The sequence below is a fragment of the Procambarus clarkii genome, chromosome 43 (genome assembly GCF_040958095.1).
Source record: "Procambarus clarkii isolate CNS0578487 chromosome 43, FALCON_Pclarkii_2.0, whole genome shotgun sequence".
NCBI classification, from domain to species: Eukaryota; Metazoa; Arthropoda; class Malacostraca; order Decapoda; family Cambaridae; genus Procambarus; species Procambarus clarkii.
In genome coordinates this window covers 37,548,815-37,666,314 of record NC_091192.1, presented here as the reverse complement: position 1 = coordinate 37,666,314, position 117,500 = coordinate 37,548,815, and the positions used below count along the sequence as shown (strand labels likewise).

The window sequence follows — 117,500 nt, the reverse complement described above, 5'->3', positions numbered from 1 at the left end:
GTTGTGTCAGAGTGTTTATAACTCCCTCTGGTTGTGTCAGGGTGTTTATAACTCCCTCTGGTTGTGTCAGAGTGTTTATAACTCCCTCTGGTTGTGTCGGAGTGTTTATAACTCCCTCTGGTTGTGTCAGAGTGTTTATAACTCCCTCTGGTTGTGTCAGGGTGTTTATAACTCCCTCTGGTTGTGTCAGAGTGTTTATAACTCCCTCTGGTTGTGTCAGAGTGTTTATAACTCCCTCTGGTTGTGTCAGAGTGTTTATAACACCCTCTGGTTGTGTCAGAGTGTTTATAACTCCCTCTGGTTGTGTCAGAGTGTTTATAATAACAATCACTTCCTTTCCATGTCTTCTTTGTGGGAGTTCACTACGTGGTTTGACCTGACAGCTTCTGTTACCGTTGCTTTCATTATTTGCCTTGACTCTGCCCCTTCGGCTACTTCTGCAACAGTCCTTGCTGGGCCTTGACCCCTATTGTTCATTCACATCCTGCACGTTTTACCTCTCTGCCGCTTCTCTAGTTGCAGCCTCGATACTTTTACCTTCCTCTTCTACTGCCTCAACCTTTTCCTTGAGCTGGTTGACACTCGCATCCCGGCACAGGTTCACTGACTTCATCTCCTCCACCACTGAAACACGTTGGTTCCTCTTCTGTTTTCAGTGTCTCTGTGGTCATTTTTAATTCAGATACTGTGTCTTATTTTTCTGTTTCTGTAGTTGCCTCTTTCATTGTTACTGTGTCCATCTTCATCTTTTCTATCTCCTCCTCCTACAATGTCTCCACAAGCTCTTTTTTCCTTTTTATTTCGTATAAAAGTTTCTTGATTTCCTCCATGGTGCCTTCATTTGTTTTACTTTCACCTGGTGTAGTAAAATAGGTCGGGAGTAATACATTAGACAACCAACGGCAAAAAATCCGGAGACCAAGAGCTAAAACAAAAACAGTAAATACAGCGAGGCTGTACGACAACTTTCCTGACGTACGACATATCGACCGTTGACACGTCTCTTATAAACGTGATGTTTGAAGTTTTTCTCCTGCGTAAGACCTCTTATCTCTAGAACAATGTTGTCTTAGCCATATTTGGCGGCCTTCAACTCTCTTGCCTCGAGTCTAACTGTCCACCGCCAACCTTCTGGCCAACCTGCACAAAAGTTCGTCTCGGAAATCGAAATTTAAAAATACAGGTTCGTATTACCGGTTATGGCGGAACGACCGAGCACAGGACATGTCTAAGGAGGAGAGGGAGACAGCAAAGATAATTAGAGAAAAGCGAATGAGAGATACAAGGAGACCAGAAAAGGCCACAAACACGGCATAGGATGAGGCAGACAGAGGGGATATGGTCACAATTTACAAGATACTGACGGGGATAGATAAAGTGGACAAGTATTGCCTCTCCGGGTAGAGAGGACACAGGTGGAAGCTGGAGACACAGGTGAGCGTGGTGGCACGCAAGGAAGTACTCGGACACTGTACGGGCAGTTAACATGTGGAATCCTCAACAGGAGGAGGTTGTGGAAGCCACCTCCATCCACAACTTTAAGGCCAGATTCGACGGTTAATTTCACAGGCAGAGTAGTTAGGTTGTAAGGCAGCAGGTCAACATATAGAAAGCCAGTAGGCGGGGCATAAAGGGCTAGACCTCACTATCACTAGACCTATCAGTCACTGATAGGTAAATACTTATAGGTAAGGTAGGTAAGTCCAGGGTGGAAGCGTGTATTAGCGGTTCTTGCTAACAACCAGCGGAGATTAAAGCAACACTTAAGCTGCCAGAATAAACAACTCTGCCAAATGGCAAATAACAGGCTTAATACCTCACCTGTCTTAAAAGTAATCAACTGAGGTGGAAAAGCTTGGGGAACGTCACACCGAGCAAGTTACAAGTGGTGGCCAAGCTGCAGCACCACTCAGCGAGGCTTGCAACACGGCCCAGGCACCAACATTACTCACACAGGTTCTAGGTTTTGTAATTTTAAAATTCATCCTTATTGTATGACGGGAAGTTCTCCATTGTCAAGACTTTCCTCTCCAGTAAGGTGAGCTCTGGTGGCATTGTTGACAAGTTGTCTGCTGGCTGGCGGCAGGTAACTTGGTCACCTGATCAATATTTATTGAAAAATAAGCTAATGAATATTCTCAGATTAAGGTGGTCAATATTCCCGGGAGAGTGTGGTGATCCCGCCCTTGGGGGACTCCCGCCCTGGGGACTCCTGCCCCTGGGGACTCCTGCCCCTGGGGACTCCTGCCCCTGGGGACTCCTGCCCCTGGGGACTCCTGCCCCTGGGGGACTCCCGCCCTGGGGACTCCTGCCCCTGGGGACTCCCGCCCCTGGGAACTCCCGCCCCTGGGGACTCCTGCCCCTGGGGACTCCCGCCCTGGGGACTCCTGCCCCTGGGGACTCCCGCCCCTGGGAACTCCCGCCCCTGGGGACTCCTGCCCCTGGGGACTCCCGCCCTGGGGACTCCTGCCCCTGGGGACTCCCGCCCTGGGGACTCCTGCCCCTGGGGACTCCCGCCCTGGGGACTCCTGCCCCTGGGGACTCCCGCCCTGGGGACTCCTGCCCCTGGGGACTCCCGCCCCTGGGAACTCCCGCCCCTGGGGACTCCTGCCCCTGGGGACTCCCGCCCTGGGGACTCCTGCCCCTGGGGACTCCCGCCCAGGGGACTCCTGCCCCTGGGGACTCCCGCCCTGGGGACTCCTGCCCCTGGGGACTCCCGCCCTGGGGACTCCTGCCCCTGGGGACTCCCGCCCCTGGGAACTCCCGCCCCTGGGGACTCCTGCCCCTGGGGACTCCCGCCTTGGGGACTCCTGCCCCTGGGGACTCCCGCCCTGGGGACTCCTGCCCCTGGGGACTCCCGCCCTGGGGACTCCTGCCCCTGGGGACTCCTGCCCCTGGGGACTCCCGCCCCTGGGAACTCCCGCCCCTGGGGACTCCTGCCCCTGGGGACTCCCGCCCTGGGGACTCCTGCCCCTGGGGACTCCCGCCCTGGGGACTCCTGCCCCTGGGGACTCCCGCCCTGGGGACTCCTGCCCCTGGGGACTCCCGCCCTGGGGACTCCTGCCCCTGGGGACTCCCGCCCCTGGGAACTCCCGCCCCTGGGGACTCCTGCCCCTGGGGACTCCCGCCCTGGGGACTCCTGCCCCTGGGGACTCCCGCCCTGGGGACTCCTGCCCCTGGGGACTCCCGCCCTGGGGACAGTTGTCTCAGGGGTGACCACTCCCCGGTATCCGGCCACGCTCGGGTAATAGCCCGTTGTCTGACTAAAAAATACCACAAAAAATTACCTGCATAGTTCACCGTGGATGTGTGTGAGTCCTGCGAGGCGGTCTTCCTTCCTCAGTGGTCCTGCCTGTACTCTCCTAGTTGTGCTTGCGGGGGTTGAGCTCTGGCTCTTTGGTCCCGCCTCTCAACTGTCAAATAATTAATGTACAGGTTCCTGAGCCTACTGGGCTCTATCATATCTCCACTTGAAACTGTGTATGGAGTCAGCCTCCACCACATCTCTGTCTAACGAATTCCATTTATTAACTACTCTGACACTGAAAAAATTCTTTCAAACATCTCTGTGGCTCATCTAGGTACTAAGTTTCCACCTGTGTCCCCTTGTTCGTGTCCCACCCGTGCTGAAGAGTTTGTCTTTGTCCACCCTGTCAATTCCCCTGAGAATTTTGTAGGTGGTTATCATGTCTCCCCTTACTCTTCTGTTTTCCAGGGATGTGAGGTTCAGCTCCTTTAGCCTTTCCTCGTAGCTCATACCTTTCAGTTTCAGAATGAGTCTGGTGGAATACCGCTGAATCTTCTCTAACTTTGTTTTGTGTTTAACTAGGTATGGACTCCAGGCTGGAGCTGCATATTCCAGGATTGGTCTCACATAAGTGGTATACAGGGTCCTGAACGATTCCTTACATAAGTCTCCAAAGACAGTTCTAATGTTGGCCAGTCTAGCATATGCCGCTGATGATATCCTTTTGATGTGGGCCTCTGGGGACAGGTTCGGTGTGATATCGACCCCCAGATCTTTCTCTCTATTTGACTCTTGCAGGATTTCACCTCCCAGATGGTACCTTGTGTTCAGCCTTCTGCTCCCTTCACTTAATTTCATTACTTTACACTTTCCTGAGTTAAACTTTAGCAGCCATTTTCTAGACCATTCCTCCAGTTTGTCCAGGTCGTCCTGTAGTCTCTGTCTATCTTCATCTGTTTTGATTCTTCTCATAATTTTTGCATCATCAGCAAACATTGAGAGGAATGAGTCTATACCCTCCGGAAGATCGTTTACATATATTAGAAACAGGATGGGTCCAAGTACAGAGCCTTGTGGGACTCCACTGGTGACATCTCGCCACTCTGATGCCTCCCCCTAACCCCCCCCCCCTCACAGCTACTCACTGTTTCCTGTTGCTTAGATACTCCCTTATCCACTGGAGCACCTTACCTTTTACTCCTGCCTGTTGCTCCAACTTTCGTAACAGCCTTTTATGTGGTACTGTGTCAAAAGCTTTCTGACAGTCCAAGAAAATGCAGTCTGCCCACCCTTCTCTTTCTCGCCTAATTTTAGTTGCCTGGTCATAGAATTCTATAACCCTGTGAGGCACGATTTACCATCTCTGAGCCCCATGCCAATAAACTCCATGTAACCCTCCTTACCCCTTACTTACGGGGAGCCGGTCGGCCGAGCGGACAGCACTCTGGACTTGTGATCCTGTGATCCTGGGTTCGATCCCGGGCGCCGGCGAGAAACAATGGGCAAAGTTTCTTTCACCCTATATCCCTGTTACCTAGCAGTAAAATAGGTACCTGGGTGTTAGTCAGCTGTCACGGGCTGCTTCCTGGGGGGTGGAGGCCTGGTCGAGGACCGGGCCGCGGGGACACTAAAAGCCCCGAAATCCTCTCAAGATAACCCCTTAAATGTCAACCCATGTCTTGCTATTTTCAAACAATACTGTTTGTTGACCAACTTGTATAACTGCTGATTTCCGCCATGTTCCCTCCCCCTTGTTCTTTTTTTTCACCTCAATTTATGGTTTGATCTCAATTAGTATTAAGTTTTAGTCTAAGTGTTTGTTCCCACACCTTACCCGAAACGCTGTGCGTACTAGTGGCTTTAGGTATTGTATGTACTACGTAGCTCTATCTATAAATCCAACATTATGTTTGTAACTTATCTTGTATGCATGTACTTTTACCTGGATAAACATATGAATATTCGAATTTGAACAGAGAAAGACTGCAGAATGTTACACAATGACCTTGACAAACTCTAAGAATTGGTAAGCAAATGGTTGCTGGAGTTCAATCCTAATAAGTGTAAGTTAATGAGGGTGGGGAAGGAAGAAAGTTGATCATAAATGGAAGGCAACTACAGGAATAGGAGAAAGAAGGAGATTTGGGAGTAAATATAATTCCAACACAACCATCAGAGGTACACGTAGACAGGATAGCATCGGCAGCATATGAGACGCTGGCAAACATTAGAACATTGTTTAGAAACCTAAATCAGAACGCTTTCAACTCACTCGACACAACCTTTGTTAGTCCAGTACTAAAATATGCAGCACCAGCCTGGCATGCACATCTTGTAAAACAAAACAATTTAAACAAGTGCAGAGGTTAGCGACTAGATTAGTCCCAGAGCTAAAAGGATTAAGCTACGAGGAGTTTTTTTTTTAATATATACAAGAGTTCCTACATTACTGTACAGCCACTAGCACGCGTAGTGTTACGGGCAAGTCCTTAATCCTATGTTCCCGGGAATACGACCCGCCAAATCGTTTAACAACCAGGTACCATTTTACTATTGGGTTAACAGATGGGTATTTACTATTGGGTTAAACAGAGGCTACAGTTTGGGATTTGCGACCAGTAAATTCCAGTGGTTGAAGGACCTGGACTTCACAATCCTGGAGGACAGAAGAAACAGAGATCATATGATCTCATCATACAAGACATTGAGGGCAATAGACAAAGTGGTGAAGGACAGTATCTTTAAATTGAGACTTTACTGCTCTTGCTAGCAGAGAAGTCACAACTCACACAAGCAGTGGCCTGCTGTGGTCTAGTGTCTGGAGGGCTCTGCGTCAATGGCCTGCTGTGGTCTAGTGTTTGGAGGGCTCTGCGTCAATGGCCTGCTGTGGTCTAGTGTCTGGAGGGCTCTGCGTCAATGGCCTGCTGTGGTCTAGTGTCTGGAGGGCTCTGCGTCAATGGCCTGCTGTGGTCTAGTGTTTGGAGGGCTCTGCGTCAATGGCCTGCTGTGGTCTAGTGTTTGGAGGGCTCTGCGTCAATGGCCTGCTGTGGTCTAGTGTTTGGAGGGCTCTGCGTCAGTGGCCTGCTGTGGTCTAGTGTCTGGAGGGCTCTGCGTCAATGGGCTGCTGTGGTCTAGTGTCTGGAGGGCTCTGCGTCAATGGCCTGCTGTGGTCTAGTGTTTGGAGGGCTCTGCGTCAGTGGCCTGCTGTAGCCAAATAATAATAATGTTATTATTATATTTAATATTATAAATCATTTTGTAATTAATATAAATGTTATTGTAATCATTATTATTATAAACATTATAATTATACATATTATTATTATTATAAATTTATTATTATAATAATTATTATAAATGTTATTAATATAATTATTACTATTATTAAACAAATTAAACAATTAAAGAAGTTCCCCACGCTATGCATGCGTTTTCTTCCTAACACAGAAAATTTAAAATCTCAATTTTCTCTTATGGTCATATTTACATGTAAAAGGACATAATTTAAAGCTTCAAATATGTGCAATCACCCTCAATTACGCTTCAAAATAACAGCCATTAATAATATATCCAATATGCATATTCAGGCGATAAACATGACATCGAGAAGAAGTATAGGTTAGGAATCGTCTCCAAAGAATTTTCAAAGAATTACTCGTTATTGCTATCTAAAATAATTAGAAGAGCCAAAATTAAATACTACGAAGATAAATTTACCCAAACAAAGGGCAACATTAAGAAAACTTGGAGCACAATTTCACAAATATTGGGATCAAAGATTATAAATAACAAACCAATACTCCTGTCCAATAACGATGGTCAGCTTTCAGCCTCTGACACTGCTTTTGAGCTCAATAGGTTCTTCTCTTCCATTGGGTCATCCCTTGCAAATGATATTCCATCTTCCAGTACTGATGTTCAGGACTATCTTACAGGTAACTATCCACAGTCTCTGTACCTAACGCCTACAAATTCAACTGATGATAATGAGATAATCCTTTCCCTTAAAACCAAGTCTAGTGCCCTTGAGGAGATACCAACTTTAATTTACAAAAAAGCCTCCACATCTTTAGCTCCTATTGCATTGCTCTTCAACAAGTCACTTGAACTCCAAACCTTTCCAGATATTCTAAAAAAAACGCGAGTAACCCCTGTCCACAAATGTAGTGATCTCACAGATGTTAACAACTACAGACCTATATCAATCCTGCCAAACTTGTCAAAAATATTTGAAAAACTAATCTACAAGCAACTTTACTCTTATCTAGCCAAACACAATGTACTTAGCTCTTGTCAATATGGCTTCAAACCCCAAGAAAGCACTAACGATGCACTTATTAGTATGCTTAACTTGATATATGCAGCTCTAGATAAAAATGAGTTCCCTGTTGGGTTATTTGTGGACCTGCGTAAGGCTTTTGGCACTGTCAACCACCAAAACCTTCTTCTTAAATTACATCATTATAGTCAGAGGTCACTCCCTGCAATACCTTCAGTCTTACCTTACTGACAGGCTCCAGTATGTTTCTGTGAATAATTCAATTTCTCCCACCCTACCATCAACATTGGTGTTCCTCAGGGCAGCATACTTGGCCCTCTCCTCTTTCTCATCTACATTAATGACCTTCCAAATGCCTCCCGACACCTCAAACCAATTCTATTTGCTGACGACACAACCTTCATTTATTCCAGTCCTGACCTCGCTCTAAATGTCACAGTGAATACTGAGCTAAATAAAGTCCATCTTTGGCTAACTGCCAACAAACTCACCCTTAACATTGACAAAACTTTCTATATTTTGGCAATAAATCCTCAAATTAAATAAATCTCAGGATATACAATACCCAAATTTGTAACAAAGCAGATGGCAAATTCCTTGGCGTTCTTATTGACCACAAGCTGAATTTCCAGGGACACATTCTAAATATATAAAAAAAAGTTTCAAAAACTGTGGGCATTCTTTCTAAGATCAGATATTATGTACCTCGCCCTGCCCTGGTGACTCTCTATTATTCCCTTATCTATCCATATCTCAACTATGGTATTTGTGCATGGGGCTCTACTACCCAAAATCACTTACGTCCTCAAATTACTCAACACAAAGCTGCTATTAGGACAATATCCAACTCTGGCCCCAGACATCACTCGGTACCCCTACTCAAATCTCTGAATATGTTAGACATTAAGTCACTGCTCATTCTCTCATGTGTATTATACATATATAAAACGCTAAACTGTAATGCCAATCCTGACCTCAAAAGCTTCATAGAAGGTTGTAACAGAACCCATGAGCACCACACCAGAAATAAATACAGTTTTGATATTCCTAGAGTACGACTTAATCAAACTAGAAATGCTCTACAAATCAAGGGACCCAGATTGTGTATGCATGGTGAGAGTGCGAGTCTCACATGGGACTCCCCCCCTTCCACCTCCCGGAGAAGACGGCATTCATCTGTTATTGAAGCACTCGCCCAAAACAGGCAAAGTACCGATGCAGGAGGTCGATAAGTACTGTACACACATTTCACTTAGCAGTGATTTATACATACTTTGAGGTTCAGGAGTTAGAGAGCCTTTCATAGATGTTGTCGTGAGCATATGGTGCTACAAATTGTTCACAAGAATAGCAAGAAACTGTTGATAATTAATAGACAATTGTCTTGTTGCTTGTTATGGTAATGCCTCCAAACTTCCCCTTTTAAATTGACTTTTGATCATCTACAGTTCTAGTGCCAGGTTTCTCTTTTAGTCTATGCAATGACCTTATGCTCCATTGAATCAGTTTGTCATCATACACAATCGAAGTAGAGCGTTTCTGTAGACACCCAGACAGTAAACCAAGTTCATACAACGTGTCATACATTAGAGCTAAATCCAATAAAAACTGTTCTTAAGTTAGCTTTTTCAACAGACTTTCATAGGTTTTTCTAACACTTCCAAATCTTGTTTCACTGCTTTTTCAAAATGAAAACAAAGTGCTTCATAATTTTTCCACACTGCTGAAACTATAAAACGAGCTGGCCACCCACCTGGTGTTCAGAACATGGCCTCTGGCCACCCACCTGGAGCTCAGAACAAGGCCTCTGGCCACCCACCTGGAGCTCAGAACACGGCCTCTGGCCACCCACCTGGTGTTCAGAACATGGCCTCTGGCCACCCACCTGGAGCTCAGAACACGGCCTCTGGCCACCCACCTGGAGCTCAGAACACGGCCTCTGGCCACCCACCTGGAGCTCAGAACATGTCCTCTGGCCACCCACCTGGGCTCAGAACATGGTCTCTGGCCACCCACCTGGTGCTCAGAACACGGTCTCTGGCCACCCACCTGGTGCTCAGAACATGGCCTCTGGCCACCCACCTGGTGCTCAGAACATGGCCTCTGGCCACCCACCTGGTGCTCAGAACACGGCCTCTGGCCACCCACCTGGAGCTCAGAACATGGCCTCTGGCCACCCACCTGGTGCTCAGAACACAGCCTCTGGCCACCCACCTGGAGCTCAGAATACAGCCTCTGGCCACCCACCTGGTGCTCAGAACACGGCCTCTGGCCACCCACCTGGTGCTCAGAACACGGCCTCTGGCCACCCACCTGGTGCTCAGAACATGGCCTCTGGCCACCCACCTGGTGCTCAGAACACAGCCTCTGGCCACCCACCTGGAGCTCAGAACACGGTCTCTGGCCACCCACCTGGTGCTCAGAACACGGCCTCTGGTCACCCACCTGGTGCTCAGAACATGGCCTCTGGCCACCCACCTGGTGCTCAGAACACGATCTATTTTGTAAATCTGTTACTCAAATTGAGAGGAAACATTCAGATAAATCCTTTTGATTTAGAGGTGATCTTCTGTAAACTGAGTACAATTTGTCCATAAATGCTTTAAAATTATTAATTCCATGAACTTCTCTCACTGCATCACCTACTGCAAGTTCTAATCTGTGATTAAGACAGTGTCAGATTATTATATCAGGGTAAAGTTCCTTGAGAATTGTTGCAATGCCAGATTTGACACCCAGCATGACACTTGCCCCATCACTAGCAAATGCTACAAGGTTCTGTTTCAAATATAAGTCCTCAACCCCATGATAATTGAGACAGCACAATAGATGCCCAGCAATAGTTGCTACTATTGGGGGAAATGGGGATTACCTTCCTTATCACTTTCATATTTCAAGTAAACTCTCAAGGTTGTTTTCAATGCTCAGGTTTGTTGGTGCATCAATGAGAACAGAAATTTTGCCATTTATCTGCTTGATATGCTGGCAAATTTTATTTTTCATATTATTGGGTATGTGATTAATTATCTCTGTGGTACTAGTGCAGGAATGCAGTCCCATTCCAAATGTCAACACCATTTTGTTTTTGTAATTCCAGTAAGCCAGAGTGATCAGAGTTTGGTCTGTCATTCTGAGCTAAATATGCAGAACACAAAATGGAACAAGTTGTCTTCAGATGCGAAGCATTCATGGCTTCATACAATTTTCCAAGAGCATCTTCACTAGCAACATTTTCAACACAAAGCAGCAGTGAGCTTCCCATAGTTTATGATCAACAATTTTTTTGAGACTTCAAGTGTGTACTTCGCTCTGCTACATTACAGGATCCTCGGTATATCTGCCACTCATTTGATAGTCTTAAACTCTTAGAAGTGAAACGTGTTATATTGCTTATGATTGCACATACTTTACACCAAAGTTTATCTTTCCTGACGTCTAACCATGGATAGGTTTCCTTTTTTTCTTCAGTCCAAATACCTCAGCAGGGATACGTTAGACTTCAAAGCACCATTACTTTCTGAATTGCACATGTATCCAGTTTGAATATTTGAACTAGAAGCAGTCAAAACACAACTTATGCCACTTTCAGTGTTATCATTATCAGTCTCTTGTACGTTATTCTTCTTACACTCCTCATTTTATCTACGAAAGAAATCAACATTGTTTGCTTAGAAGCCATGAGGAGGGTGTTTGTGAGAAAAAATGCTTCTGTATTAGAGAGAAATCCAGGGACCACCAGCCACCACTTTACTAACACCACTGAAACACAAAAGCAGGGTTGCCAACTCAGTATTTCACGCAATACTAGAACCACCCCAAAAAGCACTAAATTATGTAAATTTGTGTGTAGCAGTTTTGTCGTTTTACCTGCCTATCTTGAGATGAAGTTATCTTCAGATGATTTCGGGGCTTAGTGTCCCCGCGGCCTGGTCCTCGACTAGGCCTCCACCCCTAGGAAGCAGCCCGTAGCAGCTGTCTAACTCCCAGGTACCTATTTACTGCTAGATAACAGGGATATCAAGGTGAAAGAAACATTTTGCCCATTTGTCTCCGCCTCCACCGGGGATCGACCCCGGAACCTCAGGACTACGAATCCAGAGCGCTGTCCACCCAGCTGTCAGGAAATATTTGTCTAATGAATTAGATACCTGTCTAATGAACTGATGCTAAAGCCATGAACAATATCGCTAAATATTCGTATCCGAAGCAGTAGGTTGGCAAATTTGTCTCATATCGTTTGTCTGGCATAAATGGACAGGAAGCATTCACATGTGTCGGGTATTATGTTTCCAGATTCATACAGTACAATTCAGCCTGTTTACTTTTTATGTATATAAATATTTAAATATTATTAATCTCTCTAAAAACAAAGAAATATCATAACATTATTAACCTATTAGTTATGTAATACTAATATTTTCCTGCCGCAATTAATTAAGTTCACCAACAAGCCATCCTCTCTCCCTTTCACCCATTCCATCATCCACTTGCAGAGGTACCGGAGCGTTGCTCCGGCGAGTTCCAGCAGCACTGCTTCACTGGTACCTCCTCTCCTGCTTAGACCTTACACAAAATATAACCTATTAGTTATGTAATACTAATATTTTCCTGCCGCAATTAATTAACTTCACCAACAAGCCATCCTCTCTCCCTTTCACCCATTCCATCATCCACTTGCAGAGGTACCGGAGCGTTGCTCCGGCGAGTTCCAGCAGCACTGCTTCACTGGTACCTCCTCTCCTGCTTAGACCTTACACAAAATATAACCTCTGGTCTCATTTTAGAAAAATCTCTTTTAGGTTCTTAGTTACCACATTTTGATATTTATTAGAATGATAATCATGCCAGCTACTTAATTCATTATTTTGTAATGTAAGATTATGAAAGCCATGAACTCTTCACAGTCAATTGTCTTCTTTTGGTCTACTATTGAAGAAAGAAACTTACACCTAATTAGTTCAGGAAAGTTACAATACAGTACTAAGGCAGTGATTAATCAAGCAAACCATCTCAAATTTTATTGGCAAAAATTTTACTTGGATCAAAAATATATTTAAACACCATTATAAAATAATTCAGCTAATCTGAAGACAACACAATACACTTCAGCACTGGAAACTTCTATTTTACATTTGCTTCCTAAAACATGGCAGACATGCTCTCCTCCAAGAACTTTTTATAAATTGCCATAAAGGAAGCAATAAAGGCTTCTATGTGGTATATGGCCTTGGAGCCAAGGTTGAGGCGGTGCTCGTGGTATGCCGCTAATCGAGTAACTTCACATTTCAACTCTCCGTCGCAGTTCCGCACCAGCTCCTTCAGCAGACCCTGGAAATATTTCAAGAATCATTATGATCAGTAATTACATTTGAGAAATAATACTCACATAAGAAGGTGACCAATATAATGCTTCTTATAATGGCTAGCACTTTCTCCTGATAATTTTTTTTTTTTTTTTTTTTTTTTTTTTTGAGATATATACAAGAGTTGTTACATTCTTGTACAGCCACTAGTACGCGTAGCGTTTCGGGCAGGTCCCTGGAATACGATCCCCTGCCGCGAAGAATCGTTTTTTTCATCCAAGTACACATTTTACTGTTGAGTTAAACAGAGGCTACAGTTAAGGAATTGCGCCCAGTAAATCCTCCCCGGCCAGGATACGAACCCATGACATAGCGCTCGCGGAACGCCAGGCGAGTGTCTTACCACTACACCACGGAGACTGTAACCTTACCTTAACCTTAATTACCTTACCTTAACCTTTAACAGCTCAACTACTTAAGTCTTACATCATCATGCATATGACATGTGAACACATCACACATGGTGATTCAAGCATAGGAGGTAATCACAGATAGCAACTAGTTAAAGAGTTAGTTGTAAGAGTATTATCAGGTTGATGGATGGTAATGTAACATTATGAGGTACTCTCTTCACCAATACTGAATGTTAGTTTTAACAGTAATGTTCACAACAAATACGTTGAATGCCAGCAATGTTTATCTATCTATAACTCTGGTACTTGATTCATCTGTGGTACTTCTATGTAAGCCCCAAATTTTTCTTTAGTCTTATAGGGATAAGGAACTGCAATTTTATTTAATTATTTGTTTGTGTATCTGCACCAAATATATTATATGCTTTTTCCAATGGTATCTATCACCAAAAAATAAATAAAAGGAAATAAATCAATAAAACATTGTTAAGAGATTCCATGTTCTAATAGAAAATATTGTTAAAGTAACTTAATACCAGGGGTATAAATATACCCAAGGCATTCAATATAATTATTAATACTGTACTGTACAACCAAAAGGAATGCAGTAATTGCAAAAAAAAGTTTTTAATGGGGCAACCCCCCTCAGTAGCTGCATGGAGCATAACTCAAGTAGGGTGCCAGTACCACACAGCCCGCGGTGTAATGGCAACCACAGTTGTGTCCCAGCTGAAAGGTCCTCGAGTTTGATTCCTGTGCCAGGACAGTAGCACTTGGACAACGTTTCCTTTCACCTGATGTCTTTGCTCATCTAGCACTAAAATAGGTGAGAAAATCAACTGAAGCTTCGAGATGGCACAAACCCGCAACCAAAGCACTCCTGGTCACTCGCCTTACCACTGTACCACACTGACTTATTAGGTAAAAGTTATACAACCAGGATTCCACTGAAATCTCTTAAACACTGGAGGTTTCTACTGAAGCCAGCCCAAGCCTCAAGACTTCCAGAGGTTTGAGTGGAATCTCGGTAATATAACTTTTACCAAGTCGGGTTGGTACAGTGGTAAGGTGAGCTGATATATATCACGTTAGTGTGAGTTCATGGTATATTTGAATAAAATAGGCATCGTGAAGGTAGGCAAGTGTTATGGGTTTCACCCTGGTGAAGGTCAGTGATCAGGGCAATCCTCACTCGTTGAATCACCATCATCTGCTGTCTCTGTATCTAAATTATCACTATTGAAATCACTGTTCCATTCTTCCCCCTCAACATCTGACTCAATATCGGAGAATGTTTGAACTAAACCTGGGATTTTTGTTGGTGTAAGCTTCACTCTGCTAAATTTCTTGTAAAGCATACTTATCTTATCCTCTTTGATTGATTTCTCCGCTCTTTTCGTTGTTGAACTGCTCTGCCCTTGACCCTGATCCATCGTGTAATGTATATAAAGTGTTGAAACAACACGGGAACAAATATAAATGCCAATAATAGAAGAGATCTACACAAGTTTGGGATGCGAGCGGGCAGCATGCTGGTCACAAGCGAGGTAAACAAAGGACTAGGCTGACCACGTGGCCTGACAACCCAGGATGCCATGCGGCATATGGAGGAAAGTGGGAAGACAATGGCGCTCATTTTGAAACCACATAGAAGTTGATCAGATAAAAATTAAATTTTTTACAAATATTTTAATACATGACGCGAGCCATAGTCAATCGCTCAGAATCGGGAGAAAAATGAGTGACGACGGGTCGCGGCACCTGAGTGCAATAGTGTTAAACTATTACATAATACTGATGGATAACTGTAGGAAAATACCTCTGGATAGTAACGGACAGTAATGTTTACATGGACACCACTGTAAGCTGTTTAGTAACCAAATAATACACATATTAGACATTTGAAGAAATAACCAATTCCATTATCTAGTTTAACTTCCTACCTTGAAAATAACCTCTGGAGGTATACAATGTGTCAGGAGCTCGTATATTCTTTCCCGGACTTCTAGCAATCGATTAGGGCTCTGTTCCTCAACAATTTTGGCAGCAGTTCCTTGTAAGAACGTCTCCCAATCAGGGACACATATCTCCTGCTGGGCACTGAAGGGGTATCTGTAAAATATGTCAGCCATTATTATTTTGTTTACCAACAATTGACATAGCAATTGACAATTGATAGCAATTGACCCATCTTCCAGGATTGAGCTTGTAAACGCGTTAAACTAATATTTCATGTCTTAACAGAATTTTAGAAAAAATTAATTAATAAATAATTGAGGATTAAGTGTAATAAAACACATTCCTATGCATGACCAACTACAACCAACTCAGGGACTGAGTCTTCTCCAACTGTGCAGACTGGAATATCTTCCAGTTGAAAAGAACGGCAATACCGTAAAGGCCAACTAGCAAAAGACAAGCACCTGACTAGCAGACATGAGACACAACTGGGGGCTCACTGTTATGACCCCAGGTAGCCTGAAAAACGAGTCTACCTGCCTGAGAGTTATTCAACAAACTAGCCCCAAGTGAGAGGTCAAAGGAAATATAGATATGTGAATATATATGAAATACTTGGCAAGTGTTAATGAACAGTTTAAACGCATGGGCAGAGGATAAATGTGTAAATAAGGACATGACATGAGATGTTGAGATTTTGTTGACAAGGAATGAGGCTCGCTGTGAATGTCTTGACCTCACTCGAGCAGCAGAGGTCATGAGAGGAAGTTGCATTGTGTTTGTACTCCTGGCAGCAAAGGAGGAACCCCTAGTTGTGTGCCCCTACAAGAGAAGGGAGTCAGTCAGGCGTTTGTGTATGAAGCCTGAGGACGACTTAGTGCTCGAGTCAGGATTAGGAGAAGCCTGGTGAGGCATTCCTATAGCAATTTCGTGGGTGACCTGTGTGAGCGCCATGTCGAGCGTCATCGAGTGAACGCCCCGCATCAGATAAATTCTGTGGCAAGTCTATTTAACCAGTTGTTAATGAATGCCTGTGATTGATCATGTGCCCAGCGATCATGGCAAGTGTTTATAGATACATTAGATGTGTTTTATTAAGGCAGTGAGCTGAAACAAGAGGGTAGAGATGGAGGAACGTCCTGGAGGGCAGAGTGACGTGTCCACCCTCTCCGGAGACCAGTGGCTGACTGAGTGAGGCGGCGGCGGCTGCCAGCGAGGCAAAGCATGGAATTGCCCGAACAGGGGAGTACCCCCTCACGACATGTTAGAGTATATAAAGAGATGTCAAGCGAAGGACACTTATTTTGTGTGAATACATTTAATTATGTTTTAGTAGGAAAACATTTTTATTGGCATGGCAATGGAAATTGCAGGTTTGTTTGGGGGAAGAAGTTGATAGAACTTCGAGGCCAGGGAAGAAGACCACCAGCAGTCTCCGTGGTGTAGTGGTAAGACACTCGCCTGGCGTTCCGCGAGCGCTATGTCATGGGTTCGTAACCTGGCCGGGGAGGATTTACTGGGCGCAAATCCTTAACTGTAGCCTCTGTTTAACACAACAGTAAAATGTGTACTTGGATGAAAAAACGATTCTTTGCGGCAGGGGATCGTATTCCAGGGACCTGCCCGAAACGCTACGCGTACTAGTGGCTATACAAGAATGTAACAACTCTTGTATATATCTCAAAAAAAAAAAAAGTTGATGGAGCAAATTTCGAGGTGGAGAAGTGAAGGCTGAACTCTGTGGTAGACCATAACCCCACAGTGAGAAGTGGACCTGAAGCAGTGTGGAAGAGCAGTGAAGAGAAGTTTCACGTGTCTGTGGGATCAGTGGTGAAGCATCAATGGTGTTTGAGGAGAAATTCATTGTGTAGCAGTTTAGGAGGACTGCAGAAGAACCTTGTTGACAATTTTGGGTGAACCTAGAGTTATACATGATAGTGAGCCTCTAGGAGCAGACCAGAGGATCATGGTTATCACACATGATGTATAAGGGGAGTGCTTGAATGCTTATTGGCGTGTAAAGCACAGTGGAAGGTAAGAGATTGATATTTTTGTATTGGGGAATATTTATGCAGATGTTTCTAGTGTCTCAGCCACAAGCTGTACTTTATATACTTTCAGGACTGATTGTGCGACATTGATGTGACAAGTCGTGTTACAGCCATTGGCTGAATTTTATATATATTTTAGGACTGGTTGTACAATATTTTTACAAAGAGATTTAACCCCACTTAGTGAGGGAGTAGTAAGTGGCACGTCAAGAGTTGAGCAGTCACTTGATATGGACGGCTGGTGAAGCCAGGATCTGGCCAACAAGTCTGGTCAACATGAAGCCAGGATATGGTATTGGATTGCTACCAGGTTTGCAGCAGCCTAGTGTTGTATGCTATTGTTTTACTGTTCTTATTTCATGTACTGTATATGTTCTTTTGTTTATTAAATATGTATTGTTGACTGGCTTTTGTACTTGCCCTGGTGAGACTTCCCAGAAAGCAGAGAGAGAGAGAAAAAAAAAAGGATCACAGCTGTGGACAGGGTGACAGAACGTACTAGTTGACAATAGGGGGATTGAGGAGATCAATCCAAACAAAGAGAGAGTGGGGAGTCACGGCGGCTCAAATAGAGTGTGTGCACAGGACAACGAGGCCAGTGTTGGAACCGCACCCCTAGATATGTGACGCTGAACCCCTCTCCAAGACCAAGAGGCGTACAGGGTGATCTCCTGAGAAAACTTTAAGAACTCCAGAGTTCATTGTTAGTCGACAAGCGGTAGCGGGAGTGTGGCTGCCGAGGTCGGTTGTCTGTTGCGGCAGATAGTGGTTGGGGAACGTTGTCCACCTGTACGCAAGTAACAGTCTGGTGCAGCAACCAGACCTCTTTTTGGAGGTTTAAGCTCCATTAGCCCCAACCCCCTCAGGTCAGGACACCACATTAAGGGTACTGTACCATAGTAGTCTATGTTCAACTCTCAATTGATGAAGTGATGATTCCGGGTTCAATTTTCAGGTGGGACAAATGGTTAGGTACATTTCCTTTCACCCGATGCCTCTATTTACCTAACAGTTACCCTGGAGTTAGCCAACTGTTGAGGGTTGCATCCTGGGGAAGCCTGTAGTTGTACCTTAAGGGGACCTTGATACAAACACAACACGAGAATTTTTAACCAGCCATCAAGGAAGACCAGTACCATGACCCTGGCAATGAAGCTCCCAGAGTACCATCCACCTCAGCTGGCTGGTACTCTCATAGTCCAGGCACCATCATCAACCTCAAAGTTAGAACCCAAAAGTAAAACTGTGGTGTCCCATTCAACACCCAACTCAATCACTAAACTGAAGGTAAAAAGACAGATGCTACTGGTATCCTCCAAAGTCAGCAATATAAACTAAAACTAGCTTGTAAAATCTTGTGTACTTGGGAAATGGTGAGCATCTGGATTACTGTACTGGAATGAGCTTTGTAAGAATTAGGGGTGAACCAGGGATAAAGAAATTCCTTCTTAGCCACAGGAAACAAGCAGAACAACAACTGTAAGGGAATCAACAGGTGATGCAGCAACTTGACTGCAAATGCAAAGAAAACAACTCACGAGTTGAAGGGTAATGATGAATTTCTGCCAAACATGTTTGGAGTTTCTATTCAACAGAGTGCAATGCTCACAAATTAGCAGGTGCCTGATAGGCCATCACCTGAGGGAAGTTCAGTCAACACAAATATCTAGTGAAGAAATAAACCAGCGTTGGATGTAACGAAACGCCATTTTCTGGGCGAGCCCTGGCGGCTCCCTGGAGCTATCGGACTGATATTAGCTGTGTTAATCTGGGGGCTTCAGTCAATTGGAATTCTGCCTACTGGGGACCATGAGCCAGAACCTGGCACCCTCAGAGAGGGGCAGGGAGCAATGGTGTAAGGAAACCCCACTGTTTTTGCGAGTATTCCATGTCTGTCATGGAATAATGAGGCCCATGAGACCCAGCAACCCTAGGAGCAGCCCTGCATGAGCTCTTGTCTCTAAGTCACAAGCAGCAGTCAGACACAAAATAAACACTCAAATTCCAACTAACAAAATGTTTCATTTAAATTATCACCATGCAGAGCATCCCTGATCTCACAAATATATACCAGTGAGGGCAACAGTGGTAAAGTGAGGTGAGCATGGCATAGTATAACAAAAATATTAAGAAAATATTACCACAAACTAGGTTACCCACTTACTGTTGCACTTTACAGGCCTCACACATCAGCAGGGCACGTCGTAAGTTACGGTTGGACTTTTCAGCAATTTTTTTGGCTAATTCTAGAGGAAGAGAAAGTCCCTCCTTTTTGCATGCACTCTGAAATTTTCAAATATTTTTTTGCTTTAAAATTTGCATATGCAGTAACTATTTCGTAATAAATGATTGATAAATGGGGTCATAACAATACTACACTCTTAGTTTCTGGGGAAGACTTGTAAGCTTTGATGACCAAGAAGAGCCCTGGAGGCAATACAGTAACAAACTCCACAAGGGTATTCTTGAATCATCCTAAATAATTATTCCCAAACCAGTGCAAGGAAGGCACGTATGATTTTTGGGTATGAGTGATTTATTAAGACAAACTTGGTTCTTCAACTGCTTCTCATTAAAATAAGCAAGATTTAAAAAAACAAAAAACCAGCGTTGAATGTAATGAAACGCCATTTTCTGGGCGAGACCCGAATGCTCCCCGGAGCTAATTGGGCTGATATGAATGTATTAGACCCCCTGGCATAAGTCAGTGTGCATGGAGTTCTAGGGATACCAGGGACCATGAGCCAGAACCTGGCCCCCCTCAGAAAGGCACAAGAAGCAATGGCCTATAGAAACCCCCCGTGTGGTTGGAAGTATTCTATGTCTGCCATCGACAGGGTCAGGCACCCAGAAAGGTAAGCGCCCCAAAACAGACCCCTATTTTGGTTAAAATATTGCTACTGAAAGCTGAACTAGTGGACAGAACTCCCCAAATGAAAACGAGCAAATGAGCATGACGTCACCACGTCACCGCGCAGCTGTCTGTGCACCACATCCCCCTTCCCTGCGAGTGGGAAGGGGAAGCCCTAGTCCCCCTCGCTAGCTATCCACACCCCAGTTCTGAGGCTGGATGTCAAAACACGCAAAAAACTGCAGACCGGAGGGAGGGAGGATTGCTGGGGAGCCTCTGGGTCTCACCCAGAAAATGGCGTTTCATTACATTCAACTCTGGTTTTCTTGGGGATCCCCATTGGCTCCCCGGAGCTACTTACCCAAAGATAACACAAGAGGGACATACCAGAGAGGCGGTCGCCACTCACTCCTCAACGCAAAGGCAAGACAACTGGCCGCATCTGTCAACCCAATGCGACTCATGCCCGACCAGGGACAGAAACAATGACTAGGTAGTGAGCAGCCAGAAACCTGTTCGACCTCCAAAAAACCCCATGCCTGAATGTTAACCCAAGACATGCTACCGAAGATAGCAGCAAACATACAAACGGCGTGGGCACGAGGATAGACCGCAGGCTGACTGAACCAAATAACCTGTAGATGATCTGGGAGACCTGAACCCGGAACAGGAAGAAGGGAAACCGGGTCAATCCAAAGCGCATCCCCAGCCACTGAGGCTGTGGCATGCAGGTAACGGCGGAGAGCCACAACCGAACACAACATATGATGCACCCCCGGCCTAACCAACCAAACATCACCCAAGGACCCCTCCGGAAAGCAGCAGCCTCCTCCTTCGCCAGAAAAGAAGGAGACGGCTGGAAATGAACAAACCTACCACCAGGACCAAAAGTACAGAAACCCCTGCGCTGGAAGGAGAGTATGAAGCTCCCCGACCTGATCCTCAGAGGTCAATGTCAACAGCGAAAAAAGAGAGCCTTGGAAAAACAATCCTGAACCAAAGGGGCAACCACAAACCGAGAAGAGAGAAAGGAGAGCACCCAGTCCAACAACTAGGACAGTTCAGGCGGCGCATGAGCAGGTCAGAGGTGAAACAACACACAAGACAGCTTGAGGAACGGAGAAGTAACATCCATCCCAAACGCAAGCTGCAGCGGCTCCACCAGAACCGCACGATACGAGGCGGAAAGGAAAGACAGGACAACCCGAACCGAGACAGAAGTAAGCCTACAGAGGGACAAGAAACAATGGAAGGACCGCCAGGAAACTGCATACTGCCGCCGAGACGAAGCACGCAAGTGGGACACCATTATCCCACCTGCGCCATTGAAACTGCGCCAACCGAGAAAACTCTTTTTGATTTTTCCGTACCCATTCTAAATGTGTGCGAGGTTAGTTGTGTACGAAATGGACTCTTAAGACCCTCAGTGAGAGGCAGCCATCTTGGAAAAAATTCCCAGAATGCCCTAGGGCTGCTGGCTGGGTTAGTACTGAATGAGCAACCATGGGTGGCGCGCACGCGCCTCTGGCTCCCAAACACCTGTCCGACGAGGTGTTGAAAGATAACGCTATCGGTAAAATTCAAACCTTATTGTTTGAAAAACATAAGGGTCATAATATTCGTGAAGCTAGGCGCAATAAGGACAGCACCTATGAGGACGATACAGCAAGCGTATCCAGTTGTAGCTCTGAGCGTCACCCTTGCAATCCTATGCCATCTCCAATTTATTTAGATGATACAGAGATGAATCGTTTTCTGCGTTCAGTGATGATGCATCTGATACAAGTGGCATAGATAAACAGTGTTAGTGGCTTCCATGGTGGTGTTTTCCATAGATATTTTCAAGAATACCCGAATCTCTTCCTGACTGATGGACACTCTTTGAGGCTAGCTGAATCTCTTTCTGACTGATGGACACTCTTTGAGGCAAGCTGAATCTCTTCCTTGTGTGGGACCATACAAAGCGATCTTTTCAAGACTACCTTACAAATTGATCTTTTCCTATAATCTTTTCAATACTACCTTATGCTTTACAAGCTTGGCAACATACAACCTACAAGTACTAAAGCCAAGAGTGTACGTGAGTGCGTTATTTGCAAGCACACAGAATGAAGAAACAGGAAGCAAAAATTTATCTGTACCTAGTGCAACGAAAGGGAAGTTGCGCTGTGCACCATGGACTACTTCGTTGATTATTACTCACTTCCAAAGTACTGAGTGTGTAATATAGTGTGTTACTGTGTAAATAGTGTGTGAAACTGTATATATTGTAATTTAAGTGAATTTTTAACAAGTAATATGCGACAATAAACATTTATTGTAGGACACATTACTGACACATGTGTCACAGTTCCATGGAACATTATGAACATTCTACTGTATACATATTGTAAAGGACACAAATATGCATCATATACGATAAAAAAGACAAATAAAACCGCATTGGAAATACATAGAACAAAATAATTGAAAATATATTTGTGGCAACACTCGGTACTTGAATGGCCCGCGCGACCGTGTCTGGGTGATTCATGCACAGGCGACCAAGCCCTGATGACGTCACCGCGCACCTTGTCCACGTCCCCACAGCCAAAGTAAGTGGAATTTGGTATTTATTTTTACATAAACATGTTCAGGGAAGGACATTTATCATTTTACGAAGAAAAATTAATTTTTTGGGAACACTTTATTTCATGCACACGGGGGGAATTTCACAATAAACTCGGCGCAGCACGGTGGTTAATGAAACCACCTGATCACCAAACAATTGGTGATAGACCCGCGTCAAAAGACCAGACGCGAAGACTCGTGGAGAAGATCGAACCAGTTACGTAACGGACAGGTCCAATCTGCTGAAAGAGGTGGAGCTGCGGTTAGACCCTCGGGTTCGGACACCGAGCAAGCAGCGCCTGAAACCAAGGCTGGGCAGGCCACCAAGGAGCCAAGAGGACTACTCTCCCTTGGTAAGTCTCAAAGCGAGCTAGGACCTGGAGCAACAGCTGAACCAGGATGAAGAGGTACAGGTAAACCCGCCTCAACCAGTCCAACAGCAAGGCATCGACCTTAAGAACTCAGCAGACGAGTCACCATTCGGAGCAGTCCGAATGGAGCTGGATTGTCGATCCGCGAGCGACCCGAACCCTTCGAAGCACCATCCACAACGCCGCAAACTCCCACACCTCGCTGTGGACCCAACGGAAGGACAGACCCCACCGCCCCTGGCCGGCCTGGTGAGCACTGGTCACATAGCCCCAGCCACGAGTCCGTGAACACATTGGGCGAGGGGCGAGAATAGGCGCCAAGGCACTGAACCCCGAAAAAACCCGAAGAGGAAGCCAGCAACGCAGCAACTGATGCAAGGCCCCCGGAAGCTGAACCCAGCGATCGTGAGAGAGGCAGAAGGGACATTCCCGAATGACCAAGACCAGCTGATGAAGCCAAACCCGTGTGTGTGAAAATCAGGTAGACCATCATGGCAAAGATCAGGCTCCTGCACAAACCCTCGAGCAACCTCCGCCTGACCCAGGAGCTACCCAGAACAGGTGAAGGAGGGACTGCAGATAAAGCAGAGCCTTCCGTGGGAGAGACAAGGAAGCAGAATGAGTGTCCCACACAAGTCCCAGCCAAGACCGAACCTGAGAGGGAACCAGGAAGGACTTCTGCCAGTCCACCAGGAACCCGAACCCGGTGACCTGGGAAAGAACCAAATCCCTCGCAATTGTCTGCCCAGTTGAGCAGACACGCAGATCAACTGGGAGCCCACACCCGCCTGTCGTCGAGGTAGGCCAGAACTTGAACTCCTAAAGAAGCAGACAGACCACTACAACCCGGGTAAGGCATGTGAAAACGCGAAGAGCCAGATTCAAGCTGAAAGAAAGACAAAGAAAGCGAGAACCCCAACGCCCTGCAACAAAACCGAGCCAGTCCCTGAACCCTGGATGAATCGGGACGAGCCAATACGTGTCCCTGAGGTCCAGGGACACCATCCAAGCGCCCAGCTCCAAAAGGAAGTGGACCTGGGACAGAGTAATCATCCAAAAGTAGGGGACAATAAATCCACGGGTTCAGACAGGACAAGTCTAGAATGAACCCGAGATCCGCAGTCGCATTTCGGAACCGGAAACAGGCAGGAAACCCACCGGAGGGATGAGGTCGTTTCAACCATGCCCAAGCAATCCCACTCCGAGACGACCCGACAAAGCGCAGGAGAAGAGGCCTGCCCTGCCAACCCAAGAACCTCCTGAAGGAAGAGGGGCCACCCAATGTCATCGCAGGCCGCATGAAATGACCCAAAAGGCTCACAAATTGTGAGACCAGGCGAGAGCAAATGGCATGAGCCTCCCCCCTCCCTCATAGCCCCATCAATGAGACGAACCGTGAAAGGGCTTCACGGTTCATGGTGTGGGTGTACGTGTGGAGGGTGTCAGGTGTGGGCTTGGTGGGTGTATGTGTGGTGGGTGACTGATGAGTGGGTGGTGGGTGGTGGGTGACTGGGGTATGGATAGTCGGCACAGGGGTCTGGGGCTCCCCTTTCCTCTCCCTACCTCGGTGACATCATGTTCGTTTGCTCGTTTTTATTTGGGAAGTTCTGTCCAATAGTTCGGCTTTCAGTAGCAATATTTTAACCAGAATAGGGGTTTGTTTTGGGGCGATTACCTTTTTGGGTGCCTGACCCAGTTGATGGCAGACATATAATGCTTCCAACCACACGAAGGTTTCTATAGGCCATTGCTCTTCGTGCTTCTCTGAGGGGGAGCCAGGTTCTGGCTTGTGTTTCCCGGCAGGCCTAGAACTCTATGCGCATTAATTGATGCCAGGGTCTAATACATTCATATCAGCCCAGTTAGCTCCGGGGAGCCGATGGGGCTCCCCCCACCCCCCAGAAAAACAGCATTGAATGTAATGAAACATCAATTTCTGGATGGACCCTGGTGGCTCCCTGAAGCTACTAACAGTGATAATGTATCATCGACTAGCTCACAGCAGCTGCATAATTCTATAGTCCTACCGGGAACCAGTGCCAGAACCTGGCCCCACTCGGAGGTGCAGTGGTTATAAAGTTTGTAGTTATGTATATGAAAGACATCTTTTTAGTATCTTTAATCTTCTTTTCCTACCCATATTGTTCTCATTCCTCTAGGCTTTAACCCTCTGCCCTATTAATGTGGAAAATGGAGTAATGACACTGAAATTCCGGTCTTGAACGATCTCATGAAATGTCTCGGGATATTTGTCAGCACCAGATGTGTTAACCTGCTTTCTCTCCCTGCTTACTGTTATCTGCTTAATACCAGGATGACTTAAGGAAATTCACTGCCTTCTGCCTGAATGGCCATCTTGCCACATCCCTTCCCCCCCCTCCCGTCCACCTCTGCCTGTGCCATTCCAATACTCCATCATCAACACACTTTAATTTAGCCTTATTTGCTCTCTTCATTTTTTTGTACACTACAACTATAAACATAATAATATCTAACCTGAAGCACTTGGGCCACAGTCTCGGAGGATGGCGCAGCAACTCTCACGCCTAAGCACCGACTGCGGATGGCTGGAATCACCTTGGATGTAGAATTGGCACAGAGAATCAAACGGCAAGTAGTCATATATTTCTCCATTGTCCGACGAAGGGCGTGCTGGGCATCTTTGGTCAGCTTATCAACTTCCGTCAAGACCACCACTAGAGGAGAGATCTTAATTTATTGTGTGCAACACAAGAAAACCAGAACAAACGAGTCTGCTAAAGTAACCTGTAGTACTCAAATCATTTGTCAATTACTCAATTCATATACTGTACAGTTAAAGCATAGTTGTCCAAAAATTATCTATCCACACTTCCAATTCCCAATAATAAATACCATAAAAACAGTTCAACATAAGTCAAGTACGAAATGGGCATTTCTTGCCTCTTTTTAAGCCCAATCGTGATACATGTGACAATCTTGCCATTCACTTTGGAAAAATGAATCAAACTGTGAAATATTCATGACAGCAACGTAGACAATCTACAATTCGCTTACTGTATATAAATACTGGTACAGTAATTTATATCAGAAATATGATTTACACTATATTTTTATTAAAGAGTTTACCTGAGAAAAATATTCAGTAATGTCTTGAAATACAGTACTGTCCAGTAATTTCAATACACACTATAATTACAGTAAATTATAATTATTATGCATTACAACACAACCTCAAGTAATACTGAATAATGAATAGAGGTCATATTTAAACTAGAACAATTATATGAATAGAGGTGATATTTAAACCTAGAATAATTATATGTACTTAATAACTATCTCAATGACACACTGCAAACAGTTGGGCTATTTGGAGGCTGACAGGAGAGAGAGCTCAGAGTGTCTTCCCACGATAATAGGAATAAGTGCGACACAGTTATACACAGGCCCTGTTGGGAGGTCAATAGGAAGAAATAGGTGAGCAAAGGGAATGGGTGAGGAATGGTGGAAACATCAGTGTTTCTCTAGACAACACTGGGGGGATGGGTGAGGAATGGTGGAAACATCAGTGTTCCTCTAGACAATAACACTGGGGGATGGGTGAGGAATGGTGGAAACATCAGTGTTTCTCTAGACAACACTGGGGGGATGGGTGAGGAATGGTGGAAACATCAGTGTTTCTCTAGACAACACTGGGGGGATGGGTGAGGAATGGTGGAAACATCAGTGTTTCTCTAGACAACACTGGGGGGATGGGTGAGGAATGGTGGAAACATCAGTGTTTCTCTAGACAACACTGGGGGATGGGTGAGGAATGGTGGAAACATCAGTGTTTCTCTAGACAACACTGGGGGGATGGGTGAGGAATGGTGGAAACATCAGTGTTTCTCTAGACAACACTGGGGGGATGGGTGAGGAATGGTGGAAACATCAGTGTTTCTCTAGACAACACTGGGGGGATGGGTGAGGAATGGTGGAAACATCAGTGTTTCTCTAGACAACACTGGGGGGATGGGTGAGGAATGGTGGAAACATCAGTGTTTCTCTAGACAACACTGGGGGATGGGTGAGGAATGGTGGAAACATCAGTGTTTCTCTAGACAACACTGGGGGGATGGGTGAGGAATGGTGGAAACATCAGTGTTTCTCTAGACAACACTGGGGGATGGGTGAGGATTGGTGGAAACATCAGTGTTTCTCTAGACAACACTGGGGGGATGGGTGAGGAATGGTGGAAACATCAGTGTTTCTCTAGACAACACTGGGGGGATGGGTGAGGAATGGTGGAAACATCAGTGTTTCTCTAGACAACACTGGGGGGATGGGTGAGGAATGGTGGAAACATCAGTGTTTCTCTAGACAACACTGGGGGGATGGGTGAGGAATGGTGGAAACATCAGTGTTTCTCTAGACAACACTGGGGGGATGGGTGAGGAATGGTGGAAACATCAGTGTTTCTCTAGACAACACTGGGGGATGGGTGAGGATTGGTGGAAACATCAGTGTTTCTCTAGACAACACTGGGGGGATGGGTGAGGAATGGTGGAAACATCAGTGTTTCTCTAGACAACACTGGGGGGATGGGTGAGGAATGGTGGAAACATCAGTGTTTCTCTAGACAACACTGGGGGATGGGTGAGGATTGGTGGAAACATCAGTGTTTCTCTAGACAACACTGGGGGGATGGGTGAGGAATGGTGGAAACATCAGTGTTTCTCTAGACAACACTGGGGGGATGGGTGAGGAATGGTGGAAACATCAGTGTTTCTCTAGACAACACTGGGGGGATGGGTGAGGAATGGTGGAAACATCAGTGTTTCTCTAGACAACACTGGGGGGATGGGTGAGGAATGGTGGAAACATCAGTGTTTCTCTAGACAACACTGGGGGGATGGGTGAGGAATGGTGGAAACATCAGTGTTTCTCTAGACAACACTGGGGGGATGGGTGAGGAATGGTGGAAACATCAGTGTTTCTCTAGACAACACTGGGGGGATGGGTGAGGAATGGTGGAAACATCAGTGTTCCTCCAGTTTACACAAGGATGGGTGACTGCTCTATCTACAAAAATCTAAAAAAATAAGTGCAAATAATAGCTAAGCAAATACTGTACAGAAGAGGTTGGGAATGACACGAAGGAGATTTAAGGACCTTATATTCAAATCCAGTAGTAAAATGTTTGGCTGGGAGTACTTTGCTTTGTGGGAAAGTGTACCTTTAAATTCTCGTTGGCCACTGGTGTCCAGCTGCTGTGCAGACGCTACAGTTTTAATGAGTTCCTGAATCACAACTCGGTCATAGAAGCCAACATCGCTGGGATTTACTTCTAAGTGGTAGTTGCTGGCAATAGTTACAATTTCCAACTTCTTTTTGGAGGGACTCTGATGGAAAAAACCAGCATTGAATGTAATGAAACGTCAATTTACATAATTATTTCCATGTCTGTGAATGTTTTTATCTAGTTTTTTTGCAGCAATATTATTCAAAAGTGTTTAATTTTTGGATTTTATCTAGTTAAATGTGTGAAATATCGCTATGCTCAAAAATATGGTGCTCTTATATGTAGTGACACGTATACAGTATTATATTCTCAGATCAAACAGTTTTTTTTTTTATTGCATTACTGTATTTATACAAGTTATATATTACCATCAACATGATTATGCACAATAATAAACTAAAAAGCAGGTGTGGTGGGTGTGGTGATGAAATCAAAACACAGCATGGAGCCATATGATATGAGCAGACTAACACCAGCAATCACTAATGCAAAAAAAATGCTTCCAATATTCTACACATTTTCCTATGACTAGCCACAGAACTGCTGTTATTATCATACTCTTGTCACAAAATCCCAAATATGAATCCATTTCCACAAGGTTATATTGTGAAGGAACATGAAATTGTTTCATGATGTGTAGATGCAGGAAACAATGGCTGGGGGCTGTGTCTTTACCTCATGCTGTGAATATCATAACTAATATTGTATTCACTGATATCTGAATGTTGTACATAGTCTTTATCACAGTCAGGATCATCTATGACACAATCAATGCAAAATAACTGCAGTTACCTATTTTATTCATTACTAAGTGGTGCTGTGGCCCTAGTTGCACAGCGGTTCTGTGAGCTGTAGCTGCATGCTCCAGCCTTAGTCGCTCTCTCAGTACTGAGGCTCTCACAGCCAGTACAGATGCTGACAAATTCTTTTTAGGATGGTGTCTATATACTGGAGCCCTGGGGCACAGGACATGAGCTGCATGCACTCACATGAGTTTTGAATCATTCCCTATACCTAGAAACACCTTAAGGTGATATGTGCACCACCAGTCGAGCACCTTATGCACACCACCAGTCGAGATCAGCACCACCGGTACAAGAGCCTTAAGGAGCTATGAGCAGTGAATAATGTGGCCATAATCCTTTTAACCTTAGCACAGCACATAGACATACCGATAGGCAAATGTTTGGGGAGCCCTAGTAGTCCATCAGGAAGGCAAGCACTGGCCCCTAACCCACACAGAGAACACTGGGTAGTCAAGGCAAAAAACACAGCCGCTCCTAAACTCATACCCAAATGGGCAAAATGCAGTCTTTCAATGCCCTCCAGCAAAGCCGGGGCCAGCCACCCCACTATGCCCTGAAAGCACACCACATGCTCACCAAGACCAACCAACTCCCGGCACCTCTCGACCAAGCTAGCACTAGACACCGTCTCCCCACCCGAAGAACCAGCAAGAAATCTTATAAAAATCCATCAACTTTCCCGTGATCACAGGAGATAAGTGATCCAGGCATCGTAACAATCTGAATCACCGAATAGGAATGTGTGACAGCAATATTGAGACCCAACGGATAAAATTGCATCACATGATCTGGCAGCCCCCCAGGGGAAAGCAGATGTCCAGATGTCCATTCGTCATCAAGGTTCCACCAGGAGTCCATGCAATGTGTATAGTATCTCATTGTAGCTGCCTGACGACTTAAAAATTAACTAAAGGGAACCCTGTCAACACTATAAAATAGAAGTACAGCTACAAGAGAAACTTACTCAGCATTTGCTTACCAAACACCTCAGCTTAGATGATGGTGAAGGGCAAGGGAAAACATGAACGAATCAAAAAGAAAGAAAAGAAGTCATTCATTTCTAAAGAAACATCAAATTACCTGTATTGTAGTTTGCACTGAGTCACCCCAAACAAGGCTATGTGCACAAACTGGAAATATGTTGTGTTAATACACAAACCCAGCATCAAGGACTTGGCTTGGGTAACACTGTTCCAAAGACTACCCAACAATAGGGTAGTTCAGTAACACTGAAGGTTACTGAACTACCTCACAGGAAACATACCTGGTGGCAGTTAGTCTTCAACAATCAGCACCAGGGAAGAAAACCTTGACATGAAGCCAGTGTATGAGAAAGTTTAGTGAAATACAAAACAAGTGGGCACAACTTCGTGATGCAAACAGCACAGAACTCCCCTGAGCAGAGATCAATTCTCAAAGAATAACCAGTTAAATTAGCCAACTCTCTCTCTGCAGAACAGCATGCTTTGCTTGGTGAGCATCAGGTACAAAGTGTAGGCGTGGCCACCTACCCCCAACCTGGTTGCACTAACTAGTGTTGTCACCTGGTTGTGGCTGGTATAGGGGTTAGTTGCTAGTTATGTTGTTCCAGAACCATTAATAGCTATCTTACTGGAGGTCCCAATGATAATTCAGAATGGGGTGTTGAATGGTTTGATGTGTTTTGATGTCACAGCATGGACAGTCTTCAATGATGGATTGAGGTAAGGTCGCCACTGTGCTCCCTGGACCATGGGAAAAACACTTAAAAAGTGGGCTCAAATTCATTCAAGGCCTGTCATAATAACAATGGTAAGTATGATATACCTGTACATATTTTGTGCTTCCCAAGTGTTAATCCACACGCAGCTTCAGTAAACCACAGAGGCTTACTGTTCATCACACACACTTCCAGCAGACCACAGAGGCTTACTGTTCATCACACACTTTCAGCAGACCACAGAGGCTTACTGTTCATCACACACTTTCAGCAGACCACAGAGGCTTACTGTTCATCACACACTTTCAGCAGACCACAGAGGCTTACTGTTCATCACACACACTTCCAGCAGACCACTGAGGCTTACTGTTCATCACACATATCTCCAGCAGACCACAGAGGCTTATGTTATACCAGTGGTAGTCCACAACTCTAGCAGACCAGCAGGGAAATTCAATACAAGTGTGTCAAGTTTAATAAACAACTGGTGAAAGAGAAAACTCACTTCAAAATTTTGATGTTCAATTCTAAGTCTTTCCACACCGGGTCCATATAGTTCCCGAAGCAGGCACATAATACGCGTTTTCTTTCCAGCTCCCGAAGGCCCATAAAAGAGCAGGTGGGGAAAATCACCACATTCAACCTGGAAACACAATTATATATGCATATTTCAATAACAACTACACAAGAATAGTATATACATAATACATTGTATTATATTATTATAATTAGTATAGTAGTTATATTAGTATAAACATTAGCAATACAGTACTGTATTCACAATATTCCTACTAAATTTTTAACTTCAACTGCCTGTGAAGTTAGATTCTTTAGCAATGGCACTGTAGTAGGCCTACTGACCCATGCAAGGCCAGTTTTGACCTGGAGATACCTGCAGAGGGTTTCGGGAGTTCTACTCTCCGAGCCCGGTCTGGGGTCCAAGCTCGCTCCTATTCCTACTCAACCATTTTCACTCAAAACGTTACTTTAACACTTTCGCGCCTAGGGCATACGCGCTGCCAACTTAGAGGCCACGCCCCTGGCGTACAGGCGATTGTGCGGGCGAGCACGCGGCGACACCGAAATGTGTATACTCGTTTCAGTTTTCTCACCTAAATTCTCGTGCTACGTAGTTCGTTTTGGTATCATTGTGTTTGCAATAGAATTCCCTACAGGTGTATATGCATATAATGTCCAAAAGCCCGGCGTGACTCCCCGCAGCAAAGCCTAAAATCGGCAAAAGTTACCCGTGAGCGCACAAAATCCGTAAAATGTGTATACGTGTTTCAGTTTTCTCACCTTAATTCTCGTGCTACGTCTTTCGTTTTGGTATCATTGTGTTCGCATTTAAATTCCCTGTACGTATATATATGCATATAATGTCCAAAAGCACAACGTGACTCCCCGCAGCAAAGCCTAAAATTACCCGTGAACGAACACCAATTTGCACACCTCAGCCTAATGTATATACTCGTTCAGTTTGATAACATCAATTTTTGTGTTACGTCTTTCATTTTGATATCAAATTGTTCGCAATATAAAGGCGGGTACAGTACAACCTCGATTCAACGTACTATATGGGACCAACCCCAGTTCGTTGGAGCGTTGGATTCGTTACAAGAGGTGACCTTCAGGAGGCGTTTGTGTCAGTGTCTTTTTTTTTCTTGTACACAATAAAAATGCATTATCATATTACATACTCTACCTATATATTACTTCTCTACTAAAAAATACTGTAATTCATAAATTTACCTTATTGTTGAAGTTATGTCCATCTTGAAGTTTCGTGAAGTTGTGAATGCTCTACATTAAATACGTACTGCAGTGCATTATGCCGTTAGCACTGTGTTGATTAAAAGTAGTTCTGCTGTATGTTGAGTACTACAATACAGTATATGAAAACTATTGTACACTAAAATTACTGCAACTTTAATTTTAACACTGTACACACTTAAATTTAACACTTGTTCTAACTGTTCACGCTGCACACGATGTTTTTAGATGTTTGCATCAGCTTTGCTGGTGCTCGCTGCTGCTGTGGGTTCAGCTGCTTCTGAGCTGTTGTACCAGTGCTGGGTACAACTGTGCTTGTGCTGGGTATGGCTGTTGTACCAATGCTAGGTACAACTGTGCTCGTGCTGGGTACGGCTGTTCTCATGCTGGGTACGGCTGTTCTCGTGCTGGGTTCGGCTGTTCTCGTGCTTGGTACAGCTGTTCTCGTGCTGGGTACGGCTGTTCTCGTGCTGGGTACGGCTGTTCTCGGTCTGGGTACGGCTGTTCTCGTGCTGAGTACGGCTGTTCTCGTGCTGGGTACGGCTGTTTTCGTGTTGGGTACGGCTGTTCTCGTGCTGGTTGATTTTCTGCTACTAGTTCTTGCAAAATATTGCTTCATTTTTGGCATTAATAAGGCACTATTAGTAGCCCCCGAGACATTTTGTTTTATAACCAAAGAGCTGTAGTAAAAAAATGGTCAATTCCATGATTATTCTTCCACCGGCGGATAAATACTGTACGTCAATCGCAGACAAAGCTAAGGGCACTGGGTGCATACTGTACGAACGCAGACTAAGTCTATACGTACACCCTTCAGTAGGCTGGTGTTTAAGCCTGATCCAGTAACATAAATTTCTCTTAAATATTCGATTTACATCAAATTATATATTTTTGGGTTATATATTTAGTTTAGCAACATTATTACGATAATAAAAAATACTTATTTTGGAACTGATTTATTAATTTTATTATTTCAAAGCCGTAGGTCACTGAACTGTGGCGACGAAATCGAACAAAACACTGCCTGGTGTTGTGTTCGATTTCCAGTAACATATATTTCTCTCAAATATTCAATTTACATCAAATTATATATTTTTGGGTTACATATTTAGTTTAGCAACATTATTACGATAATAAGAGCTATAAAAAATACTTTGGAACTGATTTATTAATTTTATTATTTTGAAGCCGTAGATCGCTGAACTGTGGCAACGAAATCGAACACAACAAGCATGGTGTTGTATGGACCGAGATTAGACCTGTCAACTCGTGCTGGAGTTGTGCTGCCAATAACGTGAATAATTTCTCAAATAGGAGATATTTACCTTATTACATACAGTATATTTTTGGTTTTATTTAGTTTAGTTTAATTAGGATAATAAAGAGTTATTAAAACACCAGTTTTAGAAATGATTTATTAATGTAAACGTTCAAAGCCATGTCACTGAACTATGACAACACAAACGAAAGTGAGTGAAACCTCATTGTAAAGTGAGGTTTACTGTAAGGTTTTCTAAGAGAAGTTCCGGATCAGCCGGGCTGTGATGGGTACGTGGCCCTGCGGGCCGCTCCAAGCAACAGCCTGGTGGACCAAACTCTCACAAGTCGAGCCTGGCCTCGGGCCGGGCTTGGGGAGTAGAAGAACTCCCAGAACCCCATCAACCAGGTATCAACCAGGTACAGTATTCCCTTATCTGTCCACCCTCACTCGTCTTGTTTCATCACAGAAAATGTATATAAGAAGATTTCAACATATTAGCTACCTATTCACGCTTCAGCCTTTAAATTAATTTTCAAAGATATGTGTGCCACAAATCGGTGAACGAAAATCATTGAAACTCAGTTGTTCACTTGTGTGGACGACTCTGGCTGGTGTTTGGTTAATATGCGTCACTTCTTGTGGACCATTCTGGCTGGTGTTTGGTTCATATGATTCACTTGTTGTGTGGTCCACTTGTGTGATCCAACTTGTCTTATGAAGGAATTATTAATTGTAATCTGTGATAGAATGAAACAGTTTTCCACCACTCTGTGAACTCTGTCCCAACATCGTAAGCTTGTGGACCAATTGTGGTCCACTTGTGTGGTCCACTTGTGTGGTCCATTTGTGTGATCCAACTTGTCATATGAAGGAATTATTAATTGTAATCTGTGATGGTATGGTAAAGTTTTCTACCACTGTGAACTCTATCCCAACATCGTAAGCTTGTGGACCACTTGTGGACCACATGTGCGGTCCACTTGTGTGGTCGACTTGTGTGATCGAACTTGTCATATGAAGGAATTAATAATTGTAATCTGTGATAGGATGTGAAAGTTTTCCACCAGTCTGTGAACTCTGTCTCAACATCGTAAGCAAATCCGAACATCCCCCGCTTCGGCGAACCATTGTTCGTCGAACCGGGTGAGTAAATCCGGCCTGAAAAGTGTGCGAACTAGCCGGAGATTCGTTGAATCGGGGTACGTTGAATCGAGGTTGTACAGTATTTTAACACTACAGTATTCCCCATAATAATAGAGCAATAACTGGTATTTTAACAAATATTTTAATTTTGGACGCTAATCATCACAAAATTATTCATATCTTTCCAGTGTTCTGACATAAATTTTTGTGTTACATCTTTCATTTTGGTATCAAGTTGTTCACAATCTAAAGGCATGCATTTTAAAACTAGTCCCATAATAATAGCACAATAAATAGAATATTAACCACTGCACTGCGCAAAGCGCCTTTAGGCGCTCAGAGAGTTGTGCTTTTTGTTTTTTAATTTGGCTATATTTTAATGTTTTTTAATGTTTTCATTACTATTTGTGTTTTGAAATGGAAATATTTGACTTTGGAAACATTTTGACATTAAATTTACCTGAACATTTGTAAAAATAACAAAAATATGTCCTTGTCAATTGCACCAAGACATTTTTGCCGAAAATAGGTGAGCAGTGTAAGGGTTAACAAATATTTTAAAATTTTGACTAAAAATGTATTTATAATCTTTCAAGTGTTCTGGCATCAAGTTTCGTGTTACATCTTTCATTTTGCTATCAAATTGTGCGCACTCTAAAGGCGCTCATTTTGAAACTATCCTGAAGTCGATCGGATAATAAATGAATTTTATACAAATATTTTTTTATCAGACACAAGACCTGTCCAATGCTCGGACTCAAGTGAAAAAAATCGGACGCAAGTCACATTCGAAGCGTGCTATAGTCAATCATAGTATATAGTATATATTGACTACATAGTATAGTCAAAAAAAAAAAAAGTGCTATAGTGTTAAAAACACAATATAATAACTGTCATAACTGCAAGAAAAATTTTGAATGAATAACAAGAACCTTTCAAACAAGAAACACCAAACCAATGATGGTACTTTTTTGAACGCTTGGCCGCCACAAGCCAGTTATCCCTGTGGTAACTTTTTTTGACACCTCTTGCTTAAAACTCCTAAAGTTTTAAAAAGCCACTAATACTGTATGGTGGAATGTTGCTGGACATTAACTGCTTCATTTAAGATGGAGAAAATGCTGACCGAGGGAATACACAGAGAGCAATTTTTTCCATAAATACACTCAATAAAACATCTAAATTACAATAACTACTTAAAATTCTTCTGTACATCCTGGAATGCATGCATGCAGAGAAACATGAAAATTTGGAAAATATTAGAGACTGTTTCCAAATCTAATTGCAAAATAATTTCTAACAAGATTAGGTAGCAAGGCATAATGTGCAAAATAACTCCATTATAAACTAGGAATGTAACACGTACAATACAAGAGTTGTATAAACTTTAAAGGTTCAAAGCTGGATAACACCCTCCCTCTAAATAAAACTAATACTGAATCTTCTAACTTCTAACTGTTCTCAAGAGTGAACTGAATAAACACTTGCAACTTTTTTTTAGGAATTTAATAACCTGAGTGAACCACAGTTGGTTGAGGTTATGTCATCTTGCGAGTCACAAATACAAACAGCTTCATTTACCAGAAAATCACCAAAGAAGGCTGGCCCTAGGCCAGGCTGTGAGAGGATAACTATCAAAATTGTCTACACATAAGCTACAGTTCTGGTGCTTAATACATTAATACAAGACATTGTGCAGTAATTTTTTTGAATTGAAGGATAAATTTAGGATGAGACACTGGAAGAAGTAATGAGTTTGAAATATTTGGAGGCAGTATTACATAAAAAAGAGATAATGGAAGGTGAAGTACACATGGACAAGTACAAGAAGGTCCTTGAACATGTTAAACAACAGGTCTCTGCTCATACTCTCATGTGTTTTCTATATCTATAAAACTCTGAATTGCAATGCTAATAATCCTGACCTTAAGCATTTCCTAGAAGGAAACATCACTACATGAGAAACAAATATCTCATTGATATTCCTAGTGAGACTCAACCAAAGCAGAAATGCAATCCAAATCAAGGGTCTCAAATGGTGGAATAACCTCCCAAATGTAATTAAAAGCTGTACGTCTCCCAACCAGTTTAAAAGAGACTAGGAAATATTTACTTAATATGGTGTTATTATCTTATAATTAAAACTATGTAACTAGTTTCACTCACATTTTCTCTTGTAATAAGTTATTTTTGTGTTACTCTTACCTTACATCTTTATTTACTAAGTATTATGTACTTTTCTACATTCATTGTCATCTAATTTCTTGTATTTCTTTGTTAAAGTGTATACTCATGTCCTTTATGTTCCTTGTTTATTTTTGGTGTTGGCCTCATTAACCTTAAATTACTATTTAATTATGTGTTCTGTTAAGTTAAAATTAACATAACCTTAAATTAACCATCAACCTTAAATTGCTATTTTATTATGTGTTCTGTTATGTTTAAAGAAAATGTTATGAGAAAGAGACTAGTTGCTTTTCTAAACTACACCTTGTATTTTCATTATATTATTAATGTAAATAAACTACTGGACTATTGCTACATGTACAGTCTCCATAATGTAAAAGTCTATGCCTGTCATCCTTAAGTATCACCTGTTTTGCATTCATTTGTTATTATCCATGAACATCCTCGTTTTGTTAGCTTACTTCTCCTTTAGTATCAGGTGTTCTATCTCCTCACACTTTTAGTTAAAATTGTTAAGTTTATTTATATTTTGCCCGAAATGCTTTGCATATTAGTGGCTTCATTAGTATGTGTATTCCTGTCCCTACAATTGTACATTACTCTTATGTTCTTTGTATGCACATTCTCCTGAATAAAGATTATCATTAATCTTGGTGATGCTCTATTACTCTCTCATCTATCCTTATCTCAACCTGCACACAGAAATAACATCACATGAGACCAGAAGACATGGCAGGATGTGCAGAATACCCCCGTTGAAAAACAGAGGTGCAACAGGTACTCTGAGAGAGAACTATCAACATCAGAGGTCCGAGACTGTTCAACACGCTTCTACTACACATAAGGGACATAACTGGCCGACCCCTCACAGTGTTCAAGAGAGAACTATCAACATCAGAGGTCCGAGACTGTTCAACACGCTTCCACTACACATAAGGGGCATAACTGGCCGACCCCTCACAGTGTTCAAGAGAGAACTGGATAAGCACCTCCAAAGGATACCTGATCAACCAGGCTGTGACTCATACGTCAGGCTGCGAGCAGCCGCGTCCAACAGCCTGGTTGATCAGTCCGGCAACCAGGAAGCCTGGTCGATGACCGGGCCGCGGGGACGCTAAGCCCCGGAAGCACCTCAAGGTAACCTCAAGGTATGGTATTTGTGCTTGGGGTTCTACTACCCAAAATCAATTACGTCCTCTAATTACCTAACACAAAGCTGCTATTAGAACAATATCTAACTCTGGCCCCAGACAGCACTCGGTACCCCTACTCAAATCTCTGAATATGTTAGATATTAAGTCACGGCACATCCTCTCTTGTGTACTCTATATATTTAAAACTCTGAATTGTAATGTCAATCGTGACCTTAAAAGCTTCCTAGAAGGTTATAACAGAACCCATGAGCACCACACCAGAAACAAATACCTATTTGATATTCCAAGAGTACGACTTAATCAAACTAGAAATGCTCTATAAATCAAGGGGCCCAGAATGTGGAATGACCTTCCCAGTCATGTTAAAGACTGTACCTCTCTCAACCAGTTTAAGATAAAAACTAAGTACTACCTAATTAACTCCTGTAACCTACCTTACTTCTAAATGTCAACCCATGTCTTACTATTTTTTTAAACAATGCTGTTTGTTGACCAACTTGTATATTGGCTATTTTCTACCATGTTCCCCCCACCTTTTTTTTTTTATCTTATTTTATTAATTTTTTTTAACGCAAATCATACTTAAAGCTCAATTAGTTTTATTTTTTTTTTTTTTTTTTTTTTTCTCAATTAGTTTTATTTTTTGTGGTTTTGTCAATTATTAGTTTTAGTTAAAGTGTTTTTTTCCCCACCTCACCTTGCCCGAAACGCTATGCGTATTAGTGGCTTTAGGTATTGTATGTACTAGCTCTATCTATAATTATGTTTGTAAAACAACTATGTATGTTCTTTCCTGAATAAAATTTACTTTACTATTATATAGAGGATAATGAGTGAGATAGGTAAGAGGTGACTAGTATAATAAAGGTATGTAGGACAGCATGTTAGGACAGGATTGAAAGATAGTATATTGCGGAAGGGAAAAGTAGTAGAACATTGGAGAAAAAGAGTGGGTGAAATTTTCTTCACGGAAATGACTTCACAGAAGGCCATTTTCAAGAGGAAACTAGATTTATTCCTCCAAGGAGTGCCGGACCAACCGGGCTGTGGTGGGTATGTGGGCCTGCGGGCCGCTCCAAGCAACAGCCTGGTGGACCAAACTCTCACAAGTCAAGCCTGGCCTCGGGCCGGGCTTGGGGAGTAGAAGAACTGCCAGAACCACATCAACCAGGTAAATAGCACCACTCACCAGCTTCCTAAGGTGGTTGGCTTGCTCCAGGTGGTAGTCTAATTTACTCAGCTCCTTCGGCCGGTACTTGTCAACCCACAAGCTCATTGTTATCCTTCCAGCTGAGGAAGGTCAAAGAAAAGACCAGTAAGCCTCTATACCGCCCAAAAACTTTCAGAGTGAATAATAAATAAGAGGCCGACAAAACCACTGCGCGGGAAATATTTAATAAACAACCCTACGTAAACACGAGCCTAATATTATCCCAGATAATTCTGGTGGAATACGAGCCTAGAACAGTTCCATCGCTGATGCTTTTACTTTTGGTCTTCATGCCTGAAATAAATTTCTTATAATGTTTAGTAGATATGGGCTAAATTATATGCTGAGACAATATTGAATGAAGACATGTATATAGGTGTAACAGCCATATCACAAATTTTATAGCAGCTATTTAAATTATCCCACAAAATTCCACGTATCCCACTTACGACTAATAAAATCTGCAACATATTTATTCAATATCCCCACAGATTTAATAATATTAATAATAATTCATTGTGTTGGGAACAGGCAGCCACTGTATATATAAATGCTTATATCGAGGTTTCACCCCCACTCCCTGGTCAAAGATGGTTGCAAAAAGGATAAAATATCTGAAATCCTTGCACTGGATAGGAGGATGGGCTGCTGTATCCATATTTCGCTTCCAGTAGATAAACAACATATGGGCTTAAGAAGCAAGTAGTGTATTGTGAGGATAAATAAATAACAAACAGCAGCTTCCCCGTGGCCCTGTAATATCTCCATAGCACAATTATGTATCAACGACAAGACCTACCATCAATGTATATGATTAACTGTAAATACATTGCTATAGAAATGAAACATTCTCTGTAACTAGCTGATATTGTAATTGTAAGGTGTGAAGGATAGATGAAATTGTTAGTGTAATAATCTCCGTTGAGGTCAGATAAACATCTTTTATGCCCTCTGTAATCCCTTTTTTGCGCTACCGCTCACAGGATGAGTATGGGGTGCACAATAAAGTAGCCGCCTCCGGAGGCAACACTGTAACGTGTGTTTACGTGTACGTATTTGGTTGATGGGGGGGGGGGGTATTTATTTAGTATAGTCTTGGTTACAGCAGTCGGTTTGTTGGCATTGTAGTGAAATATCATAGTAGTTGAGACAAAACCCGGAGCAGGGCAGAGCTGAGTGAGGCCGGGGGTAGAGAGCTTGGATGCGGGACGAGTGTGTAGAGCGTAGCACTCTGCATGTGGGTGGAGTCAGAGCTCGAGTGCGGGACAAGAGTGCAGATCGAAGCTTTTTGAGCCTCTGCGAGTCAGGCACATGCTGATTTTTTAACTGGAAATCCTTCAGTGATTATCTTTAGACTCGATTCTTCCTATGGAGGAGTCTGCCGAAAGTGTTGATATGGTCTATCTTCCCCTTTGATTTTAATGGTCCATATCAAGTCCACTTTCTCTAGAACCTTGACCATATTATCCGTCCATGCACTTGTTCTATATTGAAGGTTTCTGTGAAGCTATCTGCGTATGCTATCTTTGATTGACAGTCTGTCGGTGGTTCCAACAAGTTTTGCTGTTATGGTCGCTATCCTTTGTTTGGTCCTGTTTTCTGAGGCTGGTAAGTTGGTTTCCATTCTTAGATTCTCTCTACGCGTCCATATAGGTGCTCCCAGCATTGTTCTGATGGCATCATTTTGAGACACTTCCAGTTTCTCCCATTAGTTATCACTGAGGGATGTAAGAGCAGGAGCAGCACAGTCAATGAGTGACCTAACTGCTTGAACGTAGTACATTTTGAGTACTGGTAGAGATATTTGTACCTAAGCCAAAAAACTTTACCATTGTGATCATTGATGTCATCTTATATGTGCCATCAATATGCTTTATTGTGCCTATTTATCTTTGTCAAATTATCAATCAAGCTTGTCAATGCTATCAATCAGAGCTATCAATGTGCTTTAATATACCTACTAATATCTCTATTTTTTTCTTACAATGTACCTGCAAACATTTTATAAATTTTGCAAGAATTTACCTACTTAAAATTATCTAATAGATTAAGGACCTGCCCGGAACATTGCGCGCGTACTAGTGGCTTTACAAGATTGTAAACACCATACTATGTGCTCTCGCAAACCCAATGTACCTTCTTGTATATAAATAAATAAATAAATTTATTTATTTATTTATATACAAGAAGGTACATTGGGTTTGTGAGAATACATAGCATAGTATTTACAGTCTTGTAAAGCCACTAGTACGCGCAGCGTTTCGGGCAGGTCCTTAATCTAACAGATAATTTTAAGTAGGTAAATTCTAGCAAAATTAATAAAATGATAACAGATACATTGCAAGAAAAAATGAGATGAGAGAGATTAGTAAGTATAGTAAAGCACATTGGTATATTAAAGCTCTGATTGATTGCATTGACAACGTGATTGGTAATTTAAACAAGATTAATAGACACCATACAGCAGATTGATAGCACATATAAGAAGACAGCAATGATTACAATGGTAAAGTCGTTTGGATTGGGTACATGAAGATTGGGAGATTGGGTAGTATTAGATACAGTGCAATTTTAAAGCAACAAGGTAAAAAACTATGAAGATGAAATTAGGTACTTTTTAGTATTGTTTTTGAATGACGCAAAAGTTGGACAGCTTTTCAATTCATTAGGGAGTGAGTTCCATAGACTGGGTCCCTTTATTTACATAGAGTGTTTACACAGATTAAGTTTGACTCTGGGGATATCAAAGATATATTTATTTCTGGTGTGGTGATAATGGGTCCTATTGCATCTGTCCAGGGAGAGTTTCAGAGCAGGATTTGCATTTAAGAACAGGGTTTTGTAAATGTAATTGACACAAGAGAATTTGTGGAGTGAGATTATGTTTAGCATGTTTAGGGAGTTAAACAAGGGGGCTGAGTGTTGTCTGAAAGCAGAATTTGTTATTATTCTGATAGCAGATTTTTGCTGGGTGATGATGGACTTGAGGTAGTTTGCAGTGGTTGAACCCCATGCACTGATACCATAATTAAGATAGGGATAGATTAGTGCATAATATAGAGAGATGAGAGCAGAGTTAGGTACATAATATCTGATTTTGGAGAGTATCCCAACTGTTTTAGAGACTTTCTTAGTTATGTGTTGTATGTGGGTACTGAAGTTGAGTCTCTTGTCTAGGAATAGGCCAAGAAACTTTCCGTCATTTTTATTGCTAATGTTTACATTGTCTATCTGAAGCTGAACTGCATTTGTAGATTTGCTTCCAAATAAGATGTAGTAGGTCTTTTCTATGTTAAGTGTTAGTTTGTTGGTTGACATCCATAAGTGGACTTTTTTTAGTTCATTATTAACAACATTATTTAGTGTATGTGGGTTGGGGTTAGAGTAGATGAGGGTAGTATCATCAGCAAACAAAATAGGTTTCAGAATGTTACAGACATTAGGCAGATCATTGATGTATATAAGAAATAGGAGAGGTCCCAAGATGCTGCCCTGTGGCACTCCAACGGTTATTGGTAGAGTGGGAGAGGTTATATTATTGATGGCTACACATTGGTGTCTATCACTAAGATAGGATTGGATATAGTCCAGTGCATGGCCTCGGATTCCATAATGATGGAGTTTACGTAAGAGGTAGTTGTGATTAACATATATCAAAGGCCTTTCTCGGGTCAATGAAGAGTCCAATCGGAAACTTATTTTTGTTAAGGGCTGAGTAAATTATATCAAGGAGACTAATAATTGCATCGTTGGTATTCTTTTGGGAGCGGAAGCCGAACTGACAGGGGCTAAGAATGTCGAATTTTACGAGATAGGAGTAGAGCTGTTTGTAGATAATTTTTTCAAATATTTTTGATAGTATGGGTAGGTTTGATATTGGTCTATAGTTGTTTATGTCTGCCGGATTACCTCCTTTATGAACTGGCGTTACTCTTGCTTTTTTAAATAAATAAATAAGATTTAATTGTAATTTGTGGACCAAGTAGAATTAAGAGGCCCATCTCATTATCTGCACATAAGCTAATGAGAATATGGAGCAAGTATATTACTGACATAATATACTTGCTACAAATCAATCAAAAATGCACCTCTGTAAACATCACTATCACCGCGTTCCTTCATTTCAAAAAAGTAAAAATCAAAATGTTAATTCAAGTAAAAGTACATACATAGTAGATGAGTTACAAACATAATGTTGGATTTCTAGATAGAGCTACGTAGTACATACAATACCTAAAGCCACTAGTACGCACAGCGTTTCGGGCAAGGTGAGGTGAGGGAAGAAAAACCCACTTAGACTAAAGCTTAATAGTAATTGAGATTAAAGTATAAATTGTGAAGAAAACTGAAAAAGGTTGGGGGGGGGGGACATGGCAGAAATCAGTAGTTATACAAGTTGGTCAACAAACAGCATTGTTTGAAAATAGCAAGACATGGGTTGACATTTAGGGGTAAGGTAGGTTACAGGAGTTAATTAGGTAGTACTTAGTTTTTCTCTTAAACTGGTTGAGAGAGGTACAGTCATTGACATGATTGGGAAGGTCATTCCACATTCTGGGTCCCTTAATTTGTAGAGCAGTGGTAACATCTAGAAGTCTGCTAACCTTATTGGATGACCCATAGACGTGCGGTACTTCCTGCATAATAGAATGATGACAGATAGAGGAACTGGTGTGAATTTCACTTTGCCTCAAGTCTCCGAAATTTAGTTGATGTTCTCGGAATATTGCTGCCCTCAGGCTGCTCAAAGGCAGTCCAAGTTGGTAATCAATTCCTTCTTTACGAGCAAAAGTCTTGGCCAACTCATCAGTTCTATCATGCATTCGGAGACCAATATGGGAAGGAATCCACAGGAGACAAACTTTGACCCCATCATTGATTATTTCATTATATCTGTGTCTAGCTTCAGAGATAAGCACGTCACAGTTATGCCTTGGGGAGCTGAGGGCAGTCAAGGTTGATAATTAGGAGTCACTTACAATTAGCGTGTCAACTCTGGATTTATTTACACGTTCGAGTGCAATGATTATGGCAACCAATTCAGTCTGAAGAGTGGAGGCCCAGTTACTGAGACGCGCTCCACACTCACGGGAGAAGGAACCATCTCTCGCTGTCACAACAACTGCACTTCCAGCTGCACCATGGGACTGATGCAAGGATCCATCAGTGTAAATAATCTGGGAAAGGCAGCGCTCTCTGACTAAAGCATCAATTTGGCTTAAGGCACTGTACTTTGCTTCTTGTCGAAGCAAGGCTTGTTCTTTAATCAGCTTCCTGGGTGGGAAAGAGGGGACAGTAATTTGGAAAGGAGCGATCTCCCATGGGACAGGAAAATGTCGTTGGTGTCTCTCTTGGAAGGGGTGATGAAAGTTATACATTCTGAGCACAGTGGCAGTTACGGCAATCCATTTGGAGGGATGCTGACCTTCAAGGAAGAAGGCTTGGAGGGCTTCAATGCAGGGGTAAGGGTGGGTTAGCCTAAGCATCTTGATACCAAATAAAGCATTAATTTCAATGGTACGGTCACTTACACATGAAATATTCAGTTCCTTCCTCATGTTTAGTAATTTAGTTGTACGGGGGCATCCGAGGATAATCCTCATGGCTTCGTTCTGCATCTTTTCGAACCCTCCAAGCATTCTCTCAGGCACTAGGGCAAGCATGGGTGCAGCATAATCAGAGACCTAATATATGAGAGATACATCATTTTGACAATTCTCACCTTTGCACCATAGCTTGGATGGTAGCCTGCCACAGCCTTGAGAGCATGGAGCCTCTCTCTACATTGACGACCCAGTCTGGCTACAACATTGTGGTACAGTGGAACTTCAAGACCAAGGCATTTGTATCTGGTTACATAGTCGAGCAGAGAGCCATCATGCAGCTGCATCTTGCGAACGGCCCCACCCCGTCTGGGTGGGTGTCGGTTCACGATCTTTGTTTTCTCTACTGAGATGACCAAGCATAGTTCCTGACATGTGTACAATACAGCGTTCAGAACATTTTGGGTGTTGGTATACACATTGGTGTGGATCAGTATATCATCTGCATAGTTAATGACGTGTTCGCCGGGTCTCCTAGTTACTGAGTTTAAAAGTGCATTGATTAACACATTGAACAGACACCTCCCTGTGGAGTGCCAGGTTCAAAATCTCTCGTTACACTCCTATGCCCTTGAACAGTATCCAACAGACTTCCTGTTGGATAGATAACCTCTTATCCACCGTAGAAGCCATCCTCCAACATTCATTTTAGCAAGTTCGCTCAGAATGACGTGTGGGATAGCAATGTCAAAGGCTGACTTAAGATCTAGGAAAGTGGTATATGACCTATCAGTATGCAGGGTGAGGAATGTGGTAATACAGTGATGTACACTCTTTCCATGCGTAAAGCCATATATCTGGGGAGACAACATGTTACTAATTCTGCAAAGAAGACGGTTGAGAACCATCCTTTCAAGATGTTGACCAGACCACACACTAGAAGGTGAAGGGACGACGACGTTTCGGTCCGTCCTGGATCATTCTCAAGTCGATTGTGAGAATGACACAATCGACTTGAGAATGGTCCAGGACGGACCGAAACGTCGTCGTCCCTTCACCTTCTAGTGTGTGGTCTGGTCAACATACTTTAGCCACGTTAGTGTGACTCATCGCCTGCATCCTTTCAAGACATTTACAGAGACAACTAGTGAGGGAGATTGGGTGAAAAGTGATCAGAAGTTGTCAGGTCCTGTACGTATTGTTGCACCGCGTCGCTGCCGAGTGTCCTTGCACCGCCGCAGCAAGTGCACTTCCCGAATACAAGTTGCCATCTCATAAGTGAAAGTCATGATTAAGGTTTTGAACAATATTGAACATTCTAACGACTAACCTTATCACCCAATCCTTTATTAAGCTAACTGTCCAATTTATTCAACGAGTCCTAATCTACCTAAACATAATATTATTTGTTAAAAAAGTCAGTGAATGTAAACATTAGAGCTACGATGAGCGACTGTTGCTTTGTTGCATGTAACTTGTTGCCTGCTGGGAAAACCTAAACACATTATACTTAGATAATTAGCCAATGATTATATTTCACTCACCCCGCGTCCTCAGCTTGGTTAGTGCTTTATAACTATACAGAGGCTTTATGCTCTCAAATGCTATCAAGCAATAGTAAAATATATTCGAATTCTTTTAAATCGCAGATGACTTATCACACAGGAATACGACGTGTATGTGTCTGTCCCTTCATTCTTGGTGATCCCCCACTCCTCCTCCCGGACTCCAAATGCCGAACACATTTATAAAACATTTTCTGAGGTAAAACTCATTCTTCAAACATTTGTAAAGCAATACGAAACACTCACATTTAATATATCTTATCAGATACGAGAGCAGGAAAGCAAATTTTATGTATAAGAAGACTAAGGTGTAAAAATAACGGTTGATGAAATGGACGAGATGGTAAGTCAACTGGCGTCGGGGTCTACCCCACATGCTCATGGCTGGTATATTGCGCCGTTGTTGCTTGGCTGTATCATCTTGGTCCACCACAGTCGTCACACACACTCTGGTCACTCCACCCACCTGCAGCAACCTCTAGCCGGCCTCTACACCCATTCCTCCCTCTGGTCGCTGGTGCCAACAGGTTAGTGGATTTCTCTCAACGTTGCTGAATTTTTAACTTTTGGCCTCAAATAAATATGTAACTCAGCTTCATATAGGTTATACGGCCAGTCTCCCGAACGACGACCACTGTCCGGCCGCAGTTACTATATACGGTGTTTGAAGTTTCGTGAGGTAATTTCCCCATGTATAGAACATTACAGTTCCAACATTTAAAATGATAGACAATAAACACCAAATGTTAAAGGTCAAAGGTTAAAGGATCTCTACGTTTTAAACACTTTCCAATGGTGTAGCTGTTCGTAAACACGAATTGAAAATGAATTTCTAATCAAGAAGATCCTTTAAAACATTATACGTAAATTTAGCATACTGTATTTATTTATTTATTTATTTATTTATATACAAGAAGGTACATTGGGATTGTGAGGATACATAGCATAGTAATTACAATCTTGTAAAGCCACTAGTACCCGCAGCGTTTCGGGCAGGTCCTTAATCTAAGAAAATTTTAAGTAGGTAAATACTATTTACCTCTGATTTGATGATTTTCTACCAAAAAATGTAGAAGGTCTTTTTATGTTTAGTGTAAGTTTGCGGGTTGACATCCATGAGTGGACTTTTTTAATTAATTGTTGACAATATTATTCAGTGTGTGGGGGTTGGGGTCAGAATAGATGAAGGTAGTATCATCACCAAATAGTATAGGGTTAAGAATGTTAGAAACATTTGGCAAATCATTGCCGTATATAAGAAATAGGAGAGGTCCCAAGATGCTGCCCTGTGGCAACCCTACTGTTAATGGTAGAGTGGGGAAGGTTATGCAATTGATGGCTACATATTGGTGTCTGTCACTGAGACAGGAACGAATATAGTCCAGAGCAAGGCCTCGGATACCATAGTGGTGAAGTTCAAGTAAGAGATAGTTATGGTTTACAGTATCAAAGGGGTTTCTCAGGTCAATGAAGAGGGCCAATTAAAACTCATTTTTGTCAAGGGCTGTGTAGATTATATTTAGCAGAGTAATAATGGCATCATTGGTACTCTTTTGGGAACGGAAGCCAAACTGGCAGAGGCTTAATATGCTGAGTTTTACAAAGTAGTAATAGAGGTGTTCGTAAATAATTTTTTAAATATTTGTGAAAGTATAGGTAAATTTGATTTTGGTCTGTAATTGTTTATGTCAGCTGTCTCGCCTCTTTTATGAACTGGCGTCACTCTGTTTTTTTAAGGATATCAGGAAAAGTATGACACTGTAGAGATTTGTATATCTGCAACCCATCCTCCTGTTTATATAGTACCTATTGTGATGGTCGTTAATAGTCACGAATTCGTACGTACTTTTTCGAATTTACGTACGTACGTACGTACTTCTGGCATAGCTTTGTCACCTCACCCAAAACTTTTGTACCATATCACTTCACCCAAAACGAGTATAAGTATAATGAATGTTATGTGTAAACTAGTCTTTGCAAATGCAATAAGCATTATGAAACGCGTTCAGTCGTCAGACCAAAAATAAAAGAATTAATTTTGGAGAGTTAATTTTTCAATTACCCCCAACAGTGAAGATAAACGTAAGAAATATTGAGAAATTCGTGTTAGAATTATTAATCTTACCCTCTCGGTCATATTCAACAACATAAATAAGTAAATAAATAACAACAAATGACAATAATAAAAATAATTATAACATATTTTACAGATATTAATCTAATAAGGTATTGGTGCCAGTGTTGGAAATGTCGGCAGAGTTTGAGCAAGTGTTAATGGTAGTGGCAATAGTATTTTTCCTATTGTGGCTAATATTGGTGGGCCCGAGTGAAGATGGCAACGTCCGGATGTACCAGGGCCAGACATTGGCACGTCCGGCTCAACGTGGTCCTGTTTACACTGAGACTGCTCCTCCGTGAGTAATCTTTGTTATGTAAATTTTCCTTTGATTCATTTAGTTGTATATCTCCATTTACATGTATTTGTCAAATTTTCTTTACTGTATTTCTGCTTAATGAAATTTCGTAGTTGGCAAAATGAATAAATATAAATTGTACTTATTTGAGAACATTTTGGTGGGATGGATATATTTATTTAACTGACTTAGGTATACACAGCAATGTGCTGCTACCCTATTTTATACGAAAGATTACAGTGTGAATAATGTTGACCAGACCACACACTAGAAATTGAAGGGACGACGACGTTTCGGTCCGTCCTGGACCATTCTCAAGTCGATTGTGTCAAGTCACAATCGACTTGAGAATGGTCCAGGACGGACCGAAACGTCGTCGTCCCTTCAATTTCTAGTGTGTGGTCTGGTCAACATACTTCAGCCACGTTATTGTGACTCATCGCCTGCAGTGTGAATAAAAAAAACAGCTATAAGTTCATGGTACTGGCGTGTCTGAGGTCCACAGACGCGCCTCAGCTTCTTGCATGTCAGTAGTGGCATGTTTGGATAGGCTAGAAAAAGTGAGCACCCACTCTTTATTCCAAAATGTTCTCATTGATAGATCACACTATTGTGATTTCCTTTTGCATTTTCAGGGGTTTCTTAGCTTTTTTTCACTGTAAACTATTCTTTTTGCAGTTCAAATACTCAGTTAAATGAAGAATCGAGAGAGAGGTACCGCAACCGAGCGTGGGAACTGGACTTGCATGGTATGTACAGACATGAGGCTGACGTCGCTGTCAACTCCTTCTTGAGGAAACATTCTGACGAGTCCAGAGTTCGCATCATAACAGGTCGAGGTCTACACAGTGAGAAGAACCAACCTGTCCTCAAGCCTCATGTAATAAATCTCATCTCTCAGCGTGGACTTAGCTACAAGGTGGTATCTAAAGGAGGCTGTATTGACATATATCCGAAAGCGCCACATTTACATAATATGGGGCTATATGATTTAGATCATTCTTTACACTACTACTAATATAATAATTCATTGTGTCGGGGGACAGGCAGCCAATGTATATATATACGTGTTAGGCTTATATCGAGGTCCCCCCAGGGTCGAATTACTCACCCTCCCCAGAATGTATCTCTTCAACAAGCTGACTGACTCCTGTGTGCCTATTTACTGATATGTGAACGGCCGCATTAGGTGATAAAAAATGCGCTCAACCATTTTTGTCTCGCCCAGGATTTGAAACCGGAATTCCTGATTGTGAGTCGAGAATGACTCCGACTGTATTACTTCAGTAGATAGTCTAGGGTTTTCACATTATATAATATGACACATAACGAGGTCCTTAGATGTTTTTTTTTGAGATATATACAAGAGTTGTTACATTCTTGTACATTAGGTATTACATATAATTATTATTAGATAAACAGGTAGATATTAGATAAACAGGTTTGAAGGTATTACATCTGTTCACATAATTGTAATTAAATTTACATTGTGTTGAAGCACAAAAGGTAAGATAGTAATTAGCTGACACTGGAATCCTTCTTTTTTTGTCTACCAAAGTAGCAATTAAAGATCAACTCAACCTTAGTCACGAGGCAAAGCTCAACGCCTTAAGCCATGTGGAAACAGTCCACAGAGCATTCTCTCTCAAACTGCTGGCTTAGGCTCGGCTACAAGTACCTCTGGAAGTTTGAATGTGCTGATTTAGATTTGACTAAATGTAAACTCTGTCAGCAGAACTATTCGCATACTTTGCGTCATTATATAATGGAATTTGAAAAAATCGCTGAATTCAGAGATAACACCATCAGTGGAGTCCAAGAAATGTGTAAGTACATCATTCATAATGATGTACTGCCAGCAATCTTAGCGAAGTATCCAAAATTTGCTAACTGTAGGTAATGCATGCACATGACTGTAAAGCTGCCGCCCAGTTGGGTGGGTGTGGAGCACATGACTGTAAAGCTGCCGCCCAGTTGGGTGGGTGTGTAGCACACGACTGTAAAGCTGCCGCCCAGTTGGGTGGGTGTGGAGCACATGACTGTAAAGCTGCCGCCCAGTTGGGTGGGTGTGGAGCACATGACTGTAAAGCTGCCGCCCAGTTGGGTGGGTGTGGAGCACATGACTGTAAAGCTGCCGCCCAGTTGGGTGGGTGTGGAGCACATGACTGTAAAGCTGCCGCCCAGTTGGGTGGGTGTGGGGCACATGACTGTAAAGCTGCCGCCCAGTTGGGTGGGTGTGGAGCACATGACTGTAAAGCTGCCGCCCAGTTGGGTGGGTGTGGGGCACATGACTGTAAAGCTGCCGCCCAGTTGGGTGGGTGTGGAGCACATGACTGTAAAGCTGCCGCCCAGTTGGGTGGGTGTGTAGCACACGACTGTAAAGCTGCCGCCCAGTTGGGTGGGTGTGGGGCACATGACTGTAAAGCTGCCGCCCAGTTGGGTGGGTGTGGAGCACATCACTGTAAAGCTGCCGCCCAGTTGGGTGGGTGTGGGGCACATGACTGTAAAGCTGCCGCCCAGTTGGGTGGGTGTGGGGCACATGACTGTAAAGCTGCCGCCCAGTTGGGTGGGTGTGGGGCACATGACTGTAAAGCTGCCGCCCAGTTGGGTGGGTGTGGAGTACATGACTGTAAAGCTGCCGCCCAGTTGGGTGGGTGTGGAGCACATGACTGTAAAGCTGCCGCCCAGTTGGGTGGGTGTGTAGCACATGACTGTAAAGCTGCCGCCCAGTTGGGTGGGTGTGGAGCACATGACTGTAAAGCTGCCGCCCAGTTGGGTGGGTGTGTAGCACATGACTGTAAAGCTGCCGCCCAGTTGGGTGGGTGTGGAGCACATCACTGTAAAGCTGCCGCCCAGTTGGGTGGGTGTGGGGCACATGACTGTAAAGCTGCCGCCCAGTTGGGTGGGTGTGGGGCACATCACTGTAAAGCTGCCGCCCAGTTGGGTGGGTGTGGGGCACATGACTGTAAAGCTGCCGCCCAGTTGGGTGGGTGTGGAGTACATGACTGTAAAGCTGCCGCCCAGTTGGGTGGGTGTGGAGCACATGACTGTAAAGCTGCCGCCCAGTTGGGTGGGTGTGTAGCACATGACTGTAAAGCTGCCGCCCAGTTGGGTGGGTGTGGAGCACATGACTGTAAAGCTGCCGCCCAGTTGGGTGGGTGTGCAGCACATGACTGTAAAGCTGCCGCCCAGTTGGGTGGGTGTGTAGCACATGACTGTAAAGCTGCCGCCCAGTTGGGTGGGTGTGTAGCACATCACTGTAAAGCTGCCGCCCAGTTGGGTGGGTGTGGAGTACATGACTGTAAAGCTGCCGCCCAGTTGGGTGGGTGTGTAGCACATGACTGTAAAGCTGCCGCCCAGTTGGGTGGGTGTGGAGCACGTGACTGTAAAGCTGCCGCCCAGTTGGGTGGGTGTGGAGTACATGACTGTAAAGCTGCCGCCCAGTTGGGTGGGTGTGGAGTACATGACTGTAAAGCTGCCGCCCAGTTGGGTGGGTGTGGAGTACATGACTGTAAAGCTGCCCCCCAGTTGGGTGGGTGTGGAGTACATGACTGTAAAGCTGCCGCCCAGTTGGGTGGGTGTGGAGTACATGACTGTAAAGCTGCCGCCCAGTTGGGTGGGTGTGGAGTACATGACTGTAAAGCTGCCGCCCAGTTGGGTGGGTGTGGAGTACATGACTGTAAAGCTGCTCCCAGTTGGGTGGGTGTGGAGTACATGACTGTAAAGCTGCCGCCCAGTTGGGTGGGTGTGGAGTACATGACTGTAAAGCTGCCGCCCAGTTGGGTGGGTGTGGAGTACATGACTGTAAAGCTGCCGCCCAGTTGGGTGGGTGTGGAGCAAGACTAGTAACTATAAGGATTAAGTACTACAGATGTTAAGTGTAGCATGTTTTGAGCAGATGCTCTTTTGTTTATAATCTTTTAAATAATAAGTTGTGTACCGGATACCTGTTGTTGTTGTTGTTGTTGACAATAAACCATGTGAACGAAGATTGTTTCTCTTCCGCCTTAAATGTAACAGTAACTGACTCACCACAGATGTAAAGTGCCAGGAATAGAGACTGTTGTGAGCCTCCTGTTGAATCACTTGTGTTATCAAAAGATTATTGATATGTATATGTATTTGTGTACATGTATGTGTATATATGTACATGCGTATGTAATATTAACAATTGTGTAACTAGCGTCAAAAGATTGTTACTTGCTTAGCTAAACGAACCAGGGGGTTCAGTTCCTGAACCCATTATGTGCCTCTATAACCCTTTCCACCACCGCCCACGGGATGGGTATGGGGTGCATAATAAAGAAATTAAATTAAAAAATCTTAAATCATATACACTGATGGTTCCCTACACCGCACCACGGGTGCAGCTGGAAGTGCAGTTGTCCTGACAATGGGCGATGGCTTATATTGTGAGTGGGGAGTCCGTATAAACAACTGGGCCTCTACCCTTCAGACACAACTATTTGCCTTGCTCCTTGCACTGAAATGTGTACAAGTCTCCAAACTTGATACATTAATTGTAAGTGACTCTTTACCATCCTTAATTGGACTCAACTCTTTAAGACATAACTGTAACATGCTCGTGTCCGAAGCTAGACACAAATACAACAAAATTATTAAGATGGTAACAAAGTCCATTTCATGTGGACTCCATCTCATGTTGGCCTCCGAATACATGATAGAGGACCCAATGTAAACTGTGTCAACAAAATTATTCGCACACCCTCTGTCACTATGTGATGGAGTGCGAAAAGATGCGTGAATTCAGAAACAATTCTATAACAAATATCCCAGAGATGTGTAAATATTTAAATCATAAGTATCTGCTTCCAGAAATTTTAGCCAAATATCCCCAGTTTGCTAACTGTAGGTAGTAACTAAGTGAATGTAACCTATCCACCGCTGCCCACTGGATGGGGGCAGTGTGCAGGACAAACATATCAATTGTAACACTAGCTCTCCACATATGTCAGTTGCATAGCTTTCACACTGTATTCATGGTGTGGGAAAATCCTAGCAGGCATTTATTATATTTTTTGTTAACTTCAATATTGAATTATTGTGATTCTAAGCGGACTGTATATTTGATTAAGCCTGCCAGAACTTATCTGCACATAGTTTGGAGGGATATTTACAACTTATACCACAATGAGTGGATATAAATTAAGTTGTAAATATTTACCTCTAGTTAAATATAAATTATACCACATATGGTGGCTTAAACAACTATTATGATTAATTCTAGTTATCTACTGTACTGTGGTAATAACAGGAAATTTGAATCTTTAGCTGTGTTGTTGCTATGGCCTAATTAGGTTAATTGTTCCCACACCTTGCCTGAAACGCTGTGTGTACTAGTGACTTTAGGCATTGTATGTACTACTCTATCTATTAATTCAACATTGTGTTTGTAACTCGTCTTGAATGTATCTACTTTTACCTGAGTAAAAATTTGATTTTATTTTATTTGATTAAAGAAAATTGTAATCTTCTGTTTATTTTGTTAACATTTCTTCTGCTTTTTCTACTGTTCTATCCATCAGGTAATTATTATCATTCTCTTTTTTTTTTAATTCAATTTATCCTTTTGATCTCAATAATTATTAAGTTTTAGTCGTTTTTTTCCACCTCGCCCGAAACTCTGTGCGCACTAGTGCTTCAGGCAGTGTATGTACACTAGCTCTATCTATTAATCCAACATCATGTTTGTAACTCATTTTCAATATATGTACCTTTACCTTAATAAATATCTTATCTCATGTTATCTTATAGCCCTGAAACTCTCCCTGGACAGATGTAATAGGACCCATTATCACCACACAAGAAATAAATATATCTTTGATATTCCCAGAGTCAAACTTAATCTGTGTAAACACTCTATGTAAATAAAGGGACCCAGTCTATGGAACTCACTCCCTAATGAATTGAAAAACTGTCCAACTTTTGCCTCATTCAAAAACAAAAACAAAAGTACCTAATTTCATCTTCATAGTGCTGTAAAAATTGCACTGTATCTAGTGTTACCCAATCTCCCAATCTTTATGTACCTAATTCAAACAACTTTACCATTATGATCATTACTGTCTTCTTATATGTGCTATCAATATGCTTTATGGTGCCTATTAATCTTTATTAAATTACCAATCAAGCTGTCAATGCAATATTCCCGAGCTACCAATGTGCTTTAATATACTTACTAATCTCTCTCATCTCATGTTTTTCTTTCATTGTACCTGTTATCATTTTATAAATTTTGCTAGAATTTACTTACTTAAAATTATCTATTAGATTAAGGACCTGCCCGAAACGCTGCACGTACTAGTGGCTTTACAAGATTGTAAACACCATGCAATGTATCCTCATAAACCCAATGTACCTTCTTGTATATATAAAAATAAATGAATAGATAGATAAATAAATAAATAAATAAATAAATAAATAAATAAATAAATTTTATCTTATCTTATGTTCAACTAATTTGTCCCTGCCCGAAGGGAGGACAATCAAAGACCTTCAATTAGCCTATGGAAATAATTAATAACGAATTAAAAAAAGTTCACTCATGGATGTCAACCAACAAAATCACACTAAAAATAGAAAAGAATTTACTACATTTTATTTGAAAGCAAATCATCAAACGAAATTCAGCTTCAGATAGACAATGTTAACATCAGTAGTAAAAATGATGGAACGTTCCTTGACCTATACATAGACAAGAGACTCAACGTCAGCACCCACATACAACTTCAAACTCACACTGTATTTTGTGCTACCCACTCCCCCAATGTACTCACCTAATTGTACTCACCTAATTGTGCTTGCGGGGGTTGAGCTCTGGCTCTTTGGTCCCGCCTCTCAACCGTCAATCAACTGGTGTACAGATTCCTGAGCCTATTGGGCTCTATCATATCTACATTTGAAACTGTGAATGGAGTCAGCCTCCACCACATCACTTCCTAATGCATTCCATTTGCTAACTACTCTGACACTGAAAAAGTTCTTTCTAACGTCTCTGTGGCTCATTTGGGTACTCAGCTTCCACCTGTGTCCCCTTGTTCGCGTCCCACCAGTGTTGAAAAGTTCGTCCTTGTTTACCCGGTCGATTCCCCTGAGGATTTTGTAGGTTGTGATCATGTCTCCCCTTACTCTTCTGTCTTCCAGTGTCGTGAGGTGCATTTCCCGCAGCCTTTCCTCATAACTCATGCCTCTTAGTTCTGGGACTAGTCTAGTAGCATACCTTTGGACTTTTATGTATATGCCTAAGACATGCAACTTCACCATGTAATCACTGCTATCAACTTATATCATAGTTGTTATGTTGAACGCAAATTTTGCTACAATGTACCTATTAATATCCTTCAAATTATGATCCAATGTTCCTATTAATAGTCTTCAAATTGTATTCCAATGTACCTATTAATATTCTTCAAAATTTTCCTACAAATTAGCTACTTATAATTATCTATTAGATTAAGAACCTGCATGGACAGTAATGGTTTTATAAAAATACAAATATCTTCTATGAAATCACAACTCAGCTCCTCTGTATTATATACATATACGAGAGAATGTCTGTCAGTCTGTCTGTCTAAAGCTGGAGGCCAGACATTTGGGGACTAGCCTCACCCAAATGTGCATGGGGAATGGTCTAGGGTTCGGGATAGACATAGGCTGGTCGGGCACACACCTAAGTTAAATGCTTTAAAAAATATAATTTATAGGCACCCCCCCCCCCCCCCCCTTTCCAGCCAGGCGATTTTCAGGGAATCAAGTGTGAAACATATGATGTGATTCCCGTAGATTTGGTGATTATTAATATGTTGAGTCATGCCAGCCTGTCCCATAACACCTTGGGGTGTCCTCAGATGTCATGTGTTTTAACTGTCAACACTTTGGTCACGTAGCCAAGCACTGTAAATCTTCAGGCACCTGTGCCTTCTGTGCAGCCAATCATCTCACTAAAGAATGCCCCAATAAAGACCACGCCCTTGAGACCTTAAGACCTTGAGACCTTAAGAGGATAAGGCCCTTGAGTTGCATATTGTCCTGGGGACCATTCAGGCTTGTTCGCATTTGTGTTCCTCACGTGTGCCCCAAAGAATGAGGTGATTTGGTAAAATGCTATGCCCAAGATTACTGTCCGAGTGCCGGCGGTGGGGTGGTTCAAATAGCCTCGGCTATCACCTCATATATATATATATATATATATATATATATATATATATATATATATATATATATATATATATATAATGCCTATAAAAATTGAAGGTAAATTTAGCCAACTTTATAATGAAATATAACGAATGTAACTTCCATCTGCTGCATAACTGTTTATGTACTTATCTATAATATTTTGTGGAAGGTCTCGTTATCATTATCTTAATATCTTATCTCTCTAAGTCCAGCGGCTTTGAGAGACCCATAGCTCTTACTCCTGTTGTAGCACCCACAGGTTAGGCTGGTCTGCTGTAGCACCCACAGGTTAGGCTGGTCTGCTGTAGCACCCACAGGTTAGGCTGGTCTACTGTAGCACCCATAGGTTAGTCTGGTCTGCTGTAGCACCCACAGGTTAGTCTGGTCTACTGTAGCACCCACAGGTTAGGCTGGTCTGCTGTAGCACCCACAGGTTAGGCTGGTCTGCTGTAGCACCCACAGGTTAGGCTGGTCTGCTGTAGCACCCATAGGTTAGTCTGGTCTGCTGTAGCACCCATAGGTTAGTCTGGTCTGCTGTAGCACCCACAGGTTAGGCTGGTCTGCTGTAGCACCCACAGGTTAGTCTGGTCTACTGTAGCACCCACAGGTTAGGCTGGTCTGCTGTAGCACCCACAGGTTAGGCTGGTCTGCTGTAGCACCCACAGGTTAGTCTGGTCTACTGTAGCACCCACAGGTTAGGCTGGTCTACTGTAGCACCCACAGGTTAGTCTGGTCTGCTGTAGCACCCACAGGTTAGGCTGGTCTACTGTAGCACCCACAGGTTAGGCTGGTCTGCTGTAGCACCCACAGGTTAGGCTGGTCTGCTGTAGCACCCACAGGTTAGGCTGGTCTGCTGTAGCACCCATAGGTTAGTCTGGTCTGCTGTAGCACCCACAGGTTAGTCTGGTCTACTGTAGCACCCACAGGTTAGGCTGGTCTACTGTAGCACCCACAGGTTAGGCTGGTCTACTGTAGCACCCACAGGTTAGGCTGGTCTACTGTAGCACCCATAGGTTAGTCTGGTCTGCTGTAGCACCCACAGGTTAGGCTGGTCTGCTGTAGCACCCACAGGTTAGGCTGGTCTACTGTAGCACCCATAGGTTAGTCTGGTCTGCTGTAGCACCCACAGGTTAGTCTGGTCTACTGTAGCACCCATAGGTTAGTCTGGTCTGCTGTAGCACCCACAGGTTAGGCTGGTCTGCTGTAGCACCCACAGGTTAGGCTGGTCTGCTGTAGCTCCTGCTGCAACACCCACGAGTTAGGCTGGTCTGCTGTAGCTCCTGCTGCAACACCCACGAGTTAGGCTGGTCTGCTGTAGCTCCTGCTGCGTTCATCACTTTAGAAAATTCGCGTTTTGTATGAGGTGGATTTCTTAACCTCATCTCATATCGCAGATTTCTAATTCTCGGGATTAACACTAATGTCTCTCTCAACACCGCCGAGTGAATTTAAGTCTACTTAACAGCACTCTAACCAACATCACTTGTTAAGTTTTGTGTTGTGCTTTAGGAGGTCAATAGCCGGCTGGGTCGGAGGGGTATATAGCATTTATTTTATTTTTCTATTTATTTATATATGCAAGAGTTCTTACATTCCTGTACAGTCACTATTACGCGTAGCGTTTAGGGCAAGTCCTTAATCCTATGTTCCCTGGAATACGACCCGCCATGGAGTTGTGGAGTTTTCAGTTGCATATTGGCTTGGGGCCCATTCAAGGTTGTTCGCATTTGTGTTGCTCACGTGGCCCTACAAAGTGAGGTGATTCGATAAAATAACTATGCCCAAGCTTACCACCAAGTGCCATCGTGATGTTGGGGATATAGCCTCGGCTACCACCGTCTTTTGTATGGTCACGGTTGGTCAAGTGGTTAAGGTACCATGTATGCCAGTTGCATAGTGCTCCTGGCTGTCTATATATATTGTCTATATATATATATATATATATATATATATATATATATATATATATATATATATATATATATATATATATATATATATATATATTGAATCATTTCACTCTAATGTAAATATATATTGATTAATCACTGATATGAACAACTATATTGTTAGACAATAAACAAGTGGGTATTTCTTTTAAAACCTGTTGTATCAACACAGAGGGCGCCATATTCAAGAGGTCGAGGAACTGAAGGAGACAAATGAAGCCTATTCAGACCAGCAGTCTGAACACATCTACAAGACTACAGTAGCGCCGCTCTGAAAACCAAGTACGTTCACTGAAGGTATAGGACCGTAAACTGTAAAGTGTAATACGAGTTATTGCAGTCATCTGGAGGATGAACCTTTCATGCACACTGCACCATCCACCAGGCGGATAGTTGTGGTGCTGACTTAATAGTGTACTGGGGGGGGGGGACCCGGCAGTGCCCAGATAGTCTAATAATAATAATAATAATAATAATAATAATAATAATAATAATAATAATAATAATAATAATAATAATAATAATATTTTATTTAGGAAAAGTACATACATAGATGCAGAGTTACAAACATTCTGATTGATATATAGATAGAGGTTGTACGTACAATACCTAAAGCCACTTGTACGCATAGCGTTTCGGGCAAGGTGAGGTGGGGAAAAAACACTTAGACTAAAACTTAATAGTAATTGAGCTTAAAGTATAAATTGCATTGAAAGAAAAAAATAAAAGATAAAAAAGGGGAACATGGTAGAAAATAGCCAATATACAAGTTGGTCAACAAACAGCATTGTTTAAAAAAATAGTAAGACATGGGTTGACATTTAGAAGTAAGGTAGGTTACAGGAGTTAATTAGGTAGTACTTAGTTTTTATCTTAAACTGGTTGGGAGAGGTACAATCTTTAACATGGTTGGGAAGGTCATTCCACATTCTGGGCCCCTTGATTTATAGAGCATTTCTAGTTTGATTAAGTCGTACTCTTGGAATATCAAATAGGTATTTGTTTCTGGTGTGGTGCTCATGGGTTCTGTTACAACCTTCTAGGAAGCTTTTAAGGTCAGGATTGACATTACAATTCAGAGTTTTAAATATATAGAGTACACAAGAGAGAATGTGCAGTGACTTAATATCTAACATATTCAGAGATTTGAGTAGGGGTACCGAGTGCTGTCTGGGGCCAGAGTTAGATATTGTTCTAATAGCAGCTTTGTGTTGGGTAATTAGAGGACGTAAATGATTTTTGGGTAGTAGAACCCCAAGCACAAATACCAAATAATTGGTAATTTAAATAATTCTTATATAAATTCACAAATAATTCTTTCTAATAATCTTAGAAAGAATGCCAACAGTTTTAGAAACTTTTTTTGCTATATTTAGAATGTGTCCCTGGAAATTCAGCTTGTTATCGATGAGGACACCAAGGAATTTACCATCAACTTTACTACTGATTTGTATATTGTTTATTCTTAGATTAATTTCATTTGAAGATTTATGACCAAACAGAATATAGAAAGTTTTGTCAATGTTAAGGGTGAGTTTGTTTGCAGTTAGCCAAAGATGGACTTTATTTAGTTCAATATTCACAGTGACATTTAGAGCAAGACGGTCCGGACTGGAGAAAATAAAAGTCTCCAAGAAAGAAAGTCTCTCTCTTCCCTCACCCCCATTCCACCCCTCTTCTTTTCCCCCTGTCCCCTCAGTTCCCTCCCTCTCCTCCACATCCTCCTTTTCACTCTTTCCATCCTTTCATCGCCCTCTTTTTTCCCCATCTCCCCACTCCACTCCTTCCCCTCCAAGAGTATCGCATGAGGGGGGGGGGGTGTAGCTATGCCCATCTATAAATGATAATATTTATTACATCATAAAACTTTGGCCTAGCCCGACCAGCCTATGTCCGCCCCATACGCCAGACCATTCCCCCAAAATTTGGTTGAACTGGTCCCAAGCGTCTGACCTCCACATTTGGGCACATAACAGGCCTTCTCTCTTATAGTATAGACATGTTTGTTAACACTTGTCGACTGTCCATAATATCTTCCAGCAGTATTTATAATGTAATGCATTATTTTATTACAGTGTGAATATGGCAGCTAATTTCATCATTGTTTTCGGAGTGCTGGTGGCTGTCTTCCTCCTTATCTGGGGTCTAGGTACGTATCGTGGTTAATGGATGTGTTGGTTCTGGTTACTATAACTGCTGGTTCTCATTCAAAGAACTAACTGCAGGTCCTGACAAATAATATCCCAAAATAATACAAAGTTACCCGTGAATGAAGGTCACCAATCAGTGTAGTTATATTGACGAGAAACTCGTGAAGCGAGGTAGATATATGACCAACACATACGAATGTCTGATTTTCATAACCAAAACGATGAATGATAAGGTGTTAAAACTATTAAATCATGAGTAAAGGTGTTGATGCTATCCAATCAAAAGAAAAGGTGTTAATTGTGTCCAATCAAGAGAAAACTAGTTGCAGAGGATTTATGTCGGAGATATTAATCCTCTGCTGCTTCCCCCCAGCCCATCCTAAATCCAAATAAGGATTTGGAATGGGACGTGAGGAAGGAATGGTGCCCAACCACTTGGGCAGGACGGTAGAACGACGGTTTCACTTCATGCAGGTCGGCGTTCAATCCCCGACCGTTCAAGTGGTTGGGCACCATTCCTTCCCCCGTCCCATCCCAAATCCTCATGCTGACCCATTACATATGCTATATAGTCGTAATGGCTTGGCGCTTTCTCCTGATAGTTTCATTCTCGTCAAATTCAAGGAATTTATGTATAAGAAATATAGGTAAAATAAAATGGCTTCGCGTCATTGAAGTCGTTTCCTGTGCTTTCATATATTATTTGTTCTCAAGACAGAACTCAAATGGAACGATTAATTAAATAATACACACTCGGAGGGAAGAAGTCGTAGCCTACTTTTAAAACTGGTACAGATACGCCATCTTTCTTCTTGAGTCAGGAGTTGTAATTCAAAATGAATGTAACAATCTTCTCAGTTAAGACAGTTTTGATGCATTTATTATATACATAATGATAATAACGTTACTACTACTACTTATCATTCATAATAATGTAAACTTTGTTAATCCTTACAGTCTTATTGGTAGTGTGTTTGCTATGGAAGTGTTATTGTAGTTCTGAAGACAACTCTACCTATGGCAACACTGATCAGCTGTGAGTGTCATCTGTTTTCCTCTACCAGTGATATATATATATACTAGTTCATTGATATATATATATATATATATATATATATATATATATATATATATATATATATATGATTTAGGTCAAACGTTCATATATATAATAATTTTTTTAACGAATTTCTTGTAATTTACTGTAAATACACTTTCAATCATTTACTTATTCTTTAAACCATTTTACCGGATTATATTTTTGTTTTTCAGGAAATATCATAAGTTAGAGAGTGTTGACTATCTCAATGAATGGCTGGAGGAGGGCGTGTGGGTCCTGGACGAGCACGGCCTGGACAGTCACCAGGCCGTGGAGGCCCTCGAGGACTTCCTCCACAGACATTCTGAGGAACCAAAAGTCCACATCAAAACAGGTCGAGGTCTTCACAGTGTCGACGGACCCTTCCTCAAACCTGAAGTAAAGCGTCTGCTCCATAGGCAAGGTCTTAAATACAGAGATATAGCTCATGGCGGATGTTTTGAAGTATGGCTTCCCAAGAAACAAACCATCATTGACGTTGATTTTCAATAACTATTTCTTGTTTTTTTTATATAATGTTTAGCAGTATTACAAGGATTACCTGATTTTATCCTGATTTACTTGAGGGCCACTAACCTTTGTGGCCTCGACGAGGACAGGAAGCCAGCGGCTTGTTGAAGCTCATCCCATTTGCCTAGATTATTTTTTCCATTTGTACTTTAAAATTTAACAGATTTTTTCATTTACGGCTTTGCCGGGTAGGCGGTTCCATGGGTTAATAACCCTGTGGGTGAAAAAGCATCTCCTATTTCAGCCCTACATTGTTGCTTGAAACCGTTGCTCCTTGTTTGTGTTACATCTGACCTTCTAAGGAAACTGTCCGGATCAACATCCTTTAACTTGTTCAGTATTTTAAAAGTTTCAATGAGATCCGCTCTGTCATGTCTGGTTTGCAGTGTTATTAGCCCAGCACTGTGGCCCTCAACCGTTCCTGATACGAGAGATGACTTAGCTCTGGAATGACTTTTGTTGCCCGGTGTTACACATTCTCCAGAGCACCTATGTCCTTCTGAAAATGAGGTCTCCATGATTGGATACAGTAATCCAAATGGGGCGCACCTGGGTTACAGTGTTACCAGGGATACAGTTGAATTATTACCCTCTTTTCCTTAAAGTCAAAGGGATGCTTGATTATTCCAAGGGTTTAGTTAGCTTTTCTGACAGTTGCTCCCACCTGTTGTGCAACTTTTAGTGAGTGGTGGATTTTTCTGAAGGTCATTTTCTTCATCAATCTGCTGTAATATAATGATATTACTTTGTTAGTTGTGGCGTGGGTTGTTATGCCCCACATGCAAGGTCTTGCATTTGTCGATTTTAAAAAGCATTTTGCCAGTCTTCTGACCATTTGTGGAGTTCATGTTGATATTTTTGTAAGGCTTCAATATCATTATCATTATAATTTCCCACTTTACGATAAATCTTTGTATCAACTGCAGATTTGATGATGTGGTTTGTAATATTCTCATCTATGTCATTGATGTATATGACAAAAAGGGTAGGCCCCAAAATGGACCCTTGTGGTACCCCCACGTACCACATTTCTACATTATGAATGGTTCCCATTTAGTACGACTCTTATCCCTGACCATCCAAGTGGTTGGGCACCATTCCTTCCCACCGTCCCATCCCAAATCCTTATACCTTCCAAGTGCTATATAGCAGTAATGGATTGGCGCTTTTCCCCGTTAGTTCCCTTCCCCCCTCAAACATTAACTGCACTAGCACGACTCTCTTTTCTTTCTTTCAACCATTGTTTTATTCATTCTAATATTTTTACCATTTATTTCATGTGCCTGTACTTTCTTTCCCAGTCTTTCATGTGGTACCTTGTCAAAGACTTTAGCAAATCCATGTTTACTACGTCATCCGGAAGTCCCTTGTCTGGGTAGCTGGTTATCGTTTCAAAAAATGTGAGCAGGTTTGTAAAGACTGAAATGTGGGATTGTTAAAAACAGATGAAATTTCGGAGACTTGAGGCAAAGTGAAATTCACACCAGTTACTCCATCTATCATCATTCTATTATGCAGGAAGAACCGCACGTCTATGGGTCATCCAATAATGTTAGCAGACTTCTAGATGTTACCACTGCTAGGCTTAGGCTCGGCTACAAGTACCTCTGGGAATTTGTAACATCTGCTGATGTAGATTTGACTAAATGTAAACTCTGTCAGCAGAACTATTCGCATACTTTGCGTCATTATATAATGGAATGTGAAAAAATTGCTGAATTTAGAGATAACACCATCAATAGTGTCCAAGAAATGTGTAAGTACTTCATTCATAATGATGTGCTGCCCGAAATTTTAGCGAAGTATCCAAAATTTGCTTACTGTAAGTAATGCATGCACATGACTGTAAAGCTGCCGCCCAGTTGGGTGGGTGTGGAGCACATGACTGTAAAGCTGCCGCCCAGTTGGGTGGGTGTGCAGCACATGACTGTAAAGCTGCCGCCCAGTTGGGTGGGTGTGCAGCAAGACTAGTAGCTGTGTGACTCACCATAGATGTAAAGTGCCTTGTATAGTGACTGTTGTGAGCCTCTTGTAATGTCACTTGTGACACCTCTTTGTGTCACTTGTGACACAAAGATTATTGATGCGTGTAATTGTGTGGGTGATTAGATATGTATGTGTATGTATATGTGTATACGTATATATATATGTGTATGTATATGTGTATACGTATATATATATGTGTATGTATATGTGTATACGTATATATATATGTACATGTATGTATGAGGGTGTGTACATGTGTATACAACATTGATACTTTCGTAACTAGCGTCAAATATTGTTATTTGCTTAGCTAATCGAACTAGAGGGTTCAGTTCCTGAACCGATTATGTACCTCTGTAGGTATGGTACTTTTGACATAACATGAGACCCCCCTAGTTCCTCCATCAGCATATAAGTGAAAACCTCTATAGCCATTTAGCCTCAGTATGCTACCATCCCTATCCCCAGTTTCCTGGAGTATCAGAATATTGTGATAGAGTGTAGAGAGAATGTTAAGAGACTAGAAAAAACTGGGTATAAAGTAAGATTCATGTGGATCCCTTCACATGTGGGAATACTGTTGAATGAGGTAGTTGATGACATAGCGAAGAGAGCCACTGAAAAAACTCTTGTTGATGTTGTATGTCAGTTAACCTTGAAATAAATAAAAACAAGATTCAAGATGATCCAAGAGGGTGAAGAAATGATAAAGAGAATGGCAATGGTGGACAGTAGTAACACACTTAAGAATTATTCAATAATAAATACAAACTCGTCCTTCACTTATGGTAAAGGAAAGTCTACTTGGAAGGATTCAATTTACATGAGATTAAGATTAGGATATAAATATATCTGGCAATACGGTGTTGATGTCAGTGAAAAAGATAAGGAGTGTAAATTATGTAGTATGCCGCACGCCCACACCTTAGAACATTATGTATTAGAGTGTCAACTTATTGAAAACTATAGAAATAAGGAAATAAATAGTGTACCACATCAAATTGTTTGGATGTGTGATAATGGTATGATAGACAGTATACTTAGGAGCTACAAGAATTTTGCCCCAAGAGTGTAACAATTATATGCTGTACTTACTATATTAACCTGCAATGTTAAATGGGATTCTTGTAATGTTATTTGTGTATTTGTACTCACAGCATTTGTGCGCCCCTTGATGGACTTGAAGTAGAGGGGGGTAGAAATAGCCTAAGCTACTCTATCTCTTTGAGATGTATTTATTGTTTATCTCAATAAACATACTTGAACTTGAACTTGTGCCTCTGTAATCCTTTACACCACCGCCCACGGGATGGGTATGGGGTGCATAATAAAGAAAGAAATTGAATTGAATAGGGTGGCAGCACATTGCTGTGTATACCTAATTTTGTTCATTAAAAAAATATTATATTTCCTAATATCTGTATTTGTTATCATTTTATTAATTCTGCTAGAGTTTACCTACTTAAAATTATCTGTTCTGCCCGAAACGCTGCGCGTACTAGTGGCTTTATAAGTTTGTAAACACTATGCTATGTATTCTACAAACCCAGTGTACCTTCTTGTATATAAATAAATAAATAAATAAATAAATAATATTTAATCTAGTATCCCATGGGAAGGTTAGTGTCAGAAAATCTGCAACATTCAAAAATATGAAGATTTACAATTTGTGTAGAATCTACGAATATCATACAGCTAGAAAAGTAACAGCATAATTAATTAAAATTTAAATAAATTCAAGAGGTCTTTTAAGAAATAATTGTGTGGCAAGATATATTTTGCATTTGTTTTGAAACAATGTCAGCAATGTTTTGGTGGTGTGGTCGGCCATCTTGGCGCGCAGGTTGAACGCTACTGGTCGAGTGGAGAGTAATTTGGCCTCCCTGTGGCCACGCCTCCATCTTTGACCCGAGGTGAGTCGCCTGAGGTCAACGAGTCAACTAGTTGTCTTCCCCGAATAGCTGTCACTGAGATATGGGCTAGGAAGGTGGTCGATACCGCTGAGTAAATGTGGCGGAGTGAGGTGGTGGGGTAATGTCTCCCGAAGATCACAACCTCTGCACTAGTTATCAAACTGTTTTATTTCTTATTGTCACTAGGATAAGGTAGTTTGGGTCGTGGTAGTGTGGGTGGGTTAGGTTAAGGTGGGATAGGTATGGTTAGGTTAGCTTGGGATACAGTAGGTGAGGATAAGGTTAGGTCAAAGTTAACTTAGGATAAGGTTGGCTTATAATTGGTTAGGTTATGATTTGTTAGGGTAAGTTTATTTGAAGAGTAGTGACGACATAAGGTCACTGTGTCGGGCACTAAGCAGTCCCTGTGGTGCAGTGGTAAGACACTCGTCCGGCACTTCACAAGCTCTTTGACCTAGGTTCGTATTCTGGCCGGAGAGGATTGACTTGAGTGCCAGTCCTTAACTGTAGCCTCTATTCACCTAGCAGTGAATGGGTACCTGGTTGTTAAACGATTTGGCGGGTCGTATTCTGGGTAAAATTAGGGTCAAGGGACTGCCTGACATAAATATACTGTATATATATATATTTAAATAAAATAAAAAATCAGACTTTTTCTCAGGTCCTAGATCCTACTCAGTGTTTGACGATCTCATCAGGTGTGAGCTCGGCTTTTGTAGTGTGACGCTGAGCAACTGTGAACACTTTAACAGGGGTATTGTGCTGTGGGGGACGGTTGGTTTGTCCATGTGCGTTTCTCGGGCTGGGTTATCTCGTTCATTAATTTTAATAAGCTTTTAACGGTTTTGTGGACCCAATTAGCACCTTTTCATGGGTTAACTTAAGTTAGCTTTAAAATTGTTGGTTATATAATGCTAATAAGTGCCAATCCCTTGGCTAAATGCTTTGTCTGCTATTGTGTTTTTTAAAGTCTTGCTTTTTGTTATGAAGTGATGACATATCACACAATAGTGATGACAAGTGCCATCTGTGCTCCAATAAACCAGGTTACGGTCAAAGTGTTCGTGTGCAGATCGACAAAGCTTATTTTCTATTTCTAAAAACTGTACTGTATATGGTTAAGTTAGTCTGTTAACTTTTAAGTTTGGTTAGGTTGGCTAAGGTTAGATAAGGTTTTTAAATTTGTTGGCAAACCATCTTGGGAATAAAATGTAACCTAAATAAACTTAACCTAGGTCTAATCTTACCTTATACTTAATGTAATATGCTTTGAGTTTGGAACACTTGTTTTGGTGGGCAAGGACCAGCACTTGAGTTCCTGCAGCATTTGCTTGACATCATCTTTTTTATCCATAATTCATCTATCTAGGTGTTGCAAGCTCTACTTGATTATTTTGTTGCTAAAAGCATCAAATGCAGTTTAATTATCTCTTTAACAAAGTCTGGAGTTCTCCGTCCTTATAAAGTGAGCAACCAAAACATTGAAGCTTGTGGACAGCACAAATACTTTAGATTAGGTATCAACAAGTGACAATGTAAACAATCTACATCATAGGTAGGAGCCGGTCGGCCGAGTGGACAGCACACTGGACTTGTGATCCTGTGGTCCTGGGTTCGATCCCAGGCGCCGGCGAGAAACAGTGGGCAGAGTTTTTCACCCTATGCCCCTGTTACCTAGCACTATATAGGTACCTGGGTATTAGTCAGCTGTCACGGGCTGCTTCCTGGGGGTGGAGGCCTGGTCGAGGACCGGGCCGCGGGGACACTAAAGCCCCAAAATCATCTCAAGATAACCTCAAGATAGGTTAAAGGAAAGACTTAAACCCCCTGAATTCAGTTACTGGTAAGACTATTGGTATCAGTGTTCAATATGCTAGACTGTTTTTACTTGTTTATTAGATACCTAGATGATTATCTTGCCCTGCACACAATGAATTTCTCCACCTGACGCCACCTTATGGGCGTCTGACAGCTGGGTGGACAGCTCTTCGGATTCGTAGTCCTGAGATTTCGGGGTCGATCCCCGGTGGAGGCAGAGACAAATGGACAAAATGTTTCTTTAACCCTGATGCCCCTGTTACCTACAAGTAAATAGGTATCTGGGAATTAGACAGCTGCTACAGGCTGCTTCCCGGGGGGTGTGTAACAAAAAGGCCTGGTCATGGACCGGGCCACGGGGACGGGCCACCTCCAAAGGATACCTGATCAACCAGGCTGTGATTCATACATCAGGCTGCGAGGAGCTGCGTCCAACACGTCCAACAGCCTGGTTGACCAGTCCAGCAACGAGGAGACTTGGTCAACGACCGGGCCATGGGGACGCTAAGCCCCAGAAACGCCTCAGGATAACCTCAAGGTAACCTCAAGGTAACCTCAAAGTAAGGTAATGCCCTTCAAGAAGATCTAGACAAAATAAGTGTATGGAGCACCACTTGGCAAATGGAATTTAATGTGAATAAATGCCATGTTATGGAATGTAGAATAGGAGAACATAGACCCCACACAACCTATAAATTAGGTGAAAAATCTTTAAAGAATTCTGATAGAGAGAGATCTAGGGGTGGTTCTAGATAGAAAACTATCACCTGAGGACCATATTAAGAACATTGTGCGAGGAGCCTATGCTACCTTTCTATCTTCAGCATTGCTTTTAAATACATGGATGGCAAAATACTAAAGAAATTGTTCATGACTTGTTAGACCAAATAATGACTTGTTGGAATATACATTCCAACAACGGAGTATACAAGGGAGCTGGTTGGCCGAGTGGACAGCACACTGGACTTGTGATCCTGTGGTCCTGGGTTCGATCCCAGGCGCCGGCGAGAAACAATGGGCAGAGTTTCTTTCACCCTATGCCCTTGTTACCTAGCAGTAAAATAGGTACCTGGGTGTTAGTTGTCACGGGCTGCTTCCTGGGGGTGGAGGCCTGGTCGAGGGCCGGGCCGCGGGGACACTAAAGCCCGAAATCATCTCAAGATACATCGGTTGTATGGTGCCTATATCTTAAAAAGCACATCAACAAACTGGAAAAGGTGCAAAGGCATACGACTGAATGGCTCCCAGAACTGAAAGACAAGAGCTACGAGGATCACCGCCACACTGCACAAAATGCTTTGAGGTGCTTGATCGGGGGGTGTGCAGAGCACCTCAGGGGGCTCGTAGGTATAGGGTAGGATTCAAAACTCTCGCGGCTATACAGGGTTCACATCAGCTTCCTCGGGGCTCTTGTAAACAGACGCCATTTTAAAAAGAAATTGTGAGCAACATTCCCAGGTGTGAGAGCCTCGGTACTGAGTGAGCCACCAGGCCTGGCACATGCAGCATGAGTTCACAGCATTGCTGTTCAGCTTGTGACCACAGCATTGCCTAAAAATGCCAAAATATAAGGTACTGTATATGTAACTGGTATTATTTAGCTGCATGATAGTACAGTGGAACCTCCAGTGACGAGCAGCTCATTTTATGAGCATTTCGCGTAATGAGAGAGCCACTTGCCGAAAATTGGTCTCGATTGGTGAGTGTCTGCTCTATTAACAAGAAAACCATGTGGTGCTTCCTAGCTTTCCCTCTGGTTCTCCTAAATTTTCGGACGATACAAATAATTTTATTTTATTTTTTTAAAGATACTAATGATGCGGGGATGTAATGGGGTGACTGCTGTAATTGACTGCAAAGCATTTTTTTTTTTTTTTAGAAAAAAAATTGAAATAAAAAAAAATAAAAAAGTCATAAAGGTTTGTTCAGTGTACATCAGGTAGACTGCTCCATTACTTTAAAAATTGAATATCATATTGATGTTTTTTGGTGATGGAACGGATAAATTTGATTTCCGTTATTTTAAGTGGGGAAATTCGTTTTGAAAGACGAGCGTTTCACATGATGAGCTTGGTGTCGGAACGGATTAAAGTCGTTAATCGAGGCTCCACTGTATTAATTATGATAGTATTACGGAGGAGCCTGACTGTGATACACTTGTACAATGTTCAGATATCATTGAACATAATGCTGTTCAAGATGTTCACAGCACTAGCCACAGCACACTGCCATTGTTTGGTCCATCTAAGAATTTTAAAACAACTTCTCATGGTCCTTTACAAAATAAACTTGTAGAAAATTATTCATTTATAGGATTTAGTGACCAGGATTCTGATATGATAACAGCAGCATTGTGGTGAGAATTAGCGATGTGCCTAGTATGGTGGGAGGAGGAATCTTGGTGAGGAGGGAGGTAGCGTAAGCTGGCTGGTGTGTGGCAGCCACTCTTGTCTGGACTTGCCATACCTGCCTAGTGGTTCGCTATGGTGAACACAAATGTACATACAGTATTTGTATATAACGTGTATATATTGTAATAACAGCAAAAGGAGTATGTTGGGAGGAGACATTTTGGTGAGGAAGGTGGCATTGGCTGCTGTGAGACTTGTCATGCAGTGTATGGTGGCCAGTGTGCTGTTTGGACACCATACTAGCTTAGTTGTACTGTATAGTTATGGTGAATAAAACATGTAGATAATTGTATATAGTGTAAAAACCATACAAACAATATGGTGGGAGGAGGAATCATGGTGAGGAGGGAGGGAGCATTAGCTGGCTGGTGTGTGGCATCCACTCTTGTCTGGACTCACCATACCAGCTTAGTGGTTCACTATGGTTAACACAAATGTAGATACTTGTATATAATGTGTATATATACATTGGAACCTCAGCTTACAAATTTAATCCGTTCCCAGAGATGGCTCGTAACCCAAAAATTTGTAAACTGAAACGAATTTTCCCATAATAAATAATGGAAAATGAATTAATCCGTTCCAGACTCCCCAAACAATTAACTTCAAAGTAAATTTTATGCATAATTCACCCAAATCTTCAATAAAGATGTATATACAAGTTATTACTTACCTTTACTGATGACTCCTGTTGGCGTATGGAAGACGGTGAGGAGGGGAGGGAGGAGAGATGTTACTGTTTCGAAGGGGAGTCCCCTTCCATTATAACATTTTATTTATTTATTTATATATGCTCACGAGTTGTTACATTCTTGTACAGCCACTAGTACATGTAGCATTTCGGGCAAGTCCTTAATCCTATGTTCCCCGGAATATAACCCCCGCAAAGAATCGTTTAACATCCAGGTATCCATTTTACTGTTGAGCTAAACAGAGGCTACAGTTAAGGATTTGCACCTAGTAAATCCTCCCCGGCCAGGATACGAACCCAAGACAAGCGCTCGTGGAATGGAACGCCAGTCGAGCGTCTTACCACTACGCCACGGAGACTGTACTTCAGGCAGTGATGACTTCTCTGGGGTACACTCTCTGGCACGTTTTGCCTGCATACCACTGGGACCTGCTTGTGACTTCCTGCTTGATTTTCTCATTAAAAATCATTCCATTGAAGATTGTTTTCCCTTTTTTGTAACACTTGTCTGTAGTGAGGCATCACATTGTCATTGAAAAGGTTAATGCAACAGCCTACTACAGCTTTCTCTGGGTGAGTCCTTTCAATAAAAGTTTGCATTTCTTCCCACAGCCTACACCACTTCCTAATTGTTGAGGAAGGGACATTCTCTACTGCCGCCTCCTCCCCGGAAGACAGTTCCTCAGTTGCCTCTTGTTGCTGCTCCTTTTGAAGGGCTAGGAGTTCTTCAGTGGTCAGTTCTTCACTGTGTTCCTCCACCAACTCCTCCACATCAGCACGATCCAATTCCAAGCCCATTTTCCGGCCCAGAGTAACAATTTCCTCAACAATAGGCACTTCAGGTCTAGGCTCAAACCCCTCAAAGTCTAGTTCTGAAACACATTCAAGCCACAATTTTCTCCAGCCAGAGATCATGCTTCTTAGTCACTTCTTGCCAGGCGCTTTGTCTGCGCTTTGTTAAAGCACTACAAATGTTAAAATGGTTTTTCCAGGGCTCTGGACTTCAAAACATTTCTGGAAAAGTGCCCTTTCATAAAGGTTCTTAAAATTGGATGTGATTTTCTGGTCCATAGGCTGAATTAGAGGAGTGGTGTTGAGAGGAAGGAACTTTACTGTAACAAAATTAAATTTGTCCAACAATGCATCTTCCAAGCCTGGAGGATGAGCAGGAGCATTGTCGAGGAGAAGCAGGGGCTTGAGTGGCAAACTTTTCTCCAGCAGATATTTTTGTAGGAAGGGCACACCACATCATTCACCCACTCCGTAAAAAAAATTGCTTTGTCACCCATGTCTTACTATTAGCCCTTCACATCATACACATTTGGCTTTTCTGCACATTATAATTTTATGAAAACCCTTGAATTTTCAGAATGATACACAAGCAAGGGTTTAATTTTCAAAACGCCACTCGCATTACCACACAGCACAAGACTAAACCTATCTTTCATAGGCTTGTGTCTGGGCAATGACTTCTCTTCCTGGGTAATGTATGCCCTTTTAGGCAATCTTTTCCAGAATAGAAATTCTTGTTACAATTAAACACTTGTTGCGGTAGGTCTCCCTCATGCTCTACAAAATCTTTAAATTTGCCAATAAATCTTTCAGCTGCTGGTTTGTCTGAGCTGGCAACCTCCCCATGTCTCACATCACTATGAATACCACTTCTTTTTCTAAGTTTCTCAATCCATCCCCTGCTTGCCTTAAACTCCTTCGAATCTGCACTCGTTCCAGGGGTTTTCATTACAAGGTCTTCGTGCAATACCCTGGCTTTCTCACAAATGATGGCCTCTGAAATGCTATCACCTGCTAATTCCTTGTTGTGTATCCAAATAAATAACAACTTTTCAGCATCCTCAAGTGTTTGTGTTCTTTGTTTCATGATTGTTTTTACGCCTTTAGCCACTTTAGCACTCATAATGTCCTTTTTCTTTGCAAGTACAGTGCATGTCATTGACATGGATTTGTTGTACTGCCTAGTGAGTTTAACAACACGTGTACCATTTTCATGTTTACGAATGATCTCTTGTTTTTCCTCTATGGTCATAGTCACATGTGTTTTCTTGGCTTGAACCTTACCACTGGCTTTCTTGGGACCCATGTTGAGATATATAATAACAAATTTTATGTTCAAATAGCCAAAAATAAAAACTGTAAATCTTTGCAAAGAATTCAGGTGCGATAGTCACTAGGCAGGAGGCACTGGTAAACTGAGGCGCGATCGCCGTACCACCACGCGCTAGGTCAGCCCATACGTGTATCAACAAATTTGTTTCCCGAGGAAAAGTTCGTAACCCGATTCAAATTTTCTGAAGAAATTGGGCTCGTTACTCAAAAAATTTGTAAAGAGGGGCATTCGTAAGGCGAGTTGTCACTGTAGTGTAATAACAGCAAAAAATGTTGGGAGTAGCCAATTTGATAAGGGAGGTGTTGGTGAGGGTGGAGTGAGGCTGTCGTCTATCTGCTGTGTCACTTGTCATGTAGTTTTTGTGGCAACTATATTGTTTGGACACTATACCAGCTTAGTTGTACAGTTATGGTGAACAAAACATGTACATATTTATATATATATAACTTGTGTAAATAGTGTAATAAAAGTAAACAGTATGGTGGGAGTAGGAATGTTGGTGAGTGAGGTGTTGAAGAAGGGAGGCAACATGTTAGTAGCACTTTTTAGCAGTCGGCCACTACTGTTGTCTTGTAACTCCTCTTGGTCAAATCCCGGGTACGTCGGTCCACATAACACCGTATAAGTACAACAGCCAACACACTGCTTACTACCGACGATGGCCACTTGTCCTCGCAGGAAACAAGTCGGGAGTGCTGGACTGCCCAAGGTGAACTGAATTCCAAAGTGCAATAGACCCCCAACATCACCTCTGTGGACTTAATAGTCATTAGCCAGACAAAGTATACAAGGAGAACATAGGATGACAGCCTTTCATCGGGGGAACTGTAAATGTAATCAAGTGCACACTCTAGAAGGCATTGATATCGTTACTTCCTCACCAGAGGTTGGCATCATCGACCTCATCTCCTAATTTAAGTTCGAAACAGGAGTCTTTCACAGACGTCACACCTCTGCCAACAAATGGCATTGTCTTCATCTTACTTAATGCTTTGGAGTTGGAGTGCAGGTTCATAGATGGCTTTGATATCGTCGCAACTCACACCAGCAACGGTGTTGATATCATAACAATGATACACAATTTAACATGCAAACACTGACAAATTAAACTAAAATTAACATTAACAAAATGAAACAAACTGATATTTTAACTAAAACAAAGCATTTAGACTAATAACAATAAAAGCTAGATTTTGTGTACCAGTCATTGCAGGGGGAAATGTTGATATATGCCTATATACAATATATATATATACAGGCTGACTGTCCTCAACAAAATTAATTATTAATTATTATTCTTTGAACACCTCTGTTTTGTTTTCTTTGAATTTTGAAATTGTTTTTCAGAAAATGGATGATATTTACATGCAGATAGATGAAATTACCCCAAGAACAGCCATCCGCAACCAGCTGGAAGTTCTTGACCCAGAAGAAACTCCAGCACCAATCAGGAAATTACCAATCCGTCAACAAATTTCTAGAAGAAAACAAAGTGAAGGGGAAGAGAGCAGTGCTGCAAAACGAATTAAAGGTGTGTAGACAGGTTTACTCTCATTGTTTGATTTGTCTTTAAAAGGCATTTTTACAGCAAAAATGAAATTTAACTAATGTGTAGCTTTTTTTTAATTAATTAAACTTTTAAGCTCAAGATAATGCAGTGATGTAGAATGTAATCAAAGGGTTACATCAGCAAACACTAGTGATTACTGTATGTTATCTATCTTAGTTCAGCAAGGCGCATGTATCTATCAGCACGGGTCATAGTCACACACATAATTATCTAGGGTTAATAAATACCATGCATTTAATAGAAAACCCAGGATGCTTCTGGTAGAAACAATTCGTTAAACAAAAAGTAAAAATGTATATAAAAAGTATATATAAATGTCTAGTTAATCTATCCAGTCTGGACTTTATAGAGCTTATAATATTTAACACTTTCGCCCACCGACGACTAAGGATGGAGTCAAAAGTTTACTAGTTCAATACACACTGATGAGTAAGGATGGCATCAAAAATTAAAAACATTTGATTTTGTGAAAATGGCGGTTTTGGACATTATATGCATATACACCTGTAGGGATTTTCATTGCGAACACATTGATACCAAAATGAAAGACCTAGGACAAGAATTGAGGTAATAAAGTTGAAAAGAGCAATAAACATTTTATTGCTCTTTATTAGCGCTCACTGGGGTAACGCACCGTCACTTTCTCTGTTTGCTGTGGGTGGTACGTCGGGCTTTTGGACTTTATATTTGCATATACACCTGTAGGGAATTTTATTGCGAACACAATGATACAAAAATGAAAGACCTAGGACAAGAATTGAGGTGATCAAAGTGAAAAGAGTGTACACATTTCATTGCTCTTTAGCGCTCCCGGGTAACATACTCTCACTTTGCCTGCTTTGTGCGGGTGGTACGCCGGGCTTTCGGACTTCACATGCATTTAATCGTGTAGAGAATTCTATTGCGAATGCATTGATATCAAATTGGAAAATCTAGGATGAAAATTAAGGTGACAAAGTTGAAAAGACTATACACTTCTCAGTATTACCGTGCTCTAATGGACGGCCTGGTGCTCCTCCCTGCTCTCATCACCTGCTTTCATCACATCGGCAGGTGGAGTGCACCACGGTTTTTGACAATACAGTATATGCATATACTCCTGTTGGGAATTTTATTGCGAACACAATGATACCAAAATGAAAGACCTAGGACGAAAATTGAGGTGACCAAAGTGAAAGGAGAGAACACATTTTATCGCTCTAGTGCGCTCCCGGGTAACTTTCTCTCACTTTTTCTGTTTGCTGCGGGTGGTAAGCCGGGCTTTTTGAGCTTATTTGCTTTGATGACCAGACCACACACTAGAATGTGAAGGGACGACGACGTTTCGGTCCGTCCTGGACCATTCTCAAGTCGATTGTGATGAGGAAGTAGAGACAGGCAATAAATAGGCACGAGAGATGAGGAGCAAAGTAAGGTGAAGTAGAGGGGCTAGTAGTAGAAACTGCAGAGGGCCTATTAGCCCATACGAGGCAGTTCCTATTATAACCACCGAAAGAGAAGGAGAAAATAATGATAAGAGGAAAGCGAGGGAATGTAGGAGAAGACAATCTCTTGCCCGCACGCCGGCGGCGTGCGGGCAAGTGCCCGGCAACACTGAAATGTGTATACTCGTTTGTTTTCTCACCTTAATTCTCGTGCTACGTCGTTCGTTTTGGTATCATTGTGTTCGCAATTAAATTCTCTGCAGGCGTATATGCATATAATGTGCAAAAGCTCAACGTGATTCCCCGCAAGAAAGCCTAAAGTTACCCGTAAACGAGCACCAATTGGCACACCTCAACCTAATGTGTATACTCGTTCAGTTTAATAACATCAATTTTCGTGTTACGTTTTTCATTTTGGTATCAAATTGTTCACAATATAAAGGCGCATATTTTAAAACTAGTCCCATAATAGATCAATAACTGGAATTTTAACAAATATTTTACTTTTGTAAGCTCATCATCACAATTATTTATATCTTTCCAGTGTTCTGACATAAATTTTTGTGTTACATCTTTCATTTTGGTATCAAATTGTTCGCAATGTAAAGGCGCACATTTTAAAACTAGTCCCAAAATAATAGCACAATAAATAAAATTTTAAAAAATATTTAAAAATTTTGACCAAAAAGTATTTATAATCTTTCAAGTGTTCTGACCTCAGGTTTCGTGTTACATCTTTCATTTTGGTATCAAATTATGCGCACTCCAAGGGCACTTATTTTGAAACTATCCCGAAGTCGATCGGATAAAAAATGAATTTTATACAAATAATTTTGTATTGGACACGAGCTGTCCACGGCTAGGACTCGAGAGAAAAAAAATGGACGTGAGCGTTGTCCACGGCCATTGATACTGTTAACAGACATCTGTCCCCAAGACCCCCACCAATTGCTACTGGCCACTCTGAGGTGACGTGAAAACACCGACGCCTCCTCTATTTCCCCCCAAAGTTACCAAGTCTTATTAATAACTCTTTACTAACACACTATATACTGAAGTAATCACTCAGACACAATCATACCAACATAATATATATATACATTCTAATATTATAACTGAAAGCATAACATTCTTAAAATAGAATTAATAATATAAATGATGCAACAACCTGGCAACACAACACCAGACTGGACAAGTTCTTCCTCACTCACACAGATGCACACGTATGATTCGTGAATAGAACCTGTCCACTGAAGGCAAGCCCTTCCTCGTACAATGGTGTATAATACAATATACAATACTATCACACATTATAAACACTATATATCAGCCCACCAATATATGTACACAATATGCAGTCATTCCCCATATATGCAAAATAAATCCTATTCATCCTGTGAGTATTAGTACAGTGGTACCTCGGTTTAAGAGTTTAATCCGTTCCTGGAGACGGCTCGTATTCTAAAAACTCGTAATCTGAAGCTAATTTCCCCATAAGAAAAAATGGGAAATGAATTAATCCGTTCCTGACTATCCAAAAACCTCACTTCAAACTAAATTTTATACCTAATTCATCTAAATAAACCTACAAACTATGTTCAAGTTATTACTTACCCTTGCTGATGAATGCTGTAGGTGTATGGAAGATGGTGAGGAGGGGGGAGGAGGAGAGGTGTCACTGTTTGGAAGGGGAGTCCCCTTCCATTATAACATCAGGCAGTGAGAACCTTTCTGGGGTGTACTCCCTGGCACGTTTTGCCTACATATCACTAGGTCCTGGTTGTGGCTCACTGCTCGATTTTCTCACAACATATCTGTCCATGGAAGCTTGTTTTTCCCTTCTTCGCAAGCTGTCTCTGCAGTAAGGCATCACATTGTCATTGAAAAGATTAAGGCAACGGCCTACTATAGCTTTCTCTGGGTGAGTCTTTTCAATAAAAGTTTGCATCTCTTCCCACATCTGACATCACTTCTTAATTTCTGCAGAAGGGACATTCGCTACTGCTTCATCCTCCTCCACTGGAGAAACATCCTCAGCTGGGTCTTCTTGCTGTTCCTTTTGAAGGGCTTGGAGTTCTTCGGTGGTCAGTTCTTCGTTGCGTTCTTCCACCAACTCCTCCACATCATCACCATCCAATTCCAAGCCCATTTGCCAGCCCAGAGTAATAATTTTCTCAACAATAGGCGCATCATTTACAGGCTCAAACCCCTCAAAGTCTAGTTCTGTCACACATTCAGGCCACAATTTTCTCCAGCCAGAGATCAGGGTTCTTTGAGTCACATCTTGCTAGGCTTTGTCAACGAGTTTTAAAGCACTACAAATGTTAAAATGCTGTCTCCAGAACTCTTTGAGGGTGAGGTTTGTGGCTTCAGTCACTTCAAAACATTTCCGGAAAAGTGCCCTTTCATAAAGTTTCTTAAAATTCGCTATGATTTTCTGGTCCATAGGCTGAATTAGAGGAGTGGTGTTAGGAGGAAGGAATTTAACTGTGAGGAATTTATTGTATCTGGGCAACAAATCATCTTCCAATCCTGGAGGATGAGCAGGAGCATTGTCGAGGAGAAGCACGGCCTTGAGTGGCAAATGTTTCTCCTGCAGATATTTTTCTATGGTAGGGCACACCACTTCATTCACCCACTCCGAAAAAATAAGCCTAGTCACCCATGCTTTTTTATTAGACTTCCACATCACACACAAATGGGTTTTCTGCACTTTATACTGTTTGAAAAACCCTTGGATTTTCAGAATGATACACTAGTAAGGGTTTAATTTTCAAATCGCCACTCGCATTTGAACACAGCACAAGCGTAAACCCATCTTTCATAGGCTTGTGTCCAGGCAAGGAGTTTTCCTCCTTGGTAATGTATGTCCTCTTAGGCATTCTTTTCCAAAACAGTCCTGTTTCGTCACAATTAAACACTTGTTGCGGTAGGTATCCCTCAGCCTCTGCAAACTCTTTAAATTCGTCAATAAATCGCCCAGCGGCTGGTTTGTCTGAGCTGGCTGCCTCCCCATGCCTTGTAACACTATGGATACCACTTCTCCTTCTAAATTTTTCAAACCAGCCCCTGCTTGCCTTAAACTCTTTCGTATCTGCATCACTCGTTGCAGGGGTATTCTTTAGAAGGTCTTCGTGCAACACCCTTGCTTTCTCACAAATAATGGCCTCTGAAACACTATCTCCCCTTAACTCCTTGTCGTGTATCCAAATTAATAACAACTTTTCCACTTCTTCAAGTATTTGTGGTCTTTGTTTCGTTATTGTTCTTACTCCTTTTGCCACTTTAGCACCCATAATCTCATTTTTCTTCTTAAGTATAGTGCATATTGTTGATGTGGCTTTGTTGTACTGCCTACAAAGTTCAACAACACGTGTACCATTCTCATGCTTCCGAATGATCTCTTGTTTCTCCTCTATTGTCATCCTCACATGGGCTTTCTGGCCTTTATCCTTACCACTGGCTTTCTTGGGACCCATGGTGAGATATATAATAACAAATTGTATAGACAAATCACCAAAAATCCAACAAAACACTGAAAATCCGCGAGAAGAATTGATGTGGGGGAAGTCACTGAGCACGAGACAATGGTAAACTGAGGGGCGGAGGGGCGACGATCGCCGAACCACCACGCGCTAGGTCGGCCTGTACGCGTATCAACAAACTCGCGTCCCGAGGTAACCCTCGCGTTCCGAGACATATTTTTCGAGGAAATCCTGCTCATCTTCCGAAAAACTCGCATACAGGGACACTCGCATTCCGAGGTACCACTGTATATATATATATATAAATAAAAACTTTCCCATGACCAGGTAATGCATTTTAACATATTAGAATTGTTTTCATGTGCCATGGATGATATGCTTGCGAGAAAATTTACAACAGGGACAAGTAGTCTGTCAGTGTTTGGGAAATGCAGAAATGAGTTGGATGAGAAATGAGTAATGATTCCAGTGCACTGAGGAAATTGAGCTAGTTACTTTCGGTAGAGTTAACTGGCTGGAGGCTTTTGTTATGGTCACCTTATCAATTGGGAGTTTGGTGGAGAGCATAATATTGATACATTACATTATTTGTTTATATAGTACACACAAGTTGGTTGTTTTGTGATAGTCATCTTTTTTCAGGCAAAGATGACTCGAACCTTCAAAGAAAAGTTCTCACGCGTCGGTCACAGCAGAATGTACAGTCTTCCACTTCCATTCTTGGTGAACCACTCAACGTCAGTAACATCAAAGGTGTAGACCAGACATATGCAAATTTAAGTGCCTTTGACAGTAGTGACTCCTCCATCAATGAGACCATCGATCTGGCAATGGCAGCTAGATTCATAAAGAGGACACAACATCCTTTGAAGGTCCTTGCTGAACCTGGGATTTCTACTGTCAATTTGAAGAAGAAACCTAAAGTTCCCAATAACAAGAAAACAACTCAAGAATTAAAGAAATCTCCCAAGTCTTACCATGTTCAAGATTTGAACAAATCTCCTGAGTCCCATGTTTTATCACCAAAAACAGTTCAAAGGGATGAAAAGTTTGGTGACATGACATATGTTGGTGTTAGCACCAGTATGATGGAATCATCTTCAGATAGTATCGATTATGAGGCAGTCAAGAAAATGCGTAATCGACCAACGAAAGAGGCTTTGGGGAAAAAAGTTAATTCAGAGTCATCTTTGACTCACAGTATACCACTTAAGGAAACTTTAAAAGGTGACATTACATATGGTGAGATTCAGAATAATGTGATGGAATCATCATCAGATAGCATAGATTATGGTGTAGCCAAAAATGTGCGTTACAGGATGAAGAAGCGAGGCATTGTTCTTGATGAAATTGATCCAGTGCTTTCTGGTCAGAAGTTATCACAGGATGGTAGCCTCTCACACCACTCTGTTGTGAGTGCAGATAGTCCTGGAGATGCACTCAATGACACAAGAAAGGGAAACCCTTCTAAGAAATTCAAGTCTCAGAAAGACAATTCTATACAGAAACAGGAGTCTCCCAATTCTCGGAGCCCTGCTTCAAGAGAAAGTTTGATAACTCATTTAGATAAAACTTATGATTTGGATTATGATGACAGTCTCGAAAATGCTAGAGAGATAACTAGACAAAGGTTTGGCCGTAAGGCTACCTTGAAATTAAATGTGTCGGCTCTGATGAATGATTTAAAAGTTCGGAAGAATTCGGCTGCTATTACAGAAAAATCCCCAGAAGAGAAGAAAGCAGCTTTACTATCAGACTCCTTAGATGGAAGTGAAACAGAATTGGAATCGCCCAAGAACAAGGTGCCTCATGGTTTGCCTTCACCAGATGGCAAAAAGAGTGGCATTCCTCAGAGAGGAGGAGTGCAGAGCAGCAGCCCTGGCAGAACCTCTAGAGATACTTACAAGAGCACAGCAGAATTTCAGGAGCACATACTTTCCCCTGGAGGTTTTTCTAGTGATAGTGAGGATACTGAACTCCAGACCAACATATCTGCTGCCCTCTTTTCTCTTCATGGTGATGAGGAAGAGGAGAGCAAGGAAGCGAGAGAATCGCCACTTACTCTACATGCATCTCCGATTGACAGTCCTAGTAATCATGGTGTACTATCTCAGTCGCCATCTCGTAGAAAAGACAACTTCCATAAGAGTTCTGGAAGTGAAGCAACATCCATTCTGATGGATAGTCCCAGGAAAAATAGTTTAAGATTGTCACGTGAGAAAGAAAGTCTTAGTCCAATTATTGGGTCCAGTACTGTAGTGTCTTCTGTAAGATCCAGTCCTAGAAAAAGTATAGGAAGATCTTTATGGTTGTCACCTTCAAAAGATAATCACAGCAGCGATGAAAGAGATTCATTTTCGCTAACTTCAGGGAATAGTCCCAGGCAAAGTATTGGAAAAGATTCAATGTTAACAAAACACAGTACCAGCAAAAGTGTTGGAAGCGATGCAGTGTTGTCGCCTAAACACACTCCCAAGAAAAGCAGTGAAAAAGATTCAGTGTTGTCTCCTGCTAAGCATAATACCAGAAGTACTGGAAAAGATACATTGTCACCTACAAAGGTCAGTCACCCAAGAGCTGGAGGAAATGTGCTGTCTCCTTCAAAGATTAGTCCCAGAAAGGCTGGAAGAAGTGCACTGTCATCTACAAAGACCAGTCCCAGAAGAAGTGTGATGTCAGTTGCAGAGAACAGTCCCAGAAAAGTAGTATTGTCGTCACCTACGAAGACCAGTCCCAGAAAAGTAGTATTGTCGTCACCTACGAAGACCAGTCCCAGAAAAGTAGTATTGTCGTCACCTACGAAGACCAGTCCCAGAAAAGTAGTATTGTCGTCACCTACGAAGACCAGTCCCAGAAAAGTAGTATTGTCGTCACCTACGAAGACCAGTCCCAGAAAAGTAGTATTGTCGTCACCTACGAAGACCAGTCCCAGAAAAGTAGTATTGTCGTCACCTACGAAGACCAGTCCCAGAAAAGTAGTATTGTCGTCACCTACGAAGACCAGTCCCAGAAAAGTAGTATTGTCGTCACCTACGAAGACCAGTCCCAGAAAAGTAGTATTGTCATCACCTACGAAGACCAGTTCCAGAAAAAAGGTATTGTCACCTACGATGACCAGTCCCAGAAAAAAGGTATTGTCACCTACGAAGCCCAGTCCCAGAGGAAGTGTGATGTCAGTTGCAGAGGCCAGTCCCAGAAAAAATGTATTGATGTCACCTATGAGGACAAGTCCCAGAAGAAGTGTGATGTCAGTTGAAGAGGATAGTCCCAGAAAAGATGTGGTGTTGTCACCTACAAAGACCAGTCCAAGAAGAGCTGGAAGAAGCACATTGTCACCTACAAAAAATGTACCCACAAGTGACGGAAAAAGTTCATTGTCGTCACCTATAAAGGATATTCCGACAAGTATTGAAAAAAGTTCATTTTCCCCTACAAATGTTGACAGAGTTGCAATAGACAATAAAACAATTACTTCACCAGTTAGAAATCTGTTACCTTCATTCTCTGGTAAGAGATCCAGTATGAGAAGTATTGTTTTGACACATGAACAGTTTGAAATCCATCCAGAGGAAGCTCTTAAAGCAAAGTACAGAGGTTCAAGAAACTCTGATGGCAGTGCAAAGGCAAGCACAGCTGAATCACTTTCTAATAAGGTTAAAAAAACACCTGTTACAGATTCACCAAGAAAAAGTCGGATATTGATGAAAGAGGGAGAACAAAGTTCATCTCTTATAAAACCCAAGGAAAAGGCTGGTGCAGAAATGCAAGTATCTTCAGTAACAAAAGACGGTGAAACTTCTAAAGGCATTATCATACCTGTTATGAGTGATTCTAGTGCCTTTTCACTAAATGCTAGTGCCACAGATAAGAATGAACGTATTGTACAAATGGAACTATCAAATGAAGAAAATGATGAGCTTGAGGGTACTTCACACAAAGAAGGTAGGACACGTACATGGCAAAAGAGTGAATTTGTTCAGTATGATCCTTTAAGTGAAAATGTAGATGATCTTGTCACAAAAAATAGTATTCATATTAGACAAAAAGATTTTATTACAGAAGATGCTTCTGATTCTGAGAGTGATGATGAATTGCTCTTGCTTCCAGTGTCTGAGCGGAAAACTGTTCGGATCAGACACGGTAGTTCTTTGGTTAGTGATTATACCGGAGCTGAGTCAGAAGTCACAGCCTACCACTTGAATGTTGAAGAGGAGGGTGAAGGTGAGGCATCGAAGAGCAATGACTCAAGTAAGCAAAAATCTGGTATAAACACATCTCCAAAGCCAGGAGGAAGTACATCTGCATTGGGTACCCAGTCTGAAAGATTGACAACATCCAAAACTAGACAGATGACCATGAAAGAGTTTATACAGAAGCTCGCAGATAAACCAATGCCTCCACCCAGAACTGTAAATAAAGCAAAAGATGAAACTTTGCTGGCCAACCTCCTCAAAGGAGGCAGTTTGTCTACTGTACGCAAACCACCCAGTCAAATTGTTGTTACCAGGAAGACCAGAGAGAAGAAGCCATTGCCTGCTACTTTGTCCAAGAGTGTCACGAAAGAAATATTTACTCACTTTGCAAAGTGCAAAGTTTCCGACAGTGGCATGAATGCTGTCATGGAGGTCTGTGAAACATTCTGGAAAAATTTGTCTACTGACCTCACAAATATAAAGAATGCCAGAAAAGGACCAGATGAAATACTTTGCCAAGACATAAGGAAACTCATGACTCGACAGGGCCTCATTACCGATGAAAATAGTCTATTTGCTCTGGTGGAGAAGTATCTGCCGGTTGAAGACTGGAACACTATCATTCCTACGGCATTTGCAAAAGGTAATGTCTACCCTCCGGAAAAAGTTATTGAGGATATGTTTAAGTGAGTTCTCGACATTGGTTCACGATGTATTACTGATCATGTTTTGATTTTCAACAGTGTATAGTATAATATAATTTTGTATTGATTTTAAAAGGAAGTTAAAAGCTTCAAAAATATACATTTCCATGGAAGAAATTTATATAATTTTTTATAAACAGGGCTGCAAAGTAAATGTGTGTTACAAGTTTATATATATATATTATATTTGACATATTTCTTTAAGAAAAAAATAACTTTTATATTATCAAGATATTAAACTTGTGTAGATTATTATTGTAATCACATAACTCTCACAGTAAATAGTGCTTAATCTTTCCTGCCATTGACATGTTGGCTTCCTCATCTGTTGACCTTTTATCCTTCCTTCACATTGACTTTATTCCTTCCCCTCAATTGTATAATTGTGGTTTATGTATATTGAAATAATCTTTGATTCAGCCACCTGTCATGCCAAAAATACACCTGTAGCTACTATGGGTGCAATGTGCAAAACATGGACTGGTGTGTGTGTGTGTGCACAGGTTTGTGTAAGTACTCTGCTATTTAGTTCGTAGAGAACCTGAGGATGATGGTATCTACTAAATCTAACTTTTCCTAGGGTTTTTATAATACATACAGTATTTGTAGTAAATTAGGGCCCCGGATCACTTACGTAGGCCTATACGTATTGTTTATGATTAGTCTAATCTACTTTTGCTCTTCAGAATTCCAAACGGACAAAATGTGACGTTTTGTTTATGGGGGGGGGGTACAACAGATCATATTTTTCACATTGCATCTATAGTAACTATAGGGTCTTATCATATTTTGAGGATGTTTTGGGATTTACACACTTGTTTGTATTATATCATTGCAACCATGTTATTTGTTTAATCTCTTCCCCACTCCCTTCCCTTTGTCACCTCCCCTCTTTCCCTCCCTCCCATTTCTCTCACTTTCCTCTACCAGTCTACATACCCATGTTCCTTACCATCCCTTATTATTCCTCTACCAGTCTACATACCCATGTTCCTTACCATCCCTTATTATTCCTCTACCAGTCTACATACCCATGTTCCTTACCATCCCTTATTATTCCTCTACCAGTCTACATACCCATGTTCCTTACCATCCCTTATTATTCCTCTACCAGTCTACATACCCATGTTCCTTACCATCCCATATTATTTAGTTTCTCATATATTCATTAAGAGAAAAGTGGGAAGGTATTTGAATGAAACAGAAAATGGATAGAAGAGGTAATTATTGTTTTAATGTTTGAGTAAGGCTTCACAGTAATGTTATTTTATAAATTTTTATTCCATTTATTAAAGTGCAAATAATGCTTCATTAGTTCCTTCAAGAAAAATAGGGCATGCATGATTCTGACTCTGTATAGGTATTTATAATGTATCCACAGGTTGGGCTCTAACAAATGCCTTCCAGTTTTGCTAAACCATGTATGTACAGTAATTTTTTTCCCTTAACTCTTAAACGGCTTGTCTAATTAAAAGCTCTACATATTGGTGCATATAAAAAATAATATTGTTCAGATAAGTGATTTTAAAAATCATATTTAGCAGTTAAAATGCAGGAGGTAAATGCAAATAGCAATTGGAGCTGTTTTAGGCTTGAAAAGAATGCATAGCTGTAGAGGTAGGAAGAAATGGTATTGGTGAGCTGTTGATGTGAAAGGTTAACAGGTACCTGAATGTTCACATTTTATGCACCAAGCATTAACTGTCCACATTTGCAAATTTTGTGATGTAAATATCATATGTGAACAAGATACTGTACTGTGCTGTAATGCTTATAGATACAAGGTGTGTGCTTATTTAACCTGGGTTACATAGCCTTCCCAGTTTGGTGCCTTCTTTTCATAATTACTTATTTAATCTGGGTGAATAATAATGCCTATATTTCTTTTTTTCTTTAAACCCAATGTACGTCAACATCACTAAATGGAAAAGAAATTGGATGGAGTGAAGACATAATATTCCTCATAAATAAAATGATTGTTTACATTTAAATAAGTTTAAGCTTGTTTCATTAATAAACCTTAATATTACTTTCCTCTTAAAATATTGTATATTTAAATTGAATACCAATTAAAGGAGCAAAACTTACAACTCTACTTAGTGTGATGTCATTGCACATTTTTGTGTGTAATAGTACCTGTAGTAGAAACAATTATGTACAGTTGTTTAGGAAAACGTGTGGTATGAATCAAGATATAATAAATTTATTTATTTTTTGGTAAATGGTTAGTGTTTTTATGATTGCTTATGCCTTCAAAGTATAGAAAATTTCTAATTATTCCCCTCAAGTGTTGCTTTGACTTTTGCCTAAGACAGCTTAGGAATAATGTCTTGACAGTACCTAAAGGTTTTAGACTTAAACAGGTCACAGCTCTAGTTGCAACCCGTTCTCGCAAATTCGTAAAGTCAATATTGACTTATTAAATAAGTGCATAGGTGACATACTAAACATAATAGATACCCTTGAAAAGCTTCATAGAAAACACCGACCTTACCTAACCTTGTTAGTATCTTAAGATAAGCAACTTATAGCTTTGTAATTACAATTATTACTTAACCTATTATAGGTATAGGTTAAGTAATAATTATAATTACGAAGCAATAAGATGCTTATCTTAAGATACTAACAAGGTTAGGTAAGGTCGGTGTTTTCTATGAAGCTTTTTAAAGGTATCTATTATGTTTAGTATATCACCTATGCACGTAGTTAATAAGTCAATACTGACTATACGAATTTGCGAGAACGGGTTGCTAGTTAAAGGGTCATCAGCCTTCAAGATGTCTTCCATAAGCTATCTTAGGCCAAGGTTATAGCAAAGTTTGAGGGAAATAATAGCCATTTTCTATAGTTTGGAGGTATAAACAATTGAAAAATGACACTTCTGTATCCAAAAACATGTAATTTCACAGGTAATACAATGAGTATCAAATCTAGATTAAATATGGACATGGAATAATTGAGATTTTTGTTCTGCACTTCAAAAGGACTAAAAATTTCTTATTGATTGTAACTTTATACCATCCAGAATAACTCTCAAACCCTGTCAATCACACCTTGCACTTGTATCTAAATTTTTATGATTTGCATGTGTTGTTTGGCACATTGTGACATGTTTAAATTATATGCAGTATTGTACAGCATATTGAAGTAGATTTACCAGCTTTATTACATTTTTCTGAGAGTGCTCCATGGTGGCTCCTTGGGCTAATGGGGGTATAGGAGAGCTGTAGACGGTATCCTCCTAGAAAGGGGAAAGTATTGAGTTAACTGCCCCAAAGCCACACCTGAAGTGGGCCAAAAATGTTAGGTAATAAGCAGCCAGCACTGCTGGACTACCAAACCTCTGAGCTCGACTAACCCCCCCCCCCCCAAGACATGCAGTACTTAAAAAAACAGCTGCAAACCTACTCCCTTGGGTAAAAGTGACCATATCTTTTTGGGAATAAAATATGCAATGCGTTATAATCTGGAAGAACATATGATGGTCGATGCAAATGAAAAACCTGACTTTAGGAGAGGACATTATGGCAACCTTAGAAAAATTTTAGTGAGTATAATTGGACAGACTTGTTGCTAGGCAAGGAAGTGAATGAGATGTATGTCAGGTTTTGTGAAATATATGATAAAGGCACAACAAAATTTATACCGAAGCAGAACTAGGAAACAGGATTGGTTCAACAGAAAGTGCGAGAGGGCCAGAGACCAAAACACAAAAATGGAATCAATACAGGAAGAGGCCGAACCCCCAAACATACCAGCGATACAAAGATGCGAGAAACAACTACACGACAGTGAAGAGAGAGGCAGAAAGAAATTTTGAAAAAGGGATTGCAGACAAATGTAAAACAGAACCAGGTCTATTCTATAAATTCATAAACAGCAAATTGCAGGTAAAGGATAATATTCAGAGGTTGAAAATGGGAAATAGATTCACGGAAAATGAAAATGAAATGTGTGAAACATTAAAAGAAAAGTTCCAAAGTGTGTTTGTACAAAATGAAATCTTCAGGGAACAAGATACAATAAGAATTCCAGAGAACAACATAGAGCACATAGAGGTGTCTAGAGACGAAGTGGAAAAAATGCTCAAGGAGCTAAATAAGAACAAAGCAGTTGGTCCAGATGGAGTTTCACCATGGGTTCTGAGAGAATGTGCACCTGAGCTCAGCATTCCTCTTCAACTGATTTTTCAGGCATCCCAGTATACAGGAGTTGTAGCTGATGTGTGGAAAAAGGCTAACATAGTTCCAATCTACAAAAGTGGAAGTAGGGAAGACCCCCTTAATTATAGACCGGTATCATTGACAAGTGTAATAGTCAAAATATTGGAAAAAATAATTAAAACTAAATGGGTAGAACACCTGGAGATAAATGATATAATATCAGACAGTATGGTTTTCGATCTGGAAGATCCTGTGTATCGAATTTACTCAGTTTCTATGATCGAGCAACAGAGATATTACAGGAAAAAGATGGTTGGGTTGACTGCATCTATCTGGACCTAAAAAAGGCTTTCGACAGAGTTCCACATAAGAGGTTGTTATGGAAACTGGAAAATATTGGAGGAGTGACAGGTACGCTTCTAACATGGATGAAAAGTTTTCTGACTGATAGAAAAATGAGGGCTGTGATCAGAGGCAATGTATCGGACTGGAGAAATGTCACAAGTGGAGTACCACAGGGTTCAGTTCTTGCACCAGTGATGTTTATTGTCTACATAAATGATCTACCAGTTGGTATACAGAATTATATGAACATGTTTGCTGATGATGGTAAGATAACAGGAAGGATAAGAAACTTAGATGATTGTCATGCCCTTCAAGAAGACCTGGACAAAATAAGTTCATGGAGCGCCACTTGGCAAATGGAATTTAATGTTAATAAATGCCATGTTATGGAATGTGGAATAGGAGAACATAGACCCCACACAACCTATATATTGTGTGAGAAATCTTTAAAGAATTCTGATAAAGAAAGAGATCTAGGGGTGGTTCTAGATAGAAAACTATCACCTGAGGACCACATAAAGAATATTGTGCGAGGAGCCTATGCCACGCTTTCTAACTTCAGAATTGTTTTTAAATACATGGATGGCGATATACTAAAGAAATTGTTCGCGACTTTTGTTAGGCCAAAGCTAGAATATGCAGCAGTTGTGTGGTGCCCTTATCTTAAGAAGCACATCAACAAACTGGAAAAGGTGCAAAGACATGCTACTAAGTGGCTCCCAGAACTGAAGGGCAAGAGCTACGAGGAGAGGTTAGAGGCATTAAATATGCCAAAACTAAAAGACAGAAGAAAAAGAGGTGATATGATCACTACATACAAAATAGTAACAGGAATTGATAAAATCGATAGGGAAGATTTCCTGAGACCTGGAACTTTAAAAACAAGAGGTCATAGATATAAACTAGCTAAACACAGATGCCGAAGAAATATAAGAAAATTCACTTTCGCAAACAGAGTGGTAGACGGTTGGAACAAGTTAAGTGAGAAGGTGGTGGAGGCCAAGACCGTCAGTAGTTTCAAAGTGTTATATGACAAAGAGTGCTGGGAAGACGGGACACCACGAGCGTAGCTCTCATCCTGTAACTACACTTAGGTAATTACAAACCTCACGGGGCCCGAGGGATAACTTTTATGATCCAGTTATATCTAATTGATGAATAACTGACTTGTAATGTTTATGCCTAATTAATTAGTATATATTAAGTCATTTAGATGGAATAAAGATGATAGATTGTGCCTTGTATTTACCTATTGTTATGGTTATAAAAATGAGAGTATTGGTATGCGTATTGTAGGAAGTTTTTTCTTTTTGTCTTAGTTTGTGAGAGGTTATATGCCGACACGCGGGAGCGCCGTATGGAGTCAGGTGGTACATTTGGTTGCCTAAATGTTGACTAAAGAGGCTGACAGGATGTTGTGGTCAAGGGGAGTACCAACCCTGGCATTGTTGTGAAACGCATGTGATGTTTGCATGAGGATTTCCTTGACCCAGAGATGTGTTGCGGAGCTCTGGAGTTATCCAGTTAAATGTGTGGCTGAATAAGGCTGTTGGCAAAGTATGTTAACTTCCTATGTATTGTTTGGTTATAGTGGATACCCAGTTGCTGAGGAGAAGAGTGCGAGTCACTCGCCATGTGGCGACCATGCGGTCTGTTGCCAGCTCACTTTGTCAGTTATTGTAATCCTTGTGTATGTCAGTATTTCAGTTTAAAGCTTACATTAGGTAAACTGTTATAAATATACTAATCACCTGTGAGGATATATTCTCTCAGTAGTCTTGTTTAGCAGTAATGTTACTCTCACAGATGAAGTTAAGCATCTTGTCCTGAGTATAATTTTCTTTTCTGGGGGGATGCTTTTTTATACTAGATGTTTTCCGGTTCAATGTTGCATTAAATACATCTACCTCCTTAATTAGATCTTCATAAAAAGCTTCTGCCGAAACTGGCTTATAAGTATCATACCAAGACTTAATATGGCCAACAAGACCTCTTAATTCTCCCTCATTAAACTTTAACCTTTTCCTCTGAAGGCAGGCATTCTTTTTATCTAGTTTAAGTTGTATCTGTAATGCAAAATGATCACTTAGCTATTCCTCTACAGTAAGAGGAATACCATCCACAGTAAGACAATTCCCCTCTATGCCCTCAGCATTTATCAAACAAGCATAATCTAATCTCTCTCCCCTCAAATGACTAGGAGAGGGCTCGCCCAGCAGTTGAACATCTTCATGTTCCTGCAAAAACTGGTACCATCTGCAACCATTTCTATTTGCTTTACCACTTGATCCTAAAGCTGTATGTCTGGCATTAAAATCCCCTACCACAAGTGTATCTTCAGAAAGGAAGGACTCTGGCAAGTATCTTAAGGAGGTTAAGGGCCTTAGAGCATTCAACTCGGAGGTAAGAGATATGGGCTGACCAAGACAAACGAGTGTCAAAGACTAACCCCAAAAGCTTCGCGGAATCCCTGTACTCAAGGGGATGACCATAAAGCGACAAAGAGGGACGAAGAACGACATGCATCCGAGTAAAAGTCATAGCACAAGTCTTAGACGCAGAGAACTTGAAGCCATGATCGGTGGCCTAAGACGACACGGCATCAATCGCAACAGCCCCTATGAACAATGTGTGGGAAAAAGGAACGGAGATAATTAAGGAGAGCATAGGGAAAGTAGGAAATACAGTTGAAAAACTGAAACCTTGTGAGGACAAGGTTCAGGACAATATGGTTAACTCGGAGGGTGGTAATCAAATTTTGGAATATCTAAAAAACTAGACAAGAGTATTGAGGCATTGGAAAAATTGGCTATGAAGGGTAGACGGGGGGAAGATGGTGGTGAAACGGGACGTGTAATTAAAAGTAAAACAGGACGTGAAATGGAAAGTGAAACATACATAGAAGAAAGTAAGGAAGCGCATGACGTATTGATGATAGAGGATAGTCAGGAGAATACACTTTCTAGTAGTGTTCGCGGTGTTCAACCTCCTGTTGTGACAAATGTTGAAAGAACGGTTAAAGTAAAACGGGTTACAGAAATAACAAAGAAAATAGATATGAATAATATTACCTTCGATGTTAGTAGTAGTTGTGAAGGTGAGGAGAAAGCAAAAATGTTACGGTGTTGGAAGGAAGTTTCTAAGGTACTCTCGTATCTCATGGAATGTGACGGACAGGGCAAAGGTAGTTTTATTATTAATCATGGATGAAAGTAAATTGAGAATATTATCTTGGAACATTAATGGATTAAAAACTAGAGCGGTGGATGTACATTATTATACTCTTAGAGAGAATATTGACATAGTAGCACTCCAGGAAACTGGGGATAGGGATGGTAGCATACTGAGGCTAAATGGCTATAGAGGCTTTCACTTATATGCTGATGGAGGAACTAGGGGGGTCTCATGTTATGTCAAAAGTACCATACCTGACGCGATAACTGGAATCCCCCGGAGATATAGAGTATTGAAAGTATTAGCTTGCGGATACAATAACAAGACCGAGAGTTAAATTTCACATATCTATACGTCTCTGATAGCTTCCTTGATTTAACCCACGGTCACTTAATGGAGCGCCGTCCTGCTCCTTATTGTCCGAACTGCGTTGTCCCTCTTACAGTTGTGCATATCCTTGTTGAATGTCCTGACTTCCAGGACGAGCGTGTCTTGCTTTCCGACCGTCCCTCGCGGTCACCTGTCCCTCGATAGAATTCTAGGTGAATCGGATACTTTTGATATCGTTCGCCTTATGCGTTTTTGTTCTCGTATTGGCATTCTTGGTGATATTTAGCACCCTCTGATTATTTCGCACTTTGATGGTGCTACATAGCCTTCCCGGTTTGGTGCATTCTTTTGATATTTACCTTACCTTCATAGGGGCTGTCGTTGGCTTCCAGCTGTTTCCTCCATGCTCCTGCTGCACAATCTTTCTTTCCTTCGAGGATACATCTATCTTGCTTGTAGGAACGGTCCTAGTCTCTCTCAGATGAGGCTTCATGGGGCATAGAGAGGAACCAGTATTGTGGCTGCCTCGACAGTTGCAACAAAATGGGACGATTTTTTCACTTTTTTTCAATCTTGACTCTACACTCTCGCGAGTCGTGTTTCTTACCACCGAACCGATACTTGGAGTCAAACTGGCATTTCCAAGCCATATGTCCCGAACGTGAATACTTCATGCATAATATGGGTATTTTGCAACTTTCCTGTAGCCTAGTCCTTGCACAAAAATTCTCTCCGGCGCCTCACCCTTTACCAAGGCAACAACCTGGCTTTGTTTGTCACCACGAGCACTGTTCCTCTTTGCCAATACAGCACTCTCATTATTGAGAAGACAATCAGGATCCAAATAAGTTGGATACTTAAAAACTATGATCTTTGTGTGCATCATACGTTCTTCCGGAGTAACCATCACAATATTCTCAAAACCAACCGTCGTTAGGCGTTCCACGGGCTTTTCTGTCCCAACTGTTATGTAGGGCCGGTGAAGACCCTCCTTGAATAGTGGTTCATATTCCAAACACTCCTTAGCCAGACGTACTGTCCACTCCAGCTTTTGGTGGAAATTCAGTTGGCATGTTGTAGGGAACAACAGCCGCTTCCTTCTAATAATCTTCGTGTCCTGCATCCTGCTGGGTAGGGTTGCCTGTTGATAGTTCCTGGAAGTTTGCACCACTGGTGTCTCCTGTCGTGGATCACAAAAAATTTTCTCTCTTTTTCATGTCCTCTTCACTTTCACTGTCTCGCTGTCCATGAAAACTACGCCGTTTCTTCCTGGACATTGCAACTTGGTACGGCCTGGTATCACCCTGTACTTGAGAGTCATCCTCACTCTCACAATCGACAGTCTCAGTGCTGGATTGTCCATCACTGAGGCAGACCGCCTCTGCCATTTCCCCAACACGCAGATGCACAGTACTAATGTAGCAGTTGAACACAATTTCACAATATCCAAGAACGCCTACACTGCGACCGTACACGACCGCGGGCCGGTCCGGACTGTCTTCTCCACGTCGCCATAGCCAAAGTAGTTTTTTAATATTTTTTGTTCTCATGTACATGTTTAGGGAAGGGATCTGAACAAAGAACGAATAATTTTTTTTGTTGGGGGGAAGGGGGAGAACTTCAATTTCGGAAAAACCACCAGAATGTCACAATAAAACCATGCAGCACGGAGATTAACGCACTACCAGCTTTTCTATTTCCACATTTATTCCTAAAACATACAAACACACACCCGTACAAACCTGCCTTTTTCATTTAACATTAACATGGAAATTTAATTCCATGTTAATTTTTGCCTTTAAATGTAACAAAACAAATTAAATATTTATTAGACGAGGTATTTTATTCCATTGCTGGAAACACAGGAAGCTTGTTTGTGTGGAATATTTTATTCACTCAAGTGTATACAAGGGCAAGAATATCCACTTTATTGGCTAGAGTTGAGTGCCACACACATCATCCAACAAACTGAACATGTAGCTAGCTTAAATGATCATATTTTATAAATTCAGTGGTATTATACAATCAATGAAAAACAGGATCACAATTACAATGAAATTTTGTATAAATGCAGGCATAATCTATCGGGTGTAGAACTACTGTAGCAGTGAAGGCAAATTTTTGCTATGATAGTTACTTGAAGGGTAACTTGAGGCATTCTGTATTAGGCGTGCTGTCTTAACACCAACTATTCCAGTACCATAGCAGTATTATCTGCAAGAAAATAATAACATTACACACAGAAATCACAATAACGTGATGCATCAAATGAACAAATTCACAAGGGCTGTGACGAGGATTCGAACCTGCGTCCAAGAGCATCCCAGATGCTGCCTTAATCGACTGAGCTACGACATGGTCAAAAGAGTTGAAACCGAAGTTCTACTGAATTTACTGGATCCTGCAGTCTCTCCGAGACACAAACCAGGGTTTTACACAACTCCCCCCATGCAACACCTTATGAAACCGAAGTTCAGTAGAACTTCGGTTCGACTGAACCGGTACCATTTGGGAGGTGAAATCCTGCAAGAGTCAAATAGAAAGATCTGGGGGTTGATATCGCACCGAACCTGTCCCCAGAGGCCCACATCAAAAGGATATCATCAGCGGCATATACTAGATTGGCCAATATAAAAACTGCCTTAAGAAACTTGTGTAAGGAATCGTTCAGGACCCTGTATACCACTTATGTAAGACCAATCCTGGAGTATTCAGCTCCAGCCTGGAGTCCATACCTAGTTAAACACAAAACAAAATTAGAGAAGATTCCGAGGTACGCCACCAGACTAGTCCCGGAACTGAGAGGTATGAGCTACGAGGAAAGGATAAGGGAGCTGAACCTCACGTCCCTGGAAAACAGAAGAGTAAGGGGAGACATGATAACCACCTACAAAATTCTCAGGGGAATTGACAGGGTGGACAAAGACAAACTCTTCAGCACGGGTGGAATACGAACAAGGGGACACAGGTGGAAACTTAGTACCCAGATGAGCCACAGAGACGTTAGAAAGAATTGTTTCAGTGTCAGAGTAGTTAACAGATGGAATGCATTAGGCAGTGATGTGGTGGAGGCAGACTCCATACACAGTTTCAAATGTAGATTGGACAGAGCCCAGTAGGCTCAAGAATCTGTACACCAGATGATTGACAGTTGAGAGGCGGGACCAAAGAGCCAGAGCTCAACCCTTGCAAGCTCCACTAGGTGAGTACACACACACACTACGTACAAAACAGTAACAGGAATCGATTAAATTGACAGTGAAGAATTCCCGAGACCTGGAACTTCAAGAACAAGAAGTCATAGTCAAACTAACGAAACAAAGCTGCCGGAGAAATGGAATAAAATTCACGTTTGTAAACAGAGTGGTAGACGGTTGTAACAAGTTGGGTGAGAAGGTGGTGGAGGCCAAAACCATCAGTAATTTCAAAGCGTTGTATGACAAAGAGTACTGGGAAGACGGGACACCACCAGCGTAGCTCTCATCTTGTAACTACACTTAGGTAATTACACACATGCTACACTTTCTAGCTTAAGAATTGCTTTTAAATACTAAAGAAATTTTGTTAGACCAAAGCTGGAATATGCAGCGGTTGTATGGTGCCCATATCTTAAGTAAGAAATGACGGAATGGATGGAATTAAGATGGAAATCTTAAGTGATAGTCATTGTGCTATAGACTGTATCAGAATAGTCCAACTATGATGATCCTCAGTAATGGGCATACACTATTTACCTCAGTTGTCTATCTAACTCTGTGAGACATTTATGATGACTGGCATTCTTGCATGAATATGACTTACTGTAGATTGCATTATTTTTGTTTCTGTAGAGAAGAATGACAATGCGGGTCACAATCAGGACGGAAGCCGTTGCTATGGTAATGATCATCAGAGTTAACTCCTCTGTGCTGGCCAAGTCCTTCTGTTCTATATAAATGCCGACGGCTGCCCACAACAGCACTGAAAAATACATTTGCTTTTAGTATTAACAATACTTAAATGTGTGTAGTTTTTACAGAACAAATTTTCCATAACTAAAATTGATTTGCAAAGCACAGCATATAGTTTAAGCAAGTAACTTTATTATTAAAAATCGAGAATTTCTAAACAATTGCTAATATTTTAAATGATCCAAGCACAGGATTACTAGAAAGTAAATCCTATTAAATTCAGGAAGATCTTCACTGAAGGTTCCATCTAGAACCGTGGTTCCCAAACTTTACGGTCATTACCACTTACCATCATTATTAAATAGTCCTTTATCATTATTAAATTAGCATCATTATTAAATAGTCCTTTATCATTATTAAATTAGCATCATTATTAAATAGTCCTTTATCATTATTAAATTACCATCATTATTAAATAGTCCTCCACACTCGGAAATAACTAAACAAAATTTACAACCTGCACTCCACCAGCTGGTTATTTCTCCCCAACCCTGGTATCTTAACCTGTACACTGCCTCAACTTATGATAACCTGTACACTGCCTCAACTTATGATAACCTGTACACTGCCTCAACTTATGATAACCTGTACACTGCCTCAACTTATGATAACCTGTACACTGCCTCAACTTATGATAACCTGTACACTGCCTCAACTTATGATAACCTGTACACTGCCTCAACTTATGATAACCTGTACACTGCCTCAACTTATGATAACCTGTACACTGCCTCAACTTATGATAACCTGTACACTGCCTCAACTTATGATAACCTGTACACTGCCTCAACTTATGATAACCTGTACACTGCCTCAACTTATGATAACCTGTACACTGCCTCAACTTATGATAACCTGTACACTGCCTCAACTTATGATAACCTGTACACTGCCTCAACTTATGATAACCTGTACACTGCCTCAACTTATGATAACCTGTACACTGCCTCAACTTATGATAACCTGTACACTGCCTCAACTTATGATAACCTGTACACTGCCTCAACTTATGATAACCTGTACACTGCCTCAACTTATGATAACCTGTACACTGCCTCAACTTATGATAACCTGTACACTGCCTCAACTTATGATAACCTGTACACTGCCTCAACTTATGATAACCTGTACACTGCCTCAACTTATGATAACCTGTACACTGCCTCAACTTATGATAACCTGTACACTGCCTCAACTTATGATAACCTGTACACTGCCTCAACTTATGATAACCTGTACACTGCCTCAACTTATGATAACCTGTACACTGCCTCAACTTATGATAACCTGTACACTGCCTCAACTTATGATAACCTGTACACTGCCTCAACTTGTGATAACCTGTACACTACCTCAACTTATGGCCGTAATTGCACGTAAAAGTATTGCATAAAGGCCCCCAGTTTTGGGAACCAGTAATCTTTGAATATAAACAGGGACAAACCTTCAAAACTTTCATTTGCATCTCAGAAAGAGTATTTTAATATATTCTATTACATTATTGCCATTTCCCCCCTTCTTGCCTGTCTCCTCTTGTCGTGGTGAGGTCTCTTTGGGTATTGTACGTGCAAAGGAGACAAACTTACAGTACAGTACTCATATGGGTCGTCAGACCACCTGCCAGAAGAGTTGCCCGTGAAGGGCTACTCTTAGAGGTTGGCTGGGTATCTGCACTGGTCAAGAGGGAGAATAAGTCCTTTGCACCAGTGTGGGAGCATACATGATGCGGCAGGACTTCCCTGTTGAAAGGGGGGAGCACTTCTTGGTATGATGAACCTTTTCCTGTATCAGCCAGCACTCTACCCTCCTTATTGCCCTGGTATGTAGTATCCCTTGCCGGGCCCAAACTTTAGAAAAAATTATAGTAACTGAATTGACTTCTCAAACATAGGCTCGTGGGGCAGGCAACTACGCCCCTCTGAGTCAGACACAAATTGAAGATCAGACTCCATGGCCCCGGCTATGTCGGGCTCAGACCAGGCTTCTTCTTTTGCTTTCTCAACTGATCCTCTCCATTCTTCTCCCATTTACTTGTCAGGATCGAGCCCCATGTTCCAAGTGGTAACTACCTCGTCACCTGGAGTGGCTCCAGCTTTAGCTGTGACAACTGCACCATTTACTCCCCCTTCCCCTTCTCACTAGTTCACCATGTTGCAGTACTCATACTCGAACATGCATGATTTCTTCGAACTCTGTTATGGTGATCTGTTTTGCCCTGCTATGTAATCTGTTTTGATGTTTGTCACGAACAAACCAACCCTGATGATTTACAAATACATAAGCACCTTGTTAACTCTGGATACCTATGTTACCTTTAACCCCACTCGTACTGGCACACTCATCATTGCAGCCCCTTATAAGGAGGCCTAAATCCACTTATGGATGTCAACCAACAAACTAACACTTAACATAGAAAAGACCTACTACTACTTATTTGGAAGCAAATCAACAAATGCAATTCAGCTTCAGATAGATAATGTAAACATTAGCAATAAAAATGACGGAAAGTTTCTTGACCTATTCCTAGACAAGAGACTCAACTTCAGTACCCACATACAACACATAACTAAGAAAGTCTCTAAAACAGTTGGTATACTCTCCAAAATCAGATATTATGTACCTAACTCTGCTCTCATCTCTCTATATTATGCACTAATCTATCCCTATCTTAATTATGGTATCTGTGCATGGGGTTCAACCACTGCAAACTACCTCAAGTCCATCATCACCCAGCAAAAATCTGCTATCAGAATAATAACAAATTCTGCTTTCAGACAACACTCAGCCCCCTTGTTTAACTCCCTAAACATGCTAAACATAATCTCACTCCACAAATTCTCTTGTGTCAATTACATTTACAAAACCCTGTTCTTAAATGCAAATCCTGCTCTGAAACTCTCCCTGGACAGATGCAATAGGACCCATTATCACCACACCAGAAATAAATATATCTTTGATATCCCCAGAGTCAAACTTAATCTGTGTAAACACTCTATGTAAATAAAGGGACCCAGTCTATGGAACTCACTCCCTAATGAATTGAAAAGCTGTCCAACTTTTGCGTCATTCAAAAACAATACTAAAAAGTACCTAATTTCATCTTCATAGTTTTTTACCTTGTTGCTTTAAAATTGCACTGTATCTAATACTACCCAATCTCCCAATCTTCATGTACCCAATCCAAACGACTTTACCATTGTAATCATTGCTGTCTTCTTATATGTGCTTTCAATTTGCTGTATGGTGCCTATTAATCTTTGTTTAAATTACCAATCAAGCTGTCAATGAAATCAACCAGAGCTTTAATATACCAATGTGCTATAATATACCTACTAATCTTTCTCATCTCCTTTTTTTTCTTTCTTGCAATGTATCTGTTATCATTTTATTAATTCCGCTAGAACTTACCTACTTAAAATTATCTGTTAGATTAAGGACCTGCCCGAAACGCTGCGCGTACTAGTGGCTTTACAAGACTGTAAACACCATGCTATGTATTCTCACAAACCCAATGTACCTTCTTGTATATAAATAAATAAATAAATAAATAAATAAATAAAATAACTGCTTTGTCCTGCATTAATAAGACCCCGGTTCAGATCTCCAAAAATGTCCAATTAAATGCCAGCATTGGCACCGTCATTCTTCCACACCATGTTGGGGCTGCGCCACTCCTCGTTGCTCTTTGACTCACTATACCAACTTAGTGGTTCATTATGGTAAACAAAACATGCAGAAACTTATATATAACTTGTGTATTTCAAAACTATTTGTTTATTGTTTTATGAACTTAATAATTGAGTCACTAATATGCTCACAATACTTTTGAGTATAGCGATGGTTCACACATTTTATTATATAAATATATCACACTACACACTATTGGATAATTTTACTGCAAAAATACTAAGAAATCAATCAGAGACATTGAAATAATAATATCTTTGTGGCAATTCCTGCTGACAGCTCGGGCGGAACTGGCCACCTGTAACGATTATTCTGTCAACGCCTCACTGTTGCCAGACTTCCTCAACCTATTACGGCCAAAATGTGTCACCTACGATTTTTACCCGTGATCAGGGAACACAAATGAACACTTTCATAAGACGAAATATATATATAAATATATTTTTTTTTGCCTATGGGTGTTGAAGAGCCCAGAGCAGTTTAAGGGTTAAGGTCTTGTCCCATACTTCTTGGGAAGCTGATAGGCGCACGCACCTCTCTTTGCATTCCTCTCTTGGTCTGTCGAAGCACGATTATATAGTTGCCCTGCTTACTTGTGTGCCTCTTCTACTCTTCGCCGTCTTGATGCTTTGCACCATACTGGGTTACGCCTTGGCTCTGGTGCCTTTCATTCAACTCCTACCCTCACCATGTATGTTGAAACTGGCGACCTGTCTCTACAGGACCGCCATGATCGCTACTGTTTTCGCTACCTTGCACGGTCCTTACAACACCCTCACTATTGCTTATGTTGTGCCTTGACCTTTATCCCCTCCTGTGGTTCCTGTTCCCCTTCACCACCTCCCTCTTCCTCTACGGTTGTCCCGCTTACAGGATGCTCTTTCGGTTCGTGTTACTAATATTTCTCCTCGTGTCCTTCCGTCTTTGCCCCCGTGGAGGGTACACCCCCCCCTTTCCTAAATTTTGTAAAGCCCTGATCCACGTAACTAAAGCTTTTACCCCTCCTACAGTTCTGAAATGCTTTTTCCTTGAACACTTTTCTTTCCACTCCCGCTCCATTTCCGTCTTCACCGATGGGTCAAGTCTGCAGACGGCGTAGGCTACTCTGTTGCTTTCCTGAGAGTAGTGAGTCCTCATGGACACACTACTGTCCCATACCAGAGAAATTGGCAAAATATATATACACTTCACTACATAAAACAGAGACGACAATAAAAGACCTTCCATATCAGTCAAAGCTACCACCTACCTCCCCTCTCTACTCCCTCCCCCTTCATATGCCGTGACCTAACCACCCATCATAAAAGCTCGATCTCCTACCCTCCCCCATCCATGGGAGAGGTGGGGGGGGGGTCCCCTCTGTACCCTCAACATACCTTCCCCTCTTACCCTTACACTCATTTTACCCCCGCAACAACGCCTGTCCCAATCTACAGACCTTACACACGCACTTTTGACTTCATTTTTACCCCAGCGTCGACACCTGTCCCAATCTACGGACTCCCCCACCCACTTTTGACTATAACCGAGTTCGATCCCCGAGATTCTCTTCGATGGCGCGCACAGTCGTAGGCACATATTTCACTACAACACTCCGTAGTAGTGACACACTCTAGAACTTACAAAATTTAAACTAGGCATACATACCCTTTTCAAACAGGCCCATCTAATTTTTCCCATGTCTTAAGCTCAATTTTTTACTGATAATTTTTACTTATGAAATGTCTTGGGGAAAGAGTTTTAATTAATAATTTTAGAAGATATGGCGTCCGGACTTTTTTTTTTTAATAAATCGGAAATTTTGTGGGAAGATTCATTGGGTAAATTTGGTTAGTTAAATGCAGCTAAACTCTAGCCTAAAGTGAGAGGTAGAGTATTCAAATCAAATTATTTATTAAGAATGTCTAAATACAGTACAAATAATTCTGCTCTTCACAAGCTTGAGGGCAATAAAGAAAGGTGCATAAATGAGAAACTAAACTGTGCTGTTGAAATTCCAGTGTTACTGTGAGTTGAACTTACCCATGTTGTGGATGATGAGAGGGTTGGCATACAGTATGAGGATTGTGTTCTCTAGTATGAACCAGCCAACGAAGAGTGCCAGAAGGATGATTAGCTCAAACAGGCAAATTGTGTTGCTATTCAGGTCAATCTATCAGGTCAAAGGGGATAAATACACAATAAATAGGAGAGAATGCTTAATAAATCAGGAACATAATTACAAAAAAAGTTGCAGTATGGGTACAAATTTTATGACTGGCCTTACTCCATGTTTCTTGATTTTATGTTCCTTAACTTCTTTACGAAACATCATGAAACCATCTAAGGGAGAAGTCTGTGCTGTGTAAATCATGTATTTTTATTCTTGAAGGACTCAACTTTGTTCTGATTTGCACTCATCAATTCACCAACAATCAAGTGCTACATAAACTTCCTGGTCTGGCGACGCCTTTGAAAATTGCTTACTCATCAACAAGCTTCTTCTTGGCTGTGTTGTGCCTTTGTTTAAATCATGCAATCACTTGCCTTTAATTCAGTTATCCTTAAGCTGACTGCAAACCTGCCTGCAGCATTCCATACCTTCACCACAGATTCCCACACCCACTGTGCAATGATGTATAAGCCACTTTCTCTAATTGTGAATAATGTGAATACTTCAACATTTTCCTGCTACGATCTCGACTTGTACTTGCCTCCTCACTCTCACTATTGATATGCTGTAAGGATTTCTCTCATTTTTTGTTACAAATATCCGACAGTACTTGTGCCTTTCCTGAATTCTTTCGCAAGACTCACAGAGGCATGGTGTGAGTTTTGCTTTCACACCTCGCAAAGTTCAGTGACTCGAAGCTTATCCCTAATAGAGAAACTTGCATCCTTTGAACTCCTCCATTTTAAGTGCAGTTAATGATACTAGACATGTAGCATGTAAACATGTTGGCTGAAAGTGATCTAAGTTTATATTAAAGAAAAATGTAAGAAAATAAAATATAAATAAAAGCCTAACGTTTATGAACACACTGGCTTCATGTCCCCCAGACACGATGAATTATTATTATTATATTGTTGCATTACATATGAGGGGTGAACCGCATGGATCGAATCATTGAAGCCACATATAGTACTCTAATTTAGATATTAGTCCAAATGAAGCATTGCTCAAACTTGTCCTCAGTTTTGCCAGAATGATCTGGATGTTCAAGTTACTGAGGTCTGAGTCAGTGAGCAGTTACTCGATATGTAGATGCTTTGGTGATTTTTTGGTGTCATTTTACTGAACAATGCTGGAAATGCAGGCTTTTCAACCACTGCAGGATATATAACACATCACTTTAGCGAGTGGTAATAAGCAAGTACTTTAAATGACTAAGATAAGTTTGGCCTGCATATTTTTTGTGCTATAATATAAACACTTTCACTGACCTCATACTCGTAGAAAATGTTGCGACTGATGATGGCAGCAATGGCAGTCCAGGTGTTATAAAGTGCTAGGCCATTGATAACCAAAATCCCAGACCAGAAGTGAAACTTGGATTTTTTATAAAGACTTGGAGCATCTTTCGCAAAGCTGTAAAGTAGGAACATGAACCCAAGGATATTTACTGTATTTTTAAATTAACTTGTCATTCAGTACTGGTGCACAATTCCTGTCATATGTTACACAAACCATAATTCACATGAGGCTTTTTATCTTCACCTGTTGGCACTTAAGGACACTGCAATGCCACTAGACACTGCAATGAGCCAGAGGATGATGGACGAGCCTGTGACATCGATGGCATCCCAGGCAAAGAGCCATCCAACAATGAGGTTGAGGCTGATGACCAATGTGAGCAGGGACGAGGTGGGCACTGCACCTCCGAGCCTCCATGCCTTCACCTCACCCACTTTCAGAAACAACAAAGCAATCGCTGCAAAAAAAATATACAGGGAGGGACTGAGAAAGATCAAAATGCCAAAATATATTAGTAAACTGTAATGAGTTACCTGTATATATATTGTGACGATAATCTCTTTCAAGAGAGATTGAGCCTGCTCTTCCCTACATAAAGTTACTTACACATATACAAGAATAAGATGCTACCTTCAAGATACGTCTACCAGTAGCACAAAACGTTTTGACCAGGAGGCAAAACGTACCCTAAACCCCCACTCCACACTCCCTCCATGCCGGCTCGCCCATCGTCAACCAGCAAACTACCATTCCAGCCTGCCTGCTTCTGATTGGTGACCCGCCGTCTGCACACCTGCACACTTGCACCTCAGCGCCCTCTACCTAAGTCGATGTCTGGGCTTGAATCGGCCATTGAAGTCAGAATATCCTTGTGCTCTCAAGTTGTGAACAACCAACTGATACACGTCCTGTTTATTGGTGGAGGTTCCCAGCTAGCGCTATATTCTCAGCACCTGTCTATGTCATTTTGTCTTTATATTATTCCCAGAGTAATTTATCTCTGCTCTTAATTTTTATGACTTGTTTGTTTGCACTAATTTATCCAGAGTAATTTATCTCTGCTCTTAATTTTTATGACTTGTTTGTTTGCACTGTACATAGCCAAGGGATTGTCTTTGTTTTTAAATTTGATTTCCAGTTAATTAAAGTTTCATTGTTCATACTATGTGTTTTGCGTGTCTTCCCTTACTCTACCACAGACAACAGTCAAGCAGTCTCTTTTTTTTTTTTGTAAATGTGACAGACATTGACACCAGCCATTAGGAGGACTGCCGAACATCTACACTCCTACACTTTCCCGTCACAATATATATATTGTTAAGTATAAGAAAGAGAACAATTGCACCTTAAGGTCAACACTGAATGAGGCAAAACAATTGGCAGATACACTCAGAAAACTATAGAATGATATGGAATGAAAACTGGTCACTAGGATGGGACCTCTCAGGCAAGAACAGGCTATTGATAAAATATAACCAGGAGGAAATAAAATATATTAACAGGTAAGAATTAGGAGAAAATAAATACTGTACTGTATATTTACTTCCTATAAAAGAATGGAAAAGGAGAAATCTGAGAAACGCAACTTTAAAAGGAAGTTAATGGAAATTAGGTAAATTCTGCAGTTGATTTTATTGTGAAAAGTTATAATAATAATAATTATTATTTACAAGAAGATACAATGGGTATGAGAGATTACATATGGTTGGTATTTTTACTTTCTTGCAAAGCCACTAACATTCATAGCATTTTGGGCAGGTTTGTTAATTAATGAGGATAAAAGGTTTCAAAACGTCATGAAAACCATTAATTGAAAGTTTCCCCTCTTAACCTAACAGCCTAAGCCAGAGGACCCAAAACAGAAAATGAGACAGTACGTCACTTTCCAGCCCGTCCACCAAACACAGACCCAAAAGTGATTCCATGCACCCACCCCACCCCCCTGTTTATGAATGGAAAACTGTTTACACACGACCCAAAACTGTTGACGTTCGAACACTTCCGGAACAAGTGCTTCACTGACGAATTTTGTTCGATCCACAGTGCTGTTATAGCGCAGCCCGTCCTCCAAAGATCCAAAAGTGATTCCATGTACCCGCCAAACCCCCTGCTTATGAATGAAAAACGGTTTACACACGACTCACAACTGCTGACGTTCGAACATATCCGGAACAAGTGCTTCACTGACGAATTTTGTTCGAACCACAACGCTGTAAATGCTTCACCCACGTACTACAAATACAAATAATCGCCAACAGAACCTAAACACCTGACCTAACCTATCCTATGCCTATATATACACAATATGCCAATATATTATAATATTAATTTATACTTGAGAAAATTCCCGTTTTGAATGAACAACATATTAAAATATATGAATGCGTCTGTGGGGTTGACCGCTGAATGTAATGGACTTGAGTCGAAGACGGGTTGTATAGCGAGTAATCTTTATACTCGCTACATTATCTCATTATCTTAATGGCATAACTAATTAGCACTAACTACACAAGCTATAATCCTATCCCTAATTACAGGTAACAGTTCTCACATCCTCCTATCCTAGTAGAGAAAGGTGAGGGATAGTTATCAAATATAAGGAAGCGATATGAGAATAGACAACCACACGGGAGACATCTCCCTTCACGCAGGGTGCAGTCGCACCTCCACAGATCTCCAGTATCATCTTTTGATACTGGTAATGGCTCATAAGGGCCACCACTTACGGGCTATTCATGCCCGTGCCACCTCTTAGATGGCTTAATCTTAATCAATCGAATAGACAACAGTACAATTTCTAGTCAAGAATGTAGCACTCGGCGTAGGCAGTTCTAATCGTCTCCAAGACGCAACAGCTTCGACACAGAACAGACAGCAGACTAGGACCGTATCCAGCTACAACGCTCTCCCACATAGAGCTCCGCGACTCCGGCCACACTCAGCTCTCTGCTCTGCTCCAAGCTCTGTCTCAACGTCTACGACACTGCTGTATCCAGGACTACTAAATAAATATGAAACTCACTAAACACTGTGTATCTAATCTACCCAACAACGTAACATAACCGTACGTTACACTGTAAATGCTTCACCCACGTACTTTAAATACAAATAATCGCCAACAGAACCTAAACACCTAACCTAACCTACCCTATACCTCTATGTGCACAATGTTAATATATTATACAGTCTTGTAAAGCCACTAGCACGCATAGCGTTACGGGCGTTTCTCATTACTCGGTTAGGTTTTTTTTTTTTTTTTTTGAGATATATACAAGAGTTGTTACATTCTTGTACAGCCACTAGTACGCGTAGCGTTTCGGGCAAGTCCTTAATCCTATGGTCCCTGGAATACGATCCCCGCCGCGAAGAATCGTTTTTTCATCCAAGTACACATTTTACTGTTGCGTTAAACAGAGGCTACAGTTAAGGAATTGCGCCCAGTAAATCCTCCCCGGCCAGGATACGATCCCATGACATAGCGCTCGCGGAACGCCAGGCGAGTGTCTTACCACTACACCACGGAAACTGCTTAGTCACCACGGAGGTTAGGAGAGTAAACTTTCAATTAATGGTTTTCATGACCTTTTGAAACCTTAAGAAACTTCCTGCTCTCCTAACCTGCCAGTGAACCCTTAACTTGCTGTTTTGGACAAAAAAAAAAATATTTTCAATTATTTTTCATTTTCAAATTACGTCTATTTTCGACCATACGGGCAAACGGCCAAATTCAGACGCAATTTGTAAGATGACATGTTGCATTTTTAGCTTGAGTACACATACGAGCGAGAAGCGACGTAACTTGTAAGACGACGGGTTGCATATGCCACCTAACAATCCAACCTCCACAGTTTCTCCTGAAATAGTAGCCAGCACCATTCCAGCCAACATAGAAAATGTAAAGAATATCTCGCACTGCTAACCCCATACTCTAGTAAACACAGCAAGCGGCTTGCTACATCCACCCCAGACATCCCGTCACTTTAACACAAAAAATACACCCACGGACCCACCCCAGGCATCATTATTCCCAAACGCAATCACTACTCTTGCATTTCTTTGTTAAAGTATTGACTCGTCCTTGTTTACTTTTAGTGTTGGCCCCATTAAATTACTATATTACTCTATGCTCTGTTATGTTCCAAAGAAAATGTTATGAGAAAGAGTCCAGTTGTTTTTCTAAACTATAACTTGTGTTGCCATTATGTTATTAATGTAAATAAACTACTGGACTATTGCTACATGTACAGTCTCCATAATGTAAAAGTCTCTGCCTGTCATCCTTAAGTATCAACTGTTTTGCATTCATTTGTTATTATCCATGAACGTTCTCGTTTTGTTAGCTTACTTCTCCTTTAGTATTAGGTGTTCACCTTCAGTTTTTTAGCTTCACCCCTTTAAGGTGATATATATATATATATATATATATATATATATATATATATATATATATATATATATATATATATATATATATATATATATTAGTATATTTTGGTAGCAGTCTTTCCTGTAGACATATATTATTAAATATGACCGAAAAAGTAAGATTAATAATTCTAACACGAATTTTCTCTATCTTTCGTACATTTCTTTTCACTGTTGGTGGTAATTCAAAAATCAATTCTCCAAAATTCATTTTTATTTCTAGTCTGACGCGACACTTGAGCGCGTTTCGTAAAACTTATTACATTTTCAAAGACTTTAGTTTACACATACACAACTGAATAGAACTTACACATCTCCGATTTTGTTTATATCTACATTTGAGTGAGGTGGATGGGGTGAGGTGGCATTAATAGGGTATTAATTTCATCAACACAAGACAGAACACGAAACAATGGGTATTGAATGGAAGTGATTGTAGAAAGCCTATTGGTCCATATTTCTTGATGCTTCTATATTGGAGCGGAGTCTTGAGGTGGGTAGAATATAGTTGTGCATTAATTGGCTGTTGATTGCTGGTGTTGACTTTTTAATGTGTAGTGCCTCGCAAACGTCAAGCCGCCTGCTATCGCTGTATCAATCGATGATTTCTGTGTTGTTTACTAGGATTTCTCTGGCGACGGTTTGGTTGTGGGAAGAGATTATATGTTCCTTAATGGAGCCCTGTTGCTTATGCATCGTTAAACGCCTAGAAAGAGATGTTGTTGTCTTGCCTATATACTGGGTTTTTTGGAGCTTACAGTCCCCAAGTGGGCATTTGAAGGCATAGACGACGTTGGTCTCTTTTAAAGCGTTCTGCTTTGTGTCTGGAGAGTTTCTCATGAGTAGGCTGGCCGTTTTTCTGGTTTTATAGTAAATCGTCAGTTGTATCCTCTGATTTTTGTCTGTAGGGATAACGTTTCTATTAACAATATCTTTCAGGACCCTTTCCTCCGTTTTATGAGCTGTGGAAAAGAAGTTCTTGTAAAATAGTCTAATAGGGGGTATAGGTGTTGTGTTAGTTGTCTCTTCAGAGGTTGCATGGTGTTTCACTTTCCTTCTTATGATGTCTTCGACGAAACCATTGGAGAAGCCGTTGTTGACTAGGACCTGCCTTACCCTACAGAGTTCTTCGACTTGCTTCCATTCTGAGCTGTGGCTGAGAGCACGGTCGACATATGCGTTAACAACACTCCTTTTGTACCTGTCTGGGCAGTCGCTGTTGGCATTTAGGCACATTCCTATGCTCGTTTCCTTAGTGTAGACTGCAGTGTGGAAACCTCCGCTCTTTTCCATGACTGTTACATCTAGAAAGGGCAGCTTCCCATTCTTTTCCATCTCGTAAGTGAAACGCAGCATGGAACTCTGCTCAAACGCCTCCTTCAGCTCCTGCAGATGTCTGACATCAGGTACCTGTGTAAAAATGTCTTCAACATACCTGCAGTATATGGCCGGTTTCAAGTTCATGTCGACTAAGACTTTTTGCTCGATGGTACCCATGTAGAAGTTTGCAAACAGGACACCGAGGGGAGAACCCATGGCGACCCCATCTACTTGCTTATATATGTGCCCATCCGGGCTCAAGAAGGGTGCCTCTTTAGTACAAGCTTGGAGTAGTTTCCTCAGAATATTTTCTGGTATGTCAAGAGGAGTACAGGCTGGATCACGATACACTCTGTCGGCTATCATCCCGATTGTCTTGTCCACAGGTACGTTGGTGAACAATGATTCTACGTCCAACGAGGCTCTTATCCCTGTGGCCCGTGTGCCCCGCAGTAAGTCAATAAATTCCTTTGGAGACTTCAGGCTGAAGGCGCAAGGGACATGCCTGTCCTGGCATGAGAGTTGACGTAGCTCTGGAACTATTTTTATTGCCCGGTGTTGCACTTTCTCCAGTGAAGCTGTGTCTTTCTGAAGCTCCACGCCTAGATGCAGTAATCCAGGTGGAGGCGGACCTGAGATTTATACAGTTGAACGACTACATTATTTTCCTTAAAGTCAATGGTACACTTGATTATTTTTACTGCCGCTCCCACTTGTTAGAAGTATGTAGTCAACTCACATATATTACAACATTTCACTCAGATCACTTGTACAGTATAAAATTCCCACTTCAAAACTATTACAGAGAAAGTACAGCTAATATAACAGGTAAAAGGTTATAATGTACTACAGTACCATACATGACTATGAGGACAAGAGCCGTGTAAATGACGGCCCAGATACTGAAGGTGTAGGCGGCCGGGGTGACGCAGGTGGCCAGTGTGGCAGACACACTGGCAGTTGAGTGTCTGAAAGGAACTGAAAAATACAAATATTCTTTTAGTCATGCTAAACAATCACACTTTCTCAACACACAGAGATCACACTAACGTGATGCATCAAATGAACAAATCCACAAGGGCCGAAGTAAGGGCGATGAGGGAGAGCGGCCTATTGACAGCTCGGGTGCAGGGGGGAGTTGTGTAAAATCGTGGTTTGTGCCTCGGAGAGGCTGCAGGATCCAGTAAGTTCAGTAGAACTTCGGTTTCAACTTTTTTTAACCCTGTCGTAGCTCAGTCGATTAAGGCAGTGTCTGGGATGCTCCCGGACGCAGGTTCGAATCCTTGTCACGGCCCTTGTGGATTTATACACTTTCTTAACTTAAATGAATATGAAAAATCGGGGGGATTATGTTGGAAAGCCAGGAGGGGGGAGGGGGGGGGGCTGTGGTTTATTTTAATAGGAATGAACAAAACTTGGTGTCTTCAAAGTGTTATATATAGGTAACATACCGATAAAATCAAACACCGTGTAATATACGATAATTGAGATGGCAAGAAACAATATTGATGAATTATTACCTTAATTGCATATCTTTGATATTGAAATAAGAGTGTTATTGAGTATAGCGCCCCTCGTCGTCCTGTTGTGTGAGTACTTATAGTAACGGCGAGGACCATGGTACATATACCCATCTTCAACACAATTAGAAAGTAGATCTCGTACATGTTGAGTTTGGACAGACCGGAAAATATTTTCTAATTATGTTGTAAAAACAAACTAAACTAACCTAACCTAACATTCCTAGGCCTAATACACGCTATCTGAGGCCTAATATAGTATATTGGTTATCTTGAGATGATTTCGGGGCTTAGTGTCCCCGCGGCCCGGTTCTCAACCAGGAATCCTTTTTGTTACACATCCCCAGGAAGCAGCCCGCAGCAGCTGTCTAACTCCCAGGTACCTATTTACTGCTAGTTGAACATAGGGTATCAGGGTTTAATAAATTCTGGCCATTTGTTTCCGCCTCCGCCGGGATCGAACCCAGAACCTTAGGACTACGAATCCCGAGCGCTGTGCACTCAGCCGTCAGGCCCAGTATCCTGACAGTTAGTACACATGTGTTTGTGTATATTTGTGTGCTATAATATGCCTAAGAGTTTAGTTTAGTTCATTTATTATGCACCCCATACCCATCTTGTGGGCGGTAGTGGAAAGGGTTACAGAGGCACATAATGGGCTCAGGGACTGAACCCCACAATACATTTAGCTAAGCAAGTTACAATCTTGATGAGCTAGTTACAAAATTCAGTATAAGTCGTCACATCAACAATGGGTTCGAGATCGACCACAAGAACACTTTCTAAATTTCCCTTACTAGGCCTAAGAATATTTAAGCATGTTTATTTGCTTATTTTTTCTGACTATAAAGTAAATAGTACAAAGTTCTACTATATAATTAGTGTTAATGTGTGTACTGTGGTGCACATAGTTACAAAAGGTACTGGCCAAACAGGAGGATGGTTGACACAGATGTAATGGACTATTACATGCTAGAATTTGGTACTATTCACTTTATAGAGTCGGAACAAAATAAAGCTATAAAACAAACTTAAATATTCCTAGGCCTAGTATAACACATATATATGTACTATACTAGGCCTCATATAGTGTGTATTAGGCCTAGGAAGGTTAGACTAGGTATTGCAACATAAATACATTTATGTTGTATTTATGTTCCTTTACAACATAAATACAAAACCTTTTCCGGTTTGTCCAAAATCAACAGTACCGATTTATACTTTGTAATTGCCTTTTATGTCAATATATGTACTATGGTCATCATCGTTATTATAAGTGCTACGTAAACATGAGGATGGGCTGCATATACATAGCATCTGAGGGCCTCCAGTATATATATATATATATATATATATATATATATATATATATATAGATATATATATATATATATATATATATATATATATATATAGATATAAGTATACTGTATATTATTATAAATTTCTTCAACAAGTCATGTATGTCAGCTTCTCGTTTATTATTGTTTTGCCCTATTAAATTTTTTAATAAATAATATACCTATTTATACTATTTTAGAACTCTTCATATTGGTGGCTTTATATAATTACATCAATTGTCTACCTAAGTATTCTCCTTTGTATAATGCCTCAAATGTATTTTATAAATTAAGAGTAATTATTGTTATTAATATTAATATAATTTGTAACTTTTGCTTCGGGCTCGCCATAGACCGTGCTACTTGGAACTTGTTGTTGTTGCCAGTAGCTGAATCTAACACAACAACAACAACAACAACAATAATGGCAGCTGATGAAGCATTCATGTGGACGCTCCAGCCAACACAAAATATCAGCTGTATAACATTACTACACTTATCATTCATTTTCACACACACTATATATATTAAACATATATAAATCCCGCAAAGTCGTCTTAATGTACAAGTCGGTCAAAGTTACTTATACATCACAGAAGGTACTCACCGAGTCCGAGACCAGCGAGGGCACTGAGGGTGACAGTACTCAGGACAGAGGCGGCCAGCACGGCCGTCACAACACTGCGAGCTACGGTCGCTCCACACTGTAAGGAACATGGGGGTAACTTATTTAACTAAACATCATTTTCATCTATGTACAAAAGGATGTTTGTCTAAGATTGGTCAGACGCTTGGGGCTAACCTCATTAACCTTTGGAGTGTGACTGGTGGGGGTCATGAACCTCTCGTGGGTGGGTCATGGTCGGCCCTATTGCATTCTTTAAAGATAGTTGGCTCCATTGCCAGCACATGAAGTCGATGGATATGAAATGTAGTGTGCACAATCCATAGAGTTTAAATAAATTATTTGACACACTACTCCACTTCATATAGTCTAGGCCTCTAGGGTAGCTACACTAATGAAGATGTACCTCATGTATTAATAAAAAATAAAAAAAATATTATAATATAGAGACAAATTATTTAATGCTGTTGTCTGAGCCCATTATTTGCCTCTGTAACCCTTTCTACTACCGCCCACAAGATGGTTATGGGGTGCATAATAAATGAACTAATAAACTGGTAACACCCTATTGACTGGTGCCGACATACCAACTCACTCCTTTTATGATAATTGGCTGAGCAACAATGCCAACAATCTCATCAAACTCAACATTCCATTTAAGTGCAATCTACCTGTCTCTGATATTCCTCTTTATCTGTACCCCACCATTCAAGTATCATACACACCTGTCACCAAGAAAGATAATGAGAATCTTGCTCTTCTCAAAGCTGTCACACTTGAAACAATTGCCTCCTCCATCGAGAGTTTAAGATCTCACGAGCACTGTGTCTACACCGACGGCTCAGTCCAGTCTTCTACTGGACGGACTGCAGCAGCATGTAGGTTTTATAGAAATAATATTTGCACAAAGACTGTCAGTGTCAGGTTAAACAACTGGCTGACCTCCACACAAGCAGAACTAGCAGCACTACAACTAGTTACCAGTACATTAAAAAACATTGGAGGAGGAATAATATTTTGTGATTCAAAGTCTGCTCTTCAAGCAATCCAAAACTTCTGGAAGATCGACAGCAAGAACCTCATACTACCAATTATAAATGACCTAATCGCTGCAAAGAGTAAAGGGTTTTGAATTTCCTTTGTATGGATACCTTCACACATAAATATAACCTATCATAATGAGACAGACATTGAAGCCAAATTAGCGTGTAACAAAGATGAAGTTGAATTAGATCCAGGTATCCCCATCTCTGCTGTCAAAACTGTATTGGTCCAAACACTCAGGTCTGATAGGAAAGAACTTACTGACTCCCAACGACCTGAAAGCACTAGTATAACAAGCTATGATTTGTTCAGATCTGAAACCTATATCTATGGGCAGCACAAAACGTCCACCAGACTGTGCGACTCAGTGGTTGCCAGGATCAGGTTGGGTTACCGTTACCTGTGGCAGGTGGCTACAGGTGACGGATCTCCCAATCCTGAGCACTCCAGGTGCAAACTCTGTGAGCAGGAACTGCGGCATGATCTCCCACACTACATCACTGAATGCCCAGTTATTAGACCTTTCAGACCAGTTGGCATGAGGTGCCTGGAGCTTTGCAATTACTTTATTCACTCTCGTGTTCTTGAAAATATCCTGATATTGCACCCAAAATTTGCCAGTGGAGGCTACTGAACATATGGCTCTGTATGACTAACCATCCTGCGAGATGGGGACACGGTACCACTTCTACCTTATTCACTCTTGTGTTGATGATATCCTCATAATGCACCCAGAGTCTGCCAGTGCAGACTGCTTATCACGTGCCTCTGTATAACTAGCCCATATATATATAAATATATATATATATATATATATATATATATATATATATATATATATATATCAAAGTTATATATATATATATATATATATAACTACCCTACCCATAACATTGGTGTTCTACAGGGCAGCATACTTGGCCCTCTCCTCTTTCTCATCTACATTAATGACCTTCCAAATGCCTCACAACACCTCAAACCAATCTTATTTGCTTACGACACAACCTTCATTTACTCCAGTCCTGACCCTCTTGCTTTAAATGTCGCAGTGAATACTGAACTAAATAAAGTCCATCTTTGGCTAACTGCTAACAAACTCACCCTTAACATTGACAAAACTTTCTATATTTAGTTTGGTTATAAATCCTCAAATGAAATTAATCTAAGAATAAACAATACCCATAGTAACAAAGTTGATGGCAAATTCCTTGGTGTCCTCATCGATAACAAACTGAATTTCCAGGGACACATTCTAAATATTGCAAAAAAGTTTCTAAACTTTTGACATTCTTTCTAAGATCAGATATTATGTACCACGCCCTGCCCTGGTGACGCTCTATTACTCCCTCATCTATCCTTATCTCAATTATGGTATTTGTGCTTGGCGTTCTACTACCCAAAATCATTTACGTCCTCTGATTACTCAACACAAAGCTGCTATTAGAACAATATCTAACTCTGGCCCCAGATATCACTCGGTACCCTTACTCAAATCTCTAAATATGTTAGATACTAAGTCACTGCACATTCTCTCATGTGTACTCTATATCTTTAAAACTCTGAATTGTAATGTCAATCATGACCTTAAAAGCTTCTTAGAAGGTTGTAACAGAACCCATGGGCACTACACCAGAAACAAATACCTATTTGATATTCCAAGAGTACGACTTAATCAAACTAGAAATGCTCTACAAATCAAAGGACCCAGAATGTGGAATGACCTTCCCAATCATGTCAGAGACTGTACCTCTCTCAACCAGTTTAAGATAAAAACTAAAAACTACCTAATAAACTCCATGTAACCTACCTTACCCCTCTATTGTCAACTCATGTCTTGCTATTGTAATAATGCTGTTTGTTGACCAACTTGTAAAATTGTTATTCTCTGCCTTGTCCCCCCCCCTTTTTTATTATTTTTATTTTTTTCAACACAATTTATACTTTAAGCTCAATTACTATTAAATTTTAGTCTAAGTGTTTCATCCCCCCCCCTCATCTTGCCCGAAACGCCGTGCATACTAGTGGCTATAGGTATTGTGTGTACTAGCTCTATCTTTAAATCCAACATTATGTATGTAACTCAATGTATGTACCTTTACCTGAATAAAAAATCTAAATCTAAATTCAAATCTAACCATCCTGTGTGATGGGGATTTTTAGCATCACGTAGCTAGCTTTTTAACACACTGTACTTCCCTTCATACAGTCTAGGGGAGCTGCTCAAATGCAGATGTACCTAAATGTGTTTATAAAAAAAATTGTAATATTATTATTATAAATGTTATTATTATTACTTTCCACCCAAGAAGCAAATTAGAGATCAGCCCAAGCTTCGTCTTGAGGCAAAGCTCAACGCCTTAAGCCATATTGATGCTCTGTCCACAGAGCATTCTCTCTCTCAAATCATATACACTGATGGTTCCCTACACCGCACCACGGGTGCAGCTGGAAATGCAGTTGTCCTGACAATGGGCGAAGGCTTGTACTTTGAGTGGGGAGTCCGTATAAACAACTGGGCCTCTACCCTTCAGACCGAACTATTTGCCTTGATCCTTGCACTGAAATGTGTACAAGTCTCCAAACTTGATACATTAATTGTAAGTGACTCTTTATCATCCTTAAATGCTCTCAACTCTTTAAGACATAACTGTAACATGCTCGTGTCCAAAGCTAGACACAAATACAACAAAATTATTAATGATGGTAACAGAGTCCATTTCATGTGGTCTCCATCTCATGTTGGCCTCCGAATGTATGATAGAGCTGATAAGTTAGCCAAAAAATCTGCCTTCATAGA

At 41.3% G+C, this 117,500-nt stretch overlaps 5 protein-coding genes across 11 annotated transcripts in view; 3 read left to right on the top strand and 2 right to left on the bottom strand.

The window, feature by feature from the left end:
- Positions 1-12,529: 12,529 nt before the first annotated feature.
- Positions 12,530-39,778, bottom strand: LOC123755974 (replication factor C subunit RfC38). The gene is made up of 7 exons (XM_045738987.2): positions 39,557-39,778; positions 31,355-31,492; positions 28,279-28,444; positions 25,581-25,780; positions 19,417-19,535; positions 15,186-15,354; positions 12,530-12,854 (listed from the first exon to the last, which is right to left on the bottom strand). The coding sequence occupies exons 1-7, from the start codon at positions 39,641-39,643 to the stop codon at positions 12,666-12,668; spliced, it is 1,068 nt and encodes a 355-aa protein (XP_045594943.2). The 5' UTR covers positions 39,644-39,778; the 3' UTR covers positions 12,530-12,665.
- Positions 39,779-47,053: 7,275 nt separating this feature from the next.
- LOC138349743 (uncharacterized) lies at positions 47,054-53,088 on the top strand. 2 transcript variants are annotated; one of them, XM_069300297.1, is made up of 3 exons: positions 47,054-47,212; positions 48,925-49,099; positions 49,778-53,088. In XM_069300297.1, the coding sequence occupies exon 3, from the start codon at positions 50,999-51,001 to the stop codon at positions 52,943-52,945; it is 1,947 nt and encodes a 648-aa protein (XP_069156398.1). In that variant the 5' UTR covers positions 47,054-47,212; positions 48,925-49,099; positions 49,778-50,998; the 3' UTR covers positions 52,946-53,088. The 2 variants fall into 2 exon arrangements, with proteins under 2 accessions (XP_069156398.1, XP_069156397.1); XM_069300296.1 differs by having other exon boundaries at positions 47,058-47,212; positions 48,896-49,099.
- Positions 53,089-58,056: 4,968 nt separating this feature from the next.
- Positions 58,057-66,263, top strand: LOC138350033 (uncharacterized). Of its 3 annotated transcripts, none has more exons than XM_069300294.1 (5): positions 58,057-58,137; positions 59,420-59,529; positions 61,323-61,396; positions 62,355-62,433; positions 62,670-66,263. In XM_069300294.1, the coding sequence occupies exons 3-5, from the start codon at positions 61,330-61,332 to the stop codon at positions 62,986-62,988; spliced, it is 465 nt and encodes a 154-aa protein (XP_069156395.1). In that variant the 5' UTR covers positions 58,057-58,137; positions 59,420-59,529; positions 61,323-61,329; the 3' UTR covers positions 62,989-66,263. The 3 variants fall into 3 exon arrangements, with proteins under 3 accessions (XP_069156395.1, XP_069156396.1, XP_069156394.1); XM_069300295.1 differs by lacking the exon at positions 58,057-58,137 and adding an exon at positions 58,408-58,514 and having other exon boundaries at positions 59,420-59,544; XM_069300293.1 differs by lacking the exon at positions 58,057-58,137 and adding an exon at positions 58,409-58,514.
- Positions 66,264-66,800: 537 nt separating this feature from the next.
- Positions 66,801-87,326, top strand: LOC123755698 (WASH complex subunit 2). 4 transcript variants are annotated; one of them, XM_069300290.1, is made up of 4 exons: positions 66,809-66,905; positions 72,438-72,558; positions 75,298-75,481; positions 81,072-87,326. In XM_069300290.1, exons 3-4 carry the CDS (start codon positions 75,301-75,303, stop codon positions 85,310-85,312), a joined length of 4,422 nt encoding a protein of 1,473 aa, XP_069156391.1. In that variant the 5' UTR covers positions 66,809-66,905; positions 72,438-72,558; positions 75,298-75,300; the 3' UTR covers positions 85,313-87,326. The 4 variants fall into 4 exon arrangements, with proteins under 4 accessions (XP_069156390.1, XP_069156391.1, XP_069156392.1 ...); XM_069300291.1 differs by lacking the exon at positions 66,809-66,905 and adding an exon at positions 66,922-67,023; XM_069300289.1 differs by lacking the exon at positions 72,438-72,558 and having other exon boundaries at positions 66,801-66,905.
- Positions 87,327-95,214: 7,888 nt separating this feature from the next.
- LOC138349961 (uncharacterized) overlaps positions 95,215-117,500 on the bottom strand; it is a 23,675-nt gene continuing 1,389 nt past the window's right edge. Inside the window, exons 2-8 of the mRNA XM_069299965.1 lie at positions 113,642-113,738; positions 111,030-111,152; positions 104,673-104,886; positions 104,399-104,543; positions 102,998-103,127; positions 97,140-97,298; positions 95,215-95,552 (exon numbers count right to left, since the gene is read on the bottom strand). Coding sequence (XP_069156066.1) covers positions 95,527-95,552; positions 97,140-97,298; positions 102,998-103,127; positions 104,399-104,543; positions 104,673-104,886; positions 111,030-111,152; positions 113,642-113,738 — 894 coding nt within the window. The 3' untranslated portion in view covers positions 95,215-95,526. The remainder of the gene's footprint in view (positions 95,553-97,139; positions 97,299-102,997; positions 103,128-104,398; positions 104,544-104,672; positions 104,887-111,029; positions 111,153-113,641; positions 113,739-117,500) is intronic.

Coding starts and splice junctions, on each gene's coding strand:
- LOC123755974 (XM_045738987.2), bottom strand. CDS start 39,643: ATGAGCTTGTGGGTTGACAAGTACCGGCCGAAGGAGCTGAGTAAATTA. Junction 28,445..31,354: donor TTGAACATCAAAATTTTGAA/GTGAGTTTTCTC, acceptor TTTTTCCATCAG/AGTCCCTCCAAAAAGAAGTT. Junction 25,781..28,278: donor TGGCCAACGAGAATTTAAAG/GTACACTTTCCC, acceptor TCTCTCCTCTAG/TGGTGGTCTTGACGGAAGTT.
- LOC138349743 (XM_069300297.1), top strand. CDS start 50,999: ATGCATGCACATGACTGTAAAGCTGCCGCCCAGTTGGGTGGGTGTGGA.
- LOC138350033 (XM_069300294.1), top strand. CDS start 61,330: ATGGCAGCTAATTTCATCATTGTTTTCGGAGTGCTGGTGGCTGTCTTC. Junction 61,397..62,354: donor CCTCCTTATCTGGGGTCTAG/GTACGTATCGTG, acceptor TAATCCTTACAG/TCTTATTGGTAGTGTGTTTG. Junction 62,434..62,669: donor TATGGCAACACTGATCAGCT/GTGAGTGTCATC, acceptor TTTGTTTTTCAG/GAAATATCATAAGTTAGAGA.
- LOC123755698 (XM_069300289.1), top strand. CDS start 75,301: ATGGATGATATTTACATGCAGATAGATGAAATTACCCCAAGAACAGCC. Junction 75,482..81,071: donor TGCTGCAAAACGAATTAAAG/GTGTGTAGACAG, acceptor ATCTTTTTTCAG/GCAAAGATGACTCGAACCTT.